The 143,631-nt window shown below is 40.2% G+C and overlaps 10 protein-coding genes across 22 annotated transcripts; 5 read left to right on the top strand and 5 right to left on the bottom strand.

Moving 5' to 3' along the window:
• The first annotated feature begins 53,591 nt into the window (after window positions 1–53,591).
• LOC129730894 (internalin A-like) lies at window positions 53,592–54,816 on the top strand. The gene is made up of 2 exons (XM_055690495.1): window positions 53,592–53,711; window positions 53,770–54,816. The coding sequence occupies exons 1-2, from the start codon at window positions 53,695–53,697 to the stop codon at window positions 54,761–54,763; spliced, it is 1,011 nt and encodes a 336-aa protein (XP_055546470.1). The 5' UTR covers window positions 53,592–53,694; the 3' UTR covers window positions 54,764–54,816.
• A 3,530-nt stretch (window positions 54,817–58,346) lies between these two features.
• On the top strand, window positions 58,347–60,758 carry LOC129730893 (enhancer of mRNA-decapping protein 3). The gene is made up of 2 exons (XM_055690494.1): window positions 58,347–59,984; window positions 60,045–60,758. The coding sequence occupies exons 1-2, from the start codon at window positions 58,712–58,714 to the stop codon at window positions 60,356–60,358; spliced, it is 1,587 nt and encodes a 528-aa protein (XP_055546469.1). The 5' UTR covers window positions 58,347–58,711; the 3' UTR covers window positions 60,359–60,758.
• Window positions 60,759–74,566: 13,808 nt separating this feature from the next.
• On the bottom strand, window positions 74,567–77,890 carry LOC129727215 (cell division cycle 5-like protein). Its single transcript, XM_055684798.1, has 3 exons — window positions 77,699–77,890; window positions 76,036–77,631; window positions 74,567–75,975 (listed from the first exon to the last, which is right to left on the bottom strand). Exons 1-3 carry the CDS (start codon window positions 77,741–77,743, stop codon window positions 74,977–74,979), a joined length of 2,640 nt encoding a protein of 879 aa, XP_055540773.1. The 5' UTR covers window positions 77,744–77,890; the 3' UTR covers window positions 74,567–74,976.
• A 2,149-nt stretch (window positions 77,891–80,039) lies between these two features.
• Window positions 80,040–119,102, bottom strand: LOC129727865 (E3 ubiquitin-protein ligase Nedd-4-like). Of its 4 annotated transcripts, none has more exons than XM_055686105.1 (10): window positions 118,493–119,102; window positions 108,122–108,283; window positions 107,743–108,063; window positions 107,432–107,671; window positions 83,305–83,393; window positions 82,922–83,195; window positions 82,091–82,609; window positions 81,737–82,035; window positions 80,985–81,677; window positions 80,040–80,916 (listed from the first exon to the last, which is right to left on the bottom strand). In XM_055686105.1, the coding sequence occupies exons 1-10, from the start codon at window positions 118,673–118,675 to the stop codon at window positions 80,814–80,816; spliced, it is 2,883 nt and encodes a 960-aa protein (XP_055542080.1). In that variant the 5' UTR covers window positions 118,676–119,102; the 3' UTR covers window positions 80,040–80,813. The 4 variants fall into 4 exon arrangements, with proteins under 4 accessions (XP_055542080.1, XP_055542083.1, XP_055542081.1 ...); XM_055686108.1 differs by lacking the exon at window positions 118,493–119,102 and adding an exon at window positions 108,353–108,626; XM_055686106.1 differs by lacking the exon at window positions 118,493–119,102 and adding an exon at window positions 108,396–108,626.
• LOC129727866 (uncharacterized) lies at window positions 104,795–106,162 on the top strand. The gene is made up of 2 exons (XM_055686110.1): window positions 104,795–104,847; window positions 104,905–106,162. Exons 1-2 carry the CDS (start codon window positions 104,831–104,833, stop codon window positions 105,896–105,898), a joined length of 1,011 nt encoding a protein of 336 aa, XP_055542085.1. The 5' UTR covers window positions 104,795–104,830; the 3' UTR covers window positions 105,899–106,162.
• Window positions 119,103–122,614: 3,512 nt separating the features above from the next.
• LOC129727389 (transcription initiation factor TFIID subunit 12) lies at window positions 122,615–123,931 on the top strand. Of its 9 annotated transcripts, none has more exons than XM_055685206.1 (4): window positions 122,615–122,768; window positions 123,146–123,325; window positions 123,384–123,576; window positions 123,635–123,931. In XM_055685206.1, exons 2-4 carry the CDS (start codon window positions 123,170–123,172, stop codon window positions 123,760–123,762), a joined length of 477 nt encoding a protein of 158 aa, XP_055541181.1. In that variant the 5' UTR covers window positions 122,615–122,768; window positions 123,146–123,169; the 3' UTR covers window positions 123,763–123,931. The 9 variants fall into 9 exon arrangements, with proteins under 9 accessions (XP_055541181.1, XP_055541182.1, XP_055541184.1 ...); XM_055685207.1 differs by having other exon boundaries at window positions 122,621–122,768; window positions 123,149–123,325; XM_055685209.1 differs by having other exon boundaries at window positions 122,628–122,811; window positions 123,149–123,325.
• LOC129727391 (peptidyl-prolyl cis-trans isomerase FKBP2) lies at window positions 123,869–124,552 on the bottom strand. Its single transcript, XM_055685212.1, has 2 exons — window positions 124,243–124,552; window positions 123,869–124,177 (listed from the first exon to the last, which is right to left on the bottom strand). The coding sequence occupies exons 1-2, from the start codon at window positions 124,402–124,404 to the stop codon at window positions 123,920–123,922; spliced, it is 420 nt and encodes a 139-aa protein (XP_055541187.1). The 5' UTR covers window positions 124,405–124,552; the 3' UTR covers window positions 123,869–123,919.
• Window positions 124,553–125,087: 535 nt separating this feature from the next.
• LOC129727390 (acylphosphatase-2) lies at window positions 125,088–125,873 on the bottom strand. The gene is made up of 4 exons (XM_055685211.1): window positions 125,645–125,873; window positions 125,569–125,585; window positions 125,399–125,508; window positions 125,088–125,327 (listed from the first exon to the last, which is right to left on the bottom strand). The coding sequence occupies exons 1-4, from the start codon at window positions 125,850–125,852 to the stop codon at window positions 125,213–125,215; spliced, it is 450 nt and encodes a 149-aa protein (XP_055541186.1). The 5' UTR covers window positions 125,853–125,873; the 3' UTR covers window positions 125,088–125,212.
• Window positions 125,874–125,973: 100 nt separating this feature from the next.
• On the bottom strand, window positions 125,974–127,706 carry LOC129727373 (2-oxoisovalerate dehydrogenase subunit alpha, mitochondrial). Of its 2 annotated transcripts, none has more exons than XM_055685174.1 (2): window positions 127,471–127,706; window positions 125,974–127,418 (listed from the first exon to the last, which is right to left on the bottom strand). In XM_055685174.1, the coding sequence occupies exons 1-2, from the start codon at window positions 127,534–127,536 to the stop codon at window positions 126,132–126,134; spliced, it is 1,353 nt and encodes a 450-aa protein (XP_055541149.1). In that variant the 5' UTR covers window positions 127,537–127,706; the 3' UTR covers window positions 125,974–126,131. The 2 variants fall into 2 exon arrangements, with proteins under 2 accessions (XP_055541149.1, XP_055541151.1); XM_055685176.1 differs by having other exon boundaries at window positions 125,975–127,394; window positions 127,471–127,703.
• A 3,421-nt stretch (window positions 127,707–131,127) lies between these two features.
• On the top strand, window positions 131,128–138,481 carry LOC129727372 (dipeptidyl peptidase 9). The gene is made up of 8 exons (XM_055685173.1): window positions 131,128–132,959; window positions 133,017–133,668; window positions 134,574–134,768; window positions 134,833–135,147; window positions 135,209–135,431; window positions 135,496–135,688; window positions 135,748–138,210; window positions 138,274–138,481. Exons 1-7 carry the CDS (start codon window positions 131,776–131,778, stop codon window positions 135,950–135,952), a joined length of 2,967 nt encoding a protein of 988 aa, XP_055541148.1. The 5' UTR covers window positions 131,128–131,775; the 3' UTR covers window positions 135,953–138,210; window positions 138,274–138,481.
• Window positions 138,482–143,631: the final 5,150 nt, after the last annotated feature.

The following is a 143,631-nucleotide window of genomic DNA, read 5'->3' as shown; positions in this document are numbered from 1 at the left end:
CTCACAACCAACCCAACTGGTCTAGATTCAATCCTAGCCGACGCCGGGAGATTTTCTGAGGCGAAAAATCTCTGGGATCACGCCTTCCATCATCGCATGAGGAAGTAAAGCCGTTGGCGCCGGTCCGTTAATAAACGGGTCGTGAGTTAGGGACCTGGGTGTGGAGTCGCCTCCCTGGGCGTCGGTAATTGGCCACAACAGTGGCGGAAATAGACCGACGGAAAATAAGCGAGAATATAAAAAAATATCCTTTTTGAAAAACTGTTGTCTACGATTGTATAGAGCTTCACAGTTGCATAGTAAATGTTTAGAGGTTTCAGTTTCACGCTATAGATTTTTCAAATGACACAGTATACATACTAAGTGATGCTTTGTTAAGACCTTAAGGGAGCTCGTAGCCTCAAGGTTACAAAGACCGCTTTGACACGTGAGTGCTCACTAGTTCGTATCATAGCAGTGTCAGATGGACTTTAACGCAAGGGGTTTATTCTCAGGTTCCCCTCCTTGACTCTTCACGCACGCATTCAAAAAAATCACACATAATTGAATGAATACCGCTCCAGGTAGTAATAACTGTCGATATTTGGCAGGGTACCTAGCGAGGCTCGGTAAAGAAGAGCAATAGAGAGACGTGTCGGTTCACTAAACAACCGTAAGAACAAAGCCGGCGCCTTTATCGATCCATACAAAGCGGGAGCTACTGACTTCTTTTACATTGAAGGTGGTGAATTAATCCCAAATTAGCCATCTCACGGTGGTTCACAGAGGATTAACTATGAAATGTGCAGTCATTCCAGCTCAAGCTCAAGTAATGCTCTGTTAGAACCTGCATTCTTTTTGTCTTCTGTTTGTTGAATGTTATGAACAGCTTGGACTGTCTGTTGAAGTCCATTTTTTCTACATCATCATTTCTTCCCACCTTTCTATTTCCACCTGTATTGAACATTTTGGTACTCCACAGAACAACTCTAGCAGACACTTGAACCTTATCTAGCAAGTGTATCAGCTTTTTCGTTTCCTTCGATTCCACAGTGTCTTGGAACCCAGTACAGGAAACCAGATTATTTATATCGGCCAGCTGCTCCAGTAGTTCCATGCATTCCCACAATAGATTCTTGCAAGGATTTACATTCAACCCTAAATTCTGGCACCACTGTGAAATACCACAATAAGTGACCACAGTAAAAGAAATAGCACTCCACCTTGTGGTTTGCACTGTCAAATTTATTTTTTCCATTGAGCCTTTTATTGAGCGGTAGGACGCATTATCAAAAGCATACAAAGGGAGCTTTTGTTACTAACTCAATCCCTTCATTATCAAGTGTTATTTTCTATTATTGTCACAAAACTATGCAAGGTTGTGACTGTAGATTTTTGGATTTATAAGCAAGTTGTGGTTTATTTAGAGGATACAGGGCGCGGCAGGAAAAAATGTAAATAATTATGGGACAACTTCAAATCCTATTTTCAATCACTAAACTGCCGTTCCAAGCATAACTATCCCAGCATACATGGTACAGGTTTGTGTAGAACATGGGACAACTATGCTTGGAACGGCAGTAAACCTTGCAAAAGAATTAATATTCAAATTTTCTTTCGAACAAATGTACTCGATGTGTCCTCCATTTCGATCAATAACATCCTCAAGACAACGCCGGAAGCAGAGCATGCCTCTAGAACGCAATCCTCCGGTATCGATAACTACCTGCGTGTCATGACAGACGTCAAAGTTTTCAAATTGAATGAAATGTTTTGCAGGTTTGTGCTACATCATACGACCAAACTGTATAATCCAACGGGTTACGTACCGGTCCTCTACCAAAACTTTGTGTTTCCCATCAGCCATCGTTGGGTCCGATTCGACCCGTGCGATGTCCATCCTGTTGTAGAGCAAGGTATTGATCCTTAAACCCAGGAAAGCACTTGGTTCTTTAAAATTACGATATGCCGTAAAACGGGGCGAACAGAAACAAAACTTCCGAACTTTAAAATTGCTATTATAAGTCTTTGATAACATTGAAAAACTACGTAAAAAATTTTTTCTGGAATTTTTCAATAGTCAACATATTCAGCAAATCCTTTTTTGGGTTACCAGCACTACTGTCAGTTTGCTTGAAAAAATATTAAATGGAGACTCAAGTTCTGAAGGTTTCCGAGTGCCAAAAAACATTGCCTGTGAAAGCCATTCTGTTCTAACTTATTAGTGTGCTGTACCGGGTCGGTAGTTGAGGCATTTAAAGTTTTTATAGTGAATTTGAGGATTGCCGTAAGGTATTCATCACACTTTTCTTTGTGTTTCAACCGGGAGTTTTGTTCGCAGATTTACGGGGCGAATAGAAACAACGCCATAGCGAATATTTTTTGCACAAAACAAATGGACTTGAACAGGATTATCGTTTTTTTTTTCTTCAACAAAACAGCAATCTCTTCGAAAGAGTCATCTCCTTTGCCCGCTCCGTGATAAAGTAATGTTTCGTTCTAGCTCTAGAGAATGCGTGAAGTCTTCTATTGTGATTCTTTGCATCTATTTTACAGAAATGTTGGCATTTCCTTGGCAAATTGATGGAACGTACCGGGCTGTAATGAACCTTAGCGCGGTTCAATTTGACCACTTTAGCGTTCGTGCACACTGCCCCTGTTTACATAGTTGACGTAACAACCAACACCATCATTACGAGAAAAACGCGTTTTTGTTATTTTAACCCAAATAATTATATTATACTATTTCAACAAAATAGTCTGTCAATTTTATGAAGATTGATGTTTGAATAGAGGCCCCATGGACGAGTCTTCCCATGGTTATTAATCCAGAAAAATCGCTACGCCAGTTTATGCGAATAAACATGTATTTTTCTCGCAGATTGTTCGCATAGCTTGGCGTAAAAACTCGACTACTTCCTACTTTGCCTCGCAGTTGAATTAGTTTTATCAATCGTGTTTCGGTCAAACGTCAGTTATTGTCCATCGGCAGTTTCAATTAGACAAATACGCACAACCACACATACAAACCCACACACAAACACATGCACAAAAACTTACATTTACGCTAAGGTGGGTAATCTTCACATGGAAAAATGCAAACTTGACAGCACAGAGCCAGAACAAACTTTTTGCCTTTCTCCTAGAAAGGTATAGCAATCACTGTAAAAACCAAAGGTGTAAAAGTGCTCCAAAAGGTCGAATCTCGTATATCAATAGACTTAGTTCCACGAGCTGAGCATTTTCTGTGTGTGTGTGTGTGTGTGTGTGTGTGTGTATGTATGTGTGTGTGTGTGTGTATGTATGTAACGGTCTCCCAATCTCACTCAATTTTCTCAGAGATGGCTGGACCGATTTTCATGAAACTAATTGCAAATGAAAGGTCTAGTTGCCCCACAAGACCCTATTGAATTTTATAGTAATCGGATTTTTAGTTTCGAGGTTATGTATCAAAATGTGAAAATCACAAAACTTCATTATCTCAGAAACTACACAACCGATTTGAACAAAATCGGTATCAAAAGAACAAACTTGTTTTTTGAACCATTTTTAAAATAATTTTATGATGATTGGACTAGTAGTTCAAAAGTTATGCAAAGAAACGTGTTTCAAAGACTGTTTAAATTCACTCACTTTTCTCAGAGATGGCTGGACCGATTCTCACAAAATTGGTGTCATATGGAAGGTCTTATTGCCCCATAAGACCCTATTGAATTTTATTGTTATTGGACTTTGTCCGTTATGTATAATAATGTGAAATCAGGCTATGAAAAGAAATATTTTTCTAAGACTGCTTGAACTCACTCACTTTTCTCAGAGATGGATGAACCGATTTTCACAAAATAAGTTGCAATAGAAAGGTCTAGTTGCCTGATGAGAGCCTATGAAATTTTATTATAATTGGACTATGACTTTGTCTGTTATGTATCAAAATGTAAAAGTTATGAAAATTCATTATCTCAGAAACTACACAACCGATTTGAACCAAATTGGTATCAAATGACCGGACTGTCTTCAAAACCCTTAACTAACGAATTTTATGAAGATTGAACATGTAGGGTAATCGCTCCATTATTCATCTCAACAGCTTGGTGCACCTATATCAATCTTATTTCTCTCATTTGTCCAATTTACCGTCAAATTTCTACAAGTTTTTGAAAGTAAATCTATTTGCTTCTCGATTTTCTCAGGCGGCTGAAAGTTTTACGTTGAAAATATGGTAAAATTTGACGATAAATTTATCAAAAAGGCGTGATGAGATGAATATAGGTACTGAGATGAATATAGGAGCGGTTACCCTAGTTCAAAGGTTATAAAAAGAAACGTGTTTAGAAAACTTTTTAAATTCACTCGTTTTGCCAAATATGGTTGGACTGACTTCAGCAATCTTAGTTTCAAATTACAGGTTTAATTGTTTTATTGGTACCCATTTCATTTGATTATAACACTGTAATCGGACTTTTATTTTAATCATTATGTGTTAAATTGTAAAAATATCAAAAGTCTATTCTCTCAAAGACTACACGACTTATTTAAAGAAAACAGGCGTCAAACGAACAGGTTGTTTCTCAAACTTACAAAGAATCAAAACCCAAAGACTGTTTAAAACTAGCTGCTTTGATCAAAGTTCGAAATTAGGAGTCATTATAATAGAAAAACTATTTATTTAGTATAAATACTATGCTATAATAATTCCTTCAAATACAACATCAATATTCTAAAATCCAAAAGTGGATATACCTTTGTTGGATTATATTTGGCAATTGAAGAATGTTTTCCAGAAACCGGAAGGCGCAAACGCGGATTTCAAATTGAAGTATGGAGTTGATTTCTGGCCTCTGAGCATCATCCCGGGTACTGGAAAACTCACATTGCGTAATGTTTGTCCCTTTTAGACTGGTTTCCAGAAACCGGAAGCTACTGTCTAGTAATTTAAAATGGCGTCTGAAGATGATTTCTGGCCTCCGTGTATCATACCGCTACCCCGAATCGTATTGGATGATATTTGTCACTGCTCTTGACCGGAAACTGTCGCCATCTTCGCCATCGCCACTCGCCACTGGGTATAATCCAGGTTTCAAGAACTCATATTGATTGGTATTTGCCCATTCATTGGATGCCTCTCAGAAACGATCAGTAATATCAACTGTGTTAAAGAATTTCAATTTGACTGATAAGATCATTCAAATTAATGCATATAAGGAACAACATTTAATTGTAAATTATTTGAAATCTACTGACTAAAGTTGACATAAACAATCTAAATATTTATACGCAGTAAATGAGTACAAATCGATTATATCAGAATCAAAAACAAAACCGCAACATATATTTGAAAGAATCTAATGTTATTTGCATGTATATGTGTTAATGTATGTTCACATGTGTGTGAATGTTATATGTTGAATGTTCGGTATAAGATGTGCTGTTGGCTACCAAAAATTTGTTGTGTAAAATGAATAATAATTCCAGCAAAAATTTTCAAGGTGTATTTTTAAGTGTTTGTGTAAATCTTTTTTAATAAATAATAAGTTCGAATGAGAAAGGCTGGGTCTCACCACTAGGTGGATTAATTTAGGTGTTTTTGTTCCATTTAGGCCCCCAGACAATGCTAAACCTGCCGAATATGGATTTTTTTTGTCAGGGAATTAGAATTACGTTGTCCATTGATGTGAACTTTTGTAATATATCCCAGTCAATTGCTATACGTGTCCCCTTGCAAAATACAATGACCACTATTGTTGAGTGATCAGGTACCTGCACCGACACGCTCCCAGTCAGGTGAAATATGGTTTATGAAGCCAATCACCTTCCCAGGATTCAAAGACCAAATCTCTTTGGGCAGTAAACAGCCACTGCCAAGAAACCTTGATCTGCGTTTAAATAATGCACCACAACTGCACAGCAGATGTCCCGATGTCTCGCTTTCCATATTACAAAAGCGACAGATATCATCCTGAACCCGGCCAATGTTCTTTAAATGATATCTACTCGGACAGTGCCCCGTTACTAGGCCGACGTATGTACAAAGAGCTCTATTGCTGAGCTCTAGGAGCTTTTTCGAATGATTCTCGTTTGGTGTGATAAATCTTTTAGATTGGGAACACTTTTTGACATCCAACCAATTGGTTATCACCTTTTGTTTCTCCCAGCGTTTAAGCTCCATTTTCACTGCACAGTTTGATATACCGCAGAAAGGTTCTGGGCCGATAAACTGTGAGTTAGATCCTTGTTTTGCAAGTTCGTCTGCCTTTTCATTCCCACCAATGCCACAATGTCCTGGAACTCAGTACAAATTTACTGAGTTTGTTTGACATAGCTGTCGCAATGTGAGAATAAATTCCCAGACAATCTTGGATGTACATTTATAAGCATCAAGTGCTTTCAGTGCTGCTTGACTGTCAGAGAAAATACAAATATTTGCATGTTTGTATTTCCTAGTTAGACACACATTCGCACATTCAAGGATTGCAAAAATCTCTGCTTGAAACACTGTTGGCCAGTGTACTGCCACTGAAATATTAATTCCAGGGCCGAAGATTCCTGCACCAGTTTTGGTGCCTATTTTTGAGCCATCTGTGAAAAATATCGTTGAACCGGGACGGACATCAGGAACTCCGACTTCCCAGTCTGTACGCGACGTTTCGCATACCTTATAGGGAATATCATGGTTATCCAGTCTCCATTCATACTCATCACTGGCCCTCTTTCGAAAAAGTCCAGTATAGTCAGGTGACCCACAAGATCACCTGACAAGATAGTTTTTGTTCTTTTTAGCCTCAAGGCACTCTTTTCTGCTTCTAGTTGCACGTATTCGTACAACGGCAGCAGATGAAGAATTGCATCAAGAGCTTTTGGCGGGGTGCTTTCCATTGCTCCTGTTATAGCAATGCACGCAAGTCGTTGAACTTTATCTAGCTTCCTTCTAGCGGTGGACTCTTTGGTTTTTGGCCACCACACTAACGCAGCGTAGGTCAGTTTTGGACGTATAATAGATGTGAATATCCACATCACCATTTTCAGTCTCAAGGCCCACTTTCTCCCAACGGTTTTGGAGCATAACCATAATGCACTGACCGCCTTGTTGATTGCATAGTCAAGATGTGCATTCCAGTTTAGCTAGGCATCAAGGATAACTCCTAAGTATTTAACCTGTTCACTGAATGGAATTTCTACTCCTCCAAGCTTGAGAGTTTTCAGATTGAATTTCCTCTTTCTAGTGAAAGGTACGATTACAGCTTTTGTCGGATTAATGCTGAGACCCTCCTTTATACACCAAGACTGGGTATACTCCAGAGCCTCCTGCATTCTTTCCGAAACTATGTTGTCGAACTTTCCTCTTACCAAGATGACTATGTCATCTGCAAAGCCCACAACTTCGAAACCTTTTGCTTCTAAGCTTTTGAGAAGATCGTCCATCACCAAAGACCACACAAGTGGCGAAAGAACACCTCCTTGCGGACATCCTTTCGTTGCCCTAACCGTAATAGACGAACCTCCCAACTCAGAAGTGATTTCTCTTTTTGCAAGCATGGTATGAATCCAGTTAACAATGCTCGTGTGAAATCCTTTGTTCTTCATTGCACTAGACATTGAAGAATAGGACGCATTATCAAAAGCACCTTCAATATCCAAGAAAGAGCACAGAGCAATTTCTTTAGCTGAAAGTGACTTTTCAATTTTCATGACCAGCGTATGAAGCGCTGTTACAGTGGATTTTCCAGTTTGATCGGCAAACTGGAACTTTGAAAGTGGTTTTGTTAGCATGTAAGATGTATGAATGAAATCATTCAGCACTTTTTCCATTGTCTTCAACAAAACCGAAGAAAGACTAATGGGTCTGAATGATTTAGGATGCGTCTTATCACGCTTCCCAGTTTTAGGTATGAAGATTACTCTTACTACCCTCCATTTTGATGGAATATGATTCAACCTTTAACTGGCCTTGAAAATCTCAATGAATTAGTATTGCTTCACCTTTTTGAAGCAATGCTGGAAATATTCCATCTACACTTGTAGACTTGAAAGGCCCAAAGGATCTCATAGCACTTTCCACCCTGGTTCTCGTAAAAATTTCATCCGCCACATCTGATCTGAATATGGATTACTCGTGCCTCTGATTGGTGCATTACATATGCATGTACATGAATTTTTATGGAAATTAGTATAGGAAAACTTTTTCGTATGTTTCTTCCTAGAGAGCTATCGATCAATCCACTTCCGGTAGTGTCAGGATTGTTTGGGGCCCCAAACAGAACCATAAAAACGTTTTGGCAAATCGATTAAATTTACCAACCGTAATATACACACACGTTTTGATTTTTTCATCTGATGCAAATATCCACTAGTAAGGGGTAAAGACACGGTGACTTTAGACCTTCCTGAGGCTGAGTGTTTGTAAAAATATTAATATACAATACAAGAATTCAATCCACCTTTCCCCTTTTCCCCTTTCCATGGAATATTTGTCGAATTAAACGACTTAACTTAGACAAACAGACAGCAGTTAGACAGTCGAGTAAACGACCTACGACACTTTTTGAAGCAATAAAATGTGTCTAAATGACATCCTATTATCACCTCCTTTGGCGACTTCTGAGCGAGCAGCAAACTCGTAATAACTTCTTTGGTGTTCATTTTCTCAAATTTTCAGTAAAATAATTCCGATGCAGCAAAGTAAACGGAATCAAATACACTGTCAACAGAAATAAGCAATTAGTTACACAAGTCAGCCCAATATTGAAGTTCAAACCTTTTCGCATTTTTTCCTCCCGTACACTGTAATCCAACAACAGATATCAATTTCCCAGTCAAACCTAAAATTACTGAGAAAGTTTTTGAGGGCCAGAAAAGATTCCGTCTTTCATACATTTCATACTTTGATCTTAAACTACTGCAAGATGTCGAAAATCTCCTAGAGAACATCATGAAAATATCACTCTAGTCACATTACATTACACTTTTTCTCCATTTTTTAATTCTAATTCAGGCTAATATAAGAGCCTGCTTCTGCTCAAACCAATCGATTTACTAGTGCATGGCCACCAGGGTTGACATTTGTTGACACTCTTGAGTGAGAGTGAAAAAAGCATCCATAAACGTTATTTTTTACAATCCTTTCAGAGTTCTCCCTTCCCGCAATTTGCATGGAAGTGAACTGTCAAAATATCTCATTATATTTCATGCGATGAAAGCAAGAGAACAAAATCAGTTTATCAGTTAACGAAGATTGTCAATGCATCGGTCAGTGTCAGTGAAAAAGTGTTTCGAGGGGTTTATTTTGGTTGAGTAGACTGTTTGTTTTTCTTTTTCGCTTTGAAGTGAAGATCATTTGGTTGGATTTGTCGTCAAAATTTATTCCGTAACCGTGAACGATGCGCGCGATCTATTTCAGCTGAGTATAACAGCACGTTACTAGGACGAAAATCTAGTGTATCTGAAAGAGTGCTGCGATCATTGGAAGTGAAAATTGAAAATGATTGGTTGTAATTTTCGAAGAATTTTGCTGGGGAAAATTACTTTTATCAGCAATGATGGCCACTATCACGATCCTAACAAAGTAGCAGCGGGCAGTAGCAGTAGCGTCAGCAGATAGCAGCTACATTGCGGCTACATTGGCCGCACGTCCGAAAGCGAAAAGCTGCCGTATTTTGGCAATACAGAACGGGGCTACTGGTAATCAAAATTTCAATATGAAAACAGCTCTTCACTGTGTAATCAGAAGAGTGCCTCATTCCCACTGTCGGGGATAACACAAAAAGCGATTAGCATCATATCCGATATAAAACTGAACTATAAATTGTCCTTTTGAGGACAAAACTAAATACTTAATTTTACAATATTTTTTCGTTCATTCATCACACTTTATTCAAAATGTTAGAGCGCATTGATAAAGATGTCTGTAAATTCGACTTCATCTCCATGTCTCAGCAAGAACTGAATTTTCTTTCCCTCCTGCGATATGCAACACTCAGCGTAAAGCAATGTTGTGTAACTGAATGCGGCATCTTTTGTTATCTGCCCCCATACGACACTGAAACGCATAATCAAGCCTTGAAAACTTTCAAGCCAGTAAACACTGTACTATTGAAAATGGTTGAGCTTTATTGAAACACATAATGTCTATTGATCTGATTGGTCGTAACACTGTCGACAGAACATTATACCTAGTTAACCGGGAATGCACTCTTTGGATTATATGAGAGCCTGCTTCATATTGGATGGCCACCCTGACGGACTTAACTAAGTAGCAATGGATAGCAACAGTAGCGACACCGGCAACGGAGTAGCAGATATCAGTAGCGGATAGCAGCAGCGGTATACTGCAAACTGGATCGAACAGCAACAAGCAGAGCTGCAGCAGGTGGCAATTTTGAATATCTCGCTGCCTTTCATAGCGGACTACCTAACAAGGTAAACAGCTGCTTTCACAGCGCTACATTTTGGATCTCCCTCCTGTGTGGAGAGCACCGTCTACATACAGGCATGTCCCCAGTTTTGTGAAAACTAAAACCAATTAGGACGACCACATATTTTTAATTGAAGTAGTAAAAATGAGTTTTTCAAAACTGAGTATTACAGTATTACTACAGTATTCGTGAGTTTACTTTCAAGAAACGGAGTGCTATTTTCTGCTTAAAACACACAAACTGTCGCAAAATTGGCATATCGTCTTCTTCGTTAAAAAGTTACACAACTTATAATTCATAGTTTCGAGAAAACAAATAAATCATGCAATAAGTAGATTTAAATCAAATTTTAATTTTTTTTTAGAAGAAAAAATATCCTTTTGTGGTACTGTGGTTAAAATTGAGTTTCACCACCACAGAAAAAAATTACCTGCTGCACGCACAATCAAATAACTTTGGGACGCTTAGAAACTAATTTCTTTTCAATTCGCTCCGGTTCGGTCCGAACCCACCGATATTCTTCAAGTGGTTCAACATACCGACGCTGATAAAAATCATCGCGTTCTTCGCCGGCGTCATCGCAGTCAGCCAGCGATGCCATTGTTTAGTCTCACAACCGCCAGCCATCGAAGTTTGCTCTCAAGCACTATGAAGTTCAGCGGTCAGTGAGTACTCAAACCCTTTTTTTGATAACATGCGCATATAAAGTGATTGAATAGTTTAACCCGTTCGAACGAAGATCGATAGAACCGAAACCGCACACGATAGGTTAGTAGAAAAGGGGAGAGATAAGAAATGAAACAGTGGGTAGCTCGAGAAAAGGACGGCAAAGGCCTAAGATAAAGATGCGTGTAAATTAGGTTCAAATAAAACAGTGCACTATGTAACGATGTTACCAATAAGGCGCCGTCACAAATTACGTAACGCATGAAGGTTGGGGGAGGGGGGGAAGGTTGAGTTTGCGTAACATTTTGTTACATGAGAGTAAGGGGGTAGTTGATACAGTTACGTAACTGGAATTTGAAGGTGGGCAGGTTATTTAGCGTTACGTAATTTTAGGGAGGGAGTCATATCGAACGTTACTTATTGTTACATAGGCGGGAGGGGGTCTAAAACTTGCATTTTTGGCGTTATGTAATTCTTGTACGACGCCTAGAGCAAATCCGCAAATGAGTAAAAATTCTTTTGGCGAATATGAGAAGTTACCGCTATTGATTGGTTCGGTCTGTTAGGAACTTCACATCGCTTGTCCAGTTGCGATTCGTTTGGCTTTTATCTTTTGTTACTCCAAGTGAGCAAGATCACGCCAAATGACCTATAGTCGAATATCGACCATTTTTGATTTGAATGAAACTTTGCACACGTATTTGGCTTAGCAAACTGAGCATTGTTCACAGATGGAGAGATTTTTTACACCCATGAGTTACAGGGCGTATGCCTTTTGGCATAGGTTTTATTCGAAGCATTGTAGCCCAGAAACCGTTAGTTGTATAGAAAAACTGTCTGAGAATGAGTTGTAGGGAATTAAAAATGCACCATAAAAAATATACACTGTACAAAAAAAAAAATTTTTTTACCAAAAAAAATTAAAAATTAACAGTAAACTTCAATTAAAAAAAAAGGAGTTGAATTTTTTTTAAAAGAAACTTGACGTCAATACGTAACTTTAAAAAAAGTCCAGGATGAAAATGAAAAATATTTTTTTTATGGTAGATTATTTTTTTTATAAAAAATCTAATTTAAACATTTTTCAAAATATTTGTATTCTGATGATTTTAAAAGATGCAGAGAGTCATTTTGAATCAAAAAGCCCCTGGTAGTAAATATTCTAAAGGCATTGGTTTTCGAGTTATTTTTAAATTAAGGCTCGAAAAATTATTAATATTTCGGAAAATACACGTTTTTCTTAATTTGTCCATAATTCTCCGTTCATTGGAATGCTTGATCAAAAATATACAATTCATTCTTTGACAACAAAACGATTGGATAAATAACTCAATCGCTAAACCTTAGCCTTCCTACAGGTTCCCCCTTGCTAAATGTTATATTAAAAAATATGTTTGTCGTGCAACACTACTTACTAAGTTACTAATAATAACTGGGTTACCTATAATATCTGTTTTCGTATATAAATACGATTGCACTACTCCAGATGTGTTAGAAACAGTTTGCATTCTGTGAAGATGAATAAAGTGAAAATGGAATACACCAAGCCCAAATGCTGTAAACCCTTTCCTGATCATCGGTGCTCATCAAGCTTACGCAAATTAAACGAAAACGTTATTGTAAAATTAAAAATATTGAACAGTCAAGCTTATTTTAATACGTCTTTATCAATTTGTGATTCGTGTAGTTATTGGAATAAAAGTCAAGCCACCATTCATCCCTTCGTTGTTTACTATTCAGAATCTGGAACACTTAAGAATATCAGCTTCATCATAATATCGGAAGTACTCCATCATGATACTGTTGCGGTTCAGGTGTTAGTTGCCAAATTAATGAGTTTTTTGAAAACAACAATAGAGTTGAAAAAAGCGATATTAATATGTGATGGAGCTGCCTCAAAATATAAAAATAGAAAAAACTTTGCAAAAATAACAAAATATAACGTCGATGCAGAGTGGCATTTTTTTGCGACTTCTCATGTTGAAGGCCCATGCGATGCAATTGGTGGCATATTACAACGAATGGCAAGAAATGCAAGTTTAGCTAAAGAACATGAACATCCCATTACAAGCGCAAAAGAATTGTATGATTGGTCTAATCAGAAAAGTAATAAAAATTCATCAAAAATGTCATTTAGTTGGGTATCATATGAAGAATATGAACAAGGAGTAACAGAATGGAGCAATATTTTCAAAAAATCTATAATAAATATAACTCGAAAATAAATATTTGATTCTTATATATATTTATATCACTTAGAACATTTAACTCTTTTCTTGAGAATCGTTCTCCCAATCGTTTTGTTGTCAAAGAATGAATTGTATATTTTTGATCAAGCATTCCAATGAACGTATGGTTTTTGCTGGAGAACCATGGAAAAATTAAGAAAAACGTGTATTTTCCTAAATAATTATAATTTTTCGAGCTTAAATTAGAAATAACTCGAAAACCAATGCCTTTAGAATGTTTACTACCAAGAGCTTTTTGATTCAAAATGACTCTCTGCATCTTTTAAAATCATCAGAATACAAATATTTTAAAAAATGTTTGAATTAGAATTTTCATAAAAAAATTAATCTACCATAAACAAATTATTTTTCATTTCTTCATCCTGGACTTTTTTTTTAAAGTTGCGTATTAACGTCAAGTTTCTTTAAAAAAAAAAAAAAAAAAAATCAACTCTTTTTTTTTTAAATTGAAATTTAATGTTTATTTTTAATTTTGTTTGGTCAAAAAAAAATTCCCCCATTCCGCGTCGAACATTCGACAGAAACGGACGTGCAAAGTGGTCGTTCTATTACAATCCGGTCCGTGTGTACGAATAGCCAAACAAAAGAGTGTATTATTCGCGCTAAAGGGCAACTAGATTGTGAGTTGTGTCGCTACTACCCGGCTCGCAACTTTGGCTGTATTGGTGCAAAATACCAGCTGCAGTTTTGATCTGTGTACAGTGAATAGATCTTTCTAATTCAAGGCCATCAGTTGACAGTCGAGTCGTGTCGCTGTGCTGAGTGATCTCACACCCGGCTCACTGCTGGTGGCTGTATTGGTGCTGCTGTACTGGTGCTGCTGGCTGCTTTGGGTGCAGCTTCGAACGATCGGACAACCACTGCTGGAAGGAAGAAGTAAATAGGTACGTGTTCTTGTCGGCGCTAGTGCGCTAGTGCGCTACATTTAGCGCGATGGATATAGATCCCTCGCCTCCCGTGCCACCATCCCCAAACCCCCCTGACCCTGACCCTTCTGTTACCCCCTCCCCTGTTCATTCTCCAGTCCCCCCTCGCCCCAGGCTTTACCCGGACGGATCTCAACAGGGCAGCTATACTGTTTATTTTCGTCCAAAGGCAGGAGTGAATTCAAAGCGATTAAACATACTGCAAATTTCTAAAGACCTGACGAAGGGGTACAAGGCCGTGACCGAAATTTCCAAGGTCCGACCTAACAAGCTCCGTGTCGTGGTCAGTGATCTGGCACAGGCCAATGCTATCGCTTGCTCTGAGCTCTTCACACGCGAGTATCGCGTTTACATACCCGCACGAGACGTGGAGATCGACGGTGTCATAACCGATTCGAGTCTGTCTGTCGAGTGTATCCAAAAAAGCGCAACCGGTTGCTTCAAAAATACCGAAACACAGGCGAAGATTTTGGATTGTAAGCAATTGCGGTCCATGTCTCTCGTCGGCGGTAAAAAAGTTTACACTCCGTCAGACTCGTTTCGCGTTACGTTTGCCGGATCTGCCCTCCCTAACCACGTCTTGATCGACCGGGTTCGTCTGCCTGTGCGATTGTATGTACCCAGTGTTATGAATTGCACCAATTGCAAGCAGTTAGGCCACACAGTCGCCTACTGCTGCAATGAGGCACGATGTAGCAAGTGTGGGGAGACTCATGCGGAAGATTCTTGCAGTGTTAATGTTGAAAAATGTATTCACTGTGGGGAAAATCAGCATGAGCTTTCCACATGCCCGGTGTACATGCAGCGCAGAGATAAAATCAAGCGGTCACTTAAGGAGCGTTCAAAGCGTTCTTATGCTGAGATGCTGAAGAAGACTGTGACCACTTCTACCATAACATCGAACCCCTTTGATCTGTTGTCTTCAGATGAAACCGACTCTGACGAACCACTAGAGGGAACTTCTTTTGCCTGTCTTGGGGAGACTAGAAAGAGGAAAAATCTTTCCTCTCCTAAGCTTCCCAGGAAAGGACCTAAGGTTTCTCAAGATGGAATGAATAATACGAACAAATCTAAAAGTGCTGCGGAAAAGCCGAAGCAAACTCCTCCTGGGCTTGCAAATTTAAAGTCCCAGAAGGAGTTCCCAGCACTGCCAGGAACATCTAAAACCCCAGTTGTTCCTTTTGCACATCCAGTTGATGAAACAAACTCTGGATTAGTGAAATTTTCTAACATTGTGGACAGGATTTTTGAAAATTTCAATGTACCCGATCCAATAAAAGATTTTCTTACAGCGTTCCTCCCAACAGTTAGATCATTTTTGAAGCAATTGACTGCCCAATGGCCCCTCCTTGCAGTGATTGTATCCTTCGATGCCTAATTCAACTGCGTATATGAAGGATTCTATCTCTGTCTTACAGTGGAATAGTAGAAGTATTTTACCAAAAATTGATTCGTTTAAAGTTTTGATAAATAAAAACAAATGCGATGCATTTTCCCTTTGTGAAACTTGGCTTACTTCAAATATTGATCTCAACTTCCATGATTTTAATATTATTCGCCTTGATCGAGACACCCCATATGGAGGAGTACTTTTAGGGATTCAAAAGTGCTATTCTTTCTATCGTATTAACCTCCCCTCGATTCCAGGCATCGAAGTTGTCGCATGTCAAATGACAATACAAGGTAAAGAGCTTTGTATTGCCTCAATATATATACCTCCCAGAGCACAGGTTGGGCAACGGCTGCTCTTTGATTTAATAGAACTTCTTCCCTCGCCACATTTGATTTTGGAAGACTTCAACTCTCATGGTGTGGCTTGGAGTTCCCCTTACAATGATAACCGCTCCTCTTTAATCTATAACCTTTGCGATGACTTCGACATGACTATTTTAAACAACGGTGAAATGACACGTATCCCGAAACCTCCAGCGCGCCCAAGCGCTTTGGATCTATCCTTATGTTCGACGTCGCTACGGTTGGATTGCACATGGAAGGTTATACTCGATCCTCACGGTAGCGACCATTTGCCTATTCTTATTTCAATTAATAACGGGTCAACTTGCATGCGACCAATTGACATTCCGTATGACCTCACACGGAATGTCGATTGGAAGTTATACGAGGAAATGATTTCAAAAGCGGTCGAGTCGATTCAACATCATCCACCACTTGAAGAATACAACTTCCTCGCGGGCTTGATTCTCGACGCCGCGTTGCAAGCCCAAACGAAGAAATATCCCGGCGTAACGATCAAAGAGCGGCCTCCAACTCCGTGGTGGGACAAAGAGTGCTCCGATGTCTACACGCAAAGATCCGACGCGTTTTTGGCCTTCCAGAAGGGAGGTATACCCGACGACTATATACGGTATTCGGAGCTTGATACTAAGCTTAAAAGCTTGGCTAAAGCAAAGAAACGCGGATATTGGCGTCGGTTCGTGAACGAGGCGTCGAGGGAGACATCGATGAGCACTCTTTGGAACACAGCCCGAAGAATGCGGAATCGCGTAACGGTCAACGAAAGCGAGGAGTCTTCAAGTAGGTGGATATTTGATTTTGCCAGGAAAGTATGTCCGGACTCTGTTCCTGAGCAAAATATTGTTCGTGATACGTCTCCGGGCCACGACGCGATAGAATCACCTTTTACGATGGCAGAATTTTCAGTTGCCCTCCTGGCCTGTAACAATAACGCGCCTGGGTTAGATAGAATCAAATTCAACTTGTTGAAGAATCTACCCGGCAATGCCAAGAGGCGCTTGTTGAACTTGTTCAATAAGTTCCTGGAGCAAAACATTGTACCGCAGGATTGGAGGCAAGTGAAGGTGATCGCCATCCAAAAACCAGGGAAACCAGCTTCTGATCACAACTCTTATAGGCCGATTGCAATGCTATCCTGTATCCGGAAATTGATGGAAAAAATACTCCGTCGTTTAGACCATTGGGTCGAATCAAATGGTCTACTATCAGATACTCAATTTGGCTTCCGCCGTGCCAAAGGGACGAATGATTGTCTTGCGTTGCTTTCAACAGATATTCAGTTTGCGTATGCTCGCAAAGAACAAATGGCGTCTGCGTTCTTGGACTTTGAGGGGGCTTTTGATTCCGTTTCTATTGACATTCTTTCGGGTAAACTTCACCGACAAGGATTTTCTCCAATTTTGAACAATTTTTTGCACAATTTGTTGTCCGAAAACCACATGCATTTTACGCACGGCGATTTGGCAACTTTTCGCATTAGCTACATGGGTCTTCCCCAGGGCTCATGTTTAAGCCCTCTTCTTTACAACTTTTATGTAAATGACATCGACGAATGTCTGGCAAATTCATGCACGATAAGACAACTTGCAGACGACAGTGTAATCTCTGTTACAGGAGCCAAAGCTGCCGATTTGCAAGGACCATTGCAAGATACCTTGGACAATTTGTCTGCTTGGGCTTTACAGCTAGGTATCGAATTCTCTCCGGAGAAGACTGAGATAGTAGTTTTTTCTAGGAAGCATGAACCTGCTCAGCTTCAAACACAATTAATGGGTAAAACGATTTCTCAGGTTTTGGTACACAAATAGCTTGGTGTCTGGTTCGACTCAAAAGTCACCTGGGGTTGTCACGTTAGGTATCTGATGAAAAAATGTCAACAAAGAGTGAATTTTCTTCGTACAATAACCGGACAATGGTGGGGAGCCCACCCAGGAGACCTTATAAGGCTTTACCAAACAACGATACTGTCTGTTATTGAGTACGGGTGTTTCTGTTTCCGCTCCGCAGCAAACACACATTTGATCAAACTGGAGCGAATACAATATCGTTGTTTGCGTATCGCCTTGGGTTGCATGCAATCGACCCATACGATGAGTTTGGAGATCTTAGCTGGAGTACTACCTTTGAAAAACCGCTTCTGGAGCCTGTCTTCTCGTATTCTAATCAAATGTGAAGTCTTGAACCGTCCCGTGATTGAAAATTTTGAAAGGTTAATCGAACTTAATTCTCAAACCCGTTTTATGACATTGTATTTCAATCACATGTCCCAAAATATTAACCCTTCTTCGAATATTCCAAATCGTGTCGACTTATCAAATACTTCTGATTCTACTGTGTTTTTCGATACATCCATGATAGAAGAAACTCGTGGAATCCCGGATCATTTACGCGTGCAGCAGATCCCTAAATTTTTTTTCCAATAAATATCGAAACATCAACTGCGACAATATGTACTACACTGACGGATCACTTCTTGATGGGTCCACTGGCTTCGGTATCTTCAATAACAATTTAACCGTCTCCCATAAGCTCGATAATCCTGCTTCTGTTTACGTCGCAGAATTAGCTGCAATTCAGTACACCCTAGGGATTATCGAAAAAATGCCCACGGACCATTATTTCATCTTTACGGACAGTCTCAGTTCCATTGAGGCTCTCCGATCGATGAAAGATGTTAAGCACTCTCCGTATTTCCTGGGGAAAATACGGGAACATCTGAGTGCTTTATCCGAAAAACCTACTCAGATTACCTTAGCGTGGGTCCCTTCTCACTGCTCGATACCGGGTAATGAGAAAGCGGACTTTTTGGCTAAGGTGGGCGCAACAAACGGTGATATTTATGAAAGACCAATTGCCTTTAATGAATTTTTCGCATTTGTACGTCAGAATACGATCATCAGTTGGCAAAATTCTTGGACCAAGGGGGAACTGGGAAGGTGGTTACATTCCATAATCCCCAAGGTATCGACGAACCCGTGGTTCGAAGGGGATGTAGGTCGGGATTTCATTTGCGTGATGTCCCAGCTTATGTCCAATCACTATAGATTTGACGCGCATCTCCGTCGTGTTGGGCTCGGGGAGAGTGGTATCTGTGCCTGTGGTGAAGGTTATCACGACATAGAGTACGTTGTTTGGTCATGCCCTGTACACCGTGACGCCAGGTCTAGAATAATAGCTTCCCTGCAGGCCGAAGGTAGGCAGCCGGCTGTTCCTGTTCGTGATGTCTTGGCGAACCGTGACCTATCCTACATGTCCCTTATATACGTTTTCCTGAAATCCATCCACGCCCCAGTTTAGTCCTATCCCCTTCCGCCTACATCCAACCAAACGACAAGAACACGTTAAGACCCCGGATCCGGAAACAGCAATCAGACCCGCACGATACTCTCAAGGCCCGATGGAAACAACCCAATATGCCAGTCCGTAATATCTTGGCCCAGCAGCGGAACAAATTTAATATGCTGCTTACCTATGGCAATGAAAACCATCAAACAGCAAACCTGTGCTTTTAATGCAAAATATTCTAGCTTTAAGTTAGATTTAGTTTCAGCTCGTAGTCGGCAGCGAGGATAAAAAATTTGCTTTTAGTTATTAAGATACTTTAGAAAGTAAGCTACCAGATATAATTGGCGCCGTTAAACATTGAATTGTATTTGTGCCGTGTCAAATAAACCATAGATGAAGAAAAAAAAACTCATTCCCAGACAATTTTTCTATACAACCAACCTGTGAAAAATGCTCAGTTTGCTAAGCCAAATACGTGTGCAAAGTTTCATTCAAATCAAAAATGGTCGATTAAATTTTCGCGTATTTCCAGGCGATTTGAAATGATTTTGCTCAAGTAAGGATTGTTTGGAAATCTCAATCCCATCCACCTACCTTACCGATCGAAATGGTTATTTTGATTGTGCTCTGTTTCCCGTGATGACAAAGTGGTGGGTGGTGGTTTTTTTGCAAACTGGCCGTGCGACGGATTGTTTCAAAGATTCTTTCTGCGTTTTTCCACTAGCGTAGCCGGACAAATACAACACGACGCTTGATCCCCTCCGGGGAAGACGCATTTAAGTCAACCGTGGCATTCGTCCGCGTAAATTCAAAAGTTTATAAATTTTAGGTTTTTTATAAAAGCACACAGTTCTTGTAATTAATTCGTGGCATACCAGCCACAAGCGTAGGTTCATAGGAATCAGACTTCAGAGTTTTCTTCGAATGATAAAGATAATAGACACCTAAAGCGTCAAAATATAGAAATTCAGTCATAATCAGTGGCGTAGCGTAACCGGGTGACACCCGGGGCGGAAAATTTGGCACCCCACTTTTCCCATGGGTGTCACCCCCGCCAGGTTGCAGTGAAATCATTTTGTTACCAAAAATTGTGAGATCACCAAAAATTGTGATATCACGTTCGTTTTCGATTTAACTAAATCTACCGATTTTTTGAAAAAATGGTTGCGATTATTTTCTTAAAAGTAAATTTATATATTTTTCGGGGTTTCACAGTGACCTCCACCTAATTGAAAGTTAATCTCACGGATATCACCCTTTTGAAGGTGACACGTATGAAAATTTTCCTCATGAGTGTCACCCCCTGAAGGGTGACACCCGGGGCGGACCGCCCCCGCCGCCCCCACCACGCTACGCCAGTGGTCATAATTACACTTTTTTGATTGAGAGACTGTCTCCTCACGTGCAGAGAATAGCAGTTACGATTTTGCCTGCGCAATCGAAACTGGTCAGTCGGTATCCTCCCACCGGACACGTTTGTTTTCGCATTCTCCTAAAATTATATACACTGTCTGTTTTATAATTTTTTGTATGTTTTTCTTTTTCCGGTCTCATTTTTGTATAATATTTGGATTGTCTTCTTCCTTAAGCTGATTGTTTCAACCATCTATGTTTCACCAAATCATTAAAAGTTGATTCAAATTCCTGTTGTAACATGCTGTTTCATGCTTTTCCTCTTTCATCTTGAATTTACTTAATTTCTTATTTGAGCCGCATATGTTCCGTACCACAATACGTGCAATAAAACTAAACTAAACTATGTAAAAACTATTAGATTATAACTATTAGAAAGGCCGCATACGAATGTCCACCATTAAGCTTTAAATAACAGAAAACATGAATTTTCAAATCAGATTGGGGAACAAATACGCAATTCAAGAGGGTGAGCAGCCAACAGTTTGAAAGAAGGCGAACGATAATTTTAATGTATTCATAGGTTTAATGTGAATTCAATTATTATTACGCCAGTCTGTTGGGTATGGAAATATTTTCCAACGCGCTATGCGGCTAAATGGCTTGACTCCACAAACGTTGCAATTTGTACGCATAATGAGCGCAACGTTCGACATAAATGCTGTTAATATTTTGTAAAAGTTTTACGTGTGCCTCAGGAGTGGATGCGCCCGTACCTCGGGCCACGAAAGATAAGCATCCCGACTGCATCATATATGGGGAAGCTTGCCGTCAACACTTCTCAATATTCTCATACACTCGATACCGCCATCGGATACGACCTCGGGGTAGATTGATTTATGAGCTTAGATAAATCAGATCACCGTGTAGTGTAGGGATAGCACCTTCCGCGTGCGTTCCGAATGAACGGCAGCGGATGGAAAACGACGAGATGAGAACCACCAACCGCCGCGCTTCAAGGAGTTAACGGCGCGGAAGAACCGTAACCGTGATTTCGCTTCGCACGATGACGCGCCGCCAGCTTCGAAGGCGTGATCTTACAGGCGTTTCTTCTATTTCGGGCGTTCTAACCGCAACTTCCGCAGCCACATCGTGCGCGCAGGGTGAAATTGGCTGGAAATGATTGATTGTCACTGTTCGCATCTAAAGATGCGGATACGAACTACGCGGGAGAAGTTTCGCTTCACTTGGGCAGGTGAATGGCTGAAATTTTCCTCGAAGTGTGAATTACTCCGTCCGACCCGGAAGGGGTAGTAAGATGAGATACCGCAGTGGATGGTGATACTAAGTATGTCATATTATAGGCTTGACCGGACCTAAAGAAAACCGCTCAAGAAGCATCAATCAGATAGCATCACTGTCAATCAACGAACTACTGTGGCACAAAAGCTTTGACAATTGTTTTTTTTTTCACGCAGAGTCACAAAGAGACCATAACAAAAAATTATGTTGATAGTGGAATTCATGTTATCTGATTGTCACGAACATCACCTGAATTGTTTTTTTTTTTATTTTCAGCTGAGCCGATGATTCGTGGAAAATAGTTGAGTCAGAAAATATGAATTTGAAAGTCAAGAACAATGCGTCTCCATTGATTCGTTTGAGGGGAAACGCGTGATCACAAAATTTAGTTTTATAGACTGCGATGTACAAGATAACTTAATTCATTCCACCCGTTTTCCATGACGATGTGACATGTGACAAAATATAATTACAGGGCAATTTTTACTATCGGCCGAAATGCATCTCAGAGTAAAATTCAAACAAAAATTAAGATTAATTCGCTCGGAAAATACTGAATCAATGGTGTATCTGCAGTGAGATATTGATTATTTGCGTGAATTTCAAATATGAATGCACAATTGCAACGTTTAATATGTAGTGTACATAACAACTTTGATAACAAAATAGAATTATGTGTCACTATAAACACTCGTAGGCTGTCTTCTCGCTGCTCGTGATGTTCGGAAGAAGTGATTATTCTGTTTGCCCTAGCTCGAATAGATTAAGCGAATGACCGAGCATACAGATGTGGGCTTAAACCAAAGAAAAACAAAAAATCGAAATCCTCCATGTGGTAGGAGCAACCTCGAATCGACGAAACTTTTTTCTGCCTCACGTTTTAATTGGAACACATGTTTTCCACCCGACACAATCGCTACCCGCTCGGAAGCGTGAATTCCGTGAATAGCTCTCGGGATTTTTTGCGCGCTTTTTTTCTGTGCAGCTTTGTCAACTTCACCTCTTCGCCTATTTCGCGCTTTTCCATCGTAGGGATTAAGTTTCACGCTGGAATTTCTGCATGATTCTAGTACCACTTGGCTGCTTGCCTGCCTGCCTGCCTGCATCATCAACATCATCAGCATTATCAATATTAGCGCACCCAACACGTACGCTGTTGAATGTTTTTGCAGCGACTTCATCACGACTCGGACTAGCCAGATCGGTTGCATCCATCCGCTTTAGCTGGAATTTTGTTGAAGCCAACCATCTCCATCGGTGGTTTCATGTCCCACAGGGACATGGCCGTCTGTTTAAGCATAAATGGAAGAGGGGTAATCAATTCATAAGATATTGAAACAAACAATAAAATAACGATTTAACTGACAGTAGCAATCCAGGAGGATCGGAAATATGAATTAAGGTTCCCTTGAGAACCTTCCAACCATCAGGGATGTTGGAGCAAAAAAAAAACATAGATACGATGCACGCGGAAGAGCTTGTGGGTGAATAATATCCAGATCGGATAGGTGGGAAACCACATTGGGGTACTCTATTACTGGCAGCGAATTACATACACTTTCTCAGTTTAGAGAATATTCGCAGTCTGTAGCTTTCATTCGATTGCAGTATATTAAGATTGAAAATCAAGCTTTTTGAAGTGCCCATTTGCACTCTCATATCCACACCCACGCTGCACTAACTTGGCATATGGCATATGGTCCGTGGGTGCAGCAGGCAAAACTGCACAAGCGCTGGAACCGGTGCCAGTTGAGGCGGAAATTAGCACATCGTTCAGACGCCAGCTAAGAGTTGTAATTGTTGTTTTTGCAATTTGTATCGAGCTATAAAAGCTTCGTTCCATTATTACTTTTGCGTTTACGTCCGGCAATGCCAGGCGCAGATGTAAAATATAAATCGGCAAGGTAGAAGATTGCTCTATTATAATGAGGTCGATCCTAAACCATGTAGTTATTAAGAGGGAAATGGGAGTGTATGAGCAATTGCACGAGAAATATGTGAGTAACAAAACATGCATCGTGTATAAAACTTTGTGTTTGTTCTCGACTAGACTATATCGCAGACGTCTGAACCATTTTGACGCGAGCGTTATTTTTCTAAATGTTTGGATGTTAAAAAATCGTATGTAAAAAATATACAGAGAATGAATTTTTGTTTTTTCAAATCACGAAAATTTTTGCACAAAAAAGCATTTCTTATTCAAATCATTTTCATTCAAAATTTAAATTGAATTTCAAAAACACAAGCACTGTTGAACGTTTGGTGTTGAGGAGAAAGTTGAGCAGCAAAAGTCCATGCGTGTCCTAAGATGTCCAGATCATTTTTTTTTTTATTAACTCTAATATTTATTTAGGCCCAACCGCAAAGCATAACGGGGCCGAATATCTTTTGGAGTAGGGAAAAGCTAGCTTGAGTAGAGCCTGTATCCCGACTGCTCCTCCTCAAACAGGCATAAAAACCCTCTCATCTTTTCTCTTTTATAAATACAATTTAAAAATACATATCATTTAAACCTACGGCTAACAATAACAATAATAAATAAAGTTCTTCTCTGTATGAGTAAATATCAATTCTTAATACTATTCGTTAAGGTGTGATGGTTCTTTATATCTTTAGAAATCAAAACTTATATCTATGTTTGGTGGATCATGTCTCTCAGAAAGAAGCGATGATTCATGTGTCTCTAAAAAGATCAATAAAAGAAAAAAAAAGGAACAGAATTAGTGTGAAACTTTTTGATGGAGGTTGTGTTGGAAGAATAAGAAGAAGAAGCAAGGAGATAATCAAATTCGATACTTGATATCTCTTAAAAAGTCATAAATAGGTATTACAAGCGCTGGGTTGCGGCTAGCAAGCGCATCCCGTACTTGCATTGTAAATGTCACTTTCTGTTTTCGGAGAGAATCAATAAGCTTGGTCCTTGCTCTGTGGTACTTAGGGCATACGAAGACTATATGATCTATATCTTCGTACCCTCCACATTCGCACAGATTACTATCGACTAAGTTTATTCGATAAAGGTGTGCGTTTGCAACATAGTGATTGGACATTAGGCGCGAAATAACTCGAATGAAATCTCGAGTTAAATCTAACCCTTTGAACCAAGCTTTTGTAGACACTTTGGGCGAAATCGAGTGCATCCATCGCCCAAGATCGTCTTTATCACATTTTTCCTGCCAGTTTGCCAGGGCCAGTTGTCGAGGCAGGTGAAAATACTCGGTATAGATGATCGGTCTATCAAATATATCTCTTTCTATGGCACCCCTTTTCGCTAATAAATCAGCTTCTTCATTGCCTGGGATTGAGCAATGAGAGGGGACCCACACAAAGCAGATAATGAAAGACCGATCAACCAGCACTTCTAATATCCGTCTAATTTCCGGAAGGAAATAGGACGGGTGCTTGACCGGTTTAATCGATCGGAGAGCTTCGATAGAACTGAGGCTGTCCGAGAAGATGAAATAATTGCCTGGTGTCTTGAGCTCGATAATTCGCAGCGAATTGTGTATGGCAGCTAATTCAGCTACATATATGGAGCAAGGCTGTGCCAGTTTGCGGGATATGTGATGATCTGTGTTAAAAACGCCATATCCGGATTGTCCATCCATCACAGATCCGTCCGTGAAAAAGGAGTTCTGTACTGGGAGGTGGCCGAATTTTGCCGAAAATATTGATGGCACAACTGTTGGTTTAAGGTGTTCGGGAATTCCATGGATTTCTTGTTTCATCGTCAAATCAAATACAACAGAAGAATTGTTGAGCGATGTTGAAATCTCACGGGATGGAGCAACAACCGAAGGGTTTATCTCCATGGTCATGAACCGCTGGTATACTGACATACAGGGTTTCTGAACAACTTCCAAACACCTCTCATAGTTCTCGATTATCATTGGGTTTGCTATCTCCGATCTGATGAGGAAACGAAGAGCCAACTCGAATAGCCTCTCTTTGAGTGGTAAATGACCTGGCTTTGAGTGGCAATGACGTCTAGGGACATTGTATGTGTCGATTGCATGCAGCCTAGAGCGATACGCAAACAACGGTATTGTATCCTCTCTAGCTTCAGCATGTGTGAGGCTGCGACTCCTCTGAAGCATATGCTGCCGTATTCTATTACGGGGAGAATAGTGGTTTGGTAGAGTCGTATTAAATCCTCTGGATGCGCTCCCCATGATGTTCCTGTTACCATCCGAAGAAAATTAATTCTCGGTTGGCATCTTTGCTTCAGGTAATTGGCATGTTTTTCCCATGTGCACTTAGAGTCATACCATACTCCTAGATACTTGAAGCTAGGTGACTGAGTGATGGGTATTCCGGACAGAACTAGCTCGAAGCGAGGTGGTGGTCGCTTTTTCGAAAAAACTACCATCTCCGTTTTTTCAAGCGAGAATTCGATTCCAAGACAACTGGCCCAACCGGTCAGATTATCTAGCGTATTTTGCAGGCTGTTTTTCATGTCTACAGCTAGAGTCGCCGTGACTGATACAACGCAGTCGTCAGCTAACTGGCGCATTGTACAGCCGTCCGTCAAGCATGTGTCGATGTCACTGATGTAGAAGTTGTACAACAGCGGACTCAGACAAGAGCCTTGGGGGAGACCCATGTAGCTTGTTCGTGTTATTGTTGAAGAACCGTGGTTGAAAAGTAAATGCTTTTCAGGCAGCAGGTTGATCAAAAATGTCCAGATCATGGTCGCTCTTTGCATTTATCTGAGCTGATTTGTTCAATCAGTTGCTGAGTTCTGCTCTACCGACGTTTAAAACCCGACAAATGTCTGAGGAGAGTAAAAAATTGTTTCAAAGATTAGCAGTTTTGGGACTATAAAAATCGGTTAAACGGCTCAACAGTTACAAAATGTTGAAAATCATAACAAAGGTAACAGCTCTATTTTTATGAATGCTATACGTCTGATAGTTTTGGTTATAGCTATGTTCAGCTACAAACTTTCAGACAAAAGAAAATTGTAAAAAAATTGACAAAATAAAATAAAAATAAAAAAAATTGGTGTCTGATAAAATTATACTATCAGATTACTGGTAAATTTTCTTTGATTAGTATGCCGGAGAAATCCTGCTAGATTCTGTAAGTATCAGGAACCTGAATCCTCTATCACAGTAATCTGTTTATCGACAAACTTATATAAGAAAGAGAAATCCAGACCAAAAATAAGCTAGAAACCAATTCAAATCTAATCAGAAATAAAATTATTAACGCATATTACGAATGTTATCCAATCAAGACGTGAATGTCAAATGAAAACTCACCTTTTTAGAATAAGAACCTTGAATAACTTAGTAAGTCCTTTAAAAAACTGTTCATATAGTTCATATAGAAAATCGCTAACAAAATACAACAAGGAAATAGGATAATCTAGCAGAAACAGTTGAAAGCAACTGTGAGAGCGTATTGAAAACATTTCCACTATAGCCAGGTTGTAGAAAGCTCTGCCTAAAAAACATTCTAACGGTTTCGGTTAATTAAGGGGTTATATACCTATTTAGTTTCCAAAATCAAAAACAAATTTTTTGCATTATATTTAAGTTCAATTTTATTGTAGTTTTTAGCGCTCAGAACATTTTTTTTCGGGAAAAATGTTCCCGTTTGCACTGAAAAAGAAATACTTATGAAAATGATCATTCAGATACCCGTTACACTTCTAAACTAATGAAAATATAATGAGATTTTTTTTTATTTCAGTTAATCTGCCGGGTCGCTATCATAAACACCGCAAACCTCTGCAAAAAATATGGGAAATTGATTATTACTTGATTGTTATTTTCGGTGAAATGATTATCACTCAACAAATAATTTTTTTTCACAACATTTATTTGAGACGGCACAATACAAAAAGAATGTTTAACGGCGCCAGGTAATTCTAGTGTCTTAACTTTCAAGGAATCTTAAAAACTAAAAGCAAATATTTTATCCTCGCTGCCGACTACGAGCTAAATTTCATTTTAGAATTAAAACTAACATGTTTTTTTAATTGCTGGTTCTTTGTTTACTGGGTATCTTGATGTTGCACTGAGCCAGGAAATCATGGAAGGCTTGTATTTCTCGGGCCCTCTACAAATAATTGGTGTTTCTTATAAACAAACGTGTTTTTTGTTGTTGAAAAACAGAGTTGTCAAAATGTTACAATTTTTGAGCAATAAAAAAGATGCTACACGCTTAAAAATAATTCCAAACTTTGCCCTTTCGTTCGAGCAAAAAGCTATATAACCCCTTAAGAAAGACAAACGGCACTTATACTACAGATTCTCAGGAGACACTGAATATTATAATGAAATTCGGGAAGTGTTTCTTATATAATTAATACTAATGAGAACCAGGGGCAAACTGGAGAACAGCTAAGCTCAAATGCGACTTGGACTCAAATCCAGGAACTTACCTGCTCCATATGCAGTGAATCACATGTAAACAGGGAAATAGGGGCCTAAGCCACGTGGTCATATTTTTATCAATTATTCTTTTTCATAGGAATGGTTTTTTTTTTAAGGGGAGGATTTGTTAGTAGGTTAAGTATTTATGATAAATATTAGTAAATAATGAGTATGTGTGTCCAATCACAAATGGTGACTTCTCAACACTGTTAGAAATTTGTAATTTTGATTGTTAGGATTTGTTTGCTTTCGCAATTAGGACTTATCATTCGTAGGGATTTAAACCTAATTGTCAGAAAATGGGAGGTAAACTTACAACTAACTTAATTGCTAACTTATTGGCTATAAAGAGAGCTTATCGTAGCAATTGAGGATTGCAACGATTTTTGTCGAAAATTGTTAATAATTTTATTTGACATAGCTTCTAATGGTTCAACACCAGTAAGTCTATGTAATTCGAGTGTACCAAACCAAGGAGGACGCTTCAAAATCATTTTCAGAATTTTATTCTGAATTCTTTGGAGCGTTTTCTTCCTTGTTGAACAGCAACTTGACCAGATCGGTACAGCATAAAGCATTGCTGGTCTAAAAATTTGTTTGAAAATCAAAAGTTTGTTCTTTAAACAAAGTTTAGAATTCCCGTTAATGAGAGGATATAAACATCTCGTATATTTGATGCACTTGGCTTGTATACTCTCAATGTGCTCTTTGAAAATTAGTTTTTTATCATAAATTAGTCCCAAGTACTTAACCTTGTCGGACCAACTTAAAATAACCCCATTCATCTTGACAACGTGATTATTGTTTGGCTTGAGGAAAGAAGCCCTAGGCTTATGCGGAAAAATTATCATTTGAGTTTTAGAAGCATTGGGAGAGATTTTCCACTTTTGCAAGTAGGAAGAAAAAATATCTAAACTTTTCTGCAATCGACTGCATATGACACGAAGACTTTTTCCTTTTGCGGAAATGCTTGTGTCATCGCAGAACAATGACTTTGTGCATCCTGGAGGCAAATCAGGAAGATCTGAAGTGAATATGTTGTACAGGACTGGACCCAAGACTGAACCTTGAGGTACACCTGTTCTGACAGGAAATCTATCAGATTTTGAATTCTGATAGACAACCTGCAGAGTTCGATCAGTAAGATAATTTTTTAAAATTTTGATTAGGAAAATTGGAAAATTAAAAGTTTGCAGTTTCGCAATCAAACCTTTATGCCAAACACTGTCGAATGCTTTTTCTATGTCTAAAAGAGCAGCTCCAGTGGAATAACCTTCAGATTTGTTAGCTCGTATCATATTAGTAACTCTGAGCAATTGATGAGTAGTGGAATGCCCATGGCGAAATCCAAACTGTTCATCTGCAAAAATTGAATTTTCGTTGATGTGTTCTGTTAAAAATAATTCTCTCAAACAGTTTACTTATTGAAGAAAGCAAACTGATTGGTCGATAACTTGAAACTTCAGCTGGATTCTTATCCGGCTTTAAAATTGGAGTAAATTTTGCATTTTTCCATAATTTGGGAAAATATGCAATTTTCAAGCAGCAATTGAAAATTTTCACTAAAAATTCCACTGTGCTCTCAGGAAGATGTTTGATTAGTATATTAAAGATTCCATCGTCACCAGGTGCTTTCATATTTTTGAAATTTTTAATAATTGATTTAATCTCATTCAAGTTAGTTTCAATTATTTCTGCAGGTAAAATATTCTGGGAAGAAATTTAATCAAATTGACGTGTGACTTCATTTTCAATTGGACTCACAAAATTCAAATTTGAGTTATGAACACTCTCAAACTGCTGAGCAAGTCTTTGAGCCTTTTGTTCATTGGATACAAGAAAACGTTCACCATCTTTTAAAACTGGAATAGGCTTTGAAGGTTTCTTAAGAATCTTCGACAGCTTCCAAAAGGGTTTTGAATATGGTTTCAATTTTTCTACTTTAGTCTCAAAATTTTGATTTTTCAGAAGAGTAAATCTATGTTTAATCTCTTTCTGTAAATCTTTATAAATAGTTTTAAAAACAGGGTCACGAGAACGTTGATATTGACGTCTGCGGACATTTTTCAAACGAATTAGAAGTTGAAGATTTCGTCAATTATTGGTGAATCAAATTTCACTTGAGCCTTTGGAACAGAATCATTCCTGGCATCAACAATTGCACATTTTAATGCTTCCAAAGCGGAATCAATATTCACTTCGTTTTGCAAGTCAAGCTCATTATTGAAACTTCTCTCAATATGAGTTTTGTATCTTTCCCAATTAGCCTTGTTATAATTAAAAACAGAGCTCATAGGGTTTAAAACTGATTCATGTGATAAAGAAAAAGTTATTGGAAGATGGTCAGAATCAAAGTCAGCATGTGTGATGAAATCTCTACATGCATGACTTTGATCTGTTAGCACCAAATCAATTGTTGAAGGCTTTCTTACAGAAGAAAAGCATGTAGGACTATTCGGAGACAAAATAGAATAGTTTCCTGAAGAACAATCATTGAATAAAATTTTGCCAATGGAATTACTTTGAGAATTATTCCATGAACGATGTTTAGCGTTAAAATCGCCGATTATAAAAAAATTCGAACGATTTCTGGTGAGTTTTTGTAAATCACCTTTAAAAAAATTTTTGAGCTCGCGTGTGCATTGAAATGGTAAATATGCTGCGGCAATGAATAAAATCCCAAGTTCAGTTTGAACTTCAATTCCCAAAGTTTCAATAACTTTCGTCTCAAGATGGGGAAGAGCACGATGTTTGATTCGGCGATGAATAACAATTGCAACTCCACCGCCGGAACCCTGAATCCTATCATATCTATGAACCACGTAATTGGGATCATATTTTAATTTAATGTTAGGTTTCAAAAATGTTTCAGTAATAATTGCAATATGCACATTATTTACTGTTAAAAAATTAAAAAGCTCATTCTCATTGGCCTTCAATGAGCGAGCATTCCAATTCAATATTTTAATTGTTTTGTTTAAAATCATTGCTAAATTTTAAATTAGAAACAATTTGAATAGTAAAATTTGTGCCTATTTGAATGGCTTCAAACATTGATTTTGCCTGCAACATGGCGTTCATAAGTTCGAACATTGCCTGTTGCAAAAAAGAAAGTTTACCTGCCGTAATAGGCAGTTGACATTAGAAAAAATATTTTCGGCAGCAATATTAGCTGGAGTAATAGGTATACAATTATTTTCTAGTGTGTTTTGCTTACCCATATTAACGGTCATTTTCGAACTACCAACACTAGGCGGTATAATGTTCGAACTACCTGTAACCTGTGCATAAGTTAAACGGGTATGCAAAGGAGTAGGTAAACTATTCGTCACTGGTACGCTTGGAGAATTTTGTTTTGAAGTTTGTTTTGAATTTTGTTTACCTTGCCTTGCCTTAACAATTGCTAAACGGACTGGGCATTGATAAAAATTTGACATATGGTTGCCGTTACAATTCGCACAGCGAAAATTTTCACTCTCTTTCACAGGACATGTGTCCTTTTTGTGAGAAGAGTCTCCACAAATGAGGCATTTTTGGTCCATGTTACAGAACTTTGAACCATGGCCATAACGTTGGCAAATACGGCATTGGGTGATATGCTTTTCACCTCCGCCAACTTTCTATAAACTTCCACTTTACACGCCCGTTATATAAAGCATGTGCTTTTTCAAAAAATTTTAAGTTGTTAACCTCATTGCGGTTAAAATGAATTAAATAATTTACAAGGGAAATTCCAGTTCTCTGACTGTTATCGCCTCGTGATTTTTGTTTCATTAGAATTACTTGGGTAGGGGCTATGCCAAGTAATTCTGTTAAAGTAAGTTTGATCTCATCAACGGTTCGATCGTTGGTGAGACCTTTCAATACGACCTTGAACGGCTTGGCGCTCTTCGTGTCATATGTAAAAAAATTTATACATCCTTTCAGTTAAATACTGAATAAGACGATTACGACCCTTTATAGAGTCGGCTAATAAGCGGCATTCGCCTCTACGACCAATTTGATAGGTAACTTTAACGTCAGAAACAAACGTTGAAAGTTCCTTTTTGAAAATATTTAATTCAGAAGAAATAGTTACCACAATAGGTGGAACTTTTCCTTTTTTAAAGAATTGACATTTTGTATAGTTTCATTACTCATAACTTCCATTTCACCAGCTTCTTGCTCAGGCAAAATATCAAAAGGATTGTCACTACAGACACTCGAAGTGTCAGAAAGAGATGCCTCTCTTTTCCTCCCCGCAGCGATGCGAGGTTTCTTTTTCCGTCCAGCCATTTCGAAAAAAGTTAAAACAAATGTTAAATTCAAAAGTAGGTAGTCTTGAGAAAGACTGATGGGAAATAACTTTCAGGTAGTCTTTAAAAGACACACTGACAAAACACGAACTTTGAAGCTATAGGCAGTCAAAGACCAGTCCACAAGCAACCGAAAAAACGTCTGATCTGTGGGACAGTTCAAGACGCACTGCCATAGGAATGGTTGAATAGCTATAACACAGTGCAACAAAAATTGACTTTTTTTCTGCCTTGGCTTCTATATATAATTTTTTTGTGTATTTTCATGCAAAACTAAATTTTCCCGAATTTGAACATATTTCAACTTAAGGGGCAACAATGGCGCCATTTTGAATTTTCGAGAAACCGGTAACTTTTTTAAGTTTTTTCGACGCCATTTTGTTTTGAGGCCAAATATCAAAGTTCTAAGAGTTTGTCCACATATAAGCATCTTTTTATCCATCTTTGAAATAAACAGATCTTAAATCGGACAAAAACTGAGCTCAAAACGGTGATTTTACGAAACCGATTTTGGCATAGTTTTAGTATATTTCACAAAGCAAAATAATATCGAGTATTTCTGAGCATTAATGATAATTCGTTAATATCTTAAAGTGGTAGTCAAATTATACCTTATTTTGAGTAAAAAAGTCTCAGAAATCGAATGGTAGGTGTCTGATCTACGTAAAATGTCAGCAGATAAACCTATTTTTGTATTGTAGGGGAATTGGGGCAAAATCGACATTTTGCTGACATTTTACGTAGATCAGACACCAACTATTAGATTTCAGAGACTTTTTTATTCAAAATAAGATATAATTTGACTACCACTTTAAGATATTAGCGAATTACCATTAATGCTCATAAATAATCGATATTATTTTGCTTTGTGAAACATACTAAAACTATGCCAAAACCGGTTTCGTAGAATCACCGTTTTGAGCTCAGTTTTTGTCCGATTTAAGATCTGTTGTTTTTTTTTTCAAAAGATGGGTAAAAAGATGCTAATATGTGGACAAACTCTTAGAATTTTGATATTTGGCCTCAAAACAAAATGGTGTCGAAAAAACCACAAAAATTACCGGTTTCTCAAAAATTCAAAATGGCGCCATTGTTGCCCCTTAAGTTGAAATGTGTTCAAACTCAGGGATTTTTTTTTCGTATCAAACTTCATCAAAAAATCATACATAGGAGCCAAGGCAAAAATATTGTTGCACTGTGTAATCTTTCATTTTTTCCGGTTTGAACTTTTGGAATGCATTATTTTTTTCATTTTGTCGACCAGTGTTATCTACATCTGTGTTTTTTCGTCATTTCGAACGAATTCAAAATTTTCAATTTTTTTCTAAGAGCATTTCATATATATTAAAAAGACTCATCATACTATTAACTGGCCCGACCATGGCATATTCTGTTCTATGAGAATTTAATACAAAAATTTTTCGCGTTCTCAATTAACGTGTAGGAGCATAAAAGTTGAGTTTTTTTTCCTCACAATTTAAAAGTTGAGTTTTCCTAGCAAATTTTCCGAACTTATGCGTTGTGAAACTAAATCGTTGACAAGAGTTACCGAAGCAATTTCTCTTCTTTTTTCAAGCGTTTCTCTATTAATAAGCATGCAACGCGATTCATAACAAGGGAGAGGAAATGAATTCCAACTTAGTTTTTTTGGTGCATATAACAAAAACTGTTTTTGTACGGATTCGATCCTATTGGAATGGACGTCTTGATAAGGCGACCAAGCAACACTACATTATTCTAAAATAGATCTAAAATACGTAACAAAGAGAGTTTTTTATAAAACTTAGCATACTGTTGGCTCTATTTATGATCGTATTGTAGTGATCAATGAATGTTAACTTAGAATCCATAATTACTCCTAAATCTCTAATTTGATAACACCGTTCTATTACTTGATGTCCAAGAGTGCAACTGGAATGTTCAGGATTTCTTTTCCTTTGTTGGATATAATATTACATTTTTTACGTTGAGATCAAGATGACTTTTTTCACACCAAATGTAGAAAATGTTAACCTCTTGTTGGAATTGTTGGATGTCTGATTTGTTTTTTATTTCCAATTTCATGTCATCGGCATATATCAATACCTTGAAACTATTCAACACAAGGGTAACGTCATAAACAAATAAAATGAAGAGCAAAGGGCCTAAATGGGAGCCTTGTGGAACTCCAGATGTCACTTTTACTGGTACAGAAACGTGTCCCTCAAACCTAACCGTTTGTGTCCTATTTGTCAGATAAGATTCAATCCATCTAAGTAGGCCTGACTCAAATCCAGTTTTTTTTAATTTGAACATAAGCATGGAAATATCTACTCTGTCAAAAGTTTTACTAAAATCCGTGTATAGAGTTTCCATGAAATTGCCTCTGTCCATAGACGCAAAAGAGAAATCAACAAATTCAAGTAAGTTGGTAATCGTAGACCTTCTTTTGTAAAAACCACGTTGGTTACACGTTACGCGGTTCTTTACCTGATTAAATATTTTTTGGTTTACGATAGCTTCAAAAATTTTGGGGATACATGATATTATTGCAATGCCACGATAATTTTTGATGTCAGATCTCTTACCTGACTTGAAAATCGGTATAAGAAAAGATTTTTTCCAGACTGATGGAAATTGTCCGGACGTAAGGGATGAGTTGAAAAGTCAAAACAAGGGTTTAACGAAAGCAAGAGAAAGATTTTTCATAAGTGAGGGTGAAATTCCATCTGGACCTGGACCTTTTGAAGCATCCAGTTCTTTTTGTGTTGTGAGGATTTCTTGAACAGTTATTTGATTAACAGATACGAAAAGTACTCAAAGTCCCTGACTTCGCTATTTTTATAAACGGTTTGAAAAAAACTCGCAAACTTGTTGCAGATTTGCTTTGAGTCAGTACTGGCAAAGTATTCACGACCAGAACACTTCGGCACCGGAGTCTTTCACGCAAACTTCGCAAACTTGATTCATTTTTACCGACACAAAAACACGACAAGCTAAATGATAACTAAGCGAAAAACAATAATTTGATTTAAATTCGCGCGTGGATAGGAGCTAACTCTTATTCTATAGTGGACCTCTTTTCTTTATTAAGTGAACCACCCGTCAGATCAACTCAATTTCTCTTAACATAAATCGGAATTTATAAATGTTTATTATGCGGGCTGGTTGGATAAGATGTTTCCTGATGGAATTTTTCCGAAAAACCCTCGAGTTTTCGCCTAAATTAAGTTGATCTGGCGGGTGGTCCACTAAAGGGGTCACTATAGGTTAACTTACCCTAGTTTTTTTTACCGCAAATATTCTGTAGAGAAAATTCAAGTCGATTGAATGTTGTAAATAGAGCAAAAAAATATTATCAAATTTTCAGTTCTGGAGCATCATACCTAATGCTTCTAATCTCCAAAATTAATACATATCGTTGAGACCATACCTGTGTCAGATGACTTCACACCTAAATAATAAATAATGATAATAATGACTAAATTTCAACTTTTCGTGAAAATGAACGAATTTGTGTTTGATCTAGATATCAAAGTCAACAATTTAAATTTAAATGCATCAAAATTTTTGATTGAAGAAAATATCGAACAAACAATTCCATACAATTAAATATAATTTGTGCTTTTGTGTTTTATACTTATATTACCTTGTATCATCTTGTATCAGATTGTTCCAATCTAAATTATTTTCTTAGCGAGCGTAGCTGAAAATAGGGATTGCTCTAGATCTTTTATTTACATATGTCCTATTTTTCATATTGTTTTTTTTTGCGATTTTTTTTTTTTGTTATTCGACAACAATAGACAGTTGTTTAAAATGAATATTATGAATGAATGACTTATTATGTGATTCACTAACAAGGGCATTTTCTGTAGCTGTTACACCCAGAAATAGCCAGTTTCCGCAGAATGCGAGATGTGATAAAATCTACCCAAACATGATCACATGTTTTAGGAAGGATCGCATAGACGCCAAATTCGACATATGAAATTTTTCCTGCGCCGATACTACCGTGCTGGATCGAAATCCGTACACCTAAGCACATGATAATCTTCGACGGTCAATATAAAATCAAGAAATTACATATTGCTTTAAACTGACATGTTTAGTTATAGGTCCACTTATATTTTATCACTATTTTCCAGCAAAATGATTAAAATCACTCCAAAATCGAAAAAATCATGTTTAAATAGAACATGTTTTGAATCGAAATCCGGACACAGTTTTTTGTCTGAATCAAAACAACAAAAATGAACATCTTTTATTTATAATTTATCTTTAAATTACCGAATAAGTATATTTTGAGGATCAACTGGCTTCTAAAGTTTCACACGGTTTTCTAATTTTTGATATCAGCTGAATTAGTGCAATTTTCATAGCGTTTCGTAGTAACCGGAACGCCGGAACCTTTCGAAGCTTCCCGGTACAACTTTCCCTTGCGCACCTCAGTCACAGCTCGTTTAAAATTGTTTGCCGTATATTTATACTTGTTTTCTTCCATTATATGCTGAAAACAAAAAGAAAGTTCAACAATATATGCATGATACACACGCTGTACGGATTTCGATTCAAGCAAATAACAAGAATCAAAAACCGTACGGCACAGTTTTTGTTGAATAAATACAACTTACACTATTTATTAGACAATATACAGCTCGAAAATGAAAAGACTTACCTTTTCCATCAATTTCAAAAAGATTCACAGGGTTAAACACTTATATCCCACTTGAAAATCGTTTTTATCTGAAAAACGTTTCCTTAGTCAATTCTCTAATGATACAATGAAATGACAACTGAAACCGATACACGATTGGTTTTTCATTTTTAATATTTTTATTTCATGGCCTACTGGCGCATAGTTTAATTTAACAGAAGGCCAACAACTCAACGGATATGTACATGTAACTATCATATGAATTTTCAGTTTTATAAAGCTTAAAACTGAAGAAAAACATCAAGGTGTACGGATTCCGATACTGTACGGGCTTCGATCCAGCACGGTACCATATGAAATATACTATAAAACCTAATACGAATTTAGTTACTGCAACACGGCCTGATTTGTCCGAAGGACAAGAAAAACAACGGATAATCCTCTACTATACCGCAAGAGGAAAGGACATCTACCGCATCTTCACCCAGGAGAAACATCGTTCGGCCAGACAGCAACCGGGCAGCGGAGCAACCACTTCAAAGCATGGCCCCAGATAAAATTTGCGCAAACTGATCAGAGAATCTAATGGAGCGAGTAATCGTCTTGGAAAGGAGCCGCCTTTGAACTGCCAGTTGTCAAGTTCCCTTCGGTTGCCTGGTATGGAAACCATGCAGTAGCAACAACAACAACAACAACGCAGGCCCTTTGAGGTGCACTCCATTCTCGCAGCACTCCAGTAAAGCAGCGTCCGTCAGACATCGAAGCCATCGTACGAGCAAACAATGCCTTCAAGTAAACCATTCCGATGCATCCAAGTACCATTGATGCGGTAAGCGGAGGAACAACCCCGAGAACCTAGCTTAGTGGGTTCAAGCATTAGTATGAGACAGAGAAATTTATTTTATTTTCTTCTTGAAAGTGACCAAACGCATCGAAATTGCAGCAAAATTATGCACATTTTAATAGATAGTTGATATAGACAAACGAAGAGGAGGGGTTTCTTAAAGTTCGAACAAAATTTTCATACAGATTGCTAAACTAATCTCTAACCCCTCTGCTGTTCAAGAAAGATGAGAAAATTCCACTCGATGGCATTTGATTAGCCAACATTTATTAGGTTCGGTTCACCGGTTTCTGTTATGCAGCTGTTTTTCCGGTATAACTTACGAAACTTATCAGATCAAGTTCAAAGTATGCATGAGGGATGCACTTGAAGCTTTTGTGTGTGGGATGTTGATAGTCTTCTTTCGACTGGCTGGAATCTTTATTTATTTTATTCTCATATTTTTTTCATTCGTTATGTACACATAAAATGCTGAATAATGCTAAGTTCTAAGGTACAGATTCTCTGTGCGTCATACTAGAAGGATAGCATTCATTCGAGATGCTAACATTAGACAATGCACTTCGCGTATACTCTTAGCAAACAAATGAGAAGTGTCTAGGGATTCCAGTCATACAAGCATCATATCTTTGTAAGTATACAAAAAGTTTATTGATATACATTGATACAATGGTAGATACCAGGTATAATTAATTTACTGTTACGTTTAGCTCAGCTGGAGCCTAAATAAATCGGAAATTAAACACCTGCTCAATAACTTTGATTACTCAAAATAGATACTTTATTAATCGAATTTCCTCCAATCATTCGCCGATCGTTTGGGTTTAATCAAAGTCGTGCCGGTCGCTTGTAGCAAATTATCCTTCGCCTTCTTCTTTTCGCGTTCGGTATCCGTGATCTAGCAGATGATAGGCTTCAACATTTCCTGTGAAATCGTTGCCCTACTAACTCAGTTCGCGCCAGTCGGTGCCGAGGCGCGACATCCAGCATCCACTTCCCCTTACCTTGGGGTGTCCTTTCCTTCCTCCGCGCAGTCAAATTGATATTCTGCAGCAGTAGGTAGGTAGTACAACATCCATTCTTGCTTTTTTTTTCTACGAATGAAGTCAGACCAGTGAAGGTGTCTGTTTTGCATCCCAACGAAGCCGCCATCCTTTTTGGGAAACGCCTGCGATAGTCCTCTACCAGGGGGCGTATTAGACAGAGCGAAACCCAGCTACTGCCAGTTGCTAATCCCGGTTCAGCACCGCAATCAAGCCTGGTAAATAACTTGATTGTACCATCTGTCGCTCTCCGGATTAGGAAAGCTATCCGTGTTTTTTTTCTGCTTGGAAGGTTGAAACACTTGCAGGCCAGGCTTGACTCTCCGTTATTCACAGCGATTAGGAAATACGGTAGAATAGTATCGATTTATCACCAGTGAAAAATAGCTGCTAATATGCAAAAAATCACAGATATTCATCGATTTCCTGTTCGAATCCTGCGACAAATGATGTGTGAGAAAGTGGGAAAATCGTATCTTGATTTCTGTGGTTGATTTTATGTTGAAGCGATTTAATACATACTTCAGAAGTTTCTCTTGGGAGCGATATTTCTCCAAAAGGACAAAAACGTTTGCAAGAAAATGTTAATTAGATTTTCGCAGCACATTGAGGCCCGTTAAAGTTTGACTCAGCATTACACTAAACGAGCATCGATTTGCATTTCGTTACCGATTTGGTCAAACCTCACAAAAACAGACCCCGAATGACAGTTTCCGATTCGAAAGTCCGCTCGCACACGGAATCGAATTCACGCCTTGGGTTATCGCCAATATTGTGATTCTCCGCCAAATGTCAGAGCTTTCCGATTGTGTCCTAAGCGGATTCAGGAACGTAAGCAGATTAAACTAAACTATGCAAAGTTTTCAGCCACTGTACGTTCGCTTCGCGGTTCGCCAGATATGTAAATGAAAGGCCGCATCACACAAGCATCGAATTATACGGAGGGGAAAAAAGGGTATCTGTGGATTGAACTCAGTTTTACCTTTTGTTATCGAAAGCAAGAAAAAGTTACCAGAATCGAAACCACTATTACCAGAGGATGACTGTTCCGCAACTTTTTTCCCGATTTCAACTCAATTAATTGCATTCGTAGGAAACGATGAGTTAAATAAGACATGGAAGGCAGACAAACACTGCTGTGTGCATTACGCTTGGTTTTCGGGCTACATTTTCATTTCAATTCAAACAAATTATAAACCTTTGCTCCAAACATTGCTTTATGCTGCGTCATTGTTAGGCGCAATAAATGGAACTCGATGAGATTGCAGATTGTGAATAGCATATCGCTTGGGTTGGTTCGGGACTGTAGCTTTACCTTCGCTGGTTTGAGCAACATATGTCGTTGTGTGGTTCAAACCCACCGTGACTTCTCGGTATTTGAAGAACTAAAAAAATTATCCTGCCTCTGTTGTGGCTCAGAGCCATGAAACCCTCAGGATCTGAAGCAGATTATCAAAGGGTTATGAAGCAGTAGAATTATTACGATTGTTTTTTAAGTTTGTAGATTAGAAAATGTTTAATTAGATAATGCTTTGTTAGAGCAAAAAAAAACTACCCAGGCTCTGAGAAAAAAAACTGTGAAAATTTTGCATAAAACATTGAGTTCAAATCTGATTATTATTGCCAATCAGAAGTCCTGGTAATATGAGAACGCTGAATAATAAATAGGCCTTAGGTTGGGTGAGCAGAGCAGCATTTTTTTAGGTGGTTAATACTCATTTGGTCATTTTAATGCGCACGACTAGAAAATATAAACCTTTTCTGACTAGTTTATTAAGATTTGTGGACTAAATAATCATGCTTTTACAACTACTTTCAACAAAAAACATTTTAATTTCTTTGTTAAATTGCTTTTTTTTTTAATAATTTGCTATTATTCAATGATTTTATTGGGAAAATATGTCTGTTTTCTTGATGGCTGTCGTTATTTGTTTCAGAAAACTGCTGCAAGATTGTTCCAACATGTCGCGGTTTAATTCAGTCATTACCTCCGAGATTTTTCTTTTAAAGAAGCGCCATTTAATGTCCCATTTAATGACACCGCATAGGAAATAATCCAGCGGATTCAGGGTTTCTTCTCCCAAAATTTGCGAATATTTTTAAGCCATTTTTATGTTTTTCAGCGCTTTCTGAGGATTGTATACTGTTTTATGTCTTCCCCAGGCTTTTTAAATTCCAAATACTGTTGATCTCACTTGTCTCTGTGCGAAAAAATCGATCGCACCGATTTTATTTTTGAGTTTTTCAGTTTTGACCTAACTTGAAAATATACAGTGTTCTAATGGAAGGTCCAAAAATATACAAAATACGCTTGATCAAACCTAGTATGATATTTACCTTTGAGTTATAGTGGGATTTTTTTTTATTCTCGCTTTTTTTCCGTCGGTTTGGTTCCGCCACTGTTGTTGTGCCAATCACCGACGCCCAGGGAGGCGACTCCACCCAGGACCCTAACTTACTACCCGTTTCTTAACGGACCGGCGCCAACGGCTTTACTTCCTCATGCGATGGAAGGCGTGATCCCAGAGATTTTTCGCCTCAGAAAATCTCCCGGTGCCGGCTAGGACTGAGTCTAGACCAGTTGGGTTGGTTGTGAGTAGATCACGCCACCTAACAACCATCGACACCTATGTCGGCGGTGGGATTCGAACCCAGGCGTCGAGCGTGGTTGGCGGAGACGTAACCAACCACACTAGGCCCCCGCTCATAAATAGTGGGATTATTATTAGTAAATATAAGCGAATTTCATGCGAATGCTTACGACCAGAGATTACAAAAAAAAATCAATTGAAAAATGCCTCGCTTGATTCCAATAGCTTAACCTTGAGCAAGCAGCGAGTTCACCACAGCTGAAGGATTTAGTACCTTAGTTTGTTGAAAATTGATTCTAAATTAAGCTCAGAATCGTCGAAAAGGGCTTCTACAGGCCAGAAAAGGTCAAAACAGAAAATGATCCGAAGTTAGGTTTAGAATACATAAAAAATTTAAATTAAAAAAATTTAATACAAGATTGACAAAAAGTGCTTCTAGAGACCTGAATAGAAAATGATTCCAAGTTTAGGCCAGAAAAAAAAACAAAAATAAAAAATTATCACAAATTAACCTCAAAACTGCTGAAAAACTTTCCTAAAAGCCAAAAAAGGGCGAAATAAAAAAACCCAAAGAGCTCGCTGAAAAATATTTCGCTTAATCGCTGAAAAGTGCTTCTAAAGGTCAGAAAAGGCCAAAATAGATAAAAATCCCAAATTATTGTCAGCTGGAAGGTGTCAAAATACCAAAATGCGAATTTCATATTTAGGAAGTTTTGAGCACATGATTTTATAGTTTTCGATCTATATTTTCATAGTTTTTCAATGAAATCTTGATATGAATAAGAAACGGTTCATGTTGAAAAACGCCTCCAAAGTAACCTCTTTCAAAAATGAAGGAAAATAGTTTTTCTGAAATATATAAAATCCTACTAAATCTATTATGATATGTTTGCATACAATTAAGAGCTTATTATATTGGCTTCCTAAAACAGGAAGAGTATTTGATTTTAACCCTGCAAAGTCTGCCGCAGGCCACATAGAAAATATTCGGAATTTTCTCAAGTTTGACTTTCACAAACAGCGAAAGTCAAAAACATTAAAATTTTTTCTTTTTTTCTACATATTTTGAATTTTTGGATGATTCATCAACGGAATTCTTCGAATATCATTCCAATTTGGTCATGAATACATTTAGAATACGTAAGATTAGTATAATTAATCGTTTGTCTACACCGACGAGTTTTATTATTGGAAATTGCACCTGGAAGGAGGGAAGATAGGTCAAGATAGCTCAAAGACCCAAAACCACTAGGACCCAGAATGTGATATTTGACAAAATAACAGGAGGGTTGTGTGCAAGGCCACGACCGCAAGGTTGAAGTAGAATACTTTTACAAGAAAGATAACCCGGCTGCTTGCGTGTCAGTCATTTTTTCTAGTAAATAAACGTTGACTAATCAGATCAATCGAATTTTGCGCTTCAACAAGGATGGACTATTTTCAATAATATTGTAAGTTGCTTGTCATGGTTGGGGCCTGACAATTTTTAAATTTTGGGACGAATTTTTTTCGGATGTCGTGCTCATGACTGAAGGAAAAGATAATTCAGTACGTTCTGAGACACGAAAATAAAGTAAAATTTATAACTTTTACAAATTTAAAAATGTAAATTAACTCAAGAGAAAACATTAACGCTTTAATCAAGTTTTTATTTCATCCTGAAAAGAACAATTTGTTGTTCAATTTAGTATCGGATAAGATGCCGATTACATCTTTGCGTTATCACTGACAGTGCGAACAAAGTATTCGTTGTGATAAAGTAAACAGTGAAATGCTGATATAACACTCAATACTAGATGGCTCACGTGTTGTCAAAATGGGTCAACTTTTCATTGAATGCATTTTCTAGTGCCCACTATCGCACAGAGACTGCATTTCACTAAAGTGCCTCACTGCATCAGCCGCTATCGATGCTGAGATCCGCTGCAACTAGTGCGCTATCCATAGCCATGCCACAGTTGTGGCCACTATACGCTGCCATTAGTATCCGCTGTCCCGCATCAGCTGGCCCAGCTGCTATCGTTGCTGGGATCCGCTGCTAATAGTGCGCTATCCATTGCTACGCCACAGCTGTGGCCGCTATCCGCCATTGCTGGTATCCACTGCACTGCTAGTGCTGCTGCTAAGGGAGGACGACTGCTGTTGTCGCTGTCTAGAACTATTATGAGCGGCTTCGGCTGAAACAGGCTCTTATATAGGCCAAATAGCATGTTTAAAATTGCAAGGTATATGAATCTGTCGACCGTGCTTGGGAAGCAATCATATAACGACCAATCAGAGGTCAAATTTTTCGTTTTGACAAGGCTTGACTATTTTCAATAGTACAATAGTGTGAATAATAAAATTACAATTATCTTCTTGTGGGAAGAATCTTAGAAGATTTTCAAATCTATTGCTGCAAGGACGAAGAAAATCCATCGAATACTAAACAATTTATTAGCATTTGAAATTGGACATATTTTTCACTTTTTTCGGTTTTAGATTTTCATTTCACATCCCTATGTAGCCGAACTCCTTGAGAGAAGTATTCTACTTCAAAATGCCTTTTCAACAACCACACTAATAAGTTGGTGGAAGACTGCAGAAGCCGTCTAAATCTACTAAAAGATATTGCGCAATGGGAGGACAGAGCAACACTTGAAAGAATCGGATGCGCAACTGTTTTCTTTAAATTGGTCTATGGACTCGAAGTACTAAGGTGGCAGAACGTCGTGCAGCTAACCCCAACCTACAACGCTACTATCCGGAGAGCGTCCGGCGTTCTCCGAACAACACCAATTCACTTTACGAACTAATTTCATTTTTGTCATATGACTTACATTTTAAGTTTAGTAAAGCGGGCAATGTATGTAGTTTTTCGAGAATGCGAAAATGAACAGGAATAGAAGGTGTGACCCGTCTGGACAAGGGAAAATTTTTTCTAAGCCTTAAAGTCACACCTTCTATTCCCGTTCATTTTCGCATTCTCGAAAAACTACATACATTGTCCGCTTCACTAAACTTAACACCAATTCAACATGGTAGAAGCAGGACGACTTCCGTGGGGATTTATTGCAATCTTAACACTGGCAAAAAAGGCTTGCAGAATTATGGAAAGGGAAAAAGCTACAACCAAAACAATATGGGACAAAACTAATCAAGCGCTAGAGACACTAACCGACCAAAAACTCCCAAAGATCACGAAAATCTTTACTAAATTAGAGAGACCGTGGTTTCAATCGAGCCCGAAAATTTACTGGTTTTTAAAAAAGAGAGTTGAAGTGGATCAAGGACGGTTAATTGCCCAACATTTATAAAACAGCCATGTACAAAATGAATACTCAATGCAAAGTAGGAGTTGGCATCTTGGGTCCAAACTGCCCGGTAAGTAGAAGTCTGCATAACTACTGCTCAGTATACTCTGCGGAAGCTGCAGCAATTGCGAAAGCAGCAAGAAAAATTAAAAATAGAACTTGCTGAGTCTGTGAAGATAACATTGCAGACTCAGCAAGTTGCGTACAGGACCTAGTAAAAGGAAAACCACGCCACCCTTACATTCAAAAATTTAAAAAGAGGTGAAGGATAAGGAAATCTCACTATGCTAGGTTCCTGGTCACCAGGGAGTCGATGAAAACAAAGTGGTGGAAAAGGACTCGAAGAAATCGGGAAAGGAGGCATAATTCGAATAAGTAACGGTTTTATAGAAACCAAAATCAACCTCCTTTTAGCAACAACCACATTATCAATTAAATCAGTGAATATGAGTTTTCCACTTCGTACTATAATACTTGTGAGTTTAATATCAAAAGGAAAAAAAAATGAATGACCCATACTTAGTTACAGTCAATTGATAGCAACGTGAATACCATAAGGCACAGTAATACATCTAATGTATGTTCTTGATTACTGGTATGTAATATACCACAATTTCTACTTATAATCTTAATTCTATCGAAAACCAACACTTTTGTTGTAAACCGCAGTACCTAGGTAATATTTGATTTCAACACAGAATTTAGCAGAAGAAGCGGGATAGTAATTACTGAGATTCGAACCTATTTGAGGATGGATCTGTTAGTGACATAGTAGGGAAATAGAGCGCCCGTGATTGGTTCGATGTCAGTTTGCAAAATGATTTTAAAAAAATAGCATACCGTCATTTTAGTCCGAATCTTACCCAAATCATAATTCCCAGTTTCGAGAAAAACGGGTTTGAAAATTAGCGTATGATATTACCATTTTCATTTTCATGGAACCTATTTTTCTAATAGAAAGTTAAAATTTTGCATATAATTTTCATTTAGCAGATTTCAGTTTCATATTTTCGAACGATTCGCTTTCCTTCGAGGTTATTAATAAATTAATAAAAATAACAGTAAAAGAGAACTGTCAATAAAATTTACCGTTTCGCACCATTAAATTGATTAACTCTAATCGAGTGTATTCCTGAACCTATTGCAAAAATTATTGACATGAAACAGGCTGTCGTAGGTCTACGGTTATCTTGCGGTCGTGTCTTCTAAGCAACCTCTTCAATTATTTCTTTTCAAATTTATTTGCAATGTATGTTTTTTTCTGTTGATTGATAAGTGGCCAGGGAAGTGGTTATATTTTGTTTTCATGGGTTTATCTTCACACACACTGACGAAACAGCATGCAGCTTCAATCATAGTAACCCATAAGTCAGCAGAAAAAGTGTGACAGTTCTATCAGTCGAACTCTAACCGTGATGGTGAAAACAGTGAAGCTACTCCATTCAGAGAGGGCGCGTTCAAAAACACAGTACCTTGCCGCGTTGAAAACGGACATCGTGCGGCACTTTGTTGGTCCGGAATATACAACATCTTGGCACTACATATTAGACAACAATCATAGCATCGAAACAAAGCCCGGTGCCGAGGCGGCCTACTACCCTGAGCCACAAGAAGCTGCAACCGATCGCCATCACGCCTTCTGTTTTGTATGGAGGAGCCGTCGTTACACCGTGTATGTAACTGGGTCTTAAGACCGATGAAAAAGATGCAAAATCGCTGGTGCGCTTAGCCAGGAAACTGGTGCAAGCCGGAGTCGGTGGAAACGTATCTGGTGAACATGGACATACATGTCAGGAAGCGGCAGTTCCGTCCACTAGTCTCGGAACTGTTGGCAATGACGCAGCGGCAGCGGCTGAATAAGATGGTCAAGTCGATTTTCCCGGCAAATCACAACGTGGCGGTCGTGATGGACGACGAGACCTATCTCACCATGGATGGTAACGACTGGCAGGGCACTGCGTATTTTACTTCCTCCACGAAGGAATAAGCTCCGAGGTGAAGTTCATTTAACACACCAAGTTCCCCATGAAGGTGCTGCTGTGGCTGACAATCAGCGAGAAGGAGATGTCAAAGCCGCTCTTCTCTCGCTGCGGCATGGCCGTGAATGGGAAAATTTATAGTACGAAGTGCCTGCCGGAAGTTGCATCGTTCATCAAGAAATACCATAAAGGCGAAGACCCGGTTTTCTGGCCGGATTTGGCGTCGACCCACTGCTCGAAGATTTAATTAGTTATTGCATTATTTTAAATCTATTGAACCCTTTTTTAGGTATCTGAAGTGATTTTGATTTGCCAATGTCACAAAAAGCAGGTAAAAAATAATAACCTTGATCGGGGCATTACGAGAGGTGACCCGAAATTGTGACAATGGTTTATTTTTCACACATTTGTGGGACAGTCAATATTGTAGATATTTTCGATGTTTTTGCACAAAGATGCTTGATGCATTTGAACTGAACTGTAAAAAAATAACTTTACTTGAATTACATGAAAAAGTGACCCTTAATTGTGTCCTTTGCTATGCAAGTATTATTTAACATTTCAATCGATTGATTGATCGATTGAATTTGATTGATTAATTGATCGATTGAAGTGCAGCCCATTGATGATCGAAAGAACACATCAGGACAAAGAAATTGACGCTGAAACATTGGTAATTGATCATTTCTCCGATTTTGTATTTTCCAGCATTCAGGCTTTACATTGTCTGACACATAGTTGTGAAGGGACTGTATATTTATTAGGGTGGGGCAAAGTGATCGATTTAGAATCAAGGTTTTTTGGGTTTCTTTTAGGCCCCAAACAAACCTAAATTTATCGGAAGTCGATTGGTCTCCGCTTGGCGCAGTGCATTTCAAATTTGTATGAAAATTCGTATTGGAAAACCGACTTTTTTGCCTTTCCCTTTCTAGAGAGCATAGTAATGCTTTATGTATGCACTTAATTACGTTAAAGTATAATATTTTAGATGCCTTTTCTAAAGACACTGAGGACCTAGGATGTCCCCAACAAATGGTATAGCTGCTGAAAGTTGAGTACGTCGAATTTGATGCTGGAAATCATTATTTCTGCCAACACTACCAGTGTACAAGCGTCAGTGGGATTTCTATCAGAAGTTACCTGTCGTATCAAGTTTATACACTTAGCTGGACTAAGAAAGCAAATTTAGGTAAATATTCCAGGGGCTGGTAGGATCTACAACATGTTTTCAGAGGTTAATTTATGATATGAATCTGACTGACGGCGGTACACTGGTAGTGTTGGCGGAAATGTTGATTTTTACCATTAAATTCGACATACTCAACTTTTAACAGCTCTAGCATTTGTTAGGGACATCCCAGCTTTTTGGTGCCTTCTGCAAAGTTGTTAACCAAGAAAGACCTATCTTTTGAAGTTACAAAAAGTATGGTTTAGGCCATTTTAAGCTTTCTAAATGAAAAATGCCAAAAAGAAGGTTTTCCCATACAAATCTTCACACAAATTTGAAATGCAATGCGCCAAGCGAAGACAAAACCAATTGACTTCCGATAAATTTAGGATGGTTTGTGGTCTCAAATAGAAAAGAAAAAATCACAAGAAGGTTGTATGCAAAGCCACGACCGCAAGGTTGAAGTAGAATACTTTTACAAGAAAGATAACCTGGCTGCTTGCGTGTCAGTCATTTTTCCTAGTCAATGAACGTTGACCGTTCATTGGCAGTATTGTAATTTCTTTTTGTCTGATATTTTGAATGAAGTTCATTGGATATTTTTAAATTTTGTGCAAATGAGAAGTTGAAGTGCTGCCGAATTGTAATATGCACATTTAACGACATCATTAAACGGGAACGGAACAAAGGCTACGGTTATGCAGAACGCGAATGCCGGCGCGATGCGATTCGCCTTACCGTGGTGAAATGTACAGCTCTTTTTAAGGCGAAGTAGAGCTATACATTTCAACAGATTTCGTCTTGCCGAATCGCATCGCGCCGTTATTTGCGTTCTGCATGACCGTAGCCAAACACTAAGCGACGCAGACACGTAATAATAGTCAGAGTATGCATGTAGATGAAGATAATTAACTTTGGATTAAAGCGCAAAACGAGAAAATATTAACCCTTCAAATAATCATTTGTGTTCTTCAAATTGCAGTTGTTCAATTTAATATCCGATGAAATGTTTGTTTATTATCTGATGAAGCTCTTATATAGGCCAAATGATGCATTCCCAATTTACTAGGTCCATAACTCTGCCGACCGTGCTTGGGAAAGCGCGGTATAACGACCAATCAGCGGTCGAATTTTGTTTTGACAAGGCTTAAGAGTTTTCAATAGTACAATAGTTCGAATGATAAAATTGCAATTTCATGCATTTGGTAGGAATCTTAGAAGATTTTCTAATCGATTGCTGCAAAAACGAAGGAAATCCATCGAAAACTAACGGATTTATTAGCATTTGAAATTTTTCTCACTTTTTTCAGTTTTAGATTTTCATTTCACATCCCTATGTAGCCGAACTTCCTGAGAGAAGTATTCTAATTCAATATTAAATCTTCATTTATTCATTTGTTGTCCTTATAAGGACAATTGTTCAATTTATCATAGGATGTAGTGTTTATCTTACATCTCTGTGTTACATTAATAGTGAGGACTAAGGCGCACGGTCAACACAATGAGAAAGGTTTTTCCCATTGAAAACTAGACACGGCTTTACTGGAGGAAGTGTTGGCAAATGCATCTACCGCTAATACCACCGCTATCATACGAAAGCGCGTCGTTTCATGCGGGGAATATCAACAACGAAAAATGACGCGCGTCTCAGCATAACCCGAACTGTTTCGCCGTGCTGCTCCCATTTACCTTTACATCGGCCTCAGGGAAGTACCGGCTGCATCTGCATCTACCGCTGAGGCTGTCACTATACTGCTATTGGTACCAAAAGCTATTAACTCTTCAAATAAGTGATTTATTTGTTCTCAAAAGAACAATTGTTCAATTCAAAATCGGATTTACGCAATCGAATCTCTGTAATATTACCGACAATAATATTCTTCTGAACAAACTGATACAACTGTCCCATTAGGCCTCTGCCATAATAGACGCGAAAAGCGACGCGAACCGATTCGCTCAGCTGTAGGTTAATGAACAGCCATCAGTAGAGCTGTACATCAACCTGCGGCCGAGCGAGTCGGTTCGCGCCGCTTTTCGCGTCTACTATGGCAGAGGCCTTAGAGAAAGTTGCTGGCTGATGTATTCACTTCATGCAAGCCTGCTGCTGATGCTTCCCGCTACCACACTGAAACAGCATTTTAGTGAAGGGAATGTCGTTGCATCAGCTGAACCTGCTACTATCGATGCTGATATACCCGCTGCAACAGCTACGCTATGCATAGCCATGCCACAGTTGTGGCCGCTATACGCTGGCCCAACTGCTGAGCACCTGCAACGCTATCCGTAGCCATGCCACAGTTGTGGCCGCCATTGGTATCCGCTGTACCTGCATCTGCTGGCCCTGCTGCTATCGATGGTGAGATCCGCTGAAACTGCTACGCTTATTCACAGCCATGCCACAGTTGTGGCCGCTATCCGCTATCGATGGTACCCACTGCTCGCTCCCGCTGCTGCTAGGGGAGGACTGCTGTCATCGCTGTTCAGAACTACTATGAGCGGCTTCGACTAAAACAGGCTCTTATATAGGGATGAAAATAGGAATGAATTATTTTACGTACGTGGTGGAATGATATAACTTGAAAAATATGTGTGACTTCATTCTGGTTCAGAGCGATCACTTGATAAGCTCCACCTCTTTTTTCAGTTTCTAAAGTTTTTCCTCAGCTTCGTAGCACGGATGCACAAAAATGATTTCTTGTCGAGCCGGACCGATAGCACTCTCATTGAAGCAACAAAATAACATGTTTTGTGTCGTGTTGTGTAGCTTGGTTGAAGAAAATGTTCCCGTCCCCATGTCGCATGTAATTGATTGAATCGACTTCATATTAGCTCTGCATAGTCGAACTAACTGCTTTTGTGAATGCGTACTAACAGGGCAGTTTATTATTCAATGTCGATTATGCTGATCGCAGCCTTTGCGCTGCCCCTACAGTGGGGGGGTTTACTAAATAAAGTGAAAATTAGACAACTACAACAGAATTTGATTGCATCCCGCACAGAATGTCTGCTTGTGTTGATGCCAGAAAATTATTAACCTTCAATTATTTTTTTATTTGCCTTCAAAAAAGCATTTTGCTGTTCAAAATCGGTTGCTAACTACAACCTTTGAGCTGCCCTAACATTGGGGGAATTAAGATACACGGACAACATGCACTGTGGAAGCTATTTCACATTCAGTAAATTAGACGGGTGCGACAAATTTAAACTGTTAGGATGCAACACAGAATGCTTGCTTGCGTTGACAAAAATTATTAACTTTCAATGACTTGTTTATTTGCCTTCAAAAAGGCATTTTGATTTCCAAAATTTGATTTCCTGATGGCAATCTCCATGCTGCCCCAACACGGGGGGAATAATGGCTGTCTGGCGACACACGCTGAGAAAACCCGCGCTGCTCCTGAGACGTGGTGACCAACCACAGGGCTAGTGCTGCTGCTAAGGAAGGACGACTTGTCGCTGTCTAGAACTATTATGAGCGGCTCCGGCTGAAACAGGCTCTTATATAGGGATGAAAATAGGAATGAATTATTTTTCGTAGGTGGTGGAATGACATAACTTGAGAAATATGTGTGACTTCATTCCGGCTCAGAGCGATCATTTGATAAGCTCCACCTCTTTTTTCAGTTTCTAAAGTTTTTCCTCAGTTTCGTAGCACGGATGCACAGAAATGATTTCTTGTCGAGCCGGACCGATAGCACTCTCATTGAAGCAACAAAATAACATGTTTTGTGTCGTGTTGCGCAGCTTCGTTGAAGAAAATGTTCCCGTCCCCGTGTCGCATGTAAGCAGATTATTGCGTTCAGTAGACAGTAGATAGTGTATCCAGCGAATAAACACCGATGGTGCTCTCACACACGCAACGGTTTTAACCCGTATCTTATTGCGGTTTGTAACATCAAGCGATTTCGTTTGCTCGCTGTTGCGTGTTGCATCATGTTGCAACTTGGCAGCTGGGAGACGACGAAATTCTGTTTATGCTGATTGATTGAATCGACTTCATATTAGCTCTGCATAGTCGAACTAACTGCTTTTGTGAATGCGTACTAACAGGGCAGTTTATTATTCAATGTCGGTTATGCTGATCGCAGCCTTTGCGCTGCCCCTACAGTGGGGGGGTTTACTAAATAAAGTGAAAATTAGACAACTACAACAGAATTTGATTGCATCCCGCACAGAATGTCTGCTTGTGTTGATGCCAGAAAATTATTAACCTTCAATTATTTTTTTATTTGCCTTCAAAAAAGCATTTTGCTGTTCAAAATCGGTTGCTAATTACAACCTTTGAGCTGCCCTAACATTGGGGGAATTAAGATACACGGACAACATGCACTGTGAAAGCTATTTCACATTCAGTAAATTAGACGGGTGCGACAAATTTAAATTGCTAGGATGCAACACAGAATACTTGCTTGCGTTGACAAAAATTATTAACTTTCAATGACTTGTTTATTTGCCTTCAAAAAGGCATTTTGATTTCCAAAATTGGATTTCCTGATGGCAATCTTCATGCTGCCCCAACACGGGGGGAATAATGGCTGTCTGGCGACACACGCTGAGAAAAACCGCGCTGCTCCTGAGACGTGGTGACCAACCACAGGGCTAGTGCTGCTGCTGAGAAGAACGACTGCTGTTGTCGCTGTCTAGAACTATTATGAGCGGCTCCGGCTGAAACAGGCTCTTATATAGGCCAAATAGCATGTTTTCAATTGCAAGGTATATGATCCTGTCGACCGTGCTTGGGAAGCAAGCATATAACGACCAATCAGAGGTCGAATTTTTCGTTTTGACAAGGCTTGACTATTTTCAATAGTACAATAGTGTGAATAATAAAATTACAATTGTCCTATTTTGGGAAGAATCTTAAAAGATTTTCCTATCTATTGCTGCAAGAACGAAGGAAATCCATCGAATACTAACCGATTTATTAGCATTTGAAATTGGACATATTTTTCACCTTTTTTCGGTTTTAGATTTTCATTTCACATCCCTATGTAGCCGAACTTCCTGAGAGAAGTATTCTACTTCAAAACCTCGGTTCTGGCTTTGTGCCAGTTTCTTTTTTTTTATATTTAACGACGCCCCACTCTACTGTATATAATAAGCATATTTTCTTTCATTACACCAGCTATAACAACTAGGCTTTTATTCTAAAGTATTCAAAGTTAAAAACTGTTCAAATTTCAAGTCGAAGTATTACAAACAAAAATTAAAACTAACCCCCAGGAGCATTTGTGTTCGCATAATTGTCACGTGAGAAATTTCGCACTCTGGAGAACACCAAACATCACCCTGATTACCCTCACTCGTTTGATTAAGCGCGGTCAAAAGGATTTCTTTTTTTAATTGCAATATGCTAATAATCAGTGGGCAATGGTATGTGTGCGTGAGCAAATAGTGCAAAATATACTGGTAACAAAATATATACAATTCAATTACAGTATATGCGCTTCAGTACACATTCAGAAGCGATATGCGGCAGTAGCCTGACTAGAGTGTAACTAGTTGTGTTTTGAACGCCAGTTGATTGAGATCTTTGAAATGACAGTGACAGTGAAGTACGTATTACTATAAGATAACTTTTGATCGTTTCTAATAAACCTTTTTTTTTGCAAGGCTACTGACCACAATCATATTCTGCCTCGTGGTTGATGCGAAAGTTCAAAATCACACATGTGTTCCGTCCAGCTTCCGCGGTGTCTGCGTTTTGGAGTACATCTTTTATCACCCAAGCAACACTACTAGCCATATCTTTCCCACTGGATATCCGCTAATCCGCGTTCATAACAATTGGTGGATGCGCGGAGCGCGTTCCGTCATATCACATTTCGATGCAAAATTGTACAACCAACTCGGACAACCAGCGGCTGTGGAAATGATAAGCGTATACATGAATTCGTTAGAAATACCCCATTCGCTACAGCAGGCCAATTTTGCTGAAAACGCCATTGACCGATTCACGATCGAGGCAGGCACTGGAGAACCTTCTCTGAGCTCGCTAGATCTGTCCAGCAACCACATTTCCGACCTCGCAAATATTAGCAGTCTTACAAATTTAGAATTTCTCTACCTAGCAGCCAATCAAATCACAACGATTGATAAGCGCATTTTAGAACCACTGATCAAGCTCAAGTATCTCAATCTAAACAATAACAAACTAGTGCAACTTTCACTGGGCGCAATTCCACAGAGTTTAATCTTCCTGTGGTTGTATTACAATGAGATAAGCGTTATAAGCTATGACAGCCCAACAACGTTACATTTCCTGGAAGTGTTCAACATTGAAGGAAACGAACTGAAGACGCTCGATGGTTCCGCATTGATCCAGGCTATGCCACGGTTACGGATTGTCAGTTTCGGTGACAACAAATTGGATCGCAACAGTGTTTCAGAGGCGATCGACATCCTCAAACGGTACAATGTTAGCTTCTCTCCCGTTAACGAAGGCGATAGCGTTAACTGCGATAACCACATCGAGCGCGTTTGCTTGAATGAACAACTGATGGAGAACAGTTGGCTCAAGGCGGCCCTTCTCAGTCTGCTAACGGTTGCCACTGGCAGTGCGTTCGTTTGGATCGTGTGGCGAGTATTCCTCGCAATGAACAAGTAACCTGAATTACACTGGTGAAGAACTATTTCTAAGTTGTTCTTATAATACTTTCATGGGTATTTTGGAGTTATTGATTCCGAAAATCACCTCTTTTTTCTCTCCATAAGCAGGTTTTCAACACATTGCCAATAACAGAAGATTGTATTCAATTTGAACAAAAAATAGGTGCGGATAAAACTGTTGTGATGACCGAATCCTCTGGAAAGCCATTCAATCATCCTCATACTTGTTTTATGTACACCAGAAACATTCTTTATTCTTATAAAAAAATAACATTTTTAACTAGGTTAAATACTTTTTGTGCGTAAGCTGTATATGAATGAATGTGTTAAAAAGTTTTATTAGGAGTGATATAATTAAATAGTAATTGTAAACTGTTTTTAATAAACTCTCCGTATTGACGCGGTGATTTCATGTTTTCCACTTTTTACACCTAAAACATTCCCATAAGTCACGCTTACAGAATGAGGTGTAACAAGAAAATGTACTCCACTGTACGCGTCCATTCTAATCCTCTGTGAAGTAATCTATCTTCTTGGTTCTACCCATGCCGATGTGCAGTCCAAACCGCACAGTAGCACTGGCATGCACAGTAAATCAGAAAAAAACACAAAAAATGCATTCGCAACAGTATCACATAACCTCGAAGTAATAGTGAGCAACCCGACACACGGTGGCCACTTTCTGTCTCATGACACTCACTAAAATATGTCCCATGGCTACAGGATCCACAAAACGAAGGGAATCAGAAGATGGGATTGAAACGAAGCTAAACTAAACCAGCCAAGGTTCATCGTTCTCGGCATCTTTACGCACTGGACAACGGCACGGGCACCGAAAACTTTTTTTTCCACCCCTATGACATTTGACAAGTGACCGGAAAATGTTATAGCTTTCCAATCATGCTTGTATTGGTGCACTTTTCATGGACTGATTCGCATCGAAACTGAGACAAACAAGCTTCTGTCAAAATTCCTGCAAAGATAGCGAAATATTTTTTGCTTTCGCTGGCTCAAAAGTTTTCTCATTTCTACGAGGAGCGTGTGATTGGTCAACGTATTGTTCCGTTGAATATTGAATATTGCTTCATTTCTGGACTACTTCGTAATAAAGGCGAATCGTTGCCTTGTTTTCTTATCTAGTTTCGTCCTAATCAAGAAGTAGTCCGGATTTCTTCCCTTCGCTCAGAATTGTAAACTTTGTTAAAGGGTCTAAAATTAATAAGATAAAATAAAAAGAACAGTAATCTCTATGCTTAAGTGAAAAAGTTGCCACCAGTTGAAACGAATTTGACATAAAAGATTTAAAAAATAGACAGTGATGATGTATTTTGACAGTTTCCCATAGACAAACAGACGCCCCACTCTACACATTTTTTTTAAATGTGGTTTCGATCCACTGATGCGACACCTACTGGACATATTCCGCAAAAGATAAACTTCTAGCATTTCTGGCAAGCATAACCATTACCTACTGTTTTTATTTTGAAACACGGCGTGCGTCAACTGTCAACCGAATTTGAAGCGAAAACGCACATCAGCGCCACCATCGCCGTGGGTGGCCTCATTCTGCGCAATTGAAACTCATTTGAATTGACCGACATTTTGATCCACGAAAAGAAATTTCGTGGTACGTCTGTTTGTCTGTGATTTGTCCTCTTACACACTCAATCACATTTTACTGGTCGATTTTTTTTTTACAGTTTTCGACCTGCAAATAAAAAAATTACCGAGATTTCAGTATTCTCAGCAACAATTACTGACTTTCAGTATAAATTTTTATGATTTGAGAAGCACGGCTAACAAAACTACAGATGTTTCCATAAATGATCACCTTTCCGTAAAAAATCACAAGCAGAGAGTTTTCAGTAATTACAAAACTATACCGAACTCATCAGCAGAATTTCCTGAAAATCACTAACCACTGAAAATTAAGCTCTTTGATGCATGCCATATTATGTTTTGTGGCTGCGAAATTGTAGACGAATGGAACATATTTTATACCAATTGAGGCATGCTGATACAGAAGTGAAGGACAGTTTTCTAAATGAAGCTCTTCATCATCGTTTTTCTATCATTACTTTTTAGAGCGAAAAAGATTAAAATTGTTCACGTCATAATTTGTATTTTTTTCTGCCGCCGCTCAATATCCTAAGGAACTGTTTCGTCCCTGCTTCAGATTTCTGCAGTCTGAATTAAGATATTTTGGTGCTGTTTTTATGAATAAAACTCTCAGAGTAACTATTCAGTAGTTTTAATAAAAAAAAAAAATCAAAAGCTTCCCACTTTATTTTGATCAATTTTACTGACTATCCCGGTAAATCAAGCTCGTGACAAAAAATTTATCTTAGCTTAGCTTAGCTTAGTTCTGACAGTACATATCAATAGTTGCTACTACATGGTGGGTCCGAGCCAGTCAAGGTGCACAATGAAACAACTGAAAGAACGACTGAGAGTGGTACTTCCTCCTCACTGTGCATCATTCAATGACCCGATTTTTTATAGACCGATAACGACGCCGGCCACATTCTTACAGTCAGGTGGGGATATCGTCGGTTTCGTGCAACACCGGCACAACTTAAATTTTTGTCATTTTGGAATTTTGATGTCAAACGATGCCAAATACGGTTATGTTTTATTTCACCAACACTTGTTTCAAAAATCACAAAAAAACCTGAGTTATAAACTGATATGTCTTTGGAATTCGAAATTAAAACATGCCCCGAAGATGGTAGAAAAGAGATTTTAACTTGCTCATTGTTTTCGGGGATGTGATAGAGGTAATTTTAAGAATTTTAAACGCTGATTCGTCAATCATGTTTGTCTTGGAATCATGAATTTCGAGTTGTGCCAGTGCGCACGAAACCTACAACAATTAATAGCGAATTTCTTTATTCCACTGTGTGCGGGCAAAACTGCCGAGGAATAATGAAACGTCATCGCCATGACGCAAGTAAGAAAGAGATGCCAGATAATTGTTTACGAACTTTGCACGTGCGGTAGTAGGTTGAAGCTGACAAATTTTACAGTGGGTCAAAATCGAGCGAATAAAGAAGGGTTTTGACAGCAGTTAGTGCGCTTCCAGGTCAAAACGAGGTGAGCTGGTGGAAAAAAGAAATTCGCTATAAGGAATGTTAGGAAGTAGTGTTTGCTTTGTTAGAGATCGATAATACCTCTGCATCCCTACAAAGACTACGGAGGGGAGTTTTTGTCATTGGGGTGGGTTTTTGATCAGGATTCACTATGATAAAGACCGTAATTTAATTAGATTATTGTAACAATGTAAATATGATTATGTACATATAACGTGAGAATCATAAAAATGAATTAAAAGAAACATACACTCAATTTATCTTGGAAAATTTCCCAACAGCTGATCGAGCTCGGCGAATTTTGTTTTGTTCGTGAAAGCTTTCGCTTCGTTGAATCTGCATTGCGTAAAATGCTAAATGTTTTGTTATGCTTATCTATGGTTTGCAACGAACGATTTAAAATCTTTGGTCAATGAGCCATCATAAGAGACAAACAGCGGAGAAACAACTGAAACGCCACTTTTGTTGCTCTCTTCACCAACTGTCAAAAGCTCTGCTTAAAAAAAAAAGAAGGCAAAAAATGAGCGAGATTGCAGTGCGAAGCAAGCGTGAATGTGTAATATTTTTGCAAAAAAACCTCTGAAAATTTGTGAAAAATTGTTCAAAACTACTTTCAATCGATAGAGTGTGTAGTAGACTAGACTTTAGATGTGCATTTGGCTAGGCACGGTCGGTGGCAACCGTGATATATCTGTCGTTAACTAATCTGTCCACCAAAAAAAAAGAGCAGCTACCTAAAGTAAAAAGATTTCTGGAAGTGGGGGGTCAGTAAACGTGTAAAATTGCACCACAATCAACAGCTGGAAGCCATTACAATTTGTGGTGCAACGCGAATATACGCGAGGTAACACAGCATCATGAGTGAAAACTGGGTCGGTAAATCTGTTTCCATCCAGTGCAGTGGGGACATCGGAGTGTTCCAGGGTGTAATCAAGCAGGTTAGCCCAGTAGAAATTGTGATAACGAAAGCGGTGCGAAACGGGATTCCACTTAAGAAGAACAATGTTGAAGTAACGCTCACCTGTAAGGACATTGAGAAGCTTGACTTGATCCCCTGCACAAATGTGCCAAATTTATTTCCTGCCAAAGCGCAGCAGGGCCAGTTCAATCAGTTGGAAGAGTCGGTGACAGCGGGGGTGGAAAGTCTAAAAATTTTCAACAAACAACAGAATGGAGGTCAGTTAGTAGCAGGTCGAAACAAAACGCCAACCAATGACGTGCGCCAGGTAAATGGAAATGGAAAATTAGCAGCTAAATCCCCGGGTCCTGTTAAAAACACCAATGGACAGCAGCAGCAGAAAAATGGACTCGAAAATGGGTCAGCCAAAAGTACGAGTCGTCCTATTGAGATTAATGGTGGGGGTAGTAATTATCAGAAGGGGAACTCTTTTATGACCTACAAAAATGATAACCAGCAAAAAAAGAAACCTCGCAATGGGAATGGTAACGGACAAAACGGAAGTCGCCACACGAATAAGAATTCCGCCTTCGGAACTCCGGTGGATGATCCGATGATGGATGAGGAGTTCGATTTCGAAAAGAACCTTGCCCTATTTGATAAGCAGGCTATTTGGGATGAAATCGATGCCATTCAGCAGAAGCCCGATTTGGTTCGGCAAACTGTCCAATCGGCGAAGAAAAAATATCGCCACGACGAAAATGTGCTCGCATCGGAACCCACACAGTACCGCCAGATTGAACTGATTTACACCGCAGCATCAGCCGCAGAACAGACCGATGAATACGTCACTGACGAAGGTCTTGTGATCCCTTCGATTCCTCGCAACGCACGTATTTTAGTTCAGCAGCTAGCAGAAAACCATGGCCTAACGATGGAACGCCAGAACGACCTCCTGGCCAGAGGTGCCACCGAACTGGCTCTACAATTGCTAGGCGGATCTCGCCGTCTAACACCCAACAATCAGCACCAGTGGCCGAAGATTGTGGTAGTCTGTGATGAACCGTACAATACGAATTTAAGTGAGATTGGCATCGCGACCGGGCGGATGCTGGCCTGCCATGGGCTGAAGGTCGTTGTATACGTGTCCTGTGCGACTAAGTCGACGCGGACTAGCCACGAGCTGGAGCTATACGCAGCTACCGGGAATCTCTTCACGTTCAACGTAAACGGTAAGTGTTTGGAGTTAAAACTAACGAAACGTTGAACTAACTTTTGTCGTTTTTTTCCAGCACTTCCATCATCAGATCTCGTCATTGCTGCGATCAAATCGCGCACCCCCAGCGAACCACTGCGCAAGTGGCTGGCAGAAAGCCGGGCCCCGGTACTAGCCATTGATCCACCAGCCGGTGGACTTGAGTCGCTGCCAATCAAATGCTCACTTCTGCCGATCTTACCGCTCAACGGCTTGGGACCGGAACCCGCCACCGGTCGGCTGTACCTGTGCAACCTTGGCATTCCGGATAAGTTCTTCATCGATTCGGGCATCAAGTACAAATCTCCTTTCGACAAAGCCGTCATTCCGATCCACCGACGAAAGAACTAGACTAGAGCCATTCAACAAAAAACACATATCGCCCCAATCGAAAGACAACGGACTAGCGCGACGATCAAGAAGATTCTACGGTAAAAGGAAATACGGGATTTTTGCATTTTTCATAAATGTTGTCCCCCCGTCGGGAATAAGGGAGAACTTTAGAATCTATTTGAGATGGATGTTGCTCTACCATTTTACAGTTTTTTTTATTTTCACGGACAAAATGACAACAACGAATGCGCGCCGGTAAGCGGAACATACAAAAGCAAAACAATAAAAAAACGTTTCCTGGATGTTTATAAAGTATGGGGGGACTGTTGCAGACGAATCACAATGAAATAAGTACAAACACTCAAACACATGCGACGAGCTCCTTTTGGTTTGATATAAACTCCTGGAAGCAAAAACATTACTGACTTTTCTGCTGAAAAATATCACAGGCCTGATTGTACGTTTAGTTTTTATTCACTATTAGTTTTTTTCTTTTTTCAAGTACTCAAAAATGTATGCCTAAAGGACATTATATAAAAGTGCCACTGCGACAGGAATGGTTGTCTTCTGTAGCTGACCCCGATGGCTGTACTCATCCAAAATAGCTATAGTCTTATAGTTTCGCATTAGACGTATCGTAGCACAGATGTATATTGCGTATACCTCTGCTTGGGTCACTTACTCAAAGATATAGTCATGGGCGCAACTACGGGGGGGGGGGCTTCAGCCCCCTCTAGAAAGTGTTTAATCAACACAAATTGAGGTGTCGTCATTCATTGGCTAAGAACTAGTTTTGCACCCAGGATCGTTTCTCAAGCCTTGCTCTCTTACTCATCTTACCAGTCAGACAAGAGCTGTAGTAACTCGTGCTGTATCAAGAAGTTGTCGCCATTTTACTCGGTTTTGGGCTGTGTTTCACCAGTTCCTGCGCCCCTTACTTTCTGTTGCCGGTAGGGTTTGCTGAAGAGAAGTGATTTCACAGGGTTGTCATCCGGCATCCTTACGACGTGACCGGCCCACCGCAACCTATTGTCTTTCGCCAGGTGCGCAATGGGGTTCTCTCCAAGCAGCGCTTGTAGCTAATAGTTCATGCGCTGTCGCCGTTATCCGTCGTCCGTTTGTACTCCACCGTAGATAGTCCACAGCACCTTCCGTTCGAAAACACCAAGAGGACTTCCGTAGAGGACTACCGGTTATATCAGAGTTTTGTAGTTTTTTGTATTGAAGTAGTCATGTCCGATCAGCACTGTGATTGGTGCGTACGTATGTAATGTCTGTGAAGAACGGGCCGTCGATGAGAACGTGGTCAATTGTTTTGCTGTACGTTGGTCGAGGAAAGAAGGGACTTTGGACTGCCAGCCCGTGGGAAGCTGCGAAGTTGGTGCATAGCTGGCCGTTGTCGTTCGTCACGGTGTACAGGCTGTGCGGGCCGATCACCGACTTATATAAGTCTTTCCTTCTGTTCATGTCCCCAATGACGATCTTGATGTCTCTACGCGAGCAGCTATCGTAAAGTTTCTCCAGCTGTGCGTAGAACGTTTCTTTTTGTGCATCAGGTCTTCCTTCGTGAGGGCAGTGCACATTGGGAATAGTGTAGTTGTAGAACCAGCCTTTTATTCTCAACAAACACAACCTGTCGCTGATTGCCTGCCACTTCATCACACGACTCTGCATCCTGCACAGTACTATAAAACCGCTACCAAGCTCATTGGTTGTGCCACCGCTTTGGTGGTACTGTGCCTTGCGGTCACAAATCCACCGTACCTTCTCTCCTTTCAGGCCAAGCTCCTGGAGCGCAACGATGTCGTAGTGGCGGGATTCTAGCTGATCCAGCGGAATCCAGTCGACATCCGGGGCGTTGAGCGATCTACTGTTACATGTACCGCTTCTTACATGCTTCTAATCGTCGTCCTTATTTCGTCGGCTGGGTCATTGCCTATTGTTCCGGTTCGTTTTGAATTCTTGATTCTTCGTAGTATGTTTATTTTAGTATGCTGCCTTACTAGGGCTGCGATGCCTAGTCTCGCGACGGGGCTGCCGCCATAGGTGTGGCTGGCGAAACACCGCATTTCATAGTTCAGCCGTTCGGTCCGGATCAGTCGCTGTTTGAGCCGCCCCTAGCCTGTGGGGTTCAGACAAGCTGCTCTCTAAGGAGAACAACTACCCTTTCCTGTCAGCATACGACCAAGTTCCCACCGGTTCACCGGTTTTCTCTTGGTTGCTCGTATCACAGTCGGTAACACGTGGAGGTAGGAATAGGGCATTATGCCTTGAACCACACTGGGGTCTATTTTATTCCAGTTAGTACGGGTGTGCTGTTAAAAAGCACTGCCCAGCCATTTACCAAACCTGGCTCTCCTCAATATCAAATCAGTGTTGATGAAAGAGTTTGGCGTTGACGCTATGTTCAAAATATTCAGTACATCTTCGGAGATTCTATCCCGAAGTGATTTTTTCTGCTGTTACGACACTATTTTAAGCGTTATTAAATAAGCATATTAAAACTCCTTTTTCCGTTTTTTTTTTAAATTTCATACATGAAAACTAGCCCCCCCTAGAAATTTTCCTTAGTTGCGCCCATGGATATAGTGGTTCTTATACCTGGTCCGTAGACCCCGGAGAGCACTTTTTACGGGTTTAGTCTCCAGATATCGCCAAACAGTAAGCCTGGATCTATGAAGCCGCCCTCTTGTAGCCAAACTGCAATAGGTTGTTGAGGGGAATCTCTACCACCAGTGACCATAACAGGGGAGAGATGTCCTCCCTGAGGACACCCTTTTGTTGCCTCTAATGTAACAGACGTATCTCCCAATAAAACTGTGATTATCCCCGTTGTAGTATTTTTGACTCCTTTATCTTGTAGAACCGTGTAAATAAATACAAAGGAGGCGTTATCAACAGCTCCCTCAATATCAAGAAAAGAACAGATCGCTGTCTCTTTAAATTCTAAATATTTTTTCGGCAAAGCGGTTTTGGTAGATTTACCCTGCTGAAATGCATATTGATGTTCACACAAATGTAAGTCCTTCCGAAATTCGCTGGGGATGTAGTTATCCGTCATTTTCTCCCTCAATTTGAAAAGAGTTGACGACTTGTCGGTCTGAAAGCTTTGAGTAAAGTTTTGTCTTTTTGACCCAGCAGGCTTCAACAGCGCAGCGGAAGGTGCTATTCGGTTCGTAGAGAGAAATTGACGTACCAGCGAGTTCGTTTTTGAACTCATTTGAAGCCGTTTTTCATGTTCATCCTCCGCCTCCATATTCCATTCTCCTGCACGCCGCCAAAGATCGTCCTTAGTACCCGTCAATCGAAAACTCCGAGTACACTGAAGTCGCTTTTCACGCGGGGGATACGTGCCGCGTAAATTCCGGAATCCGCGTAAAAAAAAACCGCATAAATTCCGGAATCCGCGTGAAAAAACCGCATAAATTCTGGAATCCGCGTGAAAAAAACGCGTAAATTCCGGAATCCGCGTAAAAAAAAACAGCGTTAATTCTGCAATCACTTCGTACGGGGGCTTAGCCTGTTCAACCGGTTCGACCGCAATTCCTGGGAGAGCCTATAATAGGCAAAACCACTGATAACACGCCCCCGGATCTCATGGCTAGTATCATCGCACTCAGTTACCAGTGAGCCAAGATAGACAAACTCGTCGAATACCTCGAACTTATTTCTGTCGATCGTAATGCTACTGCCTAGACATTGTCTGTCGGATTCGAACGTATTTATCTGCAACCCACTCGTTTTAGTCTGGGGTACTGTTTTGCCACCGCCGCAGTTGTTCTGCCGACAATGTCCATATCATCAGCAAAGCAAACGAATTGACTGAATTTGTTGAGAATCGTACCCCACGTGTTGAATTCCGCTCGATTTATAACACTCTGTAGCGCAATGTTGACTGACAGGCAGGAGAAACCATCATCCTGTCGAAGCCGCCTGTGGGATTCAAATGAACCTGACAATCCACCCGAAATCCGCACACAACACTGCGTCCTATCCACCATAGCCTTTATCAGTCTAAACATAGTGAATACGCGGTTTTGAGGTCAATTAATTGGTAGTGCGTGGGAGTTCTGTATTCACGGCATTTCTGGAGAATCTGCTGTATGGTGTAGAGTTGTGATGAAACGAACTCAGCCATGTGTATATGCTGTAAGATAAATTGAGTGAGTAACGCTAACTGTGTATGTGGAGAGTTTTGGCGGTACTAGAATAACGAGGTGGTGGCAATAAGCACAGAAGTGTTCAGAGGAGTTAAAAGCGAATATCGAGGGTGAACGGTCGCGAGTCCTGATTAGACGAAGCAAGCCGGTAACGAGAATACTTACATATGCTAAAGATTTTTCCGCGGTAGACCGTCCTTCCATGAAACCGGCTTCTTAGTTTCCCACAAATCTGTTGGCTAGTGGTGAGAGTCAGCGTAAGATGATTTGGGAAGGCACCTTGTAGGCGGCATTCAGAACGGTGATCGCACGATAGTTCCCACAGTCCAATTTGTCGCCTTTCTTATATATAGGGCAGATAACCCCATTCTTCCACTCCTCCGGTAGCTGGGTAGCTGTTCTGTATCCCAAATTCTTGCAATCATCCGGTGCACATTCAGGTGTTCGTCGAAGCGGTATGCTGTTGATGGCTGTTTCGATGACAGTCCTCGAGATGAGCTTTCTTAATCTGGTCCTCTTCGGGCAGCGCAGCTTCGAACCCAAAGTTTTCGGCGACGTTATGCTGCTTCAATTACGCGATATCAAAACGGAGCGGGAGTCGGTAACGCAGGTTGTTAACAACGAAGCGTTTTGGGCGCATCTTAATCATCAGCAAGTAGGGGTCTGAATCGACGTTAGCGCTCCTATAAAATCTAACGTTGATGATGTCTGAGAAGGGCCGAAAATCAATCAGAACTTGGTCGACCCGTGTTTCTGTCTAATTTAAGATACGTTTAGACTATTAGACATGTCGGTTTGATTTTGACCACTGCAGAAATCGAAAGTCTGCTTGATTTATCGTTCGACATACTTTGTCAAACCTGTTTGTATGGCAGTGTTCACACTGCTTGTACAAGTCGAAAGGAAGAACTGTCAAATGAATTTTTTTTATTGCTGGATACAGCTTCAGTCTGGTTTTTTCTTCTCCATGTTAATATTTGCCAGCACAAAAGAAACGAAAATGGTGTTTGTTATGGAAAGCCAGAACAAACAACTGAAAAAAAATTCAAAGGTTGCTATGTTCTTGGAGTCGAACGAAAAATAGAAACGATTCTATTCCATTCGACATATCGAACGGCAATTCGAATCACAATATCGAATAGATGTAAACGTAAACCAACATTGCATTCGATATATTTTCGAGCAATCAGCTCGAATCAGATAGAAAAATCAGATAGTCTAAACATACCTTTAGCGATCTCCAGGTGTACTTATGTAGGAGGTTGAGCTGGGAAACAGGTGCTAGTTACGCAAAGCCATGTTCTTGGAGGCAGCAAAGTCGATAAGTCTTAGGCTCATTTCGTTGGTCAGCTGGTGCGCGCTGAACCTTCCAAACGTCGGTTTCTATTCCTCCTCTTGGCTAACCTGGGCGTTGGAACCCCGGTGATGATCTGGATATTTTGACAGTGGTCCTACTCACGCTCCAACTAGAATTCATCCTTGTCGTCTTCGGTACTCCCGAGGTGAGGGCTGTGCACGTTTATGATGCTGATGTTGAAGAACCGGCCCTTGATTTTCAACCTGTACATACCTGTACATGATTAGCCGCCACCCAATCACCCGTTGCCGCATCTCGCCCAGCACTATGAAAGCTGTCATGTGTGTTGCCGCAGCTCTGGTAGTGACCATCTCGGAACATGCGAATCCCAGGTGCGTACCATTGAGCCTTACCAGCACACCTCCTGCAGTGCTACGACGTCCAACCTGCGGGATTTCAATACTTCGGAAAGCACTCGTGTGCTCCCTTGGAAATTGAGACTCCGGCAGTTCCACGTCCCGATTTTCCAATCCTTAGTTCATTTCGAATTTCTTTGTTCCTCGTTCATTATTTGTGATTGTTTTACGGTGGCGGTTTGTAAGGACTGCGCATCAACCCCCTGTCTCGCCGCAGGGCTACCGTACACAACACTGTTTAGAGTCCCACGTTGTCACGAGGACGGTAATCGACCGCTCCTAACCTGGAATACAGATCCGATCTTCTGTTGGTTGCTCGTATCCCAGCTGGCACCGCGTGAGGTCTATTGTATTCCTGTAGGTGCATTTGGCACCGATGGTACGCATTATCCAGCCGTTGACCAGACAAGGAACAGCTGTATCGTTCTCAACACGTGAATTCTACAAGAAACTGAACGCATCCCGCACAGGCTTTTTGCTGCGAGCCAAAATGTGTCGGGATAAGAAATCTAGATGGACAACGAACACCTCATTCCGTCCCGAACGCTCGACGAAAACGGACGCATTCAGTGATTTTCTCGCTATAAAGTCGCTACCGTGTGAAGAAGAAAAGAAGCATTGTTACTCGGTCGTGTTTCAAAGAGTGCGAAGTGCGGTGTAAAGACAAACTGATAATCCGAAGGTCATCCTGCTATTGTGCTATAGCTGTGCCGCTGCGAAGCTGCCCGTTCCAGCACCGAAAGGCTCGGTGATTGTGCTATTGAAGACAACAAAAAAGAGGTACGTGATTCTTTGCCACTGTACTGTTGCGCTAGTTTGAGCGCAATGGATGTGGATCCCTTAGCCCCCGATCCCCCGTCTCCACCCGACCCTGTCCCTCCTGTTCACCCCCCCCTCCCTCTGTCCCTGCTTTAGTCAATCCTCGTCCCAGGCTCTACCCGGACGGATCAACGGGTCCACTGGTTCTCTACATGAGGCCCAAACCAGGAGGAAAATCACTGAACACGTTACAAATCGCGAAAGATTTGACGTCACGATATAAGGCCGTGACCGAAATCGCAAAAGTCAGACCAAACAAGCTCCGTGTCGTGGTCAATGATCTGGATCAGGCCAACGATATAGCTCGCTCTGAGCTCTTTACACGCGAGTATCGCGTGTATGTACCTGCACGAGACGTGGAGATCGACGGTGTAATAACCGATTCGAGTCTGACTGTTGAGTGTATTCTGGGAAGCGGCGTCGGCTGCTTCAAAAAATCCACTACCGAGGCGAAAGTATTGGATGTTAAGCAATTACGGTCCATGTCGCTCGTCTCCGGTAAAAAAGTATACACTCCGTCAGACTCGTTTCGCGTTACGTTTGCCGGATCTGCACTCCCTAGCCACGTTTCTATCAACCAGGTTCGTCTGCCTGTGCGTTTGTATGTGCCCCGTGTTATGAATTGCACCAATTGCAAGCAGTTAGGCCATACAGCTGCAATAAGGCACGGTGTGGCAAGTGTGGGGAGACTCATGCGGAAGATTCTTGCAGTGTAAACGCTGAAAAGTGTATTCACTGCGGGGAAAATCTGCATGAGCTTTCCACATGCCCGGTGTACATGCAACGCAGAGATAAAATTAAACGGTCTCTTAAGGAGCGCTCAAAGCGTTCTTACGCTGAGATACCACTTCTACCATAACATCGAACCCCTTTGAGCTGTTGTCTTCAGATGAAACCGACTCTGACGAACCACTAGAGGGAACTTCTTTTGCCTGTCTTGGGGAGACTAGAAAGAGGAAAAATCTTTCCTCTCCTAAGCTTCCCAGGAAAGGACCTAAGGTTTCTCAAGATGGAATGAATAATACGAACAAATCTAAAAGTGCTGCGGAAAAGCCGAAGCAAACACCTCCTGGGCTTGCAAATTTAAAGTCCCAGAAGGAGTTCCCAGCACTTCCTGGAACATCTAAAACCCCAGTTGTTCCATTTGCACACCCAGATAATCAAATAAACTCTGGATTGGTGAATTTTTCTAACATCGTGGACTGGATTTTTGAAAACTTCAATATACCTGATCCAATTAAGAATTTTCTCACAGTACTTCTCCCAACAGTTAGATCATTTTTGAAGCAGTTGACTGCCCAATGGCCCCTCCTTGCAGCGATTGTATCCTTCGATGCCTAATTCAACTGCGTATATGAAGGATTCTATCTCTGTCTTACAGTGAAATTGTAGAAGTATTTTACCAAAAATTGATTCGTTCAAAGTTTTGATAAATAAAAACAAATGCGATGAATTTTCCCTTTGTGAAACTTGGCTTACTTCAAATATTGATCTTAACTTCCATGATTTTAATATTATTCGCCATGATCGAGATACCCCATATGGAGGAGTACTTCTAGGGATTAAAAAGTGCTATTCTTTCTATCGTATCAACCTCCCCTCGATTCCAGGCATCGAAGTTGTCGCATGTCAAATGACAATACAAGGTAAAGAGCTTTGTATTGCCTCAATATATATTCCTCCCAGAGCACAGGTTGGGATTTAATAGAACTTCTTCCCTCGCCACGTTTGATTTTGGGAGACTTCAACTCTCATGGTGTGGCTTGGGGGTCCCTTACAATGATAACCGCTCCTCTTTGATCTATAACCTTTGCGATGACTTCGACATGACTATTTTGAACAACGGTGAAATGACACGTATCCCGAAACCTCCAGCGCGCCCAAGCGCTTTGGAGCTATCCTTATGTTCGACGTCGCTACGGTTGGATTGCACATGGAAGGTAATCCTCGATCCTCACGGTAGCGACCATTTGCCTATTCTTATTTCAATTACTAACGGTTCAACTCGCATGCGACCAATTGATATTCCGTATGACCTCACACGGAATGTCGATTGGAAGTTATACGAGGAAATGATTTCAAAAACGGTCGATTCGATTCAACATCATCCACCGCTTGAAGAATACAACCTCCTCGCGGGCTTGATTCTCGACGCCGCGTTGCAAGCCCAAACGAAGAAATACCCTGGCGTAACGATCAAAGAACCGCCTCCCACTCCGTGGTGGGACAAAGAGTGCTCCTGCCTACACGCAAAGATCCGACGCGTATCTGACACTCCGGGATACAGACGATGCCGACGACTTTAAACGTTATTCGGAGCTTGATACCAAGTTTAAAAGCTTGACTAAGGCAAAGAAACGTGGATATTGGCGTCGGTTCGTAAACGAGACGTCGAGGGAGACATCAATGAGCACTCTTTGGAACACAGCCCGAAGAATGCGGAATCGCGTAACGGTCAACGAAAGCGAGGAGTCTTCAAGTAGGTGGATATTTGATTTTGCCAGGAAAGTATGTCCGGACTCTGTTCCTGCGCAAAACCTTGTTCGCGATACGTCTCCGGGCCACGACGCGATAGAATCACCTTTTACGATGGCAGAATTTTCAGTTGCCCTCCTGTCCTGTAACAATAACGCGCCTGGGTTAGATAGAATCAAATTCAACTTGTTGAAGAATCTACCCGGCAATGCCAAGAGGCGCTTGTTGAACTTGTTCAATAAGTTCCTGGTGCAAAACATTGTACCGCAGGATTGGAAGCAAGTGAAGGTGATCGCCATCCAAAAACCAGGGAAACCAGCTTCTGATCACAACTCTTATAGGCCGATTGCAATGCTATCCTGTATCCGGAAATTGATGGAAAAAATGATACTCCGTCGCTTAGACCACTGGGTCGAATCAAATGGTCTGCTATCAGATACTCAGTTTGGCTTCCGCCGTGCCAAAGGGACGAATGATTGTCTTGCGTTGCTTTCAACATTTATTCAGCTGGCGTATGTTTAAGTATGTTTAAGTCCCCTTCTTTACAATTTTTATGTAAACGACATCGACGAATGTCTGGCAAATTCATGCACGATAAGACAACTTGCCGACGACAGCGTGGTCTCTGTTACAGGAGCCAAAGCTGCCGATTTGCAAGGACCATTGCAAGATACCTTGGACAATTTGTCTGCTTGGGCTCTACAGCTAGGTATCGAATTCTCTCCGTAGTTTTTTCTAGGAAGCATGAACCTGCTCAGCTCCAAGCACAATTAATGGGTAAAACGATCTCTCAGGTTTTGGTGCATAAGTATCTTGGTGTCTGGTTCGACTCTAAGGGCACCTGGGGTTGCCATGTTAGGTATCTGATGAAGAAAAGTCAGCAAAGAGTAAATTTTCTTCGTACAATAACCGGATCATGGTGGGGAGCCCACCCAGGAGACCTTATAAGGCTTTACCAAACAACGATATTGTCTGTAATTGAGTACGGGTGTTTCTGCTTCCGCTCCGCAGCAAACACACATTTGATCAAACTGGAGCGAATACAATATCGTTGTTTGCGTATCGCCTTAGGTTGCATGCAATCGACCCATACGATGAGTTTGGAGGTCTTAGCCGGAGTTCTACCGTTGACAAACCGCTTCTGGAGCCTGTCTTCTCGTATTCTTATCAAATGTGAGGTCTTGAACCGTCCTGTGATTGAAAATTTTGAAAGGTTAATCGAACTCAATTCTCAAACCCGTTTTATGACATTGTATTTCAATCACATGTCCCAAAATATTAACCCTTCTTTGAATATACCAAATCGTGGCAACTTATCAAATACTTCTGATTCTACTGTGTTTTTCGATACATCCATGATAGAAGAAACTCGTGGAATCCCGGATCATTTACGCGTGCAACAGATCCCTAAATTTTTTTTCCAATAAATATCGAAACATCAACTGCAACAATATGTTCTACACTGACGGATCACTTCTCGATGGGTCCACTGGCTTCGGTGTCTTCAATAACAATTTAACCGTCTCCCATAAGCTCGATAATCCTGCTTCTGTTTACGTCGCAGAATTAGCTGCTATTCAGTACACCCTAGGGATTATCGAAAAAATGCCCACGGACCATTATTTCATCTTTACGGACAGTCTCAGTTCTATTGAGGTTCTTCGATCGATGAAAGATGTTAAGCACTCTCCGTATTTCCTGGGGAAAATACGGGAACATCTGAGTGCTTTATCCGAAAATTCGTTTCAGATTACTTTAGCGTGGGTCCCTTCTCACTGCTCGATACCGGGCAATGAGAAAGCGGACTCTTTGGCTAAGGTGGGCGCATCAAACGGTGAAATTTATGAAAGACCAATTGCTTTTAATGAATTTTTTGCATTTGTACGTCAGAATACGATCATCAGTTGGCAAAATTCTTGGTCCAGAGGGGAACTGGGAAGGTGGTTACATTCCATTATACCCAAGGTATCGACGAATCCGTGGTTCAAGGGGTTGGATGTAGGTCGAGATTTCATTTGCGTGATGTCTCGGCTTATGTCCAATCACTATAGATTTGATGCGCATCTCCGTCGTATTGGGCTCGGAGAAAAGGGTATCTGTGCCTGTGGTGAAGGTTATCACGACATAGAGCACGTTGTTTGGTCATGCCCTATACACCGTGATGCCAGGTCTAAATCAATAACTTCCCTCCGGGCCCAGGGTAGAGAACCAGCTGTCCCTGTTCGTGATGTCTTGGCGAGTCGCGACCTACCCTACATGTCCCTTATATACATTTTCCTGAAATCCATCCATGCCCAAGTCTAGTCCCATTTCTTTCCACCCACATTCAACAAAACGGCAAGAACACGTCGTAGACCTCGATTTTGGAACCAGCAATTGAACCCCACACGAACTCGCCAGGAAAACCCGAGGCCTTTCTTTATATCTTGGCTCAGCGGCACACACCATATGGCAACTTGAACACCAGCGAACAACAACAACGAACCAAAACCAGCAACTAGACCCTGCACAATACCCTCAGAACCCGAGGATTACAAGCCCCTGTCCCAGCTCATGACATCGTGGCTTAGCAGAACAAATCCATACATGCTGCATATTCATTCGATGATCATCAGACGACCATTCAACTACAAAACACTGATTGAATAATACATGCTAGTTTTAAGATAGAATTAAATTAAGCTCGTAGTCGGCAGCGAGGATAAAAAATTTGCTTATAGATTTTAAGTCATCCGATATAATTGGCGCCGTTAAACATTGAATTGTATTTGTGCCGTGTCAAATAAATGATTTGTGAAGAAAAAAAAACGAACACCTAAGAAGCAGAGGACCAAGACGGCGAGAGGACTGACCTTGTCAGCACAGCGGATGAGAGATACGATAAGTGAAGTTAAGGATGCTATCAGGCAGCTCAAAAACAACAAATCAGTTGGAAATGATGTCATCGCAGCAGAGCTTATTATGCTGGACCCGGTTAAATTGGCTTCCTGACTAAACCAGCTGATAGTCAGGAGAGTTCTCAACACGTCAAAGTGCCCCAAATCATCTTTCGCCGTCTTTGATTTGAGAAGATTTGTGGGAAGTTATCAGGACGGTTTTGTCGATAGGCGATCGACAACGGACCATATCTTCACGCTGCGGCAAATCCTCTAAAGTGTCGTGAATATAAAATCCCCACACATTACCTTTTCATCGGTTTTAAGACGATACGATAATCTACAAACTACCAAACCTGAACAAGACCACGATAAATGGTGTATAGTGTTGTGTGAAAACTTCGGGTGCGTAATTGAACCCGTTTGAAACACGTAAGGGACTTCGACGAGACGACGATCTTTCCTACTTCTGTTCAATACTGCGCTTAAAGGTCTTATAGATCGTGCGGCTTTTGGCATTCGGGACACGATCTCCAATTAATCCAGCCAGTTCATCTACTTCGCTGGCGACGTGGACTTTGTCGGGAGGATGTTCCAAGCAATTACAGAACAGTACACGAAACTGAAAAGGTTGTATTAATCTGCTAGCAGGGGAAACCGAGCACGAGAAGGCTCGCATAGGCAGTAGCGCAGTGATCGACGGAGATGAGTTCGAGGTGGTTGAGGAATTTGTGTTTCTCCGATCATTGGTGTCGTCAGACAACTGTAGCAGAGAAATCCGCACACGGTTCGGTGCTAACTGCGGCCTCCACAAGCCCTTGACATCTAGTAAACTTCGCCCCCGTACCAAGCGCACCATGTACAGGACGGTTGTAAGGACGGTAGTCCTTTACGGGCGCGAAACATGGACAATGCTCGACATCACCACAGACTGTCCGTTGCGTTACGATCAGTGTGAAGTAATAGCTTTTGTGATCCTTTACTGCAGGTAACTTGCTGTGATGTCCAGTTCAACTAGAGTTGGAAGATTTCTATGGCAGTTCTTTGAAAGAGCTCCAATTGGTTTTCTTTGTACTCCTGGAAAGGAGAAATGCCCTTGATGTCAAATCTGATGTGCCTTTCGCCTAATAAAGTTTTTGGCCTTCTCCTCTATCGAAGTATTACATGGAGTGAGATCTAAAACCGCTTGTCTAATTGCATTTGTAAAAGTTGGTTCGTTCCCTACATTGCATACATTAACGTTGTTTGTAGTAAGGTATTCAAGCAGGTACTCACCTCGCGTGTGGACATACAAACTGCCCCAGCCCAGACTGTGTGGTGAGCGTTGGCATCACAGCCGATGATAGGTAGTTCATTGATGGCTCGGGAAAACCGCACAAGCGCTGACACTTCGGATCACAGTATTTCGTCCACGTCCTCCGAGAAATGGGCGGAGGTAACTGCCTTCTCCTGTCATTAGACATTGGGCCTTCTAACGCTATGGCAACTAAATCCCGTTAGATAAATTCTGTAATGGAAACAAACTTAATATTTCAGTCCAACAGAATTGCAGTCCTAGGTTTTGCCTGTTTGCTGCAATAGATCAACTTGCCGTCTGCGATGGCTAGACCAAGAATATTGATGTCCACTCCCTGAGGGAGCCTCGGAACGTAACTACTTTCGCAACCTGCCAACCTACTACGTTCCACAGTTCCCATATCAGTTCTACGGTGCTACCGGTGACGTTGCAAATGCATACACGACATGCACGTTGGAGAAACTGTTGTTCTGGTTTTGGAGTAAACAATTCTCTCTTTGCCACACTGTCCTAGAGGTACCCCATGAAGTTTAGAGCCTTTGGCAGATCCATCGTGCGAAAGACATGAAGTTCCATTTCCTCGGTTCTGCCTGTTGCGTGCGGTCTTGTAGAACTGCACATCATGGAATGTGTTTGTTCTCAATAATTTGAGTCTAATCGTACAGGCTAAACTGAAACTAAAGAGAATCGTCAGAGGCAGAGTTAAACAAAAGATTAGCAGAAAGAATGAGTATGCAGCGTAGAGAGGGACTGATTTCAAATTCTGTTAGCTTTCATACTTTTAAACAGAATGTTATAATCAATCATCAACTGTTTCTGTATTATCTTAAATTTGTATGGAAATGTCTGTCTAGACTACCAAAGATTTTCGGATAATTTAACGCTATATCTCAACGGTACTGTTTTAAGTTCAGTATAAATTTGACCGTTTTATTAGCCACATAAGTATTTAAGGAACCCATAGAAGGGTCATTTGAATTGGGTCGATCTAACGATGGCGAACACATTCTGTTGTGACAGATTTGTATTCTCGCTTGAGCTTGAATAACCGTCAGAACTGCGAACAATTTTTCTCGAAACAAAGCTGAAAATTATACTTAGGTAGACTTAGATTTTAGAACGTTGTAAATTAGCTTTTGAATTTTTTTCTGTACCGCTAGCTGCAGCCATGAAGCAGCAATAACGAATCCAACTTCATGATTGACTAATATATTATTGATTATATAGTTCATTATTGACTTATCAGCGGTAAATAATGCAATTGATCAGAACAAATAATCACAATAACTACCTTCCTTATTCTCCCCGTTCCTCGTCATCTTCCTGACAGTCCATGGCATCATCGACGTCTGGCTCTGCCGGATCTTGCTGCTGCTGTTGCTGCGGCTCTTCTATCGGTTGTTGATTAACCGGTCTCGGCACCTCAATCTGTTCCTCGACTGGCTCCGGTTCCGGTCGACCGTTTCGCTGCGAAACCTCCACCCTTGGAGCATGATTCAACGAAACCGGCCTCTGGCGGTCATCCCTTGCCAGCTCCCTGAACTCATCCAGCAACTGAGCGTACCGCTTCTGCAATGACTTCTCCCGCTCGGTCTGTCTCATCACATCATCCGTGAGTGATTCCATTCGTTTCGGAATCGCTAGGTCTTCCTGGGATGCCAAAAACTTAAAAGTGGACAAAGCCAGATTGTTTTGTTCGATTTGCTCGTTCGTATCCTGGAACTGCTTGATCAGTGCCTGTGCTCTAGCCTGGTATCCTCCAGTTAGAATCTTCAGCTTCTTTTCTATTTTACCGCAACGCTTCGCTTCCTTCGCCATGTGCTTCCGGTTGATTTCTAGTCGCTTTTCAGCGGATTCAATTCTGTCCTTTTTACTGGCAAGATTAGCTCTGGTATAACGATTCTGACTTGGCAAATAGAGCACCTGCGACAAGCACTCCTGCCAAACTTGGGTGTAACTTTCAAGCGATAGATCTCCATGAGCCATCCCAGCCTTAACCACGCCCATCTCTTCTCGCAACAGTTCTTTCGCCTGCTCCAAATCATTCTCAGCAACATCCTCGTACGGATGTTGCTCCAGATAAGCGAGATGCTGAGCCAGCGGGTTTTTCTTAACAGGCGGAGCCTGCGGATTGACGATCGGATTACGAATCGCATCGTAGTTGAGCATTTTCACCATCTCTTGCTTAACCAGTTCTTCGGCACGCTGCAGCTCAGTCAAACCATGCATTTCATTAGGTGGTCGCAGTACAGTCATATTGATGTCCAAGGGACGGGGCAGTTCGCGTTGAATAACCTAAAATTATAAAAAAAAAACATTACTCACAAACCAACAATTTAATCACGAATTGCTAACCTGAGACCGCAGCGACAACTCCTTCGCCTCTCGGGCCTGCAAATCCTGTCTCTTCTGTGCGTCAACATCGGCCTGATCGGCTACCATGCTTTCTCCATTGGTACCGTCATACATTCCTGCATCATTTTCGTGCTCCGGAACCACAATTTCGTAATCATTTCGCGGTGTCGGAAGAGACGCCAGACCCTCCTTTAAAGATGATTTCAACTGTTTTTGATAATTTTTGTAGGTTGCAGGAGTCTCCGTGACGGCCAACGATTCCTCCGTGTTTATGTTGAGTTTATCGCGAACGAAGTTCGGGGTCGCTCCCGGTTGTCCTGCCGGAGTAGCTCCAAGTGGTATAAGAGCACCGGATGCTGGCGTCAGAAATCCACTAGACTGGGGTGTTGCCGCTCCATCCGGACCACGAACGGAACGGAAAGGTGTCGCCAGCACCGTGTTTGGTGTGGCTATGATTTGACTCTGTGGAAGTGCTCCAGAGAAATCGGACTGGATGAGCGGTGTGTTGGCACCTCCCTTTAGTGGAGTATCCACATGAGTGAGAGCCATCATGTTTTGAGCTTCCTGTAGAATTCGATCAGTAACCGGTGCTGGAGTTCGGGGTGTCATTGCCACCTGTGGTGTTATACTGTAATCAGCCAGCAGAGCGTCCGTCGTTTCCACACCGGATTCGGAAGCAACTTCTTTCGCTATTTCGCTGGCGCGTCCTAATTTGACCACCTGCTGCAACTCCTGATCGGAGATTTGAGGTTCTGGTAGAACCAACTTCGATCGCTTCTTAGCAGGTTCCTGATTTTGCAACATCGCAAGCGGAATGTCATTTTCCTTCTTCTGCTTAATTTTTTCCTTGTCCTTTTTTCGTTCACGAGCCTCTTTCTCGGTTCGCAACTCTCCATCTAAATTTTGCTGACGAAGGCTTGAGAAATCCGCCGCAATCGGAACCACATATTCTTCGGAAGTATCGTAAAATCCCGGAGCGGGTGCTTTTTCGAACGGGATTTCAGAATTATAATCAATCCCTTTAATTTTGCGCTTTCTGTTGCCTAGTCCAATACCGGCTGCCCGCAGCTCTCGCCGTTTCTGCAAAGCGGCCAAACGTCTAGCCTCCTCCAGCTGTTTCTCGCGAGCTTTTCTCTTGGCCTTTTTACCCTGCGTATTCGCCAGACGTGCCCTAGCTTCGGACAGCATCTCCAACTCGTCCTCGTCCATATCTTTCGGATCAGGCCGTGCCGGCTTCGTTTCGGGGTTTGGATCAATTTCCCCCGGCTTAAGCTTTCGTGGATCATCCATTCCTCCATCTTCTCCTTCCTCCTTTCGCTGGGCTTGATCCAGCAGATACTCGTACCGCTCCAAGCACTGAGCCGCGGTTCGTCCAATAATCGGCGCTATAGTACGCCATTGCGTTGGCATCAGCTTAGCCAAATGCAACAACTTTTCATCCTCCTCGCGGGACCATTCGGTTTTCTTGATGCTCGGATCCAGCCACTCATACCAGCGGGCTTTGCACTGCTTTGCCGACTTACGGTGTAGCAGCGATGCAATTCGTGACCACTGATTTTTGCCATATTTCATAACAGCCGCCTTTAGGATTTCATCCTATGGAAAAAAACGACGAAATCAATAAAGAAAAACTTCCATTTTAAGGTGCCAAGTTTTCACTTACCTCCGTGTTTCGCCAAACACCACCCTTTATCATTATTCGCGGCATCTTGGCAGATTAGTATGATCTAGCTTTGAGCGAAATTAAAACAAGTCGGACAAAATACATGAACGAATGAACCTCAATGAGATAGTTTTTACGGTTTTGGTGAAAAATATTCCGACAAACTCCGCAGTCCGCACGATTCTTTTGAAGTGGAGGCCAGAGCTGCCAGATTTTATTTTGAAAAATCTGTATGCACCCGTAAAAAAATCTGTATTTTTCTGTATTTTGTTCGTGTGCCTACAAGTGCTCTGGTTTGGGGTAACTGGGCTTGGCATCCAACCTTAAACTTCACCTGAAACCGTAAAAAGGTTGGGTAAAATTCCTGAAAGAAAACTCAGGTCTATAACCGTGTTTTATTTTTTTTGCTAGAAAGGCAATAGAATCCGGTATTTTTGTTCCAAAGCTTTCCCGCTTAGCCAAATGTCGAATGTCCAGAAGAAATCAAACAAAAGGAATTTCCCACTTAGTAACGCCCAGCAGAACTCGAACAACCACGCTCGACGCCTGGGTTAGAATCCCAACGCCGACATAGGTGTCGATGGTTGTGGGGTGACGTGATCCACCCACAACCAACCCAACTGGTCTAGGTTTAGTCCTAGCCGACACCGGGAGATTTTCTGAGGCGAAAAATCTCTGGGATCACGCATTCCATCGCATGAGGAAGTAAAGCCGTTGGCGCCGGTCCGTTGAACAACGGGTGGTAAGTTAGGGTCCTGGGTGAAGTCACTTCCACCAGTGGCGGAACCAGATCGACGGAAGATAAGCAAGAATAAAAAAAATCGATTGCTAAAACTCTGTACAAATTTGTATTAAAAATCAAAATTCTGTATGAATTCTGTATTCTGTATCATTTCTGTATCGTCGTCAAAAAATCTGTATAATACAGAAAAATCTGTATACTTGGCAGCCCTGGTGGAGGCGACGAAACTAATGCAAACGTCAAATCGCGTATCAAAACAAACCGAATTTAGCCCCATCGGCACGAATTACACCCAAAGGTGGCTCATCGACCTTTAAGAAAATCAAAGCGCTGTTGTATAAGTGATCTGTTCCAAAATGTAAAATTCAAATAAGAGATATTTAAAACATTTCAAACTGTTCAAGATTAAAATGATTCGAATTAGGTTAAAAAATAACTCTTATACACACTAAATTTTTATTGGAAAGTACAATTTCAGTTCGATACATAGGTGGCGCTGACATTGAAATAATGGTTTTTGTTCTAATTCAACGGAATCAATCAAAGTTAAATAAAAAATGTACAAAAATCTCCGGTTTAGACTTCGCAACGATTGACATGGGGCTAGAAAAGATTTTATATACAAATAGATACAAATTTCACCCATAACGCTGTATGCTTCTAAGAGATTTGAATATTGTTTTTTATTTATTTATTTCTAGCGTTTGTGAATTAAATACTTCGATTGTATATACAAATTTGTAGTTTAGATATAACGGCGCTGAGTTAATAAAACATGAATTTGATAACCTGTTATGCCTAAACTTTTAAGTATAGCCAAATAAAATAGTCTAGTCGACTCGATTCACCCATGTATTTGAAAAAAGACGAGTTGCTCGTCGAAGCTTGGTAATACGGCGTCCTGAAAGAGCGTCAAATTAGCTCCGGCTCTCAAAAGTTCCTATGTCCCGCCTTCATGATAGACTGCCAGCTGAAACATGGACGATTGGTAGTTGTTGTCTGGTCAATGTTGTCATCCGACAATAGCTAAGTCAGAAGAAGAGACGCGATCACGGGCGCGTAAGCCATACTTCGGCGGTAAAAGAAATGATTCGCCAGCCCAAGCGTGTTCAACGCTCAAAACAGCGTCTGATCTGCACGTTATGAGTTGCTGACCAACGTCCTGGTGACAACGTGGGACTTTAAACAGAGCTGACATAATGGTCCCTCTGCGAGAAGGTTGAGGAAAGCCCAACAAGCCGTTCCACCAAAATAAAATTTTGCAAATATCGAGAAAGTAAATACGAATCAGGACAATCGGCGCAGGACTACGATTGGAAACTATGCGCAGCTAAAGCAGATTTACGATAGATGTCTGTAATGGGACGTTAAGACCGTCATCGGTAATATGAACGCTCAGGTAAAATGGGTGGCAATAAAAGGACCGGTGATCTGCCCCAACAGCCTGCACGCCGCATAAAATGATAACGGCCAACGATGTGTGAATTTTGCAGCCTCCCGTGGTATGGCATTCAGAAGTAAGAATTCTGACCGTTACCTCGTTGCAATATGCAAAACTCTCGACGGTGCGTTTTCGGATCAGCAACTTCCCTCACAGACTTGAATAATATTTGCACTTTTATTGAAAACCTTTAATAATACATACAGATTTCGTGCTCTATCTCGTAAAAGCTCTGCAAGTTGTTCTATGCCACCTCAGGCTAGTTTAACCATATTTCGTTTGCAAGCACCTCTAGTTGTGTGTGTATGTTTTTCACAATTCCGGCCAGAACCAAAGAATCCTCCTTAATCGAAAACAAATAACGATCACTGGGCGTATCCAGAGTTTTTATTACAGTTTTAAATAATCACGAAAACCAAACACTTTCCTGCTTTGCTATGCCGCATGCCTTAAGCCTAACTGATAAAAGTGATAAATATTTTTGGTCGTTCTGGATGCTGAACTTTAGCCATGCACTTTGCTTCCAATTTTAGTTCTTTCTGCCAGAGGAGGTTATTGCTAGTAGACTTCGGAATTGCGAAATTACGAGGCAAACTCTGTTGCAAGGCACTCTCTCTTGATTCGATGCTACTCGTTTCCTTTCTTTTTCGTTAGAGGATAAGTATTTGTTTCCTAGCGTTCAGCGATTTTTTTTTTTTGGTTGAGGAGACTCGATTCGTTATGGCAGATAAAAGTAAATATACTCGGATAATTATGTTCAATTCTATCGGCCGCTGTAGTTCCAATTGTTTTTTAATGCTATTAAAATAAGAAATTGATTACCATGTTCATAAAGAACCGCCGGTAGCATTATGTAGGTGTGGCTGTGTGTGTGTTGGTTATTTTTGTGCTTTCTGAGAGGAATGTTGTTTGCTAGAGCTAATTTATGGACTCTAGTCCACACCCGCGAATCCCTGGCTACCTTCAATTGCTTTGACCAGTTTTTCTTTGAGCTGCGAGTAGCTGTCGTATGGCGGGAGATCCAATCGGTTAAAACTTTGCAGATGAAAAAATGAAACATGTTAGAAATATGCAACTACAGACTCTTCTTAAAAAATACTCACCAGGTGTGTGCCCTCGGGTAGTTATTTGGAGTGCCCCATTTTTCGATCGTGAACATTTGAGGTCCATTAGAGCCATACAGTTCTTTGAACCCGTTCATCGGCACCCTGGAAGTTCCAGTTACAAACTGTAGCAATCTGGCCCGCATTTCATTGTTAAAAGAAAGAACTGCTCGCCAGAACCACTGTACCACCACGTAGTTGGCGTAGTAATCTCCTTTATACAGCGTATTTCGCTTCCAGTCATTCACGTCGATACACTGAATGCCGCACATCAACAGTTCCAGTTCGTTTTCGTCGAATATCTTGAGCAAGTGGAGCGGTACTATCGAGCCGAACCCATCTAAAAATGCTTGCATCTGGCCTTTCACCCGCGCTGCAAACCTCCACTCGATGACCATTTTGATGTATTCGTCTTTGTTCTCGTTCGTTACCTCAATGTCGGCCCCGTTGGGTTTCAGCTCTCTTTGATTCATTGTTCCGAAGCTTTCTTCGTCCACGCTGAACGTTAGCATCAGCTCGGACGGGTCGTTCTCCTTGATGTAGAGCAGTGAGTTGTAATACTCGGTATCAACTGACTCCATATCATTAAGATCGATTTGCTTCTGCAGCATCATTTTGTAGAAAGGTCGAATAAAGAACGCATCCAGCAGCTTGCCGTGGTACACAGCCATGCCAGCTATCCTTCCGATGAATCTGTTGAAAGGGAAGAAAATTGATTAAGGTTTCGCAGGGTGGGAAAATCTAATACTCACTTGAAGTAGTTCAAATGTTCCTCATTGCACAACCCACTGGACGGATTGATCTGCAGCGTGTAGTTATCCATCGCGGAATACTCGAACAGACCGTAGTACGGGTTGAACATTTCCTTCGACAGCAGATAGAACCACTCGCGCGCCAGGCCCCCATAGTCCAGTCCAGCCTCTCCTTCGAATTCAACCCACAGTTTGGTCTTGAGCAGGTCCACTTTGGTCACCGAATTGATTATCCGGTAGGAATCTTCCAGAATAGAGTTTCGTCGAATTTTGATATCGATTTTGTTTGGTACATTGGCCTGTGGAAGAAGAATAGAAACGATCCACGAAATGAATACCTAATGCAGCACTCACCGGCTTCTTCAGTTGACTCTTGAGGTACTCGTACTTCTGCTTGTAATCTCTCGAGTATGGCACCACCTGTCCGGCAATCCTTGGATTCGACAGCCGCGGGTCGTCCCACTGCGTTGCTCTGGTGTTGTGGTCGATGAAGAACGTCCTGCCGTCGCTGTGCACACGCTCTTCCCAACCCTCCGGCAGTGGGCCTAACTCATCGTCCGCCCGGTTGGTTCCGGTGGCGCCAGCAATTCCGACAGCCTCACCGTTCGCACCCACAATCGCTGCACTGCTGGCTAAAGCGGGACTTGGGATCGAACTGGCAACACCAGTCCTGGGATCAACCCAGGATGTTTTCTTATTAATGTGATCGATGAAAAACAACCGCCCGTTGCCGGCAAACTGCATTGTCCATCCTGTTGGTAATCCTTCGGAACTAGGTAGCTGCTGGTGTGCAACGGAAGCTCCCAGCTGGGGTGAACTAGTGGGTGATGACCTGTTGTTAGCATTGATTCTACCTAGTGTACTATCCGAAAGCTGCAATGAGACACAAAAAACACGCGTGTTTATCAAGCTGAACTAACAGAATAATAATAACCATCACCAATCAAACTACAACTCAATTAGTCTAATTTTCAACTGACACTTCGGTTCGTGTTTAGTAGGAACCGGTTTTAGTGCGTTAGTATCTGTGCATCAGTGCGAACGAAAGCAAACCCTCAACCACATGGATTTCAACAGCGGACGAAAGTGGTTACCAAAAGCGGTCTGTGCAATGACTGGTTAGAAACTCGGAAGCTACCCTAGTAGCGCAAGCATAACCCGTAAAGACTGGCTGTGAACATCTACCTCCCGTGCCGGGGTTCCTCCTCCGGTGTCATTGAGCAGCACAATGCTACCAACGTTATTATTGTTGGCTTCGTCTTCAGCAATAGTACCGGATTCGCTTTCCAGAGGATGAAAAGTAGAACCCATCGGTGGCTGTGGGGCCATCCGTCGTCCACTAGTCGGAGTAGCACCCGCGGAGGCAGTCGTCGGTGGTAACGGAGCGGGTCGAGTTGGGCGTCCAATGCTGCTGCCATTCGGAAGAGATACAGAGGATGGTGACGGCGATAGGCCACTTCTTAGGATGTTTGACCAAAAAGAACCATCGAAAAGAAAAGGGTTGTGGCAGAGAGGAAAGAATCTTAATTTGAGCAGATTGGGCTTGAGTTTTTTTTTTTAAGAACAACCTGTTACTGTTGCTGTTATCACCGGTGTCGCTTAACGATTGGTCCATGCGCAGACTGGTGTTGCTCTCGGAGGTGATGCTTATGGTGTCCTATAGTGTGAAAAGAAACAGTATTGTTCGGAATCGATGGATTTTGTATAGTGAGTGTATGTGTCAAGCCATGCGTCTCCATCGTTTGCAGACGCAAGGGAACGCATGATTTGGTGCAAGGGGTTTAAGGGTTTTTTTAACGTTTGTATAATTTATTTTTAATTCATCATCTTTAAATAACTTCCGCTGTGTATGGATCGAAAACGGCACAGGCAACGTTCACGGTCGGTTGGGAAAGGAAAAAAGGAAATGTAACAATCGTTGTTGCCAGAGATCGAGTTTATCTCTGCATCTCCAACGACTGTTACGAAAGGGAAGGAGGTCACTACTTTGTCACCGTTGTAAATGACAGATATTATTTATAAAAGGTAAAATTCCATGCCTGTAGACTCTCTGCTCTTCTTTACCGAGTCTAATTGATATTTCTACCAAGTATCGGGGATTTTTATTCCCTGAGGTGTATTCTCATTTTTTTCTCCTCAAAAGTTTAGCGTGAAGAAAGGGTCAAAGTAAGGAAATGGGAGTAGCCTGAGAATAAACCCATGCATAAAAGTCCTTCTGACACCAAACGGTCTGATTCTACTATGATTCGAAATCATGAAATCGTTTTTCAAAGTGGACTCTGTAACCTTGAGACTGTCATTGTTTCTTCCCTGGTAAACAAGATGTCTAGTATAAGCACTTTATTCTGACGAAAGCATATAGGAAAATATACTATTTCTGACAACGCAACGCAAGGTTGCATCGAATGTATGTTTGACTTATACCTTACCTACAAATGATAGAAGGATTGAGTCAGTTAAATAATTTGAATCTTTTACACAAAGCTTAAACAAAGCGATTTAAACGTGTGAAAGAAGCACATTGATAGTTACAAGATTACATAGAACACTTGCCAAAAACCACACTATTGAACTTGGTAATTTCAAATAACCAAACGGGGATTTCACTAAGATATTTTATGATACGCTAAATTTTAGGATGGAAACTCATTATCCAGACTCAATTGTATGTGACTTTTCAATATTAAGGCCATTATGGTTGTATCGGATCTCAACTTTTGAAACAATTATTCGAAACAACTGAAACAAAAAATGTTTTGTCAAATCTCAAGTCTCAAATGTTAGCGGATTTTGACGTAGAATTACGTCTTACGGTAATATAGGGGTGCAAATGGATGACTCGAAAACATCGAGAGCGCCTCGAAATTGTATACTATAATACTTAATACTCAGTCAGTTTTTAACGGATTTCCTCCATACTTACAGCAATATCAGGCGAATAACGTAGTGTCGGTTTAAATCTAACTAAACATCCAATTAGGTACTACTGTTCTTCCCCAGCACAGCCGACACTTAAGTTTACAAATGACTTGGCTTTGTAAACGATTCGTTATTGGTGGTGGTGTTTTGCTCACTCAAGTGCACAACGACACACCCACCGCAAATATAACTCTCACTAGCCACGTATAGAAGCTAGCATGCAGAAATTTAGTCTTTATTGTCTATCCGATTACTGTTGAAAAAGGATGACTCACATAAAACTGGATCTACCGGCAGGAAACAGAGCGGCGGCGATTTTAAATATTTCGCAGTCTTCCAGAGCGCACGGACCAACAGAGAAAACCAGCGGATCACACACTGCTGATTGGAAATCACCTTCCTAGATTTAGATTTCGGATCTCCCGTCTGTGTAGGAATCACCGGCATATCCCCAACCTTGTGATAACTAAATCCAGTTTGCATTTTTGGTTTCTGCTTCCATCCGACTCGAGAACAATTTTGTTGTCTTCCTCCCAAGCCTTAACGCGGCACGATACGTGTTATATTGTATGAGATCTCAAACAGTTCAAATTTTTGTGTGTTCAGTGAGGAAATTAGATAACTTTATCTGCATTCGGAATAAAATCTTTGCACGTTCTGCGTAGAAAAGAAAATGAGGGAAATGGGATAAGCTGGAAGTACTGACCAAAAAGGCCTTTCACAACATAGTATTGAAATAAACATCCGGAACAGAAAGTGATCTCATGACTGGAAAGCCGCTGCTTTTCCAATTGAGTTTAAGTTATTTTTTCACTGGGCAACATGAAAAGTACAATTCTACACTATACCATCCTATTCTCAGCTATAAAAGCGAGCTGGTGATGGCAGCATCCATGCTGCGAAACTACACCCAAAATGAATAATTTCCAATTCAACTTTTCTTAAATAAATGTTGAAAAGATATGCCAATTATTATACCACAAGTTAGGGGCAACCTTCATCTTTCGATCAAGACACCCGTCCAGGGGTAGTAACATAATATGCATTTTAAAAGGGCACACTTCATTACACTTTCCACAGCACGCCGCTCTACCAAAGTACGACGTAGTTCCTCGTCAATAGAAACGACCCTTTAATTGAGAATCAAGCGCGAAGAAACTAAAATGACAGAACTTGAAAAAGTTGAACCTATTTTAACCCGAATCAGCCGAGAATTCCCTCGTGAATATTTTTCGTTGAAATCTTCAGAGAGAGCTATCAGGATCTAAGATAAGAAAAAAAATTGGCTAGAACATTAAAATATATCCTGGTTTCCAAGATATATCCCGATGCCATATGGCATAATTTGGCACGCTAGGGTACTGTTTTTGACGTAGAACTACGTCTCTCAGGATGTTCGGCTACATAGGGATGTAAAATGAAAATCTAAATCCGGGAAAAGTGAAAAATATGTCCAATTTCAAATGCTAATAAATCGGTTGGTTTTCGATGGATTTCCTTCGTTCTGGCTGCAATATTTTGAAAAATCTTCTAAGATTCCTCCCAAGTGCAGAAGATTGTAATTTTATTATTCGAACTGTTGTACTATTGAAAACTGTCAAGCCTTGTCAAAACGCTTAATTCGACCATCACCAGTCGTTATATGATTGCTTCCCAAGCACCGTGAAAGAATTATACACTTAGTAATTTGGCCTGTGTAAAAGCCTGTTCCAGCCGAAACCGGTCATATTTGTTCTAGACACCGACATCAGCGGTCCTTTCTTGGCAGCAGCAGTAGCAGTGCAGCGGATAGCGGCCACAGCTGTGGCATGGCAACGGATAGCGCAGCAGTTGCAGCGGATATCAGCATCCATAGGCCAGCTGATACAGCGTTTCTTTAGTGAAATGCTATCTCTGTGCGATAGCGGGCAGTAGTAAATGCATCCAATAAAAAGTTGCCTCAAATAAACTACACACCAACGTTCTAAAAAGCTGGCCTTCAAAATACATGACCCGTCTAGTTTTAGGTATTGAAATAGCTTCTCACTGTGCTATCTATCACAAGGAATACCTTATTTGCAGTGTCAGTGATAACGCAAAGAAGTGATGGGCATTTTATCCGATATTGAGTTAAACAGCGAACTGTGCTTTTCAGGATGAAATAAATATCTAATTGAAGAGTTAATATGTTCTCTTAAATAAACGTACAAAGTTATGAATTTGACTTCATCTCCATGTCTCAGAACTTACTGAATTATCTTTTCCGTCAGTAATAATCACAACAACCGAACAGCTTTTGTTATCTGCATAAAAATTAAGTTTTCGCATAATCAAACCTTAAAAATTATCAAGCCCCAATTATGACAAGCAACTATATCATTAAAAATCGTCAATCCTTGTTGAAGCGCAAATTTTGATTGATCTGATTGCTTCCCAAGCACGATCGACAGAATTATAGACCTAGTAATTTGAAATGTGCTATTTGGCCTATATAAGCAATAACATTTTCGAATAAACTGGAATAAAATAAAACTGGCAAAAACTGGATCCCTAATATGGAAGAAACAAAACTAGTATGTGAGAATTTGAAGAGGCAAATCTTATTTACGCGCCTGAAATTTTACTCGAGATGGGTTACTTCAAATTTTAATGACCTTTTCGAGTGTCAATTTAATACATAAACATTATATAGGACAGATACGACAAGGCGCACACAATCCTTTGCTAGGTAATATATTTCGTAAATATCCAACAATTTCGCGCCCAAGTCAGCCCTGTTTGATTAAACATTTTACAGATAGATTTGGTCACTTTTCTTCTACATTGTTTTTAATGATTTTTTAACATTATGTAACGTCATGATGCTATCAATTTGGCTGAGTTTCGTGCGAGCAGAAAATAGAAATCAGAAAATCTCTCTCAAAGTTTTCTTAGGGATAAATCAAGTTACAATTTTTACTTAAAAAGTATTTTAAAATATAAAATAAACAATAATAATTTATGCTGATAAAAAATATGGATAAAACTGGCAAAAATATGCAAAAACTGGATGATTTTATGATTCAACTATTTGGCTGGATCACTCGAAAAAAAACTGGTAGAATCCAGTTAAACTGGAACATTGGCATCTCTGTATATAAGAGCCTGCTTCAGCCGAAACCGCTAATATTAGTTCTAAACAGCGACTACAATAATCCTTACTTAGCAGTGGTAGCGGAGAGCAATGGCAGCGGATAGCAGCAGCAGTGATAGGGGCAGGGCCAGCTTGTGTAGCAACACTCCCTCTAGCAAAAAGCTGCCTTAGTGCAGTAGCTGGCAGCATCAGTAGTAGGTACATTTACATTAGCCGGCACATCCTCTAATGAAAAGTTGCCGAAGTTACAATTCCATGATTGATGTCAGCAAAATGTCGATTTTGCCCCAATTCCCCTACAATACTAAAATAGGTTTATCTGCTGACATTTTATGTAGATCAGACACCTACAATTCGATTTCTGAGACTTTTTTACTCAAAATAAGATATAATTTGACTACCACTTTAAGATATTAGCGAATTACCATTAATGCTCAGAAATAATCGAAATTATTTTGCTTTGTAAAATATATTAAAACTATGCCAAACCCGTTTTCGTAGAATCACCGTTTTGAGCTCAGTTTTTGTCCGATTTAAGATCTGTTTTTTTTTTTTTCAAAAGATGGGTAAAAAGATGCTAATATGTGGACAAACTCTTAGAATTTTGATATTTAGTCTCAAAACAAAATGGCGTCGAAAAAAACACAAAAATTACCGGTTTCTCAAAAATTTAAAATGGCGCCATTGTTGCCCCTTAAGTTGAAATATGTTCAAACTCGGGGAAATTCAGTTTTGCATGAAAATACACAAGAAAATTATATATAGAAGCCAAGGCAGAAAAAAAAGTTAATTTTTGTTGCACTGTGTTATTCTTAGCACAAAAAAAAATGATTTTGGAGTAATAGTGTCTTCAGTAAAGTTGTTCTTTTAATTATTCTGCATTTTAAGGGAGTTAGAATTTTGTGATTAATCTACCTAAAAGTGAGAAATGAGTTTTATTTTTCTCATTTTTGCATATAAAAATTCACTTTGCTGAGTAAAGTTTCAGCACATTTCGTAAGAAACAACTTTGTTGAAGACACTATACTTGTATCTGGTAATTTAAATAAACTATTGTGAAGTTTTCTCTAGAATGTCCCTTTTTTAATATAATTTTTATAATGGTTTTCTAAAATTTTTCAGTGTTCTACAATATTGTTAACTACAATAAAAAAAACAAGTTCACCAAAGAAAGTTTATTTTTATCTCTCAAGTTTATTTAGTTATTAAAGATTTTCATTAAAAAAATGCACTTATTTATTTACAAATATCTGCACAGGAGACAGCGAGAGACAAATGCCTATGTCTGGACTAAATGACGATTTACTTATACTTAAATATAGAAAAGGTTTAGTCTGCAGATATTTGCAGATTCTAAAGATATCTGTTAGTAAATTAGTGCGTTGTTTCAATAAAAATAAAAATTACCGATGAAATATGAGAGATTTTTTTTTTCTTCATCTATAATTTATTTGACACGGCACAAATACAATTTAATGTTTAACGGCGCCAATTATATCTGGTAGCTTACTTTCTAAAGTATCTTAATAGCTAAAAGCAAATTTTTTTATCCTCGCTGCCGACTACGAGCTGAAACTAAATCTAACTTAAAGCTAGAATGTTTTGCATTAAAAGCACTGATTTGTTGTTTGATGGTTTTCCATCGCCATAGGTAAGCAGCATATTGAATATGTTCCGCTGCTGGGCCAAGATATTACGGACTGGCATATTGGGTTGTCTCCCTCGGGACCTAAGAGTATCGTGCGGGTCTAGTTGCTGTTTCTGGATCCGGGGTCTTAACGTGTTCTTGTCGTTTGGTTGGATGTAGGCGGAAGGGAATAGGATTAAACTGGGGCGTGGATGGACTTCAGGAAAACGTATATAAGGGACATGTAGGATAGGTCACGGCTCGTCAAGACATCACGAACAGGAACAGCCGGCTGCCTACTTTCGGCCTGCAGGGAAGCTATTAATTTAGACCTGGCGTCACGGTGTACAGGGCATGACCAAACCACATGCTCTATGTCGTGATAACCCTCACCACAGGCACAGATACCACTTTCCCCGAGCCCAACACGACGGAGATGCGCGTCAAATCTATAGTGATTGGACATAAGCCGGGACATCACGCAAATGAAATCCCGAACTACATCCAACCCCTTGAACCACGGGTTCGTCGATATTTTGGGGATTATGGAATGTAACCACCTTCCCAATTCCCCTCTGGTCCAAGCATTTCGCCAACTGATGATCGTATTCTGACGTACAAGTGCGAAAAATTCATTAAAAGCAATTGGTCTTTCATAAATTTCACCGTTTGATGCGCCCACCTTAGCCAAAGAATCCGCTTTCTCATTGCCCGGTATCGAGCAGTGAGAAGGGACCCACGCTAAGGTAATCTGAAACGATTTTTCGGATAAAGCACTCAGATGTTCCCGTATTTTCCCCAGGAAATACGGAGAGTGCTTAACATCTTTCATCGATCGGAGAGCCTCAATGGAACTGAGACTGTCCGTAAAGATGAAATAATGGTCCGTGGGCATTTTTTCGATAATCCCTAGGGTGTACTTAATTGCAGCCAATTCTGCGACGTAAACAGAAGCAGGATTATCGAGCTTATGGGAGACGGTTAAATTGTTATTGAAAATACCGAAGCCAGTGGACCCATCAAGAAGTGATCCGTCAGTGTAGAACATATTGTTGCAGTTGATGTTTCGATATTTATTGGAAAAAAATTTAGGGATCTGCTGCACGCGTAAATGATCCGGGATTCCACGAGTTTCTTCTATCATGGATGTATCGAAAAACACAGTAGAATCAGAAGTATTTGATAAGTCGACACGATTTGGAATATTCGAAGAAGGGTTAATATTTTGGGACATGTGATGAAAATACAATGTCATAAAACGGGTTTGAGAATTAAGTTCGATTAACCATTCAAAATTTTCAGTCACGGAACGGTTCAAGACCTCACATTTGATAAGAATACGAGAAGATAGGCTCCAAAAGCGATTTTTCAATGGTAGTACTCCAGCTAAGACCTCATCGTATGGGTGCATGCAACCTGAGGCGATACGCAAACAACGATATTGTATTCGCTCCAGTTTGATCAGATGTGTGTTTGCTGCGGAGCGGAAGCAGAAACACCCGTATTCAATAACAGACAATATCGTTGTTTGGTAAAGCCTTATAAGGTCTCCTGGATGGGCTCCCCACCATTGTCCGGTTATTGTACGAAGAAAATTCACTCTTTGTTGACATTTTTTCATCAGATACCTAACGTGACAACCCCAGGTGCCTTTAGAGTCGAACCAGACACCAAGATATTTGTGTGCCAAAACCTGAGAAATCGTTTTACCCATTAATTGTGTTTGAAGCTGAGCAGGTTCATGCTTCCTAGAAAAAACTACTATCTCAGTCTTCTCCGGAGAAAATTCGATACCTAGCTGTAAAGCCCAAGCAGACAAATTGTTCAAGGTATCTTGCAATGGTCCTTGCAAATCGGCAGCTTTGGCTCCTGTAACAGAAATTACACTGTCGTCTGCAAGTTGTCTTATCGTGCATGAATTTGCCAGACATTCGTCGATGTCATTTGCATAAAAGTTGTAAAGAAGGGGGCTTAAACATGAGCCCTGGGGAAGGCCCATGTAGCTAATGCGAAAAGTTGCCAAATCGCCGTGCGTAAAATGCATGTGCTTTTCGGGCAACAAATTGTGCAAAAAATTGTTTAAAATTGGAGAAAATCCTTTTCGGTGAAGTTTGCCCGAAAGAATGTCAATAGAAACGGAATCAAAAGCCCCCTTAATGTCCAAGAACGCAGACGCCATTTGTTCTTTGCGAGCATACGCCAGCTGAATATCTGTTGAAAGCAGCGCAAGACAATCATTCGTCCCTTTGGCACGGCGGAAGCCAAATTGAGTATCCGATAGTAGGCCATTTGATTCAACCCAGTGGTCTAAACGACGGAGTATCATTTTTTCCATCAATTTCCGGATACAGGATAGCATTGCAATCGGCCTATGAGAGTTGTGATCAGAAGATGGTTTCCCTGGTTTTTGGGTGGCGATCACCTTCACTTGCCTCCAATCCTGCGGTACAATGTTTTGCTCCAGGAACTTATTGAACAAGTTCAACAAGCGCCTCTTGGCATTGCCGGGTAGATTCTTCAACAAGTTGAATTTGATTCTATCTAACCCAGGCGCGTTATTGTTACAGGACAGGAGGGCAACTTAAAATTCTGCCATCGTAAAAGGTGATTCTATCGCGTCGTGGCCCGGAGACGCATCACGAACAATATTTTGCTCAGGAACAGAGTCCGGACATACTTTCCTGGCAATATCAAATATCCCCCTACTTGAAGACTCCTCGCTTTCGTTGACCGTTACGCGATTCCGCATTCTTCGGGCTGTGTTCCAAAGAGTGCTCATCGATGTCTCCCTCGACGTCTCGTTCACGAACCGACGCCAATATCCGCGTTTCTTTGCTTTAGCCAAGCTTTTAAGCTTAGTATCAAGCTCCGAATACCGTATATAGTCGCCAGGTAAACCTTTCTTCTGATAGGCCAAAAACGCGTCGGATCTTTGCGTGTAGACATCGGAGCACTCTTGGTCCCACCACGGAGTGGGAGGCCGTTCTTTAATCGTTACGCCGGGATATTTCTTCGTTTGGGCTTGCAACGCGGCGTCGAGAATCAAGCCCGCGAGGAGGTTGTATTCTTCAAGTGGTGGATGATGTTGAATCGAATCGACCGCTTTTGAAATCATTTCCTCGTATAACTTCCAATCGACATTCCGTGTGAGGTCATACGGAATGTCAATTGGTCGCATGCGAGTTGACCCGTTATTAATTGAAATAAGAATAGGCAAATGGTCGCTACCGTGAGGATCGAGGATTACCTTCCATGTGCAATCCAACCGTAGCGACGTCGAACATAAGGATAGATCCAAAGCGCTTGGGCGCGCTGGAGGTTTCGGGATACGTGTCATTTCGCCGTTGTTTAAAATAGTCATGTCGAAGTCATCGCAAAGGTTATAGATTAAAGAGGAGCGGTTATCATTGTAAGGGGAACCCCAAGCCACGCCATGAGAGTTGAAGTCTCCCAAAATCAAACGTGGCGAGGGAAGAAGTTCTATTAAATCAAAGAGCAGCCGTTGCCCAACCTGTGCTCTGGGAGGAACAATATTGAGGCAATACAAAGCTCTTTACCTTGTATTGTCATTTGACATGCGACAACTTCGATGCCTGGAATCGAGGGGAGGTTAATACGATAGAAAGAATAGCACTTTTTAATCCCTAAAAGTACTCCTCCATATGGGGTGTCTCGATCAAGGCGAATAATATTAAAATCACGGAAGTTGAGATCAATATTTGAAGTAAGCCAAGTTTCACAAAGGGAAAATGCATCGCATTTGTTTTTATTTATCAAAACTTTAAACGAATCAATTTTTGGTAAAATACTTCTACAATTCCACTGTAAGACAGAGATAGAATCCTTCATATACGCAGTTGAATTAGGCATCGAAGGATACAATCGCTGCAAGGAGGGGCCATTGGGCAGTCAACTGCTTCAAAAACGATCTAACTGTTGGGAGAAATGCTGTAAGAAAATTTTTAATTGGATCGGGTACATTGAAAGTTTCAAAAATCCAGTCCACAATGTCAGAAAATTTCACTAATCCAGAGTTTGTTTCATCAACTGGATGTGCAAAAGGAACAACTGGGGTTTTAGATGTTCCTGGCAGTGCTGGGAACTCCTTCTGGGACTTTAAATTTGCAAGCCCAGGAGGAGTTTGCTTCGGTTTTTCCGCAGCACTGTTTGGTTTGCTTGTAACTTTCATTTCACTTTGAGAAATCTTAGGACCTTTTCTGGGAAGTTTAGGAGAGGAAATATTTTTCCTCTTTCTAGACTCCCCAGGATTGGCGTAAGATGTTCCCGCTGGTGAATCGTCAGAATCGGTTTCATCAGAGGACAACAGATCATAAGGGTTTGATGTAATGGGAGAAGTGGTAACGGTCTTCTTCAGCATCTCAGCGTAAGAACGCTTCGAACGCTCTTTGAGAGACCTCTTTATTTTATCCCTGCGCTGCATGTACACCGCACATACATGTCGAAAGCTCATGCTGACTCTCCCCACAGTGAATGCATTTTTCAGCATTTTTACTGCAGGAATCATCCGCATGATTCTCCCCACACTTGCCACAACGTGCCTTATTGCAGCAGTAGGCGGCGGTGTGGCCTAACTGCTTACAATTCAGGCAGTTCATGACGCGAGGCACATATAATCGCACAGGGAGAAGAACCCGGTGGATCGAGACGTGGCTTGGTAGCGCTGACCCGGCGAACGTAACTCGAAACGAGTCTGACGGGGTGTATACTGTTTTGCCACCGATGATCGATGCTGACCGCAATTGCTTGCAGTCGAGCACCTTTACATCGGGACAGGTTTTGTTTTTAAAGCACCCTTTGGCACTTGCCAGTATACACTCGACGGACAGACTCGAATCGGTTATGACACCGTCGATCTCCACATCTCGTGCGGGTATGTAAACGCGATACTCGCGTGTGAAGAGCTCAGAGCAAGCTATATCGTTGGCCTCTTTCAGGTTACTGACCACGACACGGAGCTTGTTAGGCCGGACCTTGGAAATTTCGGTCACGCCCTTGTACTCCTTCGTCAGGTCTTTAGAAATCTGCAAGAGGTTCAACTGTTTCGATTTCGGTCCCGCCTTTGGCCGAAAATAGACAGTATAGCTGCCCTGGGCTCCGTCTGGGTAAAGCCTGTGGCGAGGGGGGACTGAAGAATGAACAGGGGAGGGGGTAACAGAAGGGTCAGTGTCAGAGGGGTTCGGGGATGGTGGCGCGGGAGGCGAGGGATCTACATCCATCCCGCTAAGTCTAGCGCACTAGCGCCGACAAGAGCACGTACCTTTTTACTTCTTCCTTCCAGTAAGGTTGGTTGTCCAATCGTTCGAAGTTGCAGCCGTTACAGCCAGCAGCACCAATACAGCAGCACCAAACAGCCACCAGCAGCGAGCCAGGTGTGAGATCACTCCACACAGCGATACAACTCACTGTCAACTGATGGCTCTTCTTTTTCCTCTTTTGTGTCTCGTCCACTGCTGTAGCACAATTCAGCCAGCAGCCAAATCGGCTTACGCACCAGCTGGTAGTCACGATGCGAAACAGTTGCACAAAGGCGCGACCTTGAACCCGGATTTATTTCACTCGACCACAACAATGCCAACACTTGTTCACGCGTCTTTTGTTTTATATTCTATCGGAGCGATCACCGATCACACGTCCGATCAAATATGAGAGATAAAAATAAACTTTATTGGATGAAATTGTGTGTTTTGTGATAGTAACCAACAATGTAGAACATCGGAAAATTGTAGAAAATCACCACTAAATGTGATATTAAAAAATGATTTCTAGTGGCCACCTCCACAAAAGTCCATTTAAAAAGGCATATAGAAGTATAGTGTCTATGAGAAAGTTGTTTCTTATAAAATGTGCACAACTTTGCCGAACAAAGTGTATTTTTATATGCAAAAATGACAGAAGTAAAATTCGCTTCTCACTGTTAAGTGGATTTGCAACTTCTATAAAATGGAGAATAATTATTGGATCAGCTTTCCTTGAGGCACTATGGCTCTAAAATCTAGTTTTTTGGTTCAAAATAATTTCGATCGCGTTTTTGAAGCTTTGGAAACAGTGTGCGACGTATTGTGTCTATTTCGCCTTTTTTTACACTTTTATTTTCAGCCCAACTTTAGGTTACTGCGTTCACGTACAAAACGAAACAAACTTGATGTTATTTTCTGTGGCAAGTGGTATCTGTTCATGTCCATAAAAGTTTTGCTAAATGATACAAATATTCAATTTCATTTTAGTTCGAGATGTGTCAAGTGTACCATATGATATCATTGGGTTGATTCGGGTTAACCCTGCGGTCACGCTTATAAACACCTATTCAACTTCATGCAGAGAACCTGGAGGTTCATCTATAACTATAAGAGCCACGAAGAGATGCCTTTCAAGGTAAGTACACATCGTCGTTTTGATATTGTTAAACGTTTCCACCTTTTAATAACCGCGTGGTTTAGGAACGGTCCCTAATCTGTCCACTGTAAAAAAATTAAAGCAGCACGAAGCAAAGTGTCATCCGAATCATAGAAACATATTATTATGTTGTAACATCCAAAAATAAATAGCTTGATAAGAGCTCTCACGCTTGATAGCTGCTCTGCAGTTCTGTGTTCACTTGCCATTGAAGATTCAAGCTAACAAGATGGAAGCAAATAAAAAGTAAGAGTTACAAATTTAAATGTTGTAATTCGTCTAATCCGCTCTTTATTTCAGGTTTTTAAGCGTTATCCATTCTGTGCATGGGCAAGCGCTGCTGTGGTCAACCACACTTGCACTCCAACTGGTTTTTCTAAAATCTGCATCATAGAAAACGTCAACTATAGCCGGGATGATAGCGGCACGAGACATGTCTTTCCCAAAGGTTACCCCTATGTCCGTATTGTTAGCAATGTTGCTTTATCAGAGAAATCGCGTGTTAAAGAGTTAAATAGCGATTTATACGATAATTTGGGTCGACCTGAAGCACTCGAGCTAGTCGATGTTGATCTAAAGGTATTGGAAATTCCTCGCACGCTAAAGTTGGGCATTTTCGCCCACAACTACATAGAAAAGTTTACAATTGGAACAGGCGTTGGAGAACCTATGCTTGCCTTTTTGGACATTTCCAGCAACTTTATTACCGACCTGAGCCAGATACGCGGTTTGGTGAACTTAGAAACTCTCAATCTTGTTTCTAATCACATCCAAACCGTTGATCGAGATGACTTTAGAAATCTTAAAAAGCTTAAAAATCTCAACCTCAACAGTAACAGTATTGGGCGTGTCTCGATGGGGGTATTTCCTAGCAGTTTAACCTCTCTGGCAATCATCGGAAATCACCTCACCGAACATGACTTCGAGCAAATGATGCTACCCGAGTTGGAAACTTTAAGCATAGAATGCAGACGCATAAAACTACTTAACACAACTGTACTGCTGCAAGGAATGCCAAAGCTAAAAATTTTTCAGGCTGGTGGAAAATTGCTGAACTACAGTAACTCACAGGAAGTGCTAAGCGAATGCCGTGAGGATAAACATTTGGATGAAGGTTATGTGCATGACCCGGAGGATCCCCCTAATAAAGGTTGGCTGGCAGCGACTGGTCTGAGTATCCTGGTGATACTGGTTGGCACTGTTTTTGTCTCTATCGTATGGCGTGTGTAGGCTGAGATGAACCGATGAAAACTAAGAACGACAGCTTGACCAACAGTTGCCGTTCTATTCTTATCAACTTCCGATCATGTTAGTTTCAGTTTGGTCACTGCTGAATGACGCAAGAATTATTTTTTTTGAAAATTATAAAAAAAAATTAAGTGATTTAGGAATATTTTAAATAAATGCCTTTCTTCTGAAGAGGTATAACAATCACTGTCAAAGCCGAGGTCCTAAACGAAATTCAAAGAACCGAGGGTCATATGCCATTCAACTTAATTCGTCGAACTGTGTTGCTCCTTTGAGTCGCTATTGGTTTCCATCATAACCGGACTATCATTCTAAAAATGGAAGATGAAAGAGGAGTTGGCTTATTAACTTATCCCACTCGAATCCAACAGTGCAAGTAATACAACAAACAGTTGTAAACTTTAGACTTACGCGGACAATTCGACGCGGTACGTGTTTCCTGCGTACAAAGCGAGTCTAGTATACTACAGTCTCAGTTAGGAGAGGCATTTGCGTAAATAGGATAGGTAATCGATTCATAATCAACCGATTATCCTAAAAGATTCAAGGAGTAATCTGTATTAGATGTACTGTGATCTGTAAGCATATAGATTGTGGAACAGTACCACCGTCCCCCGTAGTTTAATTGGTCAAAACACCATGCGGAGACAGGGAGATTGCGGGTTTAGGTCCCGTCGGGATGCGGTATATTTTTCCAAATCTGTATCATATTTTAAGTTCGCTTATTTTTCGCTTTCCCTACTGCACACATTGTCGGTTTGTTGAACGAGTAATCTGTACTTTTGATCATTTTGACGATTTACTAGTAAGTATTAGTTAGAGTTGTAATTGCAGGTTATGAAGTTTCTTACTCCGTGATTGGAACAACAGAATTAGTCAATAGATCTGCATACATTTTGCATGTAGTCAATAACAGTATTATTTCGGGTTTTTCTTCGACGTTATCGTTCCAATGAACTTTACCGATTAACAACACCTAATAGATTTATTTTCGTAAGCTAATCACAACCTCCTCCGTGTTTTCTTACACACCCCTTTTCCGTTCTAATTTAATGACGTTGTTTAGAAACGATCCTTAAAAAGCACTGTGAGAAAATTCAAAGCAGTACGAAGCACAGCTTCATCAGAATTATAGAGATTCGTTATTACGTTGCAGTGCCCGAAAACGAAATGCTTGATAAGAGCTTTCTCCCTTGATAGCTGCTCTGCAGTTGACTGTTTAATTGAGATTGAAGGTTCAAGCTAGCGGGATGGAAGTGACAAGAAAGTAAGAATGCTGAATTTAAATGTTGTGACATGTTTTTTATTCTGCACATTATTCCAGATTTTTAGGTGTCATCCTATTCTGTGCATGGGCTAACGCTACTGTGGTCAACCATACCTGCACTCCAGCCGGTTATTCTGAAATCTGCATCTTAGATAACGTCAACTACAACCGGGATGATAGCGTCACGACACATATCTTTCCCAAAGGTTACCCCCATGTCCGTATCGTCAACTATCCTTTGCTATATGAAAGGCCATCGCGTGTGGAAGAGTTGGATAGCCAATTATACGATAATTTGGACCGACTTGAAGCGCTTGAACTCGTCAAAATTAGTCTTAGGGTAATGGAGATTCCCCGCACTTTGAAGATGGGCAAATTTACTTACAACCAACTATACCAATTTTCAATCGGAACAAGTGAAGGAGAACGAGCGGGGGCCTAGTGTGGTTGGTAACGTCTCCGCCAACCACGCTCGACGCCTGGGTTCGAATCCCACCGCCGACATAGGTGTCGATGGTTGTGAGGTGGCGTGATCCACTCACAACCAACCCAACTGGTCTAGATTCAATCCTAGCCGACACCGGGAGATTTTCTGAGGCGAAAAATCTCTGGGATCACGCCTTCCATCGCATGAGGAAGTAAAGCCGTTGGCGCCGGTCCGTTAATAAACGGGTCGTGAGTTAGGGTCCTGGGTGTGGAGTCGCCTCCCTGGGCGTCGGTGATTGGCCACAACAGTGGCGGAACTAGACCGACGGAAAATAAGCGAGAATAAAAAAAAAGTGAAGGAGAACCTATGCTTGTCTTTCTGGACATTTCCAGCAACTTTATCACCGACATAAGCAACATAAGCAGTTTGGTAAATTTGGAAACTCTCTACCTGTCCTACAATCGCATCGAAACCATCAATTGGAGTCACTTTAGGGATCTCAAAAAACTCAAAATTCTTAACCTCAAAATAAACCATATTGAGCATCTCTCGATGGCGATGCTTCCGAGCGGTTCAAGTTCCATGGCAGTCTTAAACAATAACATCACCGAATTTGGTTTCGAGCAAAGGCTGCTTCCTGAGTTAATAACCTTCAACATAGAACGCAATGGGCTAAGAACGATCAATATTACTGCACTGCTACTAGCTATGCCAAAGCTGAAAACTTTTGAGATGGATAACAATTATCTAAACTACAGTATCCAGCAAAATAATATTAGTTATAAAAACCCGAATAGAGAATACCGATGCCCAGAAGAGGAATACTTCGCCGGATTTTGTAACCAAGTGCGGACCCGCAACAAAAAAGGTTGGCTGGTAGCGACTAGTCTGAGCATCCTGGTTATACTGGTTGGCGCTGTGTTCGTCGCTATCGTTTGGCGGGTGTATGTTGAGATAAACAAATGAGAACTAGTAGCGAAAGTCTTGATCCCCAGCTGTAGCTTCATTTTTATCAAGTTGTGATTTCCAATCATTTTGGCTGATGCTAGTTACTGGCATCGGATACTGAAACATTTTTCGAGAATATTGGAAAATATCTTGGTGATAGTGTTTAAAACGTTGCAGTTGGTAGAGTTGCTCCTATGCTTTGCTTAATAACTAATTTAAGGAGGAAAAAAACATTTATAGTTGATTGAAATAAATAAGCCATACTTCCTCTCAAAAGTGGCTCCAATCGCACCAAAGACCATTAATATTAACCACCTTCTGCTCTTCGGGGAATACACTGTCCCTATACCACTGTTTGGTCGAATTTTAAAAATGACAGCCTCAGAGGCGTCTCGTCCACCTGTTCAACCTGTTCATATGACAGGTAGACAATCTCAGATAAAAAGTTAACCGTTTCACATTTTTGAAGTGGACGAAAAATCATCGAAGGTAACTTATTTGTGATTGTAATGTTATCCCAAACATGCTTATTCTGTTGTCAACTAAGTGGAACCTTATTCGCCGTGGAGAATGTAACTTGATGGGCTACACTTAGTTCAAAATACGCCATACAACTTACACGCAACGCAACCCACACGCAGTAATGACTACCGTTTGTTCAGGCCTTTCATTTGAAGCAAGCGTCGTTCAAACACTTCTCTGCGACAGGGCAAACGCAGTCTGTTATGTTCACTACTACTAATGCGACACCCTGCATAAAAATGACATTTTTGGTTCAAACTCATTGTTGAACAGAAGCCGATGTCAACGAGAGAAAACATTCATTATACACCCTTTCTTCAGTGTTTTTTCACCTGTTTCGTTTTGCCTTCCTGTTTCTTCTCTCGACACCATTGGAATTTGAGAGAGACCAACCGCGAAAGTACGCAGATCTCAATCTTTAGAGCATTCGTAGCAGATTCATTCATTATTTTTCTGGATGTGGTGGTGTTCTTTGGTTTTCATTCAAGCTTTTTCATCCATTTTGTTCATTTGAAAACTTGAACGTCGTATAGCCCGTATAGTACGCGCTGGCCTATGCCATGGTGAACGCCAACGCGAGCGATGGGGCGAAAACCTTGCCGTAGGTAAATAAACAGCTTTCTTTGCGGATGTTTATTTGCCTACAGCAATTCTCTCGCCCTATTGCTCGCGTTGGCGTTCAGCATGACAAGGACCTTTGTCTTCTTAAGCGCTGCTTACTTTCTAGTTTAAAATTTTAACATCGTCTAAGGAAACGATTTAGTATTGAACTAAAATTCGACAAACAAAGCTAGGTTCTTTACTCACGTGAAGAGTTTAGAGGCAAAAAGATAATAAACATAATTTCGACTGTCGTTAGAAAAAACCTGCAAAAATTTATTCTGAAACGCTTCGGCTGGCAGAATGATCTGGCATTGCCTAACACCGTTGAACGAACTTTATCAGTTCTTCGAAGGATCAATAGTTATTTGTGGCTGGATAGGGCCTGAATCGGTTATAATTATTGAGAATCATGATAACAGCTGTGGAAAACAGATTTCCTCTATGAAATGAAGCAGGTATCATTATTCTACGAAGAAATTATCGAAATTTAGCGCTCATAATAGACAGTAGGACTCCTTTGCCATACAGATAAATAAAATTTATCCAATCTTTTTTCACAATACTATTGTTTCAATGTTGCAAAAATTGATTGAACAAATAGCCCACTTGGCCACTCGTCGCATCTGGACAGCTTACCATGTAAGACCAGAAAGTCCAGTTAGAGGTCCGATCGAACCGAAACCTTCAAAATCCATTTTTTTCGGACTGGACCGAAACGGAGCCACTCGGACCGGGTATGCTTTCGGGGTCCAAACAATTTGGAAAAAAATAAATGTGTTAAATTGCTTCTTGTATTAAATAACTTATTTGAGACGTTTTGGCCGTCAAAACAATAAAGTTGAATTCCTAAATTCTTTAGAACAACGCAGTGAGCAAAGTTACCCCAGAATAATAATTGATATAAAAATTCAAAAAAAAAAATGGAAAATGGCAGTATTGTCACTAAACTTTTGAGGTAGTGTATGGATCTTGCTGAAATTCTTAAAATCTTCAACAAATCATCAGAAAAGGGATCAAAGTCACCTTAGTTTATGATAGTTATTTACTTCTTTATTCTGTGTTCGCCAATTGAACTGGATTTTATTGAAAATCCTAAAACGTTGAGTAATTTCCTTTTTTATGTCAATACAATGTCAATTTCAGGGGCTGATAGAGAGCCCATTTTGAAGAAAAAAAAAACTCTACGTATATGCCCTAACGTTAATCTACTCGGAGCTATTCAACTTTTAAGTTTCTTGGATACTCTTCCATAAGGTGCCTCTCATGATTTATAAAGACATGGTGTAACGATATTGCCAGCGAGTAGGTTTGTTTATAAACAACTAGGGCATACAAATTATCGCATCTCATAATATATCATTCGGATGCATTTAAATTATAAATATGGCAATGCTACAAACCTTGCTACCAATATTCATTAATTTAAGAAAATATTTCCAACTTGAAACACCTGAATTTGCGGTATTTAATTGCCTAATTTGTCAGGATATATCAACAAACACGAAACAGTTATTCGGTGTTGCATAGTGATGCTTCGTCTCCACCCCTCCAAAGTGAAAAAACGCTTCCTCACCCCGCGCCTACTTTGTAATCAAACCGTTGCACCATGTTCTACTCATCATGGTGCCTCTAACTTTGAGTATACACTATGTTCGCTTTTTACGCGGGTTTTGTACGCGGCCTTTTTCACGCGGATTCCGGAATTCACGCGGTTTTTTTTACCCGGATTCCGGAATTTACGCGTTTTTTTTAACGCGGATTCCGGAATTTACGCGGTATTTTTTTGGGCGGATTTCGGTTTCTCTTCACTCGGATTGCAGAATTTACGCGGGTTTTTTTACGCTGATTCCGGAATTTACGCGGTTTTTTCTACACGGTACGTATCCCCCGCGTAGAAAGCGACTTCAGTGTATATCCATTGATTTCTTTTGAAAGCTGAAAAAAAATTCAAATTGACACAGCTTTCTTTAAGCAAAAATGACCGTTTTTAACGTATGTTGATGTTTTCCCACGAAAAAAAAAACGTGGTTAACATTATTGTTTTTAAGCTCAGAATGAACGTTCTTTCTCTGTATCTGTTTCAGTTTTTCAGATATTACAATTCTAATGCAGTAGGTATGGCACAGAACCTTCATTAACATAAAATGCAACCAAACGTTAAGATGGAATTTCTCGAGAACTAAAGCAAATTGAGAGTTAATATCAAAGAACGAAGTGTAAAGCGGTTAAAAACGTTCAGTTTGAGCTAAAGAAAAAACAATAATACTAACTGCATTTTTTGTGAGAAAACATCCATATACCATTATAACAATACTACTTTTAAACATTTTTGCTTTTAAAACGTTATTTTTTACATTTGTTTAAAACCTAAAAAAAACTACGTCATTTATAGATGTTGCCTAGAATAAATCTTTCACTGTCTTTGGATTCAGAAGACATTACTCTAGAAATGTAGAGCTTAAAAATAGAAGAGCTGAGTAGAAATCTACTGTGGGAGACCAAGAGAATTAGATTTCCATGAAAATACGTGCTTTGGTGAATTTAAACTCAGTTTTCTTAAAATCTGTGCATAATGGATTCAGGAGACCTTATTCTAAAAATGCAGAGCTATAAATTTAAAGGATGATTATGTTATTTAAATTTCTATGAAAATACGTAGTTTTGTGATTTTATACGGAACTAATCTAGAAACTGGAAAAATTCACTCCTACATACCATATTTCATCTACCTGACATGATTTGATACATGGAGCAACTGATACGCATGACAATTCGCAGCGTTTTCTCAAGCTGTTTCAAAAATTAAAAAAAAATATTTGCGTCTTACGAAAACGGTGAGGGGTCCAGCAGAATGGTACCTTTACCAAAACTTAGAGCAACAATTCCCCTTGAATAATATTCTATGTTTTCTCCAATCGGCCGTGGAAGTGCTGAGAACAAGCATCTTCAATAAAAAAGTTCCGTCCCGGGTCTTCACCGGTTAGGGGGATTCCCCATCAGTTGGCTTAAAAAAGACGGGTTTCTCACTTTTTACGAAGCAAAAAAGCTACGAAGAGAAATAATGTTTTGCATTGCTTAAAGATAAGCTAGGCAAAAAAAATATTTTTCAGATTCAAAGAAATGGCGAACTTATTAACATTATATTCGTTTGGACGTTTTTGACAATTTATTTCGTGCAATTTTCGGTATTCGTTGCGCTCCTATTATTTTCTCTACGTAAAAAGCGTAGAACGTAAAGTATGCAATCAATAAAACATTTGTATACCCAAACCTTTTTGTGTATGGAACCCCAACCCCAACTAAGGGTAGGAGAACGGGTTTATGGAATCTCAACTTTTCGTTCCGATATCGAGCACTAGCCAGAAATTTCAGAAATTTTTCAGAAATTCCTTCCTAAAACCTTCATGTGATCAATAAAAGTATTGAACGAGTATTTGAAATAAAATAACCGGGAAGATATACCTACAGCTATAGGCTAATTTGTTTCCACAAACAATTAAGTCTATTCGGGAAAGGCTACATCAAACCGCTAAATTGCTTAATTCGGTAATAATTTATAGCTTTTTTAACGCTAGTCGTCGGAAACAAACCACGCCTCCATCTTATTTGCCTCACAACACCCGCCGCTCCTGTCCCTTCTTTTAACCCTCGAAAGATAGTCTGCATCAATTTAACTCCTCGCTTTGAGTGACATTTTCTTATTTTTTTCCGAAAACTTAATTCTGGTGTTCGTTGTGTATCGATGTGTTAATAAACTCATTATTAAATGAAACTTGCATTTCAAATGATTTCAAATTCATGCATCATTTTAACGCCAGAATAAAATTATCTTTCCATGGTTAATAATCACGTGGTTTAGGAACGATCCCTAACCATCATCGTCATCAGAACAATTCTGCATAACTTATTATTCCGTTGCAGTGTCAGAAAATAAACTGCTTGATAAGAGCTCTCTCAGGTGATAACTGTTCTCAGTTCATTTAGGATTGAAGATTCAAGCTAACGGGATGGAAGTGAATAGAAAGTAAAAGTGCCAGATTTGTAAGTTGCGATCTGTGCTCTAACCTGCATTTCATTCCAGGTTTGTAAGTGTTATCCTGTTTTGTGCATGGGCGCACGCTACTGTCGTCAACCATACCTGCACTCCAATAGGCTATTCCAAATTCTGCATTATGTACGACGTCAACTACAGCCGGGATAATATCACGACGCATATTTTTCCCAAAGGATACCCCCATGTCCGTATCGTCAACGATGGTTGGCCATATGAAACGAAATCGGATGTGAACGTGTTGGATAGCGAATTGTACGATAATTTGGACCGACCCGAAGCGATTGAACTAGTCAAAGTTGGTCTACATGTATTGGAAATTCCTCGCATTCTGAAGATGGGCAATTTTGCTCACAACCTATTAAGAGAGTTTTCAATTGGAATAGGCGAAGCAGAACCGATGCTTGCTTTTTTGGACGTTACTAGTAACTACATAAGCGATCTACGCAACATAAGTAGTCTGGTGAACTTGGAAATTCTTTACTTGTCCTATAATCGCATCCAAACGATCAATCAGCATGACTTTAAAGGTCTTGAAAAACTTAAAATTCTCATACTTAACAGAAACAGTATAGCACAACTGTCGCTGGTGGTATTTCCTAGCGGTTTAACTTCTCTATCAATCTTAGGCAGTGACATCACCGAACTTGATTACGAGCAAATGATGCTTCCTGAATTGGAAACTTTCAACATAGAACACAATCGCATAAGCACAATTAATATTACTGCACTGCTGCTAGGAATGCCAAAGTTGAAAACTTTTCAGATGGATGACAATCGTCTGAGCTACAGTAACTTGCAGGAAGCGCTCGATATTTTAAAGAGAAAGAATATCAGTTTAAAAAAACCGCACGAAGAATACCGTTGCCATGAGGAGGAATATTCGGAAGGAGCTTGTCAGGAACCCCCGACCCGCACCAACAAAGGTTGGCTGGCAGCGACTGGTCTGAGCATCCTGGTGATACTGGTTGGCTCTATGTTCGTCTCTATCGTTTGGCGTGTGTATGTTGAGATAAACAAATGAGAACTGAGCGCTATCAGCTTGCCCACCAGTTGCAGTTTTATTCTTTTCAAGTTGTGCAGAATTCGGCTCATACTGCTGACAAAAATGATTTTAGCTTTGTTTCCATCACCCGTTGGATAATAAAAAGTGCCTGGTTCGAATACTGGAACATTTTCTTAAATATTGTAGTTGGTAAGACTGTTTTTATTGCTCAGGAACTCGTTTAAGAAGAAAAATGCATTTATATTTCATGAAAATAAATAAGCTATACTTCTTCTCAAGAATGCATCGAATCGTATCGAAAATCTTTAATTTTGACCGCATTTTGCTGGTCAGAAAATACACTGTCCCTGTACCACTGTTTGGTCCAATTTCAAAGTGACAGCTTACCAGGTCGGACCAGAAAGGCAATCAACCTCATGCAAATCAAAAAAGCAGCTCTCCCTCCTCCCTCCGCGTCTTAAAACGACAAACGGAAAATTCCCTGACTTTTGTTCTTTATTTGTGAATTTCAATTTTGTTTTTTTTTTTTAGTTTGCCCCTTCCTATGTCATTTGCTACCAGGATTACCACCTAATAATTTGCAGTTGAATGTTGGATACATAATTATAATGTTGCGGAATATCAATCAATCTCGATTGCTCACGACGTTGAATCTAGTTACAAATGTCCTCAAAGTAACTATTTTAAAAATGAAACACAAAGGTGAAATAGTTTTGATTCTTAACAGGACGATGTAACACAATAATTAAAATTCATTTTTTCAGATTATTGCCCAAGGCGAAATGAATCCACAATCCACCACAGTTACTATTATGATACGACCTAACAAATATTATACGTGATGCCACTGGAGCTGCTTTTCTATACATAGAAAAAGTATTCGACATTACCGATTTTTACAAGAATGTAGTACGTTTAGATGGTTTACTATAATGATCACGATAACGTGAAAAGTTGATGAGAAAAAGAACATTTATGACAGAATGAAGTTTGCTGGATACGCAAACGTAAACAGTACTGAACTCTTTGAAAATAATAATGTTATTCAATGTTGTCTTCTTTTCTTATATTAAGGTGAAACGGTATTGTATCCACAAACGGCTGACTTCGAGCCACCACTTCGAATTTTCAGAAGCACAAGACTCGAAAATAGATAAGGCGTTCCATGTGAAGACGCTATTTCATGTTTGCTTTACTGCTGCAGCAAACATAAAATAGCGTTTTCACAGATGACGCATTAAATGTTACCGAGTCTTGTGCTTCGGAAAATTCGAAGTGGTAGCTCGAAATCGGCCATTTGTGGAATCAATACCGTTTGGCCTTAATGCGGTAGAGAAAACGTTTCGTAATTGGTTATCGAAAATTAAGAATTCTAAAACAACATTATTTCCCTACTCCCACATTTTGTTACTATCAAGCAACGAAAAGCCAGAAAAGCATAACCGAAACATCAGACAGACCGCAAAGGTCGATACCACACCTCGGACGTTTCTCCCGAAACCATACAACAGGACTAAGTGAAAAGACCTTTGCACTGACCGTGGAACTTACCGCGTTGTTGTTGCTGCTCTCGGTGTCGCCCGGATCATTACTGATGTGAAACCGCCGCTGAAAGGCAGCGGCCATCTCGTTGATGCCGTGCTGCGGCAGTACAGCGGTCGGTCGCTCCCACTGCGTAGTGCGGGCAATGTGATTCACGTAGTACGTTCGGCCTATCGCGTCCTGTCGCTCCTCCCAGCCGGACGGCAGCGCACTCTCTACGTTGACAACCGCAGCCTGAGCTGCTCGAAGCTGTTTCGAATTGAAAGTGACGACACAGTTTAGCACGCTTTCATCACCAACAAAAGGAATCTACGACTTACACTAGGTGCCGGACTTTGTTCGGCCGCGCTCCAGGAGTTCCCGCCTCCCTCTTGATCGCGCATCACAGCGTGATAGATATCCAACGATCCGCGTATTTTCGATCGCAACATATTAGAGATTTTCTTCGGTCGAAGCGGATAATTTTTGATAGCAATTGTCCGCCCTTCCTGCTCCCGGGGCAAGTTTATGAGGGTTAGTTCAACCATGCCCAAAAAACCATCACGGGTCAGTCGATTTTCGTCGTACACCTGAAATACCAGCTTGTGTTCGTTGGGCTTCACTCTTAGAGTGAACTCTTCGTTCCACACCGGGTTAAGCGTCTGGAATGATTGAATGTAAATGCCAAGAAAGTACATACTAACATCAAGCATTTCTTACCTTTTTCTTTGTCTTCGTGACCATCGAATCGATGTTGACATCCCCCACGATCGTATTTATGTCCACTTTCACGTAAGGATCACTGTTTCCAAAGATATCCTTCTTGGTGAGGGAATGAGCGCCCACCACCTTGATCCGCACCATGCAGCTTTCCTCGTCATTCTGTGAAATCCAAAAAGGGAAATATCGATTTTTTAGAAAACTATCATCCGATAAGAAAAAAGCACCCACTCTTATCAGCTAGACATTTTTTAATCCCATGATCAAAATTTACCGAAACCATTGCAAGTAAGTCCACGAGCCTTGTTGGACGACCTCTCAACTAATCAACACCTTCGGTGAAATATGTTTCCCTTTCCTGGCAGTCGAATAATATGCTAAAATTTTTCACATCTCACAATCACAAGACTATGTTAACCCGCACCAGCTAACGATCCGCGTAATATTAGTCGAAAAAACGCTGTACAACGGCTTCGGTCACTCGGCGAATAACTGCGACGTTATCGCTGATGAATGATAAGCACGACTGTGCGGCTGGTGCTGATGATAACGCTGTCTGATGACAAGTACTACACCGTAGACGGAACACAACCATCTTTGTAACGTTAGGTTTTTTTCTAACATTTTGGTAAATTTCGCCACTTTAAAACATTCACAATAGGGTAAATATACTAAATTATTAAAGCCATTTAAAAAGTAATTTGAAGGAACTTATCAAATTCAGCGAAAGTATTAGGCAATCCTTGCGATAGTCAACCCCGTTGAATTATTCGTTCGAGCAGTATGACTTGTTTTGCTTACACGCTGTTGTTTATCAAAATTAAATAGCATCCAGCTGAGTCATCTCTCAGCACCGGATTACGTCATGAGTTAACATCTTTTAACCTAAGACGATGTCTTGGTGATTTTATACCGACGATGAGTCAGGTTTTAAGTAGGTTTTAACTGGTTCTGGAGCATGGCGAAATATTATAACACATTCGAGTTACATTAATGTTATATTTAGAAATATCTCAAGACCAAAAGTTTGCAGGATATTTTCTGTACTTGAAGTACTTCTTAACCTGTATCAATAGGGTGGGGCTTATTTTCAAAAATGTTCGCGGGACCTGTTTTCCCAAAAAAAAGACCTCCTTGGGGCTCAATAAGCAACATATAAAAAATTGGTTAAATTTCATTAAGGTGGCGCAGAGGGCCTAAAGGTCAAATTTCAAACGAAAGCAATTTTAAAACAAAACATATACCTATATAGGTAAACGGGTGATTTTGTGACCCTTTTGGGCGTAAATTTCGTCCGTTTTGCGTTAAATTCAACCGTTTTTGAGATATTCGCAATTTCAGTGTACACTCTTGCAATCTCGGGGTATGTGATTATGAGGAAATGCACAATGTGCCTGTATAAGTTACCACGTCATGTTCTCGAATATATTCTTGCAATAAACATCATTGTTCCTCCGAAAAGAGTGCAAAAGAGAACTTGTGGGTCTTAGGTAGGATTTTGTCTTTTCTTCCAGGTTTGGTGATAAACACTCCCTTCATCTTCAGTTATCCGGAATATGGCCCAGGATAAAGCTGACTCTGAAGAGGTTGATGAGTTCGGACATAATAGCTGCGTCCGATTTTTGTAGAAGGATGGGTAGTATGTCATCTGGACCTGGAGACTTCATAGAGTCGAAGGAGCTTAGAGCCCAACCTATTGCAGCTGCCGTGAACATTCGACGGGCCAGCAGGATGGACTCCCGAGACGCCATATGTCTCGAACTGTCCCGCCGCCACCCATCACTACCCAGTTCTCTGTCCTCTGTGAACCTCCAATGTTTCCTTGGTAGTGACGGTGAGGCATCCATACTCTTTTCTTACTTATCCTAAACCAGGGCTCTACAGTTTCGAAACAAAACAATGAAACTGATATACTCGCGCTGTCATTTCGATTCGAACAGTTTCATTTTCCCTTGATTCCTTTCGGCTACTATCAACGAATCACTTCTTTCTCTCTTTCCCTCTTTCTTCTTTCGGATCATTTCAAATGAAACTAATGACTAGTTCAATCGACGGAGAGAGTGACGGAGAAAGAGACTCTTTCCTTTCCTTCAGCGTCTCAATTGAAATTAGCACCGCATCGCGTCGTTTGATGGTAGTTTTCTAATACCGCAGGCCGCAGTTAGAACGGCAATGGCATTCAATAAATACGTTATGCAATATTTCCTTCCTCTTTCCTATATATACTGTATGGAAGCCTTCTGTCTCCGTCAGCGCTCATTGCCATTTTCAATTGAGATTCGTCATGTGAGAGTGATAGTGATAATCTCCGCTTTCAATTGAAAAGCGTTTGTATCAATTGAAGGCCCTTCAGTTGTCAGAATCACAGCAAGAGCTTTCGACTGGGTGTCATGTGACTCACGAAGTGCTTGAAAATAATACAAAAGCTTCTCAATTGAAAGCGACGGGTCAAAGCGTCACTATAACCTGATAATTGTCAATTGAAAATGACTTTATCAGGCTCTGTCCTAAACCGTTAGTATGGTCTTTGGACATCGCCTTTTGGAGTCGCGTAGCTTCCGGCAGAGTTTGGATTTTTTCACAGTGTAGGGTAAACAGGTATAATACGCCCCCCCCTAAGGAACATCGTCAATATTGTAGCTATGTTTATCACAAACAACAAATCTTTCATGCAGTTGGATACACTATTTAGTTGGTAATGCACTGCTATTATTTTGCTTTGTAATTACTGTTACACAAAAACGCCATAATTTTATTAAAAAATATGACTAAATTGCAAGCTTCCAATCTACCGGGGCAAAACGCCCCAGATGCAGTATAATATGCCCCATGCAGTAGCTTCATATGCCAGCTCAGCACGCGAAGTGAAACAGCGCTTGAAGTCTCAGAAGCAAACGCTAAAGCAATGAACAAATCAGCCGGGCATGCGGTGGGGCATATTGTCCGGGAGCTGTAATGTAGCAGAAAGCATTGAATACTTAAGCAAATTATACAACTTTTATGGTTTCTTCACTAGATACAGCTACTTAGAGGTTCATTTGAGATATATAAGTATACAAAACCAGGTAATAAACTTTATACATTAGGGCATCTTCAGCGGTGGTCCAAATCGTTGTTTTGTTCTATTTTTTTGGAACAAACTCAAATTCACTGCTGCACCGGTGGTGTAAATTTTGTTTTATACCAGATCTAAATTGAAAAAATTTGAAACTGGTATACGTTTTGGTCTATTTTTGTCACTTTTTGGAACAAGAAATAGATCGTTCTAAAACCCTTTGTACGCTGCCAATAGGTAGGTAAAATGTCATATATCAATTGAACACCTCATTTTTAGCTATTTCCATATAAGCGTTTTGCGAGTGTTGGGAATAAACAAAACAAAGATTTTTTATGACAACTCACAATTCATTTTTGTGGCTTTTCTGAAGCAGAATATGAACCGGTTTGTCGTTTTTGGCATCAAGGAAACCGACCAGCAAAAGAGGGAATTCTGAAAGACCATAACTGTCGCCTTAATTGTATTGTGACTAGAGGAGAACTTAAGAGGCCAGAAAAATGGTCCTTGAAGACACTGAACTGAAAACGTTCAAAATACTGGGGTGAAATTGTGCATTTCGTTTCGAGCAACTCGAACAAAACTAAATGATCGCTGGGGGGCGTTATGTTTCGTTTTTCGTATTTTTCGACTTTGCGGGTTAGATGAGCCGCAGGACAAATGACAATGACTGCTCCTTTTAAGCTTGAAGCATAACTGGCAGTGTGTGACCTACTCGAAAATAGCGAAAATCGTTCGAATCGAGCCGCGCAATGTCACCCAATATCCTCAAAACCCAAACCAAGTTTGAAGAACTGCAAGATTTTAAAAGAATGATGAGACGAAAACGGAAGATGAACATCTACGCGATCAAATATTTTTCGCTATCCTCCGAAACCAAGTAGGGTTTCGGAGCAGAAATTTTAGATCATACCAATCCATCCTGAGAAATGTCATTGACGCTCGGGTCAAACCGTCAAATCCATAAAGTCTTGTGGATATAAAGTGTCTTGCCAAAGTAATCGTTTAATGTGCGTAAAAATTATTGAATTTCCGTTTGTTAAATATTGAGTGTTTTTTATTATAACGAGTCTCATTAACTGATAGCATGGGGTATTAAATTGTTGACAGTGTGACAGATGTCAGCGGTTTAAAAACAACAAGATATACAACACCTGGTTCTATTCAGGTTTCGCTGGTGTAAATCTAGTATAAAGTTGTTTCAAAAATAGACCACCGCTGAAGATGCCCTTAGTGAAAAAACGTTACGGAAATGCTGCAAGAAATTAGATCTGAAGCAGCTCAAATCAAAATTGATTTTTGTTTATTTTTTGCTACTAGTGACAATTATCAAACTTACACAGAAGGTTGGTCCTATGACCCGCTACGGATTCCCAATAGTCACATGTCATATTTTTTGTGTGTTTCCGAATAAATGGACTGGGGCGTTATGCCCCGGGGGGAGGGGGGCGTTTTATACATGTTTACCCTAACCCGTAGTAGGTGATTTGCTTATGATCAGATGTTTAGGTCATCGAACAGAAGCGCAGGGAAATTCTTGTTAGAAAATCTAAACGCAAGCATGCGACAATGTGCATGTGTCAAGGCCATGCAGGGGACAAGTGTTTTTACTCTATCCTTTCTTACCTCATACAGCGTGCGCAAAAGAATGTAGGATAAAAATAGATTCATGTGTGTGAAGTAGGAGAAAAACTCCAGTTGCCGAGGACAAATGTATACGCATGTGGATAACTTGTATACCAGTACGCACGCACAATTGCATAGATTGTTCTAAGATAGGGTCAAAATACGCACCCACAGCAAAGGGAATAGCAAATGCGCAAGCGCGAGTTCAGTAACCGCGAGAGGCTTATAAGACCTCTGACTAGGCTATCTCATGCTTACTTATACTAATACTAGATTTAGGAATCAAATTTTCTGTATAAAAACCCAAGAAATTAAAATACAATTTAGTCTACTCTTGGAATCAGTGTTGCGTTCATCCTAATTCGAATCCATTCTTGGTGGTTCTGCCCGGTAAGTCTTCAGTCGAGAAATCTTCAGATTTGAATGTTTCCCAAACGTTCGCAGTAAGAATCATAGATTCGCGCTGGAAGTTTAGAAATTCATTCTCACTCGTTGATTCTCCCGCACGGAAGATAACGGATAATTTTCTCTAACTCTCGTTCTCTGCGCGTTCCATAAGGAATAAGCAAGAAGGCAGTAAGGGCAACTATCCTGATTAAAAGACATTCACTAGTTGCGCAACATCCGAGGAAACTCCTGTAGGTGCCCGCTCGAGCTCACAAGACCATTCCTTCGCACGGTCGAGTAAGAGCGTGGGGAGCTTACACACAGAACCTAACTCTGGATTTCCGTTTAGCCTTGCGTAGCTCGGCGTTGTACTTAGTGAGTGACGCTCTGTAGTCGTCGTGATAGTTAAGATACCAAACAACATCCCTGCGGAAGCCGATTGTCAAAAAATGCATTTGTAGAGACAGAAAATGGGAAACTATTTTGTCTAATATCCAAAATAATTGAGAAATTGTTTAATATCCAAGATGTTTGTAATTCGCATGTACACCAACCCAAACTACTGCAAGTATGCATTTAATCACACTTTCAAGATGGTCTTGTGGCCTGAAGTTTTCTGCCGATATTCGTAGTTCATAACGTACAAGCCAGCTGGCAGAACTAGTAGCTTACAGTGCGGTGAAGCTGCTTCATTCGTCGTGTTCCAAGTACTTGAGCCTCACGCTTCCGCAATGGTTTGATCGGGGTGCACGGAGCATCTGTGTCGTCGTCTTTATCGTCCTCACTTGAACTTTTTGCAAACCAAACACGATTAAATTCTCTAGATATGCACATTAGCCAAATTACACACTGGTTTGTCAACATTCTTAAAAATACTTGGCGGATGGAATTTGGCTGCAGATTTTTCTGTTTGAACTGCAAGATTCTGGCACATATGAAAGGTGATATAACCATTACAAAATCTTGGACGTCCGATACTTGTTGTACCGACAAAAACATTTAAAATGCGTGTTTCTGATTGAGTCTGCGTTAATTATCGTTACGTAGGAGGGAGGGGGGGGGATAGAGACAGTTTCGTAACTGTGATGTTTGATTGAAATTGAAAATTTTGGAGGGGGGTCAGGCTGTTCAGCGTTACGTAATTTTAGGGGGGGAGTCATATCGAACGTTACTTATCGTTACATAGGGGGAGGGGGTCTGAAATCTAAATTTTTAGCGTTACGTAATTTGTGTACGACGCCTAATAGAAAAACAAAATGCGGTCGCGACGTTGAAAAGGCTCAACATGAACTATTAGCAAACAGAAGTGATGCTGAGCACAAAAGAAAACACCGAGAGGCTTGGAAAAGAAAAAGTAAAGCGTTTAAAAATTATCAAGAACAGAAAGTGAAACTGTTTTTTTATTATCCAAATTTCTTACGAATGCTTACGAAGGGGGAGAGCGGGACTCAACAGAATCTTACGTAAGATGGGAAAATTTTGAAAAACAAAAAAATTAACAAAACTAAAAAAAATTAAATTAGGCAAATTATTTCTCGCTGTGATTCTAACAGCTGAACCTAAACTGAATCAACTTGTTTTGTTTTTATCCTTCACGAATACGCTATACGTAAAACAAATGTTTCATCTTCGAAAATGTTTTTTTCCTTGAAGAAAAAATCTTACGTAAGATTCGTGAGGGGAAGGGGGGTAATGTAAAATCTTAAAAGCAAAGCAAAGCCTTGGTGCTACATTCCAATTCGGAACTTGACCTTCTGTTTACTATACACAGACTTCGCAGCCAACCGTTAAGTGTACAGGACAATTGCGGGGCTAGCGCTACGATCCTACTAACACTAACAGTCTCTCCCGAGCCGAGACTCGAACCTACGACGACTGGCTTGTTAGGCCAGCATCGTACCTCGAGACCAGCTGGGGAGGCACATGTAAAATCTTACTAAGCCTTATAAAGGGGCGAGGGGGGGGGGGGGTCGAAAATTTCGAAAAAAGTCCTTACATAATTTATGAATGACGCCTAACTCTTAAGTTTTTTTGTAGTTTCCTGGAATATCATCAGTATTGCATTCTAAAAATTATTAGAAAATTGTAAATTTTCGATAACAAGCTTTTTGGATTTTTTCTAGATTACATATAGCTCTGAATCTTCAAGAATATTCACAGTGTATTCGCACATTGATTTTCCGTCATGCTGATGATGTTTTCTCCCATTTTTGTTTGAAATTCTAAGAAGATTTTTTGTTTTTGAGAGTTTTTCTTTTTTTTTCAAATTACTGAGGAAATTTCAACACTATGACCAACTCTACCATGTACGGTTTATGGGTCATGAACTTCTGTTGATGTTCGAGGTAATATTGAAAAAGATATTCAAGCTCTTCTACGAAAAAATTGATCTGATTCTTATTGACGTAGGTGTTCGACTTACTGAAAAATACGAGTGCAAATTAGAATCTAATAATATGCTCATAGAAAAAGCGATCAGATTTTGCGCACTTATAACTCTGTCCCATCTCATCAGGTTCACGAATAGTAGAATTTAATAAATAAGACCGTTAAGACCGTTTCATTTCATTTTCATTTTATTTGTATTACTTTTTAACGCCCTCGAATTTAGTAATAAAAATCGCTTGTATGTCTTTTCGAATTGGCTATCAAATTTTACGAATCCTGTAGAATTGAAATGGAGTCAGAAAATCCAATGTGAAAGATGCAGGTCATAATAAAAAATAGTTTACTTATTATTAAAAAAATCATTTAAAATTTTATCCAGCTTCTGATGCTGTTTAGAAAACCAAACAAAAGACATATGATTCTAGGGGAAAATACTTCGTGTTAATCGATGAAACATTCAAAGAGGTAGCAGAATACACCCATTGTGCAAACAATATATTTGAAACAATCAATCGCCTGCAAAGCAAAGGTGGTATCGGCCCCTTCCATTCATTCGCAGCACACGCCGACACGTGACAATTGGTCAACACGCAAATCAAATATTTTGGTTCCTGTGTATAGTTTGCACTTCCTAAATAATAGCATTTCCGCTTATACCGATGTTAAACGTTTAAGGAAAACGAATAATCGTATATGTGTAAAGCACTCAACTGACTAACGATTCGGTATGATAATGTGGTTATTATCTATAAGTGCAGTCATAAGTTTGTTATCAATAAATATTAGGGTGGCGAGAAATAATCGATTTTCCAGAACCAAGTTTTTTTGGTTCCTTTTGGGGTCCCATACAACCCCAAACTTACTTGAAGTCGATTGGTTTTGTCTCCGCTTGGCGCATTGCATTTCAAATTTGTATGAAAATTTATATGGGAAAACCTACTTTTTTGCATTTACCTTTCTAGAGAGCTCAATAATGCTCTAATAATGCACTACATTATGTTAAAGTATAGTATTTTAGATGCCTAACAACTTTGCAAAGGACACTGAAGAGCTAGAATGTCCCTAAGAAGAGCTACAGCTGTTCAAAGTTGAGTATGTCGATTTAAATGCAGAAAATCTTGTTTTCTGCCAACATTACCATATACCGGCGTCAGTAGGATTCCCATCAGAAGTAACCTGTCGTAACGAGTTTATACACTCAGCTGGACCAAGCAAACAAATTTAGGTCAATATTCTAGGGGTAAATAGAATCTACAACGTGTTTCAGAGGTAACTTCAGATGGCAATCTGACTGACGCCGATACACTGGCAGTGTTGGCAGAAAAAATGATTTGCAACATAAATTTCGACATACTCAACTTTGGAAAGCTCTAATATTTTTTTTGGCACACCCTAGCTCTTGAGTGTCTTCGGCCAAGTTGTTAGGCATCAAAAATCCTACCATATGAAGTCATGAAACCTATAGTTTGAGCCATTTTGAGCTCTTTAGAATGGAAAATGCAAAAAAATTGGTTTTTCCATACAAATCTCCATATGAATTTAAAATGCAATGCGCCAAGCGGAGACAAAACCAATCGACTTCCAATAAATTCAGGATTGTTTGGGGTCCCAAATAGAACAAAAAAAACTTGGTTCTGGCTTTCTGCTATCAAATTTCGTTTTTTCCATATAACGATTCCCCACCCTAATAATTCTTTCCAATTTCTAAAATGATTTTATATCCTAAATTAACCATCGATTATTTGTTTCTCTTCCAACATAACCGAAATCTCCTACAAATCTCCATTCAGCGACCATATTATTCGAATGAAGCAAATCAATCATGATCTAGTTTGTGTGACTTAATCACTTAGTCACTTTTGCACAACTGAATCAGTATAAACGATCGGAACTGAATTAATTTTTCTTTACAAATTTAAAGCTTGGTCACTGTATTTTTTCGCAACAAAAAACTATAGCAGAAAATAAATCCCGTTGTCCATTAGGCTGCACCTCTGTGAGAAGAGCCCCATCGCAACGATTAATTGCGTCCAAATATTTCGCTAGATCGGTTCAAATGATGCACGATAATAATAAGCACAAACTCGACCGCATGGCTGCCTGACTGCTAGTAGTCGATGCGGGGTGCGTGAAGTTGAATATAGATACATACTATGTGTTGGTAGAGTGAACGAGAGACAGAAAGCGCGATAGTGCCGTTACGGAAGCGGCCTTGAAACTAAAGTTTAAAGGCGTCAGCTATTTTTGCGATAAAAAGCACTAAAATTTTCGATTTGAGCCCTTACGATTGCTTCTTGGAAGAACCCTCCTTTCGGTGATGCGTATAAATCCGGCTTAGTTGTTTTATGCGTATGTAAGAATGAATCATTACGGTTCCTAACATTCATTTGAAAGTGTGTTTTAGGGATGGTAATATTCATAAATAACAATCAATAGACTTTCAGAACAGCTGAAAGCATTCAACACTGCAACGATAGCTCCACATCATTGGATATTTTATCGATAGATTTGTGACTATGGATTGCCCAAGCGGTTTGCTGTTGAACGCAGCGAACCATTTGTGCAGTGTCAGTTGCGCCTGCAACGATTCCTTTATTGGTTGACTCTGGGCTGTCGCCTTTTCTACAAAACAACTGTTCCTATGGGCTTATCTTATCAGCGATTGCGGTGGAATAGCGCAATTCACGCCATCACATCCCGAACGATGAACAGCGTTATCTACAGCGCAAAACACGAACAACCCTCCGGGTGGTAGGAAGTTACCCCTCCAATCCACTGACTGGTTTTATCTGCCTTCATCATCTGCTGCAGACCAAGATAAATTCTTCTGCGCTCGTGGAAGACGATGAACGTCGTGGACTTACTTTTAAGTAGGTTTACATGACCTTGCCGGATAGATAAGTCGATTTACTTACAGCACTAAACAGGGAACCTCTCGGTGTCGAAGAAGCCAGCGCTAGGGAACTGCCGAGGTTGGAATTGCCCACCGATTGTGCCCGTCGACGTGGTGGTCGTTGTGGCATTGTTCCCGGCGAAGCGGATGTACTTCCGCTAGGCGTAATCAGCGATGCATTGAAAGGGCTGAACTGCGATCTCATCGTTGTGAGCACCGAATGTTGTCCCCTGCCAGAAAAAAACAGCCGCTACATAGGACGGGTCGCCTAATCACAAATATCTGTATCACTTTATCACTACTTTTATATCACCCACAATTGCACAAGAACGTGTCGGTTTTACACTCCACCCAATCTGAACGTATTTATTTTTGAGGGGCACTGAGAGATTGCCTTCACAAGGTCAAGAAACTTATTCCACTCAATCCCCACCCATAAGTTGACAATCGATGTTGAGACAAAATTTGTTGAACTGAAAACTATGATCACGGTAGCAAAGCGTCGAAATTCTACAATTATTAATCTTCTACGTAGCCTAGAATTTCACTTGCACTATTAGCTGCTGTCTTCTGGAAGGGCAATGCATATTCGCACTCTACACGACAAGACAAAAGGAAACGACTGCGACGGTGACAACGACAACGACAATGACAGTGACAGTGCAACCCTGAGAGTTTGAACTTTGCTCGTGATTCTGACAGTTTGGTATCTATTGAGCAGGGTTGTCACTCGGTTTCATCTCACACAAAGAAAATATTACCAAGTGAACACGTAAAAACTAAAGCCCTAGAGTAAAAGTTTGGCCGACTGTCACTGAAAAGTTCCAATCGAACAGTCAACAGTTTTTGAAGTAGAATACTTCTCTCAGTAAGTTCGGATACATAGGGATGTAAAATGAAAATCTAAAACCGAAAAAAAGTGAAAAATATGTCCAATTTCAAATGCTAATAAATCGATTAGTATTCGATGGATTTCCTTTATTCTGGCAGCAATAGATTGAAAAATCTTCTAAGATTCTTCCCAAATGCAGATAATTGTAATTTTATTATTCAAACTATTGTACTATTGAAAATAGTCAAGCCTTGTCAAAACGAAAAATTCGGCCTCTGATTGATCGTTATATGATTGCTTCCCAAGCACGGTCGACAGAATCATAGACCTTGTCATTTGAAATGTGCAATCTGGCTTATAAAAGAGCCTGCTTCACCCGAAGCCGCTCATTATAATTCTAGACTGCAACCAGTCCTCCCTTAGCAGCAGCAGTAGCAGTGCAGTGGATACAGCAGCAGTACCAGCATCGCTAGCAGCGGATAGCGGTCACAGCTCTGGTATGGCAACCGATAGTGCAGCGCGTCTCAGCATCGATAGCAGGGCCAGCTGATGCAGGGCAGCGGATACCAATGGCAACGGGGATAGCGCAGCGGTTGCAGTTGGTCTCAGCATCAATCTTAGTAGGGCCAGCTGATGCAGGGCAGTAGATACAAATGGCAGCGAATAGCGACCACAGCTGCGGCAACGGATATCACCATCGATAGCACCAGGGCCAGCTGATGCAGTGAAGCATTTCAATGAAATGCTGTCTCTGAGTGATAGCGGGCACACTAGTAATGCATCCAATTAAAAGAACGTTCTGGAAACCTAGCGAAATTTTGAGCAGAACGTTCTGGATACCTGGTGAAATTTGGAGCAGATATATATTTGGCTTCATCTCCGTGTATCAGAACGTACTGAATTATCTTTTCCTGAAGTCATGAGCACGACATCCGGAAAGCTTTTATTATCAGCATAAAAATTAATTTTTCACATAACCAAAATTTAAAAATTATCAAGTCCAAATCATGACAAGCAACTTACTATATTATTGAAAATAATCAATCCTTGTTGAAGCGCAAAATTCGATTGATCTGATTGGTCGTGAATATGATTGCTTCCCAAGCACAGTCGACAGAAACATAGACTTTGCAATTTGAATGTGCTGTTTGTCTGTATAAGAGTAAGGTTAGGAAATATCGATTAAAATGGCTATCGATAGTTATCCATGATTTCCTACCGCTATCGATAACTATCGATAGCTTTTTCATCCCTATATAAGAGCCTGTTTCAGTCGAAGCCGCTTATAATAGTTCTAGACAGCGACAACAGCAGTCCTCCCTTAGCAACAGCAGTAGCAGTGCAGTGGATACCAGGCGGATAGCGGCCACAGCTGTGGCATAGCAATGGATAACGCACTAGTTGCAGCGAATCTCAACATCGATAGCAGCTGGGCCAGCTGTTGCAGGGACAGCGGATACCAATATCAGCGTTTTTAGCGGCCAAAAAATTAGAATGGCTGCGGATAGCGTAGCAGTTGCAGTGGGTATCAGCATCGATAGCAGCTGATGCAGTGAGGCACTTTAGTGAAATGCAGTTTCTGTGCGATAGCGGGCGTAAATACCGTCAATGAAAATTTGACTCATTTCGACAACACACCATGCTTTTCACTGTTTATTTTATCACAAAGAATATTTTATTCGCACTGTCAGTGATAACGCCAAGATATGATCGGTATCTTATTCGATATTGAACACCAAATGAAAAAATGACTGATACGCAAGCAGCCGGGTTATCTTTCTTGTAAAAGTATTCTACTTCATCCTTGCGGTCGTGGCTTTGCACACAACCCTCTTGTTATTTTTTCATTATAGTTTTAACATTGCTGATGTTCGATTGGAACTAGTTTTGACAGTTTGATTAGAGCTTTTAGTGACAGTCGGCCAAACTTTAACTCTATGCATTTAGTAAAAACAACGTAAATTAACGTGAACCTGAATGTTTCCACTGGTTTAGGTAAATAATACGCATAAAAATCGGTGAAAACAACGCAATAGCTTAATAAAATGCGAATACTTAATTCTGGGTAAATATTTGTATGGAGTTTTTGATATTGATATTGATGATTCAAGGTATCCAATTTTAACTAATCGTTGACTTCCGTGCAGGTACTCAAAAAAAGATAAATCACTTTCACCTAACCGCACAGAAGGACTGATTTGCGTCAAAAATACGCTGATCCTCAGTTGCAAAACATTCAACGGAAATCACTTTCGAATTGTAGTGCATATACAGCATGCTCATATTGCCAGACGCAAATCCAATTTCCGCACTTTTCGTACAAGCCATCAACGCACTTTTGCAAGGAGTAACCGCGACAAAATTCGGCAACAGAAATTTGATGTGAAACATTACCAACCCAATGATATTTTGGTTCCAGTCTGGAAGGTTATGCCCGCATAATCAATAACCATAAACAGATGATAATCCATATGGTTTAAAGATACTCAATACAGTCGGGACTATACCCCAAACTAGTTGTTAGGCACGTTTTATGATTATTGTTTATGTTGGTGGCTAGGAGCTAGACACCTTTATTTTCAATTATTCTCGATTATTCGGTTATTTCGATAATATTACTCAATATCGGTAGATATATTTTGATATTTATCTGTCAACTGACAACCCTCCAACTATATAATATAACGTCAATGATCTATGACATAAATAGAGGGGTGCCCAAAAATGCAACGATAAAAACTTCGCAATATTGAATATTGCAAATATTTTATAATATATCAATAGTGTCTTGCCCCAAGGCAGGTGGTGTAAAAATTTAAAAAGATCTTAAATGAGCTACCAAGCTTTGGCATGCAAAAAAATCATTAACAAATTTCTCAATTCTAAGACGATTCCAGAGAAATAGCCAGAACACTCTCGCATATAAGGTAGAACAATTGGTGGTGCTTTGCATGGGAAAGTTTGTAAGGAAGGAAAGCAGTGGCGTAACGTAGCTGGGTGACACCCGGTACGCAAAATTTAGGTATCACTCCCAGACCTCTGGGTGCCACCTTCCTGGGCTGCAATAAAACTTTCTTGCAACCAATTCGTGGTTGTTCTCTCTTGATGATGACACGCATGATAATCAATTCTGAAGATGACACGCATGAAAATATTCTACCCCTGAGGATGACACCCGGTGCGAGAAGTCAAAATAAGTAAGGTTATTTTTAGTGTGCAATGATTTAATTGTAAATTTTCCCTGCGCTGGGAACCCTAAAAGGTTTTAGTAAATCTTCAAAAAAATGGCAACACTGGAATTGCTAATGACAAAAAAAGCCTTTACTACCAAAACAAATTTAGAACTTTCTTTACCCCCATAGTATAGTGTCGTGGTCAAAAAGAGGACGGTCGATTCGCTGCAGTTTGGTTTGCTGCAAACATTTAAAAACAAGCTAAAGTTCAACACGATCCTCCTGAAACAGAGGTTTTAAAATCCACATTTTCTGCACTGCATTCCGTGACTAGGTGTTGGTGTTTATTTTCCGATTTTGTTTACTGTTGGTGGGAATCATCTGTTGTATAGCTGGTGTCTATTCGGAAATAGCTTAGCGAAGCTTCTTATTCGCTCTTTTTTCAGATTTCCCTCTTTCTGGGAGTGCCAACCAACTGGTCACTAGTTTCTTCCGAATTCGAGCGGGAAGCGTTCGACCTTTCAACTGCACACCTTTCCTGATTTATCTAGTCTTTTGAGTTTCTCATTGCTCCTCTCGCTTCTTAGCCTACACACGCAAAACAAGATCTACCTATCCTATACTAGAAACATACAGAATGTCCGTAATAGCCAATAATATCGATTACCAGCAGAACGCTGATACTGACCAAAACATGGCCTCACCATCCCAAGCCAGTCCGCTTGCTTCCGCAGCATCCGGAACGGCAGCTCTTGGAGGTGGTGCAAGCTCTAGCAGTGGACAAAAGGCAACCCTAGCAGCGGCGGCAGCATCCGGTAGCTCAAGTGGAGGCAACGACACAACCACGCAGGTAATTTTGGGACATTGGACACTATCGAAGCTAGCTCTAATTTTAATTGAACTTTCAGATCTTGACGAAACCTCGACTGCAGGAATTGGTGCGAGAAATCGATCCTACCGAGCAACTCGACGAGGAAGTAGAAGAACTGTTGTTGCAAATAGCTGATGATTTTGTTGAAAATACTGTGAACTCCGCCTGTTTGTTGGCAAAACATAGAAAGGTTGCCAAGGTGGAAGTCCGTGACGTTCAATTACATTTGGGTAGGTAACACAAGGGTACCTTTCTTGGCATAGATGATCATCTAATTCGATTCTACAGAACGCAACTGGAACATGTGGATTCCTGGTTTCGGTACGGATGAGTTGCGGCCTTACAAACGAGCAACAGTAACCGAAGCACACAAACAGCGACTCGCACTGATCAGAAAAGCCATTAAAAAGTATTAAAAAGTACAACCAATCTGCTCTCATCTAAAACCGTTTTGGCTATATATATAACCAGAGTAACCAGAGTGTTCACTTCTATGAGCTCTTGAACAGAATAAAATATTCATTATCTTCGTGGAGAAAGTCGAAATAAAGCTTTTATTAACAATAAACTGAATTACAACTCGGTCTTGCGCTCAATTTTTACTAGTTCAACCTCAAACACTAGCACAGAATTGGGAGGAATCTTTTCCCCCGCACCACGGGCGCCGTATCCCAACTCCGGAGGGATAACCAGTTTTCGCTTCTCACCTTCGCACATATTGAGCAGTCCTTGGTCCCAACCTTTTATGACCTGGCCCATGCCGAGCGTGAAGGTAAGTGGCTCACCCCGCGGTAAGCTACTGTCGAACTCCGTCCCATCCTCCAGAGTTCCCTGATGGAGCAGATAGTAAATTTGTTAAATCTTCAAATCGACACTTCAACCCTGTTGTAACACACCGTGTAGTGCATGTGCACCAGATCGCCCTTCTTGGTACGAACGGAGCAGTTCTCAACTCGTTTTTTAACGCCAATTTTCAACTTTCCTTCGCCATTTGCTTCACATAGATAAATCGTTGCTAGGAGAGCAATCGAAAAGATTTCTACGGCAGCTAATTTCATGTCGTATATAGAAATGATTTGTAAAAATGGTTTATCCGGTGAGAACGAAACACGTCTTCGCTGGGATAAGAAAAATTAAACTTATTTTTTTTTTCTTTGACATGACCTGTCAGGTCGGCTGAGGCCGCTCACGGCCCATCTCGCCAAAAAAATTAAACTTATACAAGCTTAATCTGGCGTCGGCGTCGTGTTTGTACAAATATGACATTTCCATTTTCTTCTTTCTATCATTATTCTCTAAAGACTTTCGCGTTGCAGCAAAAAAAATCCAATAACCGACAAACTTTTTCAGGGATGCCAAATGAGCAATGAAGCAACAATTCCGAAGGAAATCGTTATTAACGCAAATCCAACGATGAAAACAAATTTACAAAAAAAAATCTAAAATTCTTATAATAAATTCTACTATCAAAATAAAAAGTATGTATTAAGAATACTGAGAATATAAAATATTTCGATTAAGAATAGGCTTCCTATTTCTACGTATTTCGTACTGATTTAGGTACTGAATCTAGCTTTTGTGATACAAGTTACTCAAAATCACGGTTTGTCTAATTTTAGTTTTGATCAGATTGCTATTGATCGAGCATACTAAATCTAGAAAAAATGCCAAGTTCAGTAATTATTACTTTTCCAGTGAACGATAAATTTCTGTTTAACGGTACATAGAATAAAATTGTGTATTCACCCACTACATACTTCAAGCATTTAATTTCAATTTTTTTACTAATCTCACAATAACTTAAATTATAATAAATAAAATACGCACAAATTTATATAATTCTTCAATTTGACATTAGCTACCGGTTCAACGCCTGATGCCAAAATCATTGAAGGAGTATTTCTCTATTGGTTTCATATCACCGAAGACAGCCTTATCAATACGACTAGTAGGACTACCCTTGGTCTTGAGCCAATGTTTCCTGCAAAAAAAAGTGATTGAGTTTTTTCCCTAAAAATTGATCACAAAAAAATATCACATAAAAATAATCACATTTCATTTATTGGTGCTTCCTCGCCTTCCATTTGTCCTTTCACTGTTCCTTCGCGAGTATTCATACACCAACCGCGCAATCCTAACCCTTTGGCTTGTTTCTGGGTGTACTGCGAAAATTAATTTATTTTAATAACCTAGTTACCGGCATCGTAGTCCAACTTACATACCTTCCGGAAAAACACCCCTGAAAGGAAAACAAATATTTTTGTTAGAACTTTACATAACGTTAGTTTTTATTGTTACCTTGCACAATACCAAACACTTCAAAATCACAGGCAAACAATCTGCTCGCCATTTCGACAGATCTACCGAGTGGGTCCTGAAAACAACTGTCTATATCAAGCGAATCCGCTTTCGGTGCTCCCGGGCAACCGGACGCTGTTGCTAAGTTTCGCACGGAAACGGTCGTCAAAATCAATGTAAACAAAATAAAAGGCCTGCACTGTCGCATTTTGATTACATTCTACATCAGAGCTCTAAGCCGGTGTGATTTTTCTCCCACATCTTGAAAAACTTTTTGGGAAGACGGCAAAAAATCTCAATATTCTATTCATGAACATCTTTATTTTTGAAAAAAATAACAAATTTTATTACCAGTATATTTTTACATTTTTATATTGTTGGAAGACTTCGAAAAAATTGTAAGATCTACAAAAAAAAAATAAATGCACTTTGTATAGGTCACAGCGATTATAAACCCTGTCCACCAAGATTTCGTTCAGAACGACAATTAATTTTTGAAATCATCCACCGGATAGTGCTGCTTGAACTGTTCCACGTGTTCCTCCATCTGCTTGAGTTGCTCCTTCAGATGGGCTGGCATCTCGTGGTACACGTCCTGGAACACCTCACGCCAGTCAGGTTTCGGAATCTTCTCCGATTGGTTTATTTGGGCCAGAACCTGCTGTCGGACCGCCTTCAGGTTGTTCGCTTCCTCCTTCTCGTCGAACCACTGGCGTCTCTTCATGTAGGCCTTTAGCTTCGCAATCGGGTACTCGATTGTGTTCCAAACTTCCACCTCCTCAGCCGGTCTGTACGCAGTACTGTCATCCGAGGTGGAATGATGACTGACACGGTAGGCCATTGCCTCCAGAACGATCGGTTTGTTGTGCTTGAGAGCATATTCACGAGCAACTTTAGTTGCATTGTAAACCGCGAAAACGTCCGTTCCATCGACTCGCAATGCCGCAATACCGTAACCAGAAGCACGACCGGCAATTCCATCGCCACGGTACTGTTCACTGGCGGGTGTAGAAATGGCAAACCCGTTGTTACGACAGAACAATATCACCGGACAGTCCAACGTGGCAGCAAAGTTAAAGGCAGCATGAGCATCTCCCTCGGAAGCGGCCCCCTCGCCGAAGTAAGTGATCACACAACGATTATTGTCCGGTTGCAGTTTGAAAGCATAGGCGGCACCCACGGCCTGCGGGATCTGCGTTCCCAACGGCGAAGAAATCGTTACAAAATTCAAATTCTTCGATCCATAATGAACAGGCATTTGGCGTCCTTTCCCTTCGTCCTCTCTGTTTCCGTAGCACTGGTTGACAAAATCAGAAATCGTGAACCCACGCCAAACCAACACACCAGCTTCCCGATACTGTCCAAAGACCCAATCGTCAGGACTCAAAGCTGCAGCACTACCAATGTGACTGGCTTCCTCGCCGTAGTTAGTCATGTAAAACGAGATTCTTCCCTGACGTTGCGATTCATACAAAATCTTATCCAACGTGTTCAGCAGTACCATATCCCGAAACATTTTCTGAACCGTTTCGCGGCTCAAGTTTGGGTCTTGTTCTGGTTCCTCAACCCCTCCATCGGATTTCATTACCCGGTAAATTGGAATTGGTTTTACGCTTTGCGGCAGCGAAACCGTCGGTTTGTTTATGAAGGCCGCCTTTGCCCCAGGAAATTTGGGATATTCACGATTGCCCGAACCAGCCGACTCCGAGCTCTGCTGTGTTTCGCTGTGCACCATCCGTGTTGCCATGCACTGCGAAGAAGAAGCAACAATTATCTACGAATAATCTATGTGTCTGTACGGGAAAAGCATAATCCTCAAGTCTTACCTTTTGGACCAGCTGATTTCTGCTGGAGAACCGTGTCACCAAGTTCGCTGAGCGAAAAAGCGACATTTCTAGGCACTGTGGTTAGATTTTGTTTTGTAGAAAATACCAAGTGGAAGTTGTTACGTCAATTCTTTCCAACTTTTGCGTGTCGAAGTGTGATAAGCACGGAGTTATTTTTGCGTGGTGATTGCGAGAAGTATAAATCGTATGAATAGCGTTGAAAAGGGAATTGAAAGAAAAATTCACGTTCGCAATCAAAACATGTACACGACTACAGATGGGAGCTCATATTTTGGGTTAATTAGATACCTTCTTTTATTTCAGGGTGATATTTCTAGCTTGAATTACCAAAAAGACGTGCGCTGCCCCCGCTTGAATTAATAGCGAATTTCTTTATTCCACTGTGTTCGGGAAAATCTGCCGAGTAATAAAAAAATGACATCGCAATTTACGTCGCAAGTGAGAAAGAGATGCCAGATAATTGTTTACGAACTGAGCACTTGCGGTGGCGGGTTGAAGCTGACAAATTTTACAGTGCGCTTCGGACAGCACGCCAGGTCATACTGGCTCAATATCCAGCGAATAAAGAAGGGTTTTGACAGCAGTTAGGTTGCTTCCAGGTCAAAACGAGGTGAGCTGGTGGAATAAAGAAATTCGCTATAAGGTATTACTGCATGATGGAAAAAGAATGAAAAGCACTATTTTGGCTACTACATACTTAACTAACAATTTCAATAACATACAGCGGTGTAGGCTTCAGTGGGCTGGTCATGTAGCCAGAATGCCAGCAGAGAACCAGAAAGATGCCGTCGATTTCGTGGTAGGCCTCGCACTCGATGGATATACGCGGTGGAAGAAGATGCACGATCTGCTGGTATACGAGGTGACTGGAGAACGGCTGCCCAAGATAGAAGAAGCTGGACATCTCTAGTTCGTTCGGCCCTAGACCGGTAACGGTCCGTCGGCCAACAAAGTAAAGTAAGTACATAAGCGACTGTCATTGTAGCGATTTCGAGCAGTTTTAATTCGTGATTTAAGATCCGAAAGACAACGAAAGAAAAATTTTCAAAATCACGTTTTGCTTAGAAAATGCGGCTCTTTCAGATGACACAAAAAACTGGCATAGCTCAACAACCCACTAATGAATCAATATCAATTGCCCAACAAACAGTTTTGTTAATTCATAGTTTGTTTAGCTGCTTAGTTGGGTGCATAGCGACTGAATAAAAGCGCAACAAGTTGTTATACAATAAAATTTTGTTTTCCACGTTTTTTTTTTTGACGTAGAACTACGTTTTACTTTAGCATACCACACAGGGATGCAAACTGAAAAACTGGGACGAAATTTGTCCCTTTTTAAATGCTTATAGGTCGGTTGGTTTTCAACCGATTTTCTTCATTCTTGCAGCAATCGATTGGAAAATTATACACGCATCTGCCCAAATGCAGAAAAATGTTGTTTGAATCTACGAACTATTGCACTATTGAAAATTGCCAAGCCTTGTTGAAATAAAAATAACGTCCTCGCTTGCTTGCTGTGTGTGTATGATATGGTATGATGTGTGTATGATATGGTATGATGTGTGTATGGTATGATGATATGGTATGATGTGTGTGTGTCTATGATATGGTATGATTTGTGTGTGTGTGCTGTGTATGGTTTTTAACTCGGCACGTTCTGCTAACCGCCGAATCCGGTTCACGAATTTCACAACCCTTCATTAGTAGACATTATAACTCATTACCCAAGTAAAAATATTGGTTTTATCAAAGTTTTATAGTGCTCAATACAGCCAAAAAAGCGCTATAAAACCTTGATAAAAACATCTGTGTTACTAGGGTAATGAAACACTCAATGCATTTGTAAATAGTGTACGTAGTTCTACGTCATTTATGCGGTCGTGTCTTGGATACAACCTCCTACTTTTTTTGTTTCGTAAAATGGTCATAACTTTGTAACGCATATACCGTAGAGATGCTATAAAAAAATTGTATCCGTTGCTATTCAGTGCTTTCATAGTGGGCTTTGAAGTCGCATTCGAACGCATTCAAGGCAATCAAGGCCTAAACACAATGGATACGTTGCGGCTGCGTTTGCGGCAATTTGACAGTTAGGCCATACATTTTCTGTCAAATTAACGTCAACGCAACGCCTCGGCCTTCAGTCCAGGTGAATCCAAGAAGTCGATGTCGTTTCAGAAGTTTTTTCCTATACTGCCCCTGTTTACATAGTTGACGTAACAACCAACACCATCATTGCGAGAAAAACGCGTTTTTGTTATTTCAACCCAAATAATTATATTGAGATACAATTTCAACAAAATAGTCTGTCAATTTTATGAAGATTGATGTTTGAATAGAGGCCCCAAGGATTATACGAATCTGCCCATGGTAATTAATCCAGAAAAACCGCTACGCCAGTTTATGCGAATAAACATGCATTTTTATCGCAGATTGTTCGCATAGCTTGGCGTAAAAACTCGACTACTTCCTACTTTGCCTCGCAGTTGAATTAGTTTTGTCAATCGTGTTTCGGTCAAACGTTAGTTATTGTCCATCGGCAGTTTCAATTAGACAAATACGCACAGACACACATACACACACACAAACACATGCACAAAAACTTACATTTACGCTAAGGTGGGTAATCGTTACAAGGAAAAAAGCAAACTTGACAGCACAGAGCCAGAACAAACTTTTTTTTGTTCAATTTAGGCCCAATGCTAAACCTGCCGAATATGGATTACTCGTGCCTCTGATTGGTGCATTACATATGCATGTACATGAATTTGTATGAAAATTAGTAAAGGAAAAGTTTTTCGCATGTTTCTTCCTAGAGAGCTATCGATCAATCCACTTTCGGTTGTGTCAGGATTGTTTGGGGCCCAAATAGGACCATAAAAACGTTCTGGCAAATCGAATAAATTTACCCACCGTAATCTACACACACGTTTTAATTATTTCATCTGATGCAAATATCCACTAGTCGGGGGAAAGGAACAGCAGTGACCTTCCTGAGGCTGAGTGTCTGTAAAAATATTAATATACAATACAAAAATTCAATCCCCATTCCTCCTTTCCCCTTTTCACCTTTTCATGGAATATTTGTCGAATTAAACGACTCAACTTAGACAAACAGACAGTAGTTAGACAGTCGAGTAAAACGACTTAACATAGAAAATTGCACCTTGTATGGAGTGACGCCAGTTTTTGCAACTAATTGGCAGTTACGCCAAAACGTTTTTCCAATATTTCTCAAAAGTTTTAAAACAAAATAGTTTTCTTTTCGTTTGTAGGATATGTATCTTAGGGAAAGGAAGCTGAATCAACGAAAAAGTGCATTTTGGTCATTTTGGCTCTTACGTCAACTATGTAAACAGGGGCAGTATAGGCTGTATGAATAAAAACATTTGCTTTACTCATCCCATGCAAATCTTATAAAATAAGCAATATCAGCAAAATAAGCAGAGTAACCTATTATATTCCTACGGCCTATTGTGTGTGTAATAATAATCACTCAAAACGCAATCATGAAAAGTAATTTCGTCGCCGTAAGTCATTTAAGTTTCATAAAAAAATTTCTAAAAAATACAGCACTGTGTAGCATACCTTCTTCAGTACATTTCGTTGCTGCGGAATCAAAACTTCGCAAAAGCGCAAAACGTCAGAAAGCGAAGAAAAAGTGCAGAAAGAAAGTTGGCAAAAACTCATACAGTGTTGAAGAAGAGAAAGTGGAAAAAAGCAAAAGTACCAGTAAATTTCCGAGAACCATTGTTTTCCTGCTAGTTAACCATATACACAAAACAAAACCAACCAATTGTATCCGCTTTAGTTTGCGACGAAGGACAAGAATTCAGAATTACTGTTAGTCGGGAGTTCAAATTGTTACCAGTGGCTACAGTGGACTGTCGTTGCCTTGAACTGCTTCGCGTTCCACCATTTGTTTTGTCTGTCAAAAATTGGTACATAATTTGTATAGTCATAGTGGTCGTCGTCGTCGTGTGCGGAAGAAAAAAGGGCAGCGAAGGGTGTTGGTTAGATAAGGAACCTTCTGCGGCAGAATCCAGGAACAACTTTCGCCTCGGGGAGGTCATGCGGTTGTTTTGTTGAGCTGTAGAAGTGCTGATTTGGCTGTTAGTCGCACGTTAAGCAGAGCATAGCTGATTTTTTCTGAGACGCAGCTCTTCCAACCGAAAAGCTTTCGCGCTGGGTGAGCTAAATCTAGGTCAGGTATTGCCGATTTTGTTAGCACTTTTGGCCAACTTGGAGGAAGCTAGCAGAATTTGGGCGAAAATTCGCAAGAAGATGGACGGTAGTAGTATTGGGGGTGGTGTTACTGCAGTGGCAGGCGGAAGTGGCAACGGAAATGGTTCCGATGGGGCTTCCGGGAGTGGCGGAGCACGCAGCTTGCGTGATAGTGAGGACAGCGGCGATGAAAATGCTTTAGAGCGTTTCAACGGGCGACAATCGCGGCTGGACTTGCAGCGAAATGCGTGTGCTCCTAGCGGGAGTGGTCGTAAAAAGTCTTGGTCTGAGCTGAAATCGATAGTTAACGATACTAGACGCCAGATGTCTTCATTGGCTAGTATGTTTCCGATGAGTGTAAATTTTCGTACCCTGTCGGATGGTAGAACACGGGTTTATTTCCTGAGTTCTCCCCCGTCGAACGGATGGGATACGGTGCTTTTTTACACAGATGTGCCCGCAAGTGAAACGGACAGTTGCGCTCCTATGCGTCTAGAATGGCATCCTGTGCTGGAGCCGATTGTGTCACCCTTATCAACGAATAATTCCCGAGAGGTTCAGTTACTTTTGGAAAGGAAACGGCTTTCCATCTGGGGTATCACTTCATACGAGCTGCACAAGGCGAGTGGCAAAATAGTCTTCCCAGCGTGCAATACGCTATACCAGTGTTTGGATACGGGTTATGGTGAAGGGACATTATTCCCTTCGGAACTTCGCATTTTTCAACGCTCAGCAGCAATAGATCCGCAGATTTGCCCTCAGAATTCGGATTTGGTGGCGTATGTATGTAATGGGGATATCTGGGTCGTTCACACGGTTAGTGCTCATAGCGAGCGGCTCACATTCGCCCATGATGGACGCAGATCGTTTGCTGAGGACCCCCTCACTGCAGGAGTGCCGTCGTATGTGATGCAGGAGGAGTTCAGTCGTTATCAGGGCTTCTGGTGGCAACCCAGCAGCGATGACGAGATCTATCGGATAGTTTACGAGGAAGTTGATGAGAGCGACGTTAGCCTGTACACTTTTCCGTCGTCCCAATCGGTGGGAGGAGATTACGAGGAGTATCGCTTTCCGCGAGCCGGAACACCTAACGCAAAATCGAAACTTAAACTGGTGCAATTCCGTCTGTCGGAGTCGTTACGAATCACCGATGCCTGCATTAAAGAGCTGCAATGTCCACTAAACTATGCCTTCCCGTGGTTGGAGTATGTGGTTAGAATTGGATGGACCCCAGATTCGAATTAGTAAATTTGATTGAATTAATTTGAGACTCGGGTCTAATGTTATTTTATTTTTTTCAGTGTTTGGGCTCAGCTTGTCGACAGAGTGCAGCAACGGTTGGATCTGGTGCTGATTCCGTTGGATAACTTTTGTGAGCTGTACAGTAGCTCATCACCATCTCCATCAGTGGGCGGTGTCACGACTGTCGGAGATTCAAAACCATCTTCATCCTCCTTCGTTCTAGGGTCTTCCACCAACGATTACTGGAAGTCACCATTGGCTCGATTGACACGCCCCATGCAGGTGCTATACTCAGAAACCTCGAACAATTGGGTGAACGTACATGACGTGCTGCACTTTCTCGAAATCACTGACGATCGGGTTGTGTTCCTGTGGGCGTCGGAAGAAACCGACTATCGGCATCTGTACTTGGTAACATCTAGTCTTGCCACTCATGGCATCAGCATCAACACCACCACTAACGTCAGCAGCAATGGTTGCAATAGTAGAAATAATCACAACATCGACAATAGCAGTCATAACCACTGCCATCATCACAACGATAGTTCCCCGCAGGCAGAGGGAACTGATAACAATCATCACCACCATCAATATCATCAACAGCAGCAGCAGCAGCATCAACATCATGCGGCTAGTCGAAGTACTTCCACTCCAACGACGACCGTGTACTTTGACGGGTGCGGAACACTGGAACCTCGCGTTGTGAGTAAGGTAAGAAACATACTAATAGATGTTTCGATTGCGATCACCTATTTCGCTGATGTATTATAACTTTGAAAAAAAAAAAAGGTGTTGGTTATATAAGGAACCTTCTGCGCCTGGCTGTTTTCAGTAAAACAGTGTAACAAATGCTTACGAGAAAATATCAATAGATAGAAAATACTTAATGGATACTTGACGCAACACTCTGTTGTTAAATCTTTTATGTTTCAGCATTACTCCTAATTCTAAATCTAGCCAAACATGTAAAAAGACTGCTAGCGCCAGATATTAACTAAGCCAAATTTTACTATTTTTTTTATTAAAAAATAACTTGGTCTTAGAGCGGATCAATGTTCGATTTACAGGTGGCGTTGTTTTCGCAGATAACCTAATTTAATTAATTGTAATACCTTTTAATTTTTTTGTTGTTAATAATAAATATTTGTGATGTAAGCTTCAAATGGTCCATCTTCAAACTTGATGTTGTTTTACATATATGTAATTGTTTCAGTGTATTAAAAAAAATCCTACTGTTGATGTTCCTGTGGTATCTCGTGATATCTTTGATAATAGTTTAACGACAATATGTATTTGATTTTTTCGACTTGAAAACTGTTTGTGCTAATTATGCCCTTAACCTCGTACCTGAGAAAAAGTTTTTAGACGATTTTTTCACACAGCCTTTCTACAAGACTTTCGGAGTTTTTGCAGATTTTTACGCAATTTTTTCGCGCTGCGTATTGCCCGCAACTTCAGTGTATCACAAAAATACACACTGTGCTCGACAAACATTATGCCTTAATTTGTTTTGCCTTTGTAGCGGATTTTCAGTTTTCTAGAGTACAAAAATTACATGCTTACAAATTTTAAAAAATCGCTGTAACAAAGTTTGGATTGATTTTATGCTTCAACAGGTAGCATTAACATCCGGGGACTGGGAGGTGCTCGGTCGCAACGTGTGGGTAGATAAGCGAAACCAGCTGGTATATTTCATGGGCCTTCGCCAGACTCCGCTAGAGAAACACCTGTACGTGGTCAGTTTGCTGAAACCAAACTGGCTCCGGTTGCTCACCGTCCCCGGATACTCGTTCACCGTGGACTTTAACGATGTAAGTTTTCCTAGCTCTTGGAACCTAACAATCAATCGCTAATCTCTTTGCTTCCATGCCCCAGGATTGTACAATGTTCCTACAGACGTACTGCAACATCCAAACACTGCCTTCGTGGGAACTGGTCCATGTCAAGCAAACTTGCCCAAGCGGAAACGTCGCCGGCCTGGAACTGATCTCGATGGGATACCTGTTCGAGGGTGGCCCCTCGGAAAATACTCAATTCAACCCGACCATTTATAGTCCCCGGTTGGCGTCCGGGGAAGCCATCTACGCAATGGTATTTAAACCGCACAATTTCACGCTCGGTGTCAAATATCCAACGGTGCTGAACGTTTACGGTGGACCGGAGGTGCAAACTGTGAGCAATACATTCAAGGTAGGGTAGAAAACCCCTGTTTTATATCAAAACAAAATGATGTTTTGCGACGTTGTTGCAGGGCATGAGACAACTACGGATGCACATGCTGGCCGCGCAAGGTTATTGCGTAGTTTGCGTTGATTCACGAGGATCGCGCCATCGTGGGGTTCAATTCGAAAGTCACATTCGCTGTCGGATGGGAACAGTCGAACTGGCTGACCAGGTGGAAGTGCTGAAATTATTAGCCGATCAGTTGGGTTACATCGACATGGATCGCGTAGCGATTCATGGTTGGTCTTACGGTACTTGAAACATAAAATAATCAGTTTAAAATGGAAATTTATGATTTCTTTTTTTGAATTGCAGGAGGATATCTGAGTCTCATGGGTTTGGTGCAGTACCCGGAAATATTCAAACTGTCCATTGCGGGCGCACCAGTTACAAGCTGGGAGTATTACGATACGGGTTACACTGAGCGGTACATGGATCTTCCTGACAATAATCGATCCGGCTATACGGCTGGTTCGGTTCTAAGCTATATCCATAAATTTCCCGACGAGTGAGTATTTCAACTAATTTAATTTTCCAATTCCCTCACCGTTTGTTCGTTCTCGCCAGGGACAACCGCCTGCTAATCATCCACGGTCTTATCGATGAGAACGTCCACTTCTTCCACACATCACAGCTGGTGAATGGTCTGATCAAAGCAAACAAACCGTACCAGCTGCAGGTCTACCCGAACGAACGCCACTCGCTGCGCAACCTGGAAGCGAGTAAACACTACGAAACGAAACTGCTTTCCTTCCTGCAGAACCATCTGTGAGACCGCTTCCGCTTGTTTCCTCCCCCTCCCTCATTTCTCCTTTGCTCAAATCTCATGCTTCGCTCTTGTCCTTATATAATCCGTTTCCTAGTTGTCTCCCTGCTGGGAAAGAAAACGCTTGTGTCATCATAGCATAGGTAGAAGTTCGCGCTTGCGTAAACTGTTGATTAAAACAAAAAAAAAAAAACACACGTACACATCGCCCCCGGCGATTACCGGTAAGCAACCTGTTGTTCTGTTTTATGCTCCCGTTCCGATCCGGTATAGATCGGTTGAAAGGAAAAACTTGCACACCCTCCGCAGTGAGTGTCCCGGAAAAGAAAAACAACACGCAGTCACTAGGTTTAGCTACAGTTATGCGTTTGATCTTTTACCGCTAGGAGTTTGTTCATTTTCAGACTGTTTTTCTCTGTTGCGTTATTAGAAGAAAGAGAATACCAATTATGTAGTTGCTTTTCTTAGTTGCAAGCAAAGCGTAGTGCAGCAATAACTGAGAGGCCAAAAACCAATCGTGTGACCCCATAGTAATGCTTGTATACTCCTCTGCCCAATTGTGAATTGTATAACATCACACTTATAGACTGTTAGTGACCGCATCCCTAGTGGGTGCGTGTATTGAATAAGATGAATATAGCTATTTTAACGAGTTTTTTGTTTACACTAGCAGCAATGGATTGTTTGTTTGTTCTTTTTATTGACGATTTTAAATTTTTACGTTAGTTGAAAGTCAATCAGAACCGAGGTGATAAATGTTTGTCGTTTGATAATTTTCGTACTGATATAATATATTTTTCTATCGATGAAACGACAAAGTGTTTGTAGGAGATGAAAAACAAAAAAAAACTGGTAGCAGAAAAGAGAGCCTTACCCAGGTTGGTGCAAGATTGAAACCTTTCTGCCGAGATCGATAGAGCAAAATAATATATATATTTATTGTATGCACAAAACTGTCTTCGCTGCGAATGATCGAATTGTTTCTCTTCATGCCGAACGAATTTAACTTTTTTTTTGTATTCTAGTATGCTATCAGAATCGTTATTATTTCTTATCGAATGATTTTTTTTGTCTGTACACACAAGTACTGAAAACGATTAAAAATGGTAATTGCAATTGATTCACTTCTCGACATGTATTTCGTATGGAAATCATAAGTTTCACTAGATGGTAAGGAATTGAAGCACCTAATCCCGCTGAAGTGACCCGGCGTTTGTTTCTGACGTTGAGTTACCTATACCAAACTGAGCAAAGGTGAATGCCGCTTACTGGCCCAGACAATGAACGGTCAAAATCGTCTTATTCAGTATTCAAGTAAAAAGATGTATGATTTTTTTACTTACAATACAACACCGAAAACCCCAACATTAAACGGTTTAATGCTCATGAAACAGAAATAATCGGGCAAATCCTGATTAGAGAAACGGGAATTTCCCTATACATATTCCTATTTCAAACACATTCACACCCTTTACATTTTGTAGTAACAACAAAATTGCTTCGATCTTTCTGGCATCGCTGTTATGTTATGGGGATGTTTTTTTTCATAGCAAGCGCTGGCATTGTGGTGATTTTTTCACAATTTCCGTTTCGTATTTGACTTTAGCTGGCGTTACCTTACAGTATACTGAAAAAAAAAAAAAATCAATTGAAGCTGAATATTTCCGAAAAAAGCAAGCAGCTATTTCAAGTTTCAAAAATTTCGCAAATCTGAATGTGTATAGCGAAGTAATAACAGTGCCTCGAAACCTTTGAACGTAGAAATGTATTCCACGGGGTCGTCTGAGTGGACGAGCTCTAGGCATGGTGTTGAAAAAACCGGTAACAATTTCCGTTCGAATTCAGTCTGCTACAACGGATGCAGGATGTGAACATATTCCATCCGAGGTTTACGTGGATTAGGAGGTGTATGACCAGCAAAAGTACGACATTGACGACTCAGATTTTTCTCTCGAAGCGAACGATAACACGAATGAAGACCTGTACGTTATGAGTGATACATCCGTTCTGACCAAACCCGTTGGCACACGTTTGTCCTACCTGTGAGAACACCTCAAAGTTTGCTTCCTTCGGCTAACCGGAACTTTTGCTCGTCTGATGAACAGTTGCTGCGAACCTGAGACTGCGAACGATTCTTCATCACAGCAACCGTTGACATAACATTTTTTTCACAAATTTTAAGATGTGAAGAATCACCTAGAAAAATCTATTGTTCCGGAGATGTGACTGATGCAGCTTTGGACAGATAAAATTAGCCTTCAATAGTAAGTTGCTGTAAAGCTGCTATTAAATAATTTATAGAATTCAATTTCTATCTCATAAAAAAGCCTTCACCGGGTTCCTACATGACGACATGATAAATGGCTGCTATCTGTGCTACTTCCATGTTCGGAGAAATTCTCAAAGGTGCGAATCCAGAGATCTCAACAATTTCCCTGAACACGGCGTCGTACTGCTTCAAATTGTTACGAAGAATCTTATCTTGTGAGACAAATCCAACTACTGGCATGACAAGAATAATTGGAGTATCTTAGCGTAAGTAGCCCCTTCTCTCTTCATTTAATGGCGGGACTATCAATCTGTGACTATCTCACTTACAGAAAATAACTCCAAGATAGCGGCTGCATCGATATAAAACAGTAAATGAATTTTCAAAAAGGTTTTTCTATCGACGAAATGCAACGAAAAGTAATCGATCTCTGAGCAGGACATAATTCCAACGTTGATTTTGCAGACCTACTACTGCCCAACAAATGAATCTAATGAATGTAAGACTGGCAAATTATTTTTCATATCGGTTCGTCTAATAGTAATTCGTTTCACAGAGTATAATTAGTTTTGATTCAACCCGTCCCGAAACGGAGCTTTGGCAGTTTCGTTCCTAGCTTCAATCTTTGCACGTAACAAAGCTATCAAGGAAAAAATCTAAATGATGCTAAGACAAGTGGCCCTACGAAATAGAAGATAGCTGAAGTTGGAGCTGTATCGCGCGAGTTGGGTAAGGTATTGTTTATTTATACCAAACAGTCACCTTAAAGAGCTTCAGTGTTTTTTTCTGAATCTCAAAAACTGTATTCAGTGATTTTCGAAGAAAAAGCAGTATGCACACAGATCTGACCTTGTGATTTTTGGTAGGCGCGTTCATAATCACGTTTTCCAGCGGGAGCAGAAATTTGCAGATTTCAAAAAAGCAGATAAGAATTTACCTACCTGGTTTCTGATATTGAAATGGTATTGAAATTGTTTATGGAATTTTTATATTTAATCTGTGTGAATTAATTCACTTGTTTTTATTTTAATACCTTAAACGGTTCGAATTTGTTGGGACATATTCTTGATCTTTTAGATTTCTTTGACTATTTGTTCTCTCTATATTTAGTTGTGATTTTTTTTATCTTCTGGCACTGCAATAAAACAACCTTGACGTGGTGCAGGGCTTATAGACAAATCAGTAAATGAACAGCAGTGTGATCGCTTCTGAATGTGGGTTTAAATATGTTCTAAAATTTCAAGTGGGAAAATGGGGATCAATTCTAATAGAATGTGATTCTTAACCCTTTTTTGACCTCGTTGACTCTTGTGTTATTTCTCTTTCTAGCCTTTTTTGACTATGATATAGAAAGCATTTATCGACCGTTTGTGACACATTTGACCTGTTTGAAATATGCTTAACGGTATTGTTTTTCGTATTTCTAAAGTTTTTTTTTTGTTTTTACTATCTTCAACATGTTTGTCATTTGTTGATATTCGAAAAACTTTCATTGACATTTGTAACATTTATTCACATTTGTGGGACAGTGTTGACCTTTTTGGACTTTTTTCAACTTTTTTATCCTTTTGACATGGTTTGACCAATTTATATCATTTGCAGCGTTTTCAAATCTTTGTCGTCAGTACTATTTCAGCACTTTGACCTTTGAAAAATTTCTTCTGATTTTTTTTCTAAAATTTTCCCCTTTTCTATAATTTTTGGCTCATCTAGGTCTTTTTTGATTTTTGTTACAATACATGATTGTTTTTGTTTTAAACATTTCTGTGGCCTCTTTGTAATTTTCTGACTAATTAATCAAATTTATAGTTTTTACTCTCTTCGACAATGTTTGACATTTTTATCATTTTTCGCGCCAAAATCCTAAATGACTTGTTGTGGTTTGGATATACCGTGAGGCACTCCAATTCCGTGCGGCACCTTTTCCTATGCACAAATTATTTTATCTTCGAAATGGCTGCTACGAGTTTGCTAAAGTATAGCGTAAAATGGCTAAAAATCATTGAATATGACTGTTTTACAAACCTAGGTGATGCACAAAGGCTGGCAATTAACTCTAGATGTCACTTTGAATTTTAAGATAGTGACTTGTGATAACGTATAAAATGTCGAATAAAAAAATTTTTAATCGTTTTTTTTTCTTACATTTTTAGGTTTTCTAACCAAAGAGAATGAAAAAATACAAGTGTATAATATTGAAAATAATGGAAAAAGGTTGAATAACACGGCCGGAAATAGAATGAATTTTTCACCTGCGATTCTGAAATCGCCAAAGGTAAGAAATAGTTTAAAAATTTGGCAGTTAACTAATCTGAGCTTCCGATAATTATTCAAAGAGTGAATTACTAAATCATTTAAAAGTAAAAAAAAAGTGGGTTTCAAAGTTAAATTAAAAAATTCAGTTTTACTTTTCGCCTAATTTCTAATGTGATTAATGAGATTGAGGGCACGATTTAGGCCTTTTTAAATAAAATCAAATGTTATTTGACAATTTGCGAACCATGAACAAATTTGCGTCGATTTTGCCTATAGGGCGCGTACTCCCGGGTGGCGGATGGGAGTGGGAGATTAAGAGAGTTGGCCATCTATTACTTTTCCTTTTTCCTATTATGACTTCTTTTGGCTATCTCCTATGTGGGAGAATTCTTCTACTTATTAAAATATGCTTTTATTCTACAAAAGGCTAGTTTTGAAGAATGGATCTCACACGTGGACCAAACCACCGTTTTGTTGTTTTTGTTTTTCGCTTTTTTTCTTTTTCTTCTCTTTTTTTCCTTCTATATTGTCTTTCTTTTTTTTCTACTTTTCCTTAGAAATAAATCGTCGGTTAGATTCGGTGTTGGCGCGGTTTAAAATTATGCAATTCTGAGTTTTCAATGGCAAACGTTGCTAAATACGACTAAATTTTATCTCACAAAGACCCGTTTCAAAATTCACAAAAAATTTAGAGTTTTAAGGAGATGTGCCTTTATAGCTCAAATTTAAAATATTCTAAAAAGACCACAAAATGAGATTACAACTCGTATAACTTGCTCATTATCGACCTGAACAGGTTCAACTAAAACAGGAAGTCTTAAAATTTAAAGTTTTCACGGAAATAAAAAAAGTTTTCAAAAACGGTTTACTCGAAACTGTGAGTTTTGAGTTGTTGAGTCCATAAAAATATACAAAATATATTTTGTTGATTTTATACTGACATTATTGAAGTTTTTCTATATGCAGGGAATACCGCGTAAAAACACATAAATTCCGAAATCCGCGTAAAAAAGCGTAGAAAAACGGCGTGAGGGGAGACGTTAGGCCTCTGTCATGCTGGATGCTGACCCGGGCGGTCGGTCGGGATTCTTGCCGCGGGTAAATAAACAGCAATAGGTAGAGCTGTTCATTGGCCTACGGCAGGAGTTTCGTCCGATCGCTCGCGTTGGCGCTCGGCCTGGCAAAGGCCTTAGTGTACCATTATTTATTATATCCTTTTTTCTCTTTTCTCTTCTTCTATACAATAATGAGTCAGACATTATTATTATTATTATTGTTATTTTAATATCATTATTATTTTTATCAAATTTTTTAAATGCATTACAAGTGCATCCCAACCAATGTCTTATTATGTATGGCTAAGGATTTACTAGAAATGAGATAGTGGAAGTGCTTGAGGGTTGCACGATATCATGCTCAATTACAATGATTCGTGCAAAAATCTAGTATTGCCATTCTGTCTCAAATCAGTAAGTTGGACAATACTATTTTGATCCGCCTGATCGCTTTATTGTTCCATCTCCACTATTCTACTAGTATAGCATGGACGGTGTATACACTGGAGACCTGGCCCTAGGCCCCCTTCTATACTACACAATTACAATTACAATTACAAAAAGTATCGTGCTAGCAAAAAAAAAAGTTAAGAGAAAATGTAATCGTTGTTCAATTTTTCTATTGCGTTGTTCTAATTTGACTATTTATTTTTCCAAAGTTTCCTAATTATTTTTTTTTAGTTTCACTTTTTTGTATAACTACCAATTCAAAATTAAATAAAGTTATTTAATTTTATTGAGTCCATTTAGCGTTACCCAGATTTTACAATTAATTCACTTTTTATTTGTTGCATTTAATTTCACAACTATGTATTATATAAGAACATTTATTTAATTTCATAGACACAAACAAAATCATACACATTCTCTTACAAAACCTCGCAAATTCTTCCGCAATCACATGTACACTTCCTTTCATACAAAACTCATACACACTATACCATTTTAGTTTCTAATTTTCAATTTTCATTATCCATTTTCTTTTTTTATTCATATTTAAAATCATAATATAATAATATCATTCATTTAATTTCATATACACATTCTTTCATGACACCACAAACACACACGCACGCTTCCTTTTATACAACACAATACTTCCATTTCTATTTTTTCTATTGTTAAATTTTCATTATTTTCAAATTTCTAATTACTTATCCTAAAAAAAAGTAATATATACTTTTTTATGTATTTTAGCATATTTTATTATTTTAATTTATTTTATTTAAATTCAAAGTAATATCACTTATAACAACACTTATTTTATTCATGCACATACTACACACCAAACATTTACTTACATATGTTCTTTCACAAAAACACAGGCACACATCCTTTCACACAACACACATACACACATATGTATTTCAATTTATAATTTTTTATTGTAATTATTCATTTCAAATTTGAAAGTTCTAATTCTTATTTTTTTTTATTTGAATTTTAAATAATTTATGATATAATAACTGTCATATAATTTCATATACACACGCTTCCTTATACACAATACAGGTACTAGAAATGCTCGAGTACATAAATTTTAGTACCCATACCCGAACGAATATTTTATTAAATATCTGAGCTTAACCCAACCCATGGAAATAAATCCACGGAACTTACTTAAAACTTTATATTTTCATGCAAATATGTCTTACCCTACCCGTATCCGACCCAAACCCGAAAAATATATTTTTTCTTTACCCGAACATGTCAGGTACTGAATTCGGGTAAAATACCCGTACCCGACTGTCTCTATCACATGTACATACTATATTATTTGTATTGCCGAATGTCAGTTGTAATCACTCATTTTAAATTTCTAATCCTAATGATAATAAAACAACAATAATTTAATTTCACAAACATACACTATAAACACAAACATGTTCCCCATATATTATAAACACACGCTGCAAACTCAAACAATGCAAACACTCAAAAAAATTACATCACAACTATACATAAATACTCGTCAATTTCTTATCCTCATTTTTCTATATCTAATATGAATTTTATATCTGATTTCTAGTCTATAATTTCAAATGATTTTATTATTTCAAATTTCTCAGTTCAAATTTTAAAGTTAAATTTCTTACTCGTAACTT

Source organism: Wyeomyia smithii, chromosome 3, assembly GCF_029784165.1.
Source record: "Wyeomyia smithii strain HCP4-BCI-WySm-NY-G18 chromosome 3, ASM2978416v1, whole genome shotgun sequence".
In the NCBI taxonomy this organism is placed as follows: domain Eukaryota; kingdom Metazoa; phylum Arthropoda; class Insecta; order Diptera; family Culicidae; genus Wyeomyia; species Wyeomyia smithii.
This window is presented reverse-complemented; position numbering and strand designations above follow the sequence as displayed.

What these genes read in the sequence shown, in the direction of transcription:
- LOC129727391 (XM_055685212.1), bottom strand. Translation starts at nt 124,404, where the DNA reads ATGAAATTAGCTGCCGTAGAAATCTTTTCGATTGCTCTCCTAGCAACG. An exon ending in TGGTGCACATGCACTACACG is followed by an intron (nt 124,178 to 124,242) that starts GTGTGTTACAAC and finishes CTGCTCCATCAG; the next exon opens with GGAACTCTGGAGGATGGGAC.
- LOC129727865 (XM_055686105.1), bottom strand. Translation starts at nt 118,675, where the DNA reads ATGAGATCGCAGTTCAGCCCTTTCAATGCATCGCTGATTACGCCTAGC. An exon ending in GAGGTTCCCTGTTTAGTGCT is followed by an intron (nt 108,284 to 118,492) that starts GTAAGTAAATCG and finishes TGGATTTCACAG; the next exon opens with AATGACGAGGAAAGCTGCAT. An exon ending in AACAAAGTCCGGCACCTAGT is followed by an intron (nt 107,672 to 107,742) that starts GTAAGTCGTAGA and finishes AATTCGAAACAG; the next exon opens with CTTCGAGCAGCTCAGGCTGC.
- LOC129727389 (XM_055685205.1), top strand. Translation starts at nt 123,113, where the DNA reads ATGTCCGTAATAGCCAATAATATCGATTACCAGCAGAACGCTGATACT. An exon ending in GCAACGACACAACCACGCAG is followed by an intron (nt 123,326 to 123,383) that starts GTAATTTTGGGA and finishes TTGAACTTTCAG; the next exon opens with ATCTTGACGAAACCTCGACT. An exon ending in TGACGTTCAATTACATTTGG is followed by an intron (nt 123,577 to 123,634) that starts GTAGGTAACACA and finishes TCGATTCTACAG; the next exon opens with AACGCAACTGGAACATGTGG.
- LOC129727390 (XM_055685211.1), bottom strand. Translation starts at nt 125,852, where the DNA reads ATGCGACAGTGCAGGCCTTTTATTTTGTTTACATTGATTTTGACGACC. An exon ending in GAAGCACCAATAAATGAAAT is followed by an intron (nt 125,328 to 125,398) that starts GTGATTATTTTT and finishes TTTTTTTTGCAG; the next exon opens with GAAACATTGGCTCAAGACCA.
- LOC129727372 (XM_055685173.1), top strand. Translation starts at nt 131,776, where the DNA reads ATGGACGGTAGTAGTATTGGGGGTGGTGTTACTGCAGTGGCAGGCGGA. An exon ending in TGGACCCCAGATTCGAATTA is followed by an intron (nt 132,960 to 133,016) that starts GTAAATTTGATT and finishes TATTTTTTTCAG; the next exon opens with TGTTTGGGCTCAGCTTGTCG. An exon ending in ATCCATAAATTTCCCGACGA is followed by an intron (nt 135,689 to 135,747) that starts GTGAGTATTTCA and finishes CGTTCTCGCCAG; the next exon opens with GGACAACCGCCTGCTAATCA.
- LOC129727215 (XM_055684798.1), bottom strand. Translation starts at nt 77,743, where the DNA reads ATGCCGCGAATAATGATAAAGGGTGGTGTTTGGCGAAACACGGAG. An exon ending in GTGTTTGGCGAAACACGGAG is followed by an intron (nt 77,632 to 77,698) that starts GTAAGTGAAAAC and finishes TTTTTTCCATAG; the next exon opens with GATGAAATCCTAAAGGCGGC. An exon ending in AGTTGTCGCTGCGGTCTCAG is followed by an intron (nt 75,976 to 76,035) that starts GTTAGCAATTCG and finishes TTATAATTTTAG; the next exon opens with GTTATTCAACGCGAACTGCC.
- LOC129727373 (XM_055685174.1), bottom strand. Translation starts at nt 127,536, where the DNA reads ATGTCGCTTTTTCGCTCAGCGAACTTGGTGACACGGTTCTCCAGCAGA. An exon ending in GAAATCAGCTGGTCCAAAAG is followed by an intron (nt 127,419 to 127,470) that starts GTAAGACTTGAG and finishes GATTATTCGTAG; the next exon opens with ATAATTGTTGCTTCTTCTTC.
- LOC129730893 (XM_055690494.1), top strand. Translation starts at nt 58,712, where the DNA reads ATGAGTGAAAACTGGGTCGGTAAATCTGTTTCCATCCAGTGCAGTGGG. An exon ending in CTTCACGTTCAACGTAAACG is followed by an intron (nt 59,985 to 60,044) that starts GTAAGTGTTTGG and finishes GTTTTTTTCCAG; the next exon opens with CACTTCCATCATCAGATCTC.